The sequence below is a fragment of the Bacillus rossius genome, chromosome 8 (genome assembly GCF_032445375.1).
Source record: "Bacillus rossius redtenbacheri isolate Brsri chromosome 8, Brsri_v3, whole genome shotgun sequence".
NCBI classification, from domain to species: Eukaryota; Metazoa; Arthropoda; class Insecta; order Phasmatodea; family Bacillidae; genus Bacillus; species Bacillus rossius.
In genome coordinates, this window is record NC_086336.1 from 37149191 (window position 1) to 37293369 (window position 144179).

The 144179-nt window shown below is 38.8% G+C and overlaps 1 protein-coding gene across 1 annotated transcript; it reads right to left on the reverse strand.

Moving 5' to 3' along the window:
- Positions 1 to 10591: 10591 nt before the first annotated feature.
- On the reverse strand, positions 10592 to 103089 carry LOC134535358 (rho GTPase-activating protein 100F). The gene is made up of 19 exons (XM_063374429.1): positions 103057 to 103089; positions 65983 to 66117; positions 60439 to 60621; positions 56739 to 57018; positions 51579 to 51747; positions 49592 to 49853; positions 47385 to 47599; positions 43110 to 43256; positions 37215 to 37504; positions 34682 to 34860; positions 33958 to 34171; positions 31542 to 31725; positions 28716 to 28905; positions 24302 to 24647; positions 23494 to 23496; positions 22163 to 22282; positions 20965 to 21125; positions 14700 to 14895; positions 10592 to 12273 (listed from the first exon to the last, which is right to left on the reverse strand). Exons 1-19 carry the CDS (start codon positions 103087 to 103089, stop codon positions 11735 to 11737), a joined length of 3846 nt encoding a protein of 1281 aa, XP_063230499.1. The 3' UTR covers positions 10592 to 11734.
- Positions 103090 to 144179: the final 41090 nt, after the last annotated feature.

A 144179-nucleotide genomic window follows, 5' to 3' on the forward strand; every position in this document is an offset into this window, starting at 1 on the left:
AGAAGTGTAACATCTAACCTCTGTGAAAAGAAAATTCATGTGTTCTCATGTTGTAAATACTTATAAAACAGAACTCGGACACAAAATTTAACGTAGAATTCTTTAAAATAATTTTGAGCGTGATAAATAAACAAAAATTGTGTTTGAAATACATTTTTGGACGCCAAAAACATGCGGTTTCCGCACCGACCGCTAGAATTTGTTGCCGGAGCAGCAACGATGATTATTTAATCAATCAATTTGTAGCGTGCAATGTTAAACGATATAATGAAACAGCTACGATTAAAGCATAAAAGGCCTGGAAAAATACCTAACCTGTTTTTGGACCTGATTTTCAACAAGGAATTTTATAAAATACTGCCCTTCTTGTTAAAATGCACTAAACAGTTAATACTATAAAGTTTCCCTTTGGCTTTGTGAACTTTGGTTCGCACCATCCACCACAGATGGCAGCAGCGTGGGTACACATTCCCATTCCATGCGACTTTGTTACATTCACGAAATTACTCCTACTAAATGTCGTAAACCGAGAGCTACGATGTTACACATCAGAAAGTGATCAAGAAAAAATTATTTATGGAGGCATCCTGTCAATCTGAAAGAAGGAGCCTTCTTTCATAATTCTTCAATTTTTTACGGAATTTTTTAATCAATTTTTTTAACTACGTTATAATGTCACTAGAAATGTTCAATGAACTGAGCAAAATTTTGAAACTGGTGTTGAAGTAGTGTTGATGTTTACCTGTTGAGGAACGAGTTGCAGTTGCAATCAGGTATTAATTGTATGAATGACATGACACAATAAAATGACTAGATGAATGTGCAACACTTAATGAATAGAGACAAGATTTTATGGTTTTATTTAAGGCTGATTATTGTTTATTAAATGGGAGATATCAGTGTTATTTAAATTTTATATTATTTCTTTTTAATTAATAACGATATCACATTATTCAACAAATTAAACTAAAATGTTTCACAAAACAGTGTCATTTTGACTGAAACTTGATTATCTTTTACAGTATAATAATTTGTAATAAGCACCTGTAACTACTCGGTACAATAAAAATAAATCACACGTATTTATAAGTTTGAAAAATGCAACAATGTTGTAATGTAAAAATGAGTTACTAATTAAAGTTGCAAAATAAAAAAATTATTTCCAAACTTTTTTATTATATATATATATATATATATATATATATATATATATATATATATATATATATATATATATATATATATATATATATATATATATATATATATATATATATATATATATATATATATATATATATATATATATATATATATATATATATATATATATATATATATATATATATATATATATAGGACAAAGTTAATGCTAAATATGTAAACTCATTTATGGAATTTAATATATAAATCATTATGTTTTTGTTATTTTTGTTAAGCTATGACTAAAATGATTATTTATTTAATGAATTGAGGAGCATTTTGGTGTTATATGTTGATGTTGTATTGACATGCTTTCTGTGTTATTTCAGTTTTATCGCAAATCACCTTATAATCTTGTTCCTATTAATGAAATGTCCCTATTCTTTAGAAAAATATATTATCATGAGCTAAATATATCAAGAATAATTTCTGATTATTATAGCTTTATAATGACCAATTAATACTAAGATGTTTATATTGTACTAGGTTTGTTTAACTTCCGTACCACTTTTTTTTTCCTCCACAAGTTTATTTGCGTAATCAACATTAGAGATTCCCCACAGGGCTGGCCACTCATGACCAACTCAACGAATGTCTCGGTATAAAACGTGGAACACATGTTTTGCAGTAAAAAAGAAGGAAATTTGACGAAACACAGTTGCCCGTGTGAAAGCTCTCACTTAACATAAAGGAACAGTAGCTGATGGCAGTGGCGGGCGATTTCTGGGCAACTAATGGGGAGAGCAACCGCGAGCAACTATCGCTCGAGAGTTGCCCAACCTTGACGAGAAAGTTTCCAGTGTGAACACTTGCTGGAAATCCCTATCAAGACAATGATTCTGCAGTTGATAGCGATTCGCCCATCACTCAGTTGCTGATGATTGAGTTGCCCGTGTGAAATGGCTCTTAAGCTTACATAATATGGATAGTTACTGCAAATATTAAACATTTTCTTCGCAGACTAGGGTTGAATCCTTCAGCATTTATTTAAATTATTTATATATTTCTATGTACATATTTAAAAAAAGTTTTAGATGTTTTAATAGCATATCATGACCTCAGTATAACTGATTTAGCTTTTGGTTGAGATGTTTCCTTCCTTCACTTTTGTAATGCTCCAAAAATATTCATATGTAATTTTTTTTTAAATTGTATGGACATACTAGTACATATAAATTGAAAACAAAATCTAGTGATGTCTTGTTAAATGGACATAAGCACAAAATTATGAACAATAATGGTGATAACATAAACCCAAAGACTTTAAGTTGCATATTATTTAAAATATTTTATGTTGCCTGTCTATTTTCCAGGTTGGTAAAGCACATTCTATCTTTTAAATATACACCAAAACCTTGTGGTATATTTAATAATGTACTGTTTGCTCATTTCTCTTGATAGAGTGTACACTAGTGGCGAACACATTTATACATTTAATACGTACATCAAAACTCATTCGTTCTCAAGCATTACCAGTCAGGAGTGTACGCAGAATTTCATTTCAGAAGGATGGGGGATAGAACCACTTTTCTCGATGTTTGCTTTCAAATTCTCCACCACTTTTTTTTTTTTTCCTTTCTTCTGTATACACCCCTGTTACTAGTTTAAAACAGTCTTGGAGACAAACTGTTTTCGTGTTACAGACAATGAATCCTACGTTCAGCATAAAAAGCATGATCATCTGTTCATGTGACCACATTACTGACCTTGCATAAAACTTTACCTTTGTAAGTTAGTTCTAAAGGGTTGTACAGGGTTAGTACCAACATTGGTTCTTGGAAAGTGTCAAGAATCATTCCAAGGCATGCTGAACTTTTATTCGTACAAATACATTAAAAAAAATTAAACTAAACATTATTTTTTTACAAAAATTAAAAATCATTTATGTGTAGATGACCTCACCAGTAAAGGAACGAACAAAGTATAGAAAACATGCATAGTGGTAAATCATTTTTTGATTTTTAAGAAACCTTAATGTTTATAATACTATTATCTTTTTTAATAGTCTTGAATTATAATTGTACAAAGTGTAATTTTTGCAACCAAGAATAGAACTACTTACACAATGCCACAACTCAGAAATCTTGAAACAACCCATACCTATTAATGTCCCCATTTAATAAATAAATGTTAAACGTGACCAGTAAAATAGTTTTGAATTTTTTTCACGCCATTACGCCCATTACGTAAGTCATTCAGGAGAGCTGTAAAAACTGACTGTCTTTTGCAATCCCCATCTTTCGATTTAGCATTGGGAAAAACACGTGGAATGTCTGGAGTTGTTGTACAGCCCCACTGTCTAGCCTAGTGTGTGTGACTTTGTCTAGAGACACCTCTCTTTTTCTCTCCTGTCCACTTGCATGGCCACCACCCTCCCCCCCCTCTATGTTCTCCCCCAACTTTACCTTCAGTGGCCTGGATGGCTGGGGGAAGCGAAGCCAGCCCTCTGTGTCCACGCATGTAATCCCCGCTGCCTAGATCTACAAGCTGAGGGACAAGCTTATATTCCCACTACATTTCAACAAGTTTGTTTTGTGTATTGAGAACCTTAAAGACTTTTACTGTAATAAGTTGTCGTAAAATCACTTATCACAACACGTCGTTCCTTACAAACAGATTGATTTGTAATGAAATTACGTTTAAGTTGGCGTGAGGGAAGAATAGCTCTGGTTTGTTGGCGGGGTCGCGTACTGGCTTTGGCTAAAATTTGGAAACACGAAGATAGCCGAGCATTTAAAAGCAGGGTGAAGTATTTTATCTCAACAAATTTAGTGTGTTTGTTTGAAAATTAGTAACATTATTGAAACAACTGAATAACAAAACTAAAAATTAAATGGATAGGCATTTTATTCCTTCGTAATGTAGGGGGACAGACGGTTCCCTTGGTTTTGGGGAATAGTCACCCCTGAACCTCCCAGATTTGAGTCCTCGTGTTGAATTATGTTTATAGATAGAAGTTCCATATAATGTATGCAAGTTTATTCCTTGATCCTGATAGCATGATCCTGTATATATTGATCCTGTGGTACATGACACTTGTTTTAATCTAGTACATCGAAAGATTCTGGATATAAAAAAACTTGTTTGGCCAGGATATTTTTATGTACTAAATTAAAACAGCAAGCATCATGTACCACAGGATCAATTATAAAGGATCATGCCATCAGGATCAAGGTATAAACTTGGATGTGTGATACAAAATGAATACTGGCTAACAAATAGCTTAAGAAGTTATTAGTTTTGGGTGCAGAGTTGTTACTAGAATCAACAATTGCCTATGTTGGATGGTGAGAACTGTGCTGACCAGTCCTCTGTAGCTGTTTCCATATCTACACAAATGGAAGATCATGTTTTTTATCTGGCCTCGTAAGTTCCCAACCCCAAGTCACTCATCTCTGGGTACAATCATACTTCCGAAAAAACATCAACACAAATTCTTAACCACAACATAACAGTTTGGTCAGTGAACAAATCTTCCTATATTACTACTGCTTTTTTTTTTTTTAGTAAATATTAACAAAAAGTAAAAACTAGTATCACTCAAATTTGTTTCTTTCGCATTTATCGTTTTCGATAATATACTAACAATTCAATAACATATCTGATAGCTTGTCTTCGAAACTAGTTTACACACGTTACTTAAATTGCACTCTCACTTTTCCATTGTCCACCAGCTTCTTATTGCTTTGGAACGACTTGACTGTGCTATTTTCAGCTGAGGAACAGTCCTCCTTGCGTTCTACTCTTTCACTCAGTCTCCTTCAGTTTTTGTTACAAATTTTTTTTTATATATCAAAACAGACTTCACACATACTCTGAATTTTAACCTTATTTACTTGATTGTAAGGAAGCAGATGCTCAGATTTTAAATATTCTGAGCTTCTACACAAATGTTCGTTACAAACATTCAAACATACGCACGTACAAATTAAAGCAAACACCAGGTGAATTTCAGTGACTGGAGAACTGGTACATCACTAAAATAGTTGGTGATGCCAGAAAACCTGAAAAAATTTCTAGTTTATTATTTTCAGTAACATTGCAATAGTCTGAGAGTCACACGTAAGTACAGTCATTACCCATGTATGGAACTGTCAGCCAACACATAGTACACCAGATCAGGCACATAATTTTTTTGTGCAGTTATGAGTTATTTTGAAAATAAATTTTTAAGAAGCTGTATAACTTAACTGGACATATAAAATTGTTACTGTGTTAAAATATGTTGTTACTGAACCTGACATGCTTCTGTCATGAATTTCAAAAAACACTTTCAGTCAGATTTTTTTCCTTTGTAAGAAACGAAACTTAAAGACATATTCTTTAAGTAATAATAACCACACAAAAGTATTACTGAATGTAAGACACTTTAGCTGTGAATTGACTTTGACTGCATGTATGTTAGCATTATAGCAAAATGAAACAGACTCACAAATAATGAAATCATAAATAATGAAATCCAAAAACCTCCAAAAACCTAAAAAAATATTTTGGTGACTCGTTTATGGAAATTAATTAATCTTTGACAGCTGTAACTTTGTTTATGATGTTCTTCTTGTTACTCAGTTACTTAATCTAGCATAATCTCAAGTTATAGCTGTGTGTAGTGGTGAGTTGAAGTGATTCATAGGCATCACTTACTGTAATAATAATCATAAATAATAAAAATAATAATTTGATAATTTATGATTATGTACTTAAATATCAGTGATGTAAATTTTAAATGAACTCAAATGTAAAACGGTCCCGAGTATTAAATGATCTTGACCATAACATGACCTTGGTGTAAGACAACTTCAAATGTGGAACAAACCCTATATACAAGAACCTCTGGTACATGATAACCTTGAAGAAAAGATGACACTGAACGAAGTATGACCACTGAATACATCAATTTAAATATAAGATGGTAAGGTGTAGTGGAAGCCATACATTGGGTAAAACACGGAGCACACTGTTACCTACCAAAGAAACAAACACCGGCAGGAGATGGTGCGAATGTTCTCTCGCTGTATCGCGCCCACACCTGGTAAGGGAAGATGGGCATGGATAGCCATGTCTTTGTACGAGTGCAAGAATTAGAAGTGGATGACCATAATTCATTCCAGTTATGTTCCTGTTTTAGTGTTTGCAAGCAAGGAGACACAATTTGAATGCTGTATTTTCCTTGGTGGAACATTCATCTATGGGAACAACTGCAAGTGGTGTAAAAGGTTACACAGAGTAAAAACATGTGTTCATCACAGAGAAATAATACGTCTGGATGGTTGCCTTTATTAGCTCTACGTACTTTTATTGAAATTTCAATTCCTGCTGAGTGCTGCTAAGCAGATGTTATTGTTATGGTGTACCAAACAAGCAGATTAATTTTTATATGTTTTGTTATTACTTCATGAGGGCCTTTGAGGGAGAAAGTGGAGATTATGTAATTATTATGTTACCAGGATAGAGCAAGATTTTTTTTAATTCTAAAAATTACATGCAGCGAAAGGCTCCAAGTTCAGGCGTCTGGATGAAATTTTTCTTAGCAGAAAAATTCATATTCATATTGAAAAGGTTACCAAGTTTTCATCAACTCAGAAGATGATGTTGATCTTGCAGTGCACCACACTCACGGTGATTATCTCTGGATATGTAGTCATTATATTCCAAATTTTTCTTGCATCATGAGATGCCATTTCTGAGCCCATTAAGAAGCTTCCAGGTTATGTATGGAAGACGGTTACAAGCATGTTCCTCTATGCACACCCTGAATTCTCTAAGTGTCGTGCCACGGCTCTTTCTTGCGGGTTCCAGGGGTTGATGTGATTGGCTGTGTTGTCTGCTGGAAGCTTGTTCTCGACTTCCGCTGTATTGTGTCTTCTGTTTCAACTCCAGCTGTTGTTTGTTTTATTAAATTTGGAGGTGCTATGACCATGACATAGTTTATGATGTTGATAAGGGTTGATCATAGCCATTAAGTCATGATCCGGGAAGTCTCGTTTGAAGTTACGTTAACCTGCTTAGCATGGCTAATGTTCCTAAGCAGCTAACTACTGTTGTTTGTAGAATTTTGATTATTTTATTAAATATCATATTTAGAGCAGAATTTTAAAATTCATTCCTGATTATCCATACTTCGACACTAGCATACAGATATTACTTATCAGACCTTTTATGACTTTGTAACATATTACAATGTGATATCCAATTTGGTAGGGTTAAATATTTTTAATTTATCTGAACAATGATGAGGCTAATACAGTAGAACCCTGTTATAATGTTTTTCAAGGGAGCACAAGAAAAAAACATTATAAGCAGGAAAACATTATAAGCAGGAAATCTCAATTTAGCACTTAACAATGTTTGAGCTTTGTACCAATGGACTCACCAAGCTATGTAAACAACTTTAATGTTGTTAAAACCAAAGATAGTATACTTGATACATGAATTTTCTGAAACAAGCCAACAATTTTTCAACTTCGTCTTGTTCCTTGGTTAAATTTTGTTTGTCTTTAAAGATACACTGCCACATTTTTTGTAAAATTGTCTCACGATTCATGATGACAACATTAAGAGTGAGAACGTCTACTCCTTCGCCACCTGAAAATGTTTAATTTTGGGATTCCTACCTATGAATGGAAAAAAAATTATTTGTAAGCAATAGAAAAACTTTTAGTTATTCCCTCGCTCAATGGTTGGCAACTTAAATATCGTAGGACTATGTACGTGCATCTGAATACCCACTGGAATGGCAAGGAAGAGAAGAGTTGACTAAGGTTTCCAACTGACACGTAACTATGAACATTGTGTACCTTCAGTATATTGCATAAAATTGTATTTTAGCAAACTTCTTGTATTGTATGGCAGTGATTGTAAACATAAACATACATAAAGGAAACTTTTTATCGTAAGTGTTGGAATAATATGGTTTTAAAACATTTTTTCCCCATGTATTGAATGTTAGAAAGCAAACATTATAAGCAGGAAATTACACTATTTATGAACGTAATATGCAGGAAATAAATACATTGTCCTTATGGGAGAAATATTGGGACTTTAAAAATATGACATTATAAGCAGGAAAACATTATATGCAGGAACATTATAACAGGGTTCTACTGTAATAACTTTTTATTTATCTAAATCTGTTTGTGGAAGAAAAAAGTGATTTAATTATTACTGTCAACATCATAAATAAAATCAAAAGCATGTGGCCAGTTCCCTGGCCTTATTAGGAATTTTGGTTTTTTCTTAAAATATTAATTTTTTATATCATTTATGATTTTAGATTTTATTGTTTATTAAATGGTATACTTTTTTTTGGTTTATTTATTTTAAGTTTAAATTTAGCGATGTTTGTAAGCTAAGTTTTAGAGCCATTTTAAAAGGAAAAGGCTGAACTTTACATTTGGCAAGTTTAACGTAAGTGGGACCTGCACTTGAGTGGACGGTGCCTAGGAGGGAGTGCGCTTAAAAGTGTATTTGCAAACTGTCGTGGCTCCTAGGATGGCCTACGCTTAGCCAGACTTGGGAGCTGGTACGCACACGGGTTTCGGCAGCTGATTTGTTGCGTGCAAGAACGACTCAGCGGGCTGGCCTGTGATGTCAGTACATGTGCGGTGGGGTTGGGCCGCCTTGAGGAGAGCTATGCGGTCAGCTGAAGGAATCGCTTACTGGTTGCGTTGGGGAGGGGGGGGGGGGGGAACAGGGACATAGTGGTCTGCAAGTGTGTGTGTTGAGGCAGGCGAAGGCTTGGGAGCACAAATACTCAGCCTTGTGAGACGTGACAGATGGCTTTCCTTTTAAATAGTTCATTATTATTGACAATGACGAAGCTCAATTTTGCGAGTTTCAATACCGCAAATATGACGACTGTAAGAACTGTCTGATCCAAATTTTTTTTATGGTGTTGGTCGGCTGGAATAATTAACGTGGCTATACTACAAACCTACTCTTGCTTGATTATGGAAGAGAAACTACGATGCCTTAGCAAGCTCGTTTTGGACAATTTTTGCAACGTTCGTGATTACACTCGTTAAGGAAGAAAACTTCCATCGTTTGTAGAAACATACTGTTTATAAAGTCAGTGGTTAAACTTGCCTTTCGAGAGAATATAATTTAAGGAGCCCCATATAAACTTGTAACGTTTGAGATTTTTTAAAACTATTTTAAGAAATTTGTTCAAGAAATTTTTCTCTTTTCATTAACAAATTGATATCAATTTTTTTTAGGAGGGGCATTCCATATCAAACCAACCAATAAAATAATTATTTTAAACCTTGTGTTCTACTCATCAGTATAACCAAAAATACAAAGTTGAAATTTTTTTTGACCCTTCGTTTTTGATGGTCAATGGGTGCACGGTTGTTCACATGTGAGGGTGTTGCTGCTACCTTCACTCAACTTCCACTCTTGGATCTAGCCTCCCACAGTCCCCTGCAGTAGGGTGCTGCTGGTGCATTGAAACACTCGAGAGCACCCAGATCCACCAGATGTGTGCGTGTGGTCGGCTGGCTGTAGCCTTCACTTCTCACCGACTGCCGTTCCCGAGCAGGAAACTCTACATGTCATTGGGCCTACAGTACCACAAAGTGACACAAAATACTTCAATTGCTGGGATAGAGGCATGTGTCTGTAGGTCTCTAAGCTATCCTAGATGTGCTGCTTTGATTGCCAAACATGTTCAGAATGTAGTGTAGCACTTGGATAGGATGTTTCTTCCTTGTTACGGCTGCAAATAATGAGTGGGATGTGTTAGGTAACCCATTGTCCACCGGGAAATCTTGTGATCGACATTAACCATTTACTTGTTTACGTAGGAGCTACAAATTCTCTTCTGAATGATGATAATGATCAGACCAAAGATTTGTTGCATTTCCTAGCTGCATAATGATCTCGACTAATCGGTAGTGTTTTGGAAAAAAAAAATATTGTTTATTTTTTTAATATCATGGACTTGGTTGTGGTAACTACCCAATCTATACACGAGCAGTATGGTTTTCTGTTGTACATTCACCATTTAAAACCTAAGTTTCTTACACGGTTTGAAAGGCAGCTTTAAAAAACTCTGCACCACCACAGGGTTGCTCAGTGATGACTGCCATGCCACGATGCTTGCACCCAGCTTGGCACGAGCTCTAGTCGATTCTGTCGACATGAAAGGCTATGACTGCAATAGTTCACTGAACTATTACAGGTACACCTGTCTTGAATAAACTATTCCTATCTTCTTCCTTCTCTATGTTCTCCACGAAACCCCATTACGACAAGAAATTGCTGTGTCGCAGCTGCAGCACTGCTGTGGCCGTTGTGGTCTTGCTATTGGGATGTCATGGCAACCCTCCAGTATCCTTGATTCAACACTATCCAACTGCTCTAGTTCCAGAACTTAAAAAAAATTCTTTGGTGACTGTTAAGCTGTTAAGCATAGTTTATTTTGTTCTCAAGTCATACTCATGCAACAGAAATATTCAACCTGAAGTCAAGTGAAATTATAATGGTGTTGACATCAAAACTACTTTATTTTTTGATACCAAATCAATGAATGCTTATGGCATGTGTATACAAAATTGAAACAACACATAAGAATGTCTTAAAAGAGAAATAATAGTTGGTAATACCAAATAGTGTAAATAAGACCCATACTCTCCACTCTGAGATCTGATTAACTTTGTTTAAATGAATGACGTGAAAGACAAATTATATTCTCCAGTAGTTAATTAACTGCTAAGATCGAGCGAGGAGGTGTATCAGTAAAACACCGGACTTGTATTTTTTGAAAGGACGTGGGTACATCCTGGTTTTGGATTTCACGGTTTCCTAAACTCACTCCAGGCAAATACTGGGATGGGTCTTTGCTATAAGCCATGGCCGATGCCTTCCCCAATTCCTCTGAATTTTATTTTATGTCTCTATCTCTTAATGATTTTGTCGATGACATGCAGAATCAAAATTAATATGTATAATTAAAATCTTAACTGCTTGGCACAGACTAGAGATGAAACATTGACTTTAAAGGATGAACACTTAACACAGGTCACCAAAATAGGGTAAGTGATTGCAAAATGTTAAAAAAAATACCTAAACAGGTGCAAGAAAAACATTTATATTGTGATCTCTGTATATATTTTTTATCTTGAAATTGGTATTTCGTGGACTTTTTAACACTAAATTGTTATTACTTTTTAAATATATTCTTAGCCATACAGATTTGAAATATTCTGGTATACATAATTTTTAGTTCCATTACAGATATCTGACGTAAAATGTATTTTTGAAACAACAAGAAACTTAGTTATGCTAATTTTTGTGCACATGACGGTCCTGACATTAAATAAATCATAAATAAACATTCATGGTGTATTTAACGGCATATTCATTTCCTGTGTCGGTGAAACAAAATAATTTCAACATAAATTGCTCAAACATTTTTGATCCTAGACCTAGTCTAACAAACTGCTCGAGTGTTTCCACGTACTCGAACACTTGGCGGGCAAGCACATCGAGGGCTCAAGGGCCGTGCTACACGCACGTGTGTTAGATTACTTCTCTACTCCTCTTCGGTGGTCGTGTGCATCACGTCTTCCATGCCCTCCTTCTCGTCGTCACTGGCCTCCCCGTCCGCTTCGCGCCCGGCGGTTTCCTTTCTCGAGTCCTCGGTGGTGGTGGACGACGTGGGGGTCTGGATCTGCTGCGGGTCGTCCGCTTCCCCCTCCTGGAGGTCCCCGGGGCTCAGGAGCTTGCCCCCGGACGAGGGCAGCAGGGCCCCTCTGCCGGCGCCCTTCCTCAGCGTCGAGGCGAGGGTGAGTTGCTTGTTGATCTCCGACTCGGGAGACGGCGACGGCGACGACTCCTCACTCGTCGGAGACTCTGGAGATGAGACCACCACCCGCTGCGGCGGCGGCCCCGCAGGGCCATCGCGGGTCCGGGAAGCCACCGTGGAGCTGGCCCGTCCCCCACGATGCCCCAGAGTCCATCCTCCACCGCCGGTACTCGTAACCGGGGCTGGCACCTTCGTTGTGGTCACCGAGGCGATCGGGCCGGGAGGGATACGAGTAGGCTGGATGGAAGGTGCTATGAGCTCCCGAACTGTCTGTGAAAATAATGTCTGATGACCTTGTTGCAATGCTTTTCGTAAATAATTTTACTAACTCTCTTGCACATGCTAATTTGAGCCTAGTGGTACCATAGTTGTTCAACCAAAAACACTAGAGATTTAAACTGTACAGTTACCAGATATTTGTTTTCTCAAATCTGGTGTTGTTTTTACACAAGTCGAATAGATGGCAGGAGATACATCCTGTATGAACAATGATTTTGTTTCAAATTTACATATTTCTTTTATTTATAAAAACCTTTTTTTATCATTATTCAAGTTTAAAGTGCCTCAAATTTCCTAATGAAAGTGAAGAAAAGTTTCTTCCTCGATCATAAAATATGTTATTCAAATATTTATTCATAAAATATTATTGAAGTGTCATACCCTGCTGCTAGGTTACTGGTATAGTTACCAATGTACATATATTTAGTTTAACCCATTCTAAGAGTTTTTTTTTCCATATTCAGTTATATTTTCAGATTCTTAAAAATGAACTATTTCGTAATGAGTAAGTGAATAATGAAATTTTAGTGTGAATGGTTGAAAATGTGATATCTTCCTAGTGAACTTCGCAGAGAGAGAGAATGAAAGTGTGGAGCAATATTGGCAAATATTTTTTAGCCTTACACACCATGTTTGTCTTAGTATGCATTGTGACAGACATGTATTTTATTTGCATGAAATTCACTGGCACAACAATACAATAAAGTACCTGCCAGTAAGGCAAGGTTTTTATTTGGGAATAATATGACCATTAAAAGTAAAAAAGTAAAAAAAAAAAAATTGTGAACAAAATTATTTCTTAATGTTTTTTCTCAGGAACAAATTTTGCAAACAACCAAGGCTGTTTCTGAAATACTCCTCTGTACATCATAGTGACAAGACACCACACACTGCAAGGTTAACAGCCCAACCCAGCTCACAGCTACCACATTTATAAGTCACTGCTATGGAACCTTGTACTTAACACAGTTGCTACGACTACTTAAACTTTTGGTTCCTTTTTTCCACTGACTGGAATAATTTGCACTAGAATCTACGTACAAAATCATATTTTTTTTTTAACACATTCACTATGGTACAAAGCATGTAAGTAAGAATATATTTATGTGATTGCGTTAGCTCTTAAGACCCTACTACAATAGGATTGTACCGGCAGACGCTGCTGTGACGCTACTGATGTGGTGCTGGTCCCATAGTGTTTGCATTGCCACACTAGATGTAGGTGCTTGGATGGTGAGCCTAGTTCCATATCCCAATATATGTGGCTGGGTGATTGTATTGTAACATGTATAGGTAAGCTTCGTCACTCAGCAAATCAATATAAATTTCTGATGGTAACGTAATAAATGGCACTATGACAAAATTAAAGAAAAATCAATTTAACGTTCATTTTGCTACCATGCTATTCTTTATCACGTGTCTGTAAATAAAATAGACATAAGTTACATATTTTTTTGCGTGCTCATAACATACTTGCATACCTATTTTTTTTACTTGTAAATATAAGTTTTCTTAACACTGACCTTCCGTTTGCTATTTGGAGCACATTAATAAAATAAAAAAGTATTTTAAAAAGGGGTTGATTTGTCATGAAGTCTGCCATATAAAAAACTAATTATGACTTTTCTTAGTGCTTCCTCACCTTTGTTTCTCGTAGAAATGGACACAGCTATAATATCAAATAAAGGTACTACACATATTGACCTACCTATTAATATAATGACAAATCCAAGAAAATCCATCAGGGCTGCCATTCCCTGCCCTGAATTGAACTAAAATTGGGCAGTTGCTTTGGGTACGTAAATAAATGTAGTCTTTAATTGATATAAATTGCTATAAATATTGCTATCATTGATATAAATTGATATAAATATCTACAAGATCCATAACAGCTTTTCTATACTGCTATATTTAAATTGGGAACAGAGATGGCAATACCAGGAATACTTAGGGAATTTAAATTTCTGGAAAGTCAGGGAAATCAATTAAATAGTTAGACAAAGGGTTTTTCTGGATTGTCAAAACATTAAAGATAACATGCATGTATTATTTAGGTTCAATCTTTATGTTGCAATGCTGGTGTGCCAAGAATGCATGTGAGGCTAAATTTTTATATGTGATGGTGCCTTGAAGTAGGTATGGTGTACGAAACAACACTTTGTACATAGTTCATAGATTTTTTTGTTACAGCGTAAAACAGTTTTGTCACAACATTGAAAAATCCTTGACTACGTTGTGACTACGACAGTGTTTAGGAATAACTTAAATTTTTTTCCCACTGAAATAAAATATTACATGTTTATGGTCAGTGTAAAATTGTTAAAGACGTGTGAAAGTCGGGGGGAAGAAATCAGGGAATTGTGTTTCGTGGCTTCGGCCGGACTGATTTTGAGTTGTCCTGGTAGTACATTACCTGACTTTGTAGGCCATATCTGCAAGAGGTACTTGAGCACGCCAATGGGCTTGTTGAAGTCCAGCTCCTTCCCCTCCTCGCTCTGCAGCATGAGCACCGGGCCGAAGCAGATGGCCAGGTTCTGGGGCGACATCTTGTTGCGCTCAGACTGCGACACCACCAGCGCCAAGTGGTCCAGCAGGAAGATCAGCGTACACTGTCCAAACGCACGGCAGCTGAGTCGTACATTTCAGGCAGATTTTAAAAAAAAAATAATATTATTTTACTGTAAGCAGGGACGGAACTAGGCTTTCCTGCGCCCAAGGCGGAAAATATTTAAAGCCTCCCCGTTTCCCATATTTACCAACAGAAAAACAGCAAAAAAGTACTATGCACAAATGTTTTTGATCCCATTACAAGATATGTAAAATTTTAAGTTAAATTTCACTAAACACCTCATGATTATCAATAATGAGTATTATATAAATATTATAAGATAATTTACCTACATTATATGGTGAATTGCGATAAAACCACAATAACACCGCAAAGCTTGTCAGTACAACATATACCAGTAACACAGAAATGCAAGTTAATACACCATTTGGCACTTAAATGTAACTTAAAAAAAAAAATCAGGAATTTGACAAAACTTAACTTAGACTATCAAAACTAAATCTTTTAACATGGTAAATTTATTGAATAATTTTTTTTAGCATGAATTTTGTATCTAAATGTGTGACCTAAATGGATTGGAAACAAATTAATATTATATTGTTTAATCTTGCATGTCTTACATGTTGAAGATCTTAAGAGGTATTAAGTGATCATTGGTATTATTGGCATTACTCTGATGTACTTATCACATTACTTTGTTTACACAACTCTGTTCTTTATTCCACATTCTCAAATACAACAACACCGACTGGCTAGCCTCTCACGTCCGCCAACCGTCTCTACCAACATTCCCACTCAGTCATTACCAAACTCCTACAACATTACATTAGTAACACATTAGTACATTAATGACGGTACATGTTTAAAAAACACACAAAAAAATTTTTTGAATGTTTTTTTTTCCCCCATAATTATTCTGTTCTAGACATGCTTATTACTAATGAGACTATTTGGGTGAAATAATTATTAAGAAATTTTTTAGTTTTGTATTTGTTGAAAAACACCCTTTTTAACAAATAAAGAAAATATATAAAAAATAAAAACAATAACACTGAACTCTCCTGTTTTCAAAAATGAAATTGTCCTAGAATTAAAACCATAAAATCTTGTTCCTACTTATAGTTACTTTTCTACTTGCCTTTTATTTCACACTTTTTGTAGTCTTCAAGATATTCGTCCACCTATCCTTTGCCAGCCTCCCTTTCACCCCCCCCCCCCCTCCTCCTCCAAGTAAAGATACATCCCTGGGTGTGAGCCTCAGCTTTGGCTAACCTCGTGTAACAACTTTATTTCATGTGAGAGACAAAACTATGTTAACTTGTCATGATTACTGGCATATCCACAAGTCTGTGAAGCAGGGAGGTTTATTAACAAACATGAAAGTTTGTATTTGATGAAATCAAAGATATGGGTTTTGAGTTTTTTTTTATCTTCAGAAATATACATCTATTAACTTTACTAGCAAACAAAATTATAATATACTAGCTAATGTCTCAATCAATTTTTTTTTGTAATTTGTTTGAAGTAGGTACACATATACAAAGCATCTCTTTATCTCTCTCTGTACATCTATATCCATACCTCTATATCTCTGTCTATATATATCTCTCTATCTCTTTATCTTTATATGTATCCCTCTATCTCTCTGTATATATATGTGTATATTACTGTGTATACACACACACACACACACATGCCTGTGCCACTCCATAGCAATGAAAATATTAAAAATCTATGTTTATATATATACACACACACACACACACACATACCTGTGCCACTCCATAGCAATGAAAATATTAAAAATCTATGTTTTTATATATCTCTTTACCTATCACAGGTATATAAAATCATGCACGTATTCAAATGTAATATTGTATAAAAATTTCAAAGCAATCAGTGAAGATCTTTTGGAGATTTAAGATTTTGAACAAAAGAACATTTACATTTTTATTTATATAGATCGCAGGGCTCTGTGCAGTTGCCCAGCTTTCCTGACTTTGGAGCCACCCTGCCTTACAACCTCTCTGACTGTAGCTGAGCCATGTGGCGTGGTCCTGACCTCGGTCGGTTGCAAGCACTCTTGTTTTCTTGTGTGGACTCGACAGACACGTGATAACCAGTAACTACCCAGGGAATCCCTGGGGTGAGTATTCAATGGAACCAAGGGAATTGCCAGTTCCCCTACTTTCAGGAGCAAAAAATTTCCTTTTTTAATTAGAACCTGAAACTGTTATTTAAATATGTTGTTTCAGTAGAATTGCTAGTTTTCAGACAGAAACATTAAAATTTTGAGACAACATTCTTTCTTCGCTCAGTTCTTAAATGCCAGGATCCATTGCCTGTTGTCCCATTCTTACACTGAAACTGAGAGCTCGTCTATCTTCACGTATCTCGATTGTGCCCCAAGCCGCGCGGCCGGACTGGGAAACCACACCAGAACTCCGGTTACCTTGCACCAATAATAAAACTGCGTGTGTTAAGAATTATTCGGTTGTTTAAGACTGGCGTGTTGAAAAATTGACTTAATAAAGCCCTATTACATAAAATGTCTAAGATCCTCAATACGTGAAATGAATTATTAACAAGTAGTGAAAAAAGTAAACTTGTTCCTCAGCAGGTCCAGGCCATGCCAGGGAATCGATGGCTGGGTTTGCTTCCTCCAGCCATCCAAGCAGCGGAGGGAACATGGGGTGGGGGAACGAGGGGATCAGTGCGTGCCGGCAGGAGGGAGAGACATAGACTTGTGTAGACAAAGGCAGAGACATTTGGCCAGTGTGACTGTGTATGATAAGTTGTGTATCTGATAAGTTGTGTATCTGATATGTGTGTATGATAAGTTTCTGCCTAACGCTTATGGACGAGAGACACTTAAGATGGAAAAACTTTAGTTTCAAGTTTGAGACCATCTCCAGGCATTACGTTTACTAATGGTGAATTTAAAATCAGGGATTTCAAAAATTACCTTTTTGAAATTAGATTTTACATTTATCATGAATGCTTTATGTGTTAAGAACAAAAGTTATTTCTTTATGTGGAGTTTGTTTAATGAGCACTAATGAGAACAGTATGTAGATTACGATGGTTTTAATTGGTTATTACAAAATTTCTTATTGTTGCATTGTGTAATGCTGAGGTATTAGTATATACACATGTGTGTCTATATATGTATGTGTATGAGTACATACACACACATATTTGTTTGTTACAGTAACACTTTTGAAAATTCATATTTATTGTCATTTTAAATTATTAAGAAGGATACAATTTAACAAATAATAAAGTTATGAATATCTTAAAACTCAAACAGCATTTGCCAGTGTGAAAATTCCTGATATTTAAAATAATGTTCCCTTACTTTGAAACCTACCCTTTGCCCGTGGAATCAGGTTTGGACATATGTACCATAGTCCGTCCTATGAAAAATTGTACTTTTTTGACAGATTTATGTGAGGGATTAAGCTGTCATTCCATAATAACCATTTTTTAAAAATTAAATTAAGTACTGCTTGGCTTTCCTAATAACTTGACTAGTTAACCATTTACCAACATATTTTTCTCAGGATAAGCAGGGTCCCACAACATGGGAAATATAGAACATGGGAAAACTCAGGGATTTGAAAAGATGACTTACAATTTTGGAAAAATTGGGGATGAAGACAAAGTTGGATAGTGAACTAGAATAGTAATTTTGTTATGGGTCGGTTTTCACACTTCCGTCATGTTCCATTGTAGGGATGTGTTTATCCCCTTTATTGTGATTAACCCCTGTTGGAACTCCACTAGCAATGCTCCGACAGAATGCCGTCAATACCCCTGTAAGTTATAGGACCGGCGAAGCTTGTACGCAGCTACTAAAGATAGTCCAGTACGATCGACAGCCATGTCGCCCAGAAGTCTGCCCTGCATCATTGGTGAGCAGTGCATCAAACTTTCTAGGCCTAGAAGTCCATTGGCCCGAGGGGTGTACAAGCCCCCGGCTGGGAGCCGAGAGAGGAGAAGCAGCTTGACCCCCGCCCAGGAACCACCTGCTATCATCACTGTCGTCAAGTTGCTCAGGGCACCAGTAGTTACGACCAAGGACTTTGTCATCAATAAGGGTAAGTCCAACCATCCTCAAGTTTTGGTGACAGATTTTGAAAGAGACGGCTTGTGAGTCGGACATCGTGAGAAGTGCTCGGAAGGGAGCAAATGTGACTCAGCCAGTGAGTAGAAGAAACTGTGACTTGCCCAGCGAGTGCAAAGTCTTTAAGTTGGGGATCGGGCAGAGCATGACGGCAATGGCGAAGCATGTTTTGTAGTGTGTGTTGGCATATACTCTCGCTAACTCTAAAAACCCCTCATCATACACATGACAGATTACCGCTGCAACTGTTGCTTCGCTAATGAATTACACTTCATCCAGATATCAGATATCCTGTGAGGAAAGTGATTTAATTCTGCGTTCTGTAGTAGTTGAAGTTTAAGAGCACGAAGGTAGTGTTCTGGAAGCAGTCACTTTGGAACTGCCCAAGCAACAAGTTCCCACCATACCCAGGTTGCAGTGAGAAGCGGAGTGAGTCCAGCCATGAAAGGCGTGGGCGTTATGTATGTCCCAGGAATGAGTCCAAGGGAAAAGTGGACTACTCTCTCTTGAACTCATTGAACTTGCAACCCTGGCCTGTACGAGAACGTTCTGAGGCGAGTAACTGCATTGCTTTCAACTGCACTCATTGTGGTGGTCTTCATTAAACCCCTATAGTAAAATCTGGCTTTTAAACGGGCAAAGTTTACAAGTCTTGTTATTTGCATGTTTAATTGTTGTCACTAATTACGTAAATCTTTAAGTGTACTGGTTACGTCAGATTATAATGTCTTGCTGTTTCTTTGGCTGCTTTTTAAATGAAAATAATGTGGATAGTTTTAATAATATTGTTGGATTTTGCTTTAGTGGTAAATTTTAATGTCAGCTTTGCACTGTCTTCTTAACGAGCCAATGCTTGAAGTTTAATTGTATTAGAAACACGTAATGTTTGTCAAGGCTCATTTGGTTTTATTTATCAGCCAGTTGTGTTCCTTAGAAATGTCTGCTTTATTAAAATACGTAATTGATTGAGACTTAACGCCCATGGTTTCTGTGTTCAGAAATGAAGCCCGTGTTATTTATGAATTCTGTTATTTTTATGTTTTATGTTATGAATTACCCGCTGGTTTCAACTGATTATTTGCTTACTTATTATTAAGACGTTACATTCCTAACCCATGGTGTAACAATTTTTAATACCAGTGTGTTCCCTTTTGTCTTAAAAAACCGGTCTGTATTTTAATCACTAGTTGAAACCCATTTTGTTGAAAACCATCACTTGGTTGAAAACCCATTTGTTTTCATTGTACCAGTAGAACAGAATCAATCAACAAATGAAATGTGTACAGATTTAATGATTGAAAGTACAATTATATGTTAATAGTCATTCACTTTGTCATAATAATGAATCGTTTCTAAGTTTGAGCAAACATTTTATAATCATTTTTACATATTAAGTGTTTCGATAAGTACGTATTTGTAAGTAGTTATCTAGCACGATTGATTGTAATGTCAGATTTGCGCTGTTTTTTAATGAACCAATGCTTGAAAGGAAAAAAATTAATTTTCCGGGCAAAGAAATTGTTTGGAGTATGCGTGTGGGCAGGGGCGTAACCAGGGGGGGGGGGGGGTTAGGGTTTCAACCCCCCCCCCCCCCCCCCCCCCCCCCAGCACCAAATCTTTAATTTCTTATTCATCACTCAAACAAATTTCATATTAAAATTAATAAAATTTTTACCATTACAATATTTAAATTTAAGTACCGAAAACTGCTAAAATAGCACTATTTTACACCTTAAAATCCAAATTTTCCCGGGGGGGGGGGGGGGGGCATGCTTATTAACACCCCCCATACACAAATCCTGGCTACGCCACTGCGTGTGGGAACTCTGTAAAGTCACCTGCCACGAAAGTGCAGTAGCCTATGGGACGTGCTTACTTTACGAGCATTCAAAATGGAAATGCTGACCAGCTTGTTACGCAGGTCTGAACGAGCACCTTGACCCGTGCAGCTGGGCGGACGTGCGTCAGTCGGCGGTCACTCACCCTATTGACTTTAGGAAGGCAGTCCAGGATGGAGAACATGAGCTTGGCGTTGCCCTCGGGATCGTCGGGCAGACAGACGCTGAGCGCGTCCACCATCATCTGGTAGAGACACTTTGTGAACAGCGGCTCCGGCAGCTCTCGAAGGTAGTCTTTGAGCACACCTGCGATCGCAGCCAGAAATACAGTTTTCCCACATCCATTCATTTACACTTATTTCAAACTGTTTTACAATCTGATTTTCGAAAAGCTTTCCAAACCTGGTTATTTTGTGACTTGTCTGCAGTAAAGAATATTGCTCAAACCTCGGAAGAGTTTGCCAAAATAACAACACGTAACAGTTAAAACATCTATGTACTCAGTTTAAAAAACTGGTAGGTACTACAGATTCTACTGAGAATCAGTGTCAATTAGTAAAATAAGTAAATATAAAATCTGTTTGTCAAATTTCAACTAGGTTCAACATTTTCCCAAATTTAATACCAGTCTGGATTCAAAATGACTTAAAATTTAAGACTACTAATAATGTAATAATATATAATTACGTACTTTGAATATAATACTGCCTTCCATATAAGTAAACATTTTATTCCAAAAATTATCTTGTAAAAAAATCTACAAATTTGTGTGTTTCCTAAGGTTTCAGATAAATGAGAGTGAAACTTAAATATGTAATAACTAACTAAATGCCAGCAGCTGATTGAAAGCTCTCTAACACAATATCCTAAAGAGACAAACACAAACTTAACAAATACATGATTACAATTGCACTCTACCACCAAATCCAAATGGGCAGAGAACACATATTGTTAGAAGTATTTAATTATATATTCTTCTTCCCTGTACTGCCTGCTCACGCAGACCAAATTATAAGTTCAGGGTCATCTGAGCTGTGTAAATTATTGCCTTATAAAGCATTTAATATATAAACAATTACTGGAATGGGTTCTAGATAGACATGCATTTGGTGTGATTTTGCAGATTTGAGTTTGCCATACCAAGTAATAATTTGAACGTTTCAGAGGCGAAATATGTAGTTAACTCCAAGCTTCAAAATTTTTGACCGGCCCTGATTTATTTTCACAATTTTTTTTTTAGTAAGATTGTTCTAAACACACAAATTATGGCTTCATCTCAATTACTATTCAAGTTTTAGTGACAGAATATTTTTTGTGATCAGATATAACATATGCTTAGGTACCTGTAATGACGTTGATATCAGGAACATTGTCAGGAGAGAGATCCACAGTGCGAGCATTTCGTTCAAATGCTTCTCTGAGAATTCTCTTCTTAGTTGCAGAACCACATAACCTATATAAACCTGGGAAACATTATGCACAAATTCAGTTGGGTTGAAACATTTTAAGTGCAGGAGCTGCTATTTTATTTGGAGGGGAGAGGTTATCAACCAAATATAATTTCTACTTTTAGAATGAAATGAACAGAGTTTTAAAAATTAAATATTTTCAATAGGTAATCTATTTTATAAGCATTTTCCTATTAACTGGCTCCCATAAGTATTCAGAGATACATAGTGTAATTGTTTACACCAATCCCTCACTTAGCACAAATTGCATGAATTCATTTAACATGATGTTAACATTTTTGCCCCAGTCTTGAATAGCATGTCTGTGAATTTCAGTTAGCACAAAATTGCCATGGTAAAAAAAAAATCTGCTTCAACTTGGTAAACGACAGATGTACCGTGGCATATAGTTAGCCATAGGAGGGAGGAAGAGATGCATTTGCAGGTCTGACCACGCTATCCACTGTTGTACAAACATCAGCTATGGCAAGTAAAGTTGCGGCTATGGAGTGTAAAGGTACGAATGTTTTTACTTCCGCGCATATACAGCCGGGCCGTAACTTACCGTTGTCACTCGCCCACAGACCGGGCCATGATAAACTTCAGTCTAGCCAGTGGCAGGGAACTCGCACGCACAAACACAAAGCAACGTGTGCCCATTCGTCTGCCGGTAACTGTACCTGCGCAAGCACCTGCAGTTGGAATCACATTGGAGTCACGGCTTCCAAGTGAGAGCGTGATGCATCATGTTCGAGTGTTTGAGACAAAACTAGCAGTATTACGTATGGTATGCAGAATGTCATGAAGGCCACACTTATGTTGGTCGCACTTCAGTTCTAAGCAAGTCAACTGTGTGCACAATTGTACAAAATAAGGACTCTGTCAAACATTAATGTAAGTCTGATGCTGTTGGTTGTATTTGCGAGAATATATTTGACATTAGATACTGGAACAGAAATGAACAGGTAATTCACATGGAAAAGGTTGTTAAATGAATATTTCAGTGAAAAAAAAAAAATCACAGGCCTGACCGGATTGGTGTGAACCAAGTGGTGATATGCTAATAAGCACTTGAATTTTTGGAAAATTAAAATATCTGGACAGTAATTTCTGTTTTACTGCCAGTAAAGCATGGTTTGGAAAGTTCGTGGAAAGGTACGCGATGTGAGATGAAGGTCACGCCCAAGCAGGTAAGCCAATCAGACGACTGACTATAAGTACATAACCACCTATATCCTGTTATGCGGTATCGTATTTGTCATAAAAATAATTCAATGGTAGGCTTATAAAGATAAATTGTGTGACATATTTATCATTGAGTGTTATTCTATGCATTTATATTACTTAAAGAATATTTCCCCACACATTTTGGAATAGATTAAGTAAATTAGTCTTGCTATTTATGAAGACTAAAACTTCAGAATACGTGATTTCGAATAACACAAATATTTTTAGGAATGCATTAGCATGCTAAGAGAGGGATTGGTGTACTAGAAAAAATCCTGACAGCCCATTTCACAATGACTTTAAAACTTACAATTTATTAGAACTGGGTATTACGAAAATGTATGTCACCCAAATTATTACTGGTATGTATGCAACCGACAGGCAATCGGCTACATGTGTGAGATTTATCGTACGTAACACTGACAGAGATGATGTTTCTGATTCATCATTAAGTGTGTCTGTTTCCATTATAAATAAACAACACTCCGTAATCTCGTACCTGGTAGTCAAAATCGTAAATAATTACAGGCAATCAGTAACACAGTTGAGTCCCAATAATGTGGAAATCGAGATAATCTGAACAAAATTGATGAAGAAAATAAGTATTTAAAAGGATTATTTTTTGTAATTTAAAAATAATTTTTGAAGTCATGACACAATTATTAGCTTTTAATGTTTGTAAAAATGTTATAGGCTGTGTTACTTGATGACTAAACATTTATACAGAAGTATTTTACTACTGTAATTATTCAGCTGATGTTAAAGTATGTGATCGGAACGGGTCAGTTCGGGACCGGCAGCACTGACCTATGATATCGAGGCCCCGCCTCTCCACCTCATCCACGCACTTCCTCACGATGAGGGGGACGGGCGCGGCGGCCTGGGTGGCGAGCGTCACCGAGGTGGCCACGCCCCCGGGAACCCCGCCCGTCACGCTCTCCCGCGTCACCACGGCCTCCAGCTCCGCCCCGAACAGGGCCCCCGCGGGCGCCGGCCGGCCCAGCAGGCCCAGCGCGGCCGGCCCGCGGCGCCGGAACGTCTCCCGGGGGCCGGTGTGGCGCAGGCGCAGGTACAAGGTGCCGCGGGGCTCGATCTTCACGGCCAGCTGGTGGATGGGCGACTCCCGGAGCAACGATGCTAGGTGAACCGAGCCCTGACCGGGAAAAAATAATTATATATTCACTGACTGCTGACAACTTAACAACATGTATGTCATAAGAAACCAACTGCCTTTCTTTTCAAATATATTCAAACTACTGGATAAAAAACTGAATAATACTAGTAAGTTACTTTGAAAATTTAAGAAATGAATAAAAATTATAAAGCCTAGCTGTGAAATAAATTGAAAATATGTGTGAGATTTTATGAAAATAGCTTTAGATTATAAAATGTTTTTTTTTTTTTTGGTTCCCAATTGTATAGTCGTGTCCAATTATTAAAACCTTATAGCAGTTGGCTCAGGACAAGCTTGACACGTTGTTAAGTACCTAAACCTTCGTAGATGGGGAATGTTCAAAGAGGGGTAGGTGTGATTGAACAAGCATCAGTTTGCTCTTTTATTGTGAGAACACATATAACTATACAGTATAATATTAATGTAGGTAGTAGCATCTCACAATTTATTGTAAAGGCTAAAAAAAATTGAGAAATCATAGGTGTTGGGATTAGTAGTGTGGTTTTACACCTGATGTATGTTGAGTTTCATCCTTTTCCACCAATGTGAACAAAAAAAAAAATGTAACAAATATTGCGTCCTTGACCAGATGTTTACGACCCACACTCAAACAATCTGTAAGTTTGAATCTTGATCATAGCTTTTTGTGGCCATAGTGTTTTAACTACTTCTTGGACTTACTTTGGTTGATACCATGTCCGAAGAACTTATGATACGACCAACGTTTCAGCATGCCATTTTGCAACCATTCACAATAGTGATGAACAGCTGAAGGCCTGGTCTTCTGGCACGGTATTTATAAATGGCTATTCACAGCAGAGCTGTGATTGGATCCAGCAAGTGGCCAAGCATTGTGCATATCATTAGTTTTTTGAACGTGGTCTCAACCCAAAAAAAGCGAAGCAGTAGTTAATATGTAGGTTGTTAAGGAAAATGGCACTTTAGTGAATATATGGGGAGTAGTGCTGCTTGGAGTAGCAATCGTCACCTGTGAAAATGGGTAGATACAAATGCATGGTTAGTAATAGGTAAGCTTCAGTACAAGACAAGTCCATGAGGTCAAATATAGGGCTGTTTGCGTATCGGTAATTTACGGTGGACCACACAAGCAGAAATACGTTTTCGGCATTTGAGAACTGGGGTTAGAGGTAACCCCAACGCACCATTCGTATCTGTTCTCACTTCGACAAGCAGTATTAGCTCCTTGTTGATCTACCTTATGCAATTCAGTTCTGCAGTAACTTCAACAGCGACAAGCCATCGTTAGTTTGTTGAATATTCGCTATCACAGATGAAGCAAACTTTACAACAATCGCTCCAGATGTAACACCACTTCCTCTATTCATTAGCAGAAATCTAAAGTATCTACATATTTAAAATGTTCTTTTGACTTTTTTTTTTTTGCATTGGGATAAGAAATGTGGTGAGAAATTATAACTGCAATGCATTTTAACTGTCCCAGAAAACAAATGAATTAATTATGAGAATATATACAGAACAAGCCAAGATTAACTTTAGAAAAAAATTGTCAAAAAAAAATCAACATGGAAATGAAAGAGTTAATAAAACGATTGAAACAATGAGAAAAAATTATTGAGAGCTGGAAAACAGCACTAGATGAAACTATACAGACAGTACAGATGAACACAGTTATACTTAAAAATAAACTATAAAATTATGCACATAAATAAGAACAGTACAATGAAGACAACCCAGGAAATTAAATAGGGTTCCTACGACCGATGAGACAGTTGCGATGTTTTGGGAGCTCCAATCTGTTCTTGTTGTCAGGCACACGATAGACTGCTGGTTTTCTGCCACAGATGAACCATAGTGGCACGTGTCCATAATTTCTCATTACATGTATCTAAAGAACAGAATGACAAATGAACCATTTTCTCTTGGTACTATGATGTCCGCTTGGTTTACTAGGACTATGTCCCATCATTTGATTGTGACCTGATACTAGTACACACCTCCCTGATGCTGGCCAAAGGTTGCTAATGGTTGCAATAAAATGGTGTACGTGGCTGTACAGCCTTTTAAGGCATCTCACATGCTTTGGAACTGCACGCGGAACTGATCAATGTAGTACAGTGGTAAATCAGTGGTCTTTCATTTGGGAGAACACGGTTATCATCCTGATTTATGGTTCCTGTAGATATATAGAATATCTCCAGACAAATTATGAAATGGTTTCTTACAAAAGGCCATTATGATTCTTTGTTCAATAGCCCTGAGTTGTGTTGTGTGTGTTTCCATCTCTAACGACCTCTCTATCAACAAGACTTGGAGGGGAAAAAACCACTCAAAACTTTTAGCAAAAATCTGAGTCAACTCCAATACCATCCACTTCTATTCCTCACTTTAAGGAATACTAGCTATTACTTGAGGGCTTTTAAGAATTCTACAGGGTGGAAATCACTAAAAATAACATGAAATTAAAAAAAATCAATTTAAGTTGAAATCTGTAGCATAGTGCTTTCCTCTGAAAGCATACCCAAAAATAAGTGAGATCCTATTCAAACACTTCAGAATAGTCGGTTTTGAGTTAATTATCAAGTTCTTCTGGAGGAGAACTGTTTTCGACTTTGAATGCCTCGACAGCAAATTTCCAGCACAGTAGGTATGTCATATATGGAACAATGGTGTAGCAGAAGAAAGTTTGTAGTATGGAGATGTGAAGGTGTTCACTTGTTACAAGACAAAGTCAAAGGAATTCAACACAGTTTTGTAAAGGGTGTTCTGATATAATAATATTGGATTTAAAATTCTTGTGTGGAAAAAAAATCTGTAAATGTGAGAGTTTTTCTAGATTTGCTGCTTGTTTTGAGAGCAGGATAATTACCCTAACAAAAATGTTGAGCATCAAAAGGTTGGTAGAGGTACTTATGAAAACCATGGGAGTGATACTAAATGTGGACCTTCAAAAAGAAAATGTTGTTGAAGGGGGGGAAAAAAAAATTTACTGGCAAGTAGGCTGTTAATTTTTCTTATGGAAAATTTATTCCAGAAATATCCTATTGTACTTACTGCATAGTAACAAGTTTCTCTTGCCGTGATCATAGAAAGGCAAACTGCAGTGATTGATGTAAGTGCACAACAAACTGTTTTTGAATTAGTATTAAAAGTTTATTTATTTTAAATTGGCATTCAAACTCAGCCCAAGTTTTCTGGTTTTCATCGGTATGCTGAAAATCTGAGTGGCTGTTAACAGTATCAAGATATGTGGAACTTTGGAAGATTTAAAGTCCTGAGAAAGCCAAAACTAAATAATGCTCTATTATCACTAAAAAAATAACAGTTCAAGATTCAAAGCAAAAGTCATAAACTGTGCAGTGACTAGGATGTAGTTACTGATAAATGTGATCTGAAATAACTTTATAATTCACGAAAAAATATGACATAAAAAATTTGGAATGCTAAAACACGGCAGAAATTCATTTCTTATTTAGACGATCAAAATAAGCAATCAAAATCACAGTGAGAAAATAATAATAATAATAATAATGGAGAAGTGATAGAGAATGTGTGGGAGACAAGAGGTGTAAGCAGCTTGCGAAAGAACTTAACTCACTTACACGGTCTGTAGAAGAATCAGCTCAGAAGGCTGAGGACCCGAGGACATGGCATTGAGTGCCTCATCAAACCAGCTTCGTCGAACAGCAAAAGAAAAAAGTAGGTAGCTCAGTTGCATGAACCTAGAAAAAAATAATAGCCTCTTCTTTGGAATGTGCCTGGATCGGAACGCGTGGTAAAAAAGAGTGCCCCCCCTTAACATGTCCATCATAGATTCTCGTTTTGGGGAAGTATTTCGTGTTTTGATCTGATGTGAATCACAGCGAACTGTTCAACCAGGGAACTGTGGGGTAATGAAAGTGTACACTTATGGTATACGCCGCTCACGTTTGCATCCCAAAAAAAAAAAAAAATTAAAAAATGCATGCTAAATGTGCTTTTTAAATACACGGATACACGACCAAAATAGTTGTCTGTTTGTTTTTGACCACGGCGGAGTGCGAGCGTGACGTGGAGGGCGGGGCGTACCTTATAACAGAGCTTGTGCCTATACTGGGGGTCCCAGGAGTATATGAGCAGGTCCAGCTCTCGGTTGTCCACGAGGTCCAGCTCGAAGGTCTCGTCCCAGTCGAACACCAGGTCCCCGGTGCGCACCACGGTCCTCGCCTTGTGGACCCGGTCGCACTCCAGCACGCAGTACAAGTCCCGCAGGCCCGTGCTGCCGCCCGATCCTGCACACACGCGCGGGAAGTAAACACCTTCGCACCGGCAAGTAAACAATCAAGTAATTCCCAATGTATTGATGAATTAGACCTGGACGACTTTTCGACATCCGTGGAATGAATGGGGCAGAGGAAACGGAAGTACTCTGTGAGAAATCCCCCCACCGACTCATGACGAATGTTCTCCATGCTTCCCAACATTCGGGTTTGACCCTGCTGAGAAACGAACCCGGATAGCCTTCCTGGGAGTCGATGATCTGACCAATATCCACCGTGATGCCAAAAAAAAAAAAAAAAATTAAAAGGTCTGATATTAAATGTATTTGTTTCGGAGGAGAATTAAAAAAAAAAAAATGTTCCAATAGCACACAAATTATGAGCATTACATATAACTTAGAACAATCATGATTTAGGTGAATAAGATGAGACACCAAATCTATATAAATAAAAACGTAAATGTTTGTTTGTACTAAATGATAAATCTCCGAAATTTCTTCACTTATTGCTTTTAAATTTTGGCACAATGTTGCACTTGAATACATGCGTTTTTTAAAAAACCTATGTCACACCTGTGACAGATAAAAGTAAAGATAGGTGTGTGTGTATGTATATATATGTGTGTTGGTTTATCTTCTGTTTTGTAAAGATATAGATAAAATGATATATACATAAAGATATACAGATATAGAGAAAAAAAGGAAGATATACAGATATATAGAGATATACAGAAAGATAGAGTGAGAGATATATAATATAAATATATAGAGGAATTTAGAGAGATATGGTTAGGGAGATAGATTGAGATATTGTAAATAAAAACATTGATACATAGAGAGGTGTGTCTGAGTGTGTATTTATGTGTGTGTATACATGCATATACATATAGTGATATTTATACAGGGACATACACAGAGAGATACAGAGATAAAGCAAGATTTTTTGCATATGTGTACCTACTTCAAACAAATTACAAAAACAATTGTAGGCTTTCTCTTTTCTTTCTTTTCCATTTAACCAGATTGAGCCACAGCAATGCGTGGCCAGTACAGCTAGTTATTAATAAAAATATGACTGAAATCCCATAACAAATTTCTGAGCTCTTGTGTCATCCAAGTAAAAAATTGGGGTGAGCTTTTTTGTGTCTGAGCTGAAAGGGTGTAAATAAAAACATGACCATTTTCATTTTTACTTGCACAATTTTAGACAAAGAAATAAAAGTGTTCAGTTTTGAAATTATTTTTTTGATTTATAAAACATAGCAATTTGATCAAGTCAAATCTGGTACGCAAGGCTGCGATCTAATTACTTGTGACAGTTGGAACCTGGTATGAATTCCGATACTGACTCTCCTGTGAAATGTTACAATGTATTGACAGCATCAGCTGCCGGGGCAAATGTATTGAGATTAGCAGCAACATCATAAAATCAAATTTTTTTTATCTGAATGGGAATTAAAAATCATGTGTGCCTTGGGAGCATAAGTAGATTCAAAGTGAAAAAAAAATTCAAAATTACAGACTTTTCTTTTTACACTATCTGACCTGTTTGTCCAGTGTCTGGGGGGGTTTCTGGCTTGACTGATGAGCCCTGGTTTTAATTCCTGGCCACGTCGGGGACTTTTCACTCATGTTAAAAAATTTTCCTTCATGTTTCCAGGGCTGGGTATTGCATTGTCCTTTCTCCATTTTTGCGGAAGGAAATGGCAAGCCATCGCAGAATCACCTTGCCTAGCATGCCACGACCATCTCCCGGTGTTACGGCTGGGGGGTTCAAGTCAGCCTCAGAGCAGATCGACTCGTCGTCGCCATCATTCCCACTTTTGCAACAAGCAGGCAGGTACAGAGAAACAAAAAGGGTTGTCTGGGTGTTGTGATCACTGAGGCGTCATCCTCGTGGGGCAAGGCAGGGGTCGATGACGTAACTCCAGTACCCTGGCCGGACTTTGGTTCTTGGTCAGCACTTGCAGGGCTCATTGCCCACCTTTAGTCTGCAGATTGCACGTTCAAACCAGCGATGGGTCAAATCCCATTTCTCTCTGTTCTTAATTTTGAAATAAATCCTTAAAGAGTGCCTCATAACAACCATCCCATCCAAGTGATGATTTCAAGATCAGGAATAAAATAATACATGAGCATAAACGCATTAACTAAATATTTGAAAAGGATATTCAAATCTTTGGAATTTTGATTGAAAAATTATTCTTACATGTTCAGGATCTGAATGATTATTATTCTTCTAATAAGTTATCTTTAAAAGATTTGTGCAATGGGAGTGCATAACTTGATGTAAGTTTTTGGACATACGCCATTGCTAGCAATGGTGTATGTCCAAAAACTTACATCAATTATTCTAATAAATAAATGCTGCAGTACTAAATTTACCTTTTTACACCAGAGCATTGTAGCTGATTATGATTATTGACTCCAGAAATGTTAGTATTTAAAGTTTTGAAGTTTCTTCTTCTTAAAAAAAAAAAAAATTATGTGTGTGTGTGTGTATATATATATATATATATATACATGGATAATGCTGAATTTTTCTAAAATAAAATACGTGTTTGATAGTGCATGGCAGTGCCGCGTGAATCCTCTCTCCGTACCTCGCGGCGGAAGGGGGGGAGGAGCGGAGCCACTTACCGATGGGCGGGGGTCCCGAGGGGGTGGAAGGCGTCCCTGCGACGGAGGAGGACCCCGTGGGGCGCAGTCCCCGCCCGGCCAGCAGGTGCACCCACAGTAGCCCGCTGACGCCCGCCCCCACGACCGGGCCAACGTCGCCCAGGCTGCCTGGCGGCTTGTCCATCTTGTACTTGAGGAACTCTGTGCAAACATCGCAGATGAGAAACATCAGTGTCTGTTGGGGAGAGCACCTCTCACAGTTTTCCAAACGTCTGTATAAAATTAGGGCTTTTCCAATACCTACCTCCTTTTCCGATACCAATTCCCGATACCCTTAGACCACTAATGATCCCCTGATACCACCACTGATACATAATATTACAAAAAAACATTTACAGATTTTGGCTACACTATACGAAAAAATAATTGGAACATAATTTTGAAAATATATTCGAGAATATATTTTTTTTTAAATTCTAATTTCAAATCAAGTTTATCAAAAATTGTGCATCACTTACCGTATTTACCCGTGTATGGGTCACAGATTTTATGCCAATTTTTTGTTTAATAATATGTACTGCGATCCATATGGGAAAATTTCCATTTTGTGTAAAAAAAATTAACTTTGCATTGTAGTAGTTGACTATATGCTTAAATAACTTGAAGCAGTGCGGGAACTGCACAGCATTCCTTCCCCTCCTTTCCCTCCCCTCTCCTCCTTTCCCCTTCCTCTCCAACTTCCCCTTCCTACCCCCCCCCCCCCCCCCTCTTCCTCCCTTCCCCGCCGTGCCACCAGCACACTCTGTGTGTTGCACACGTGTGTTGTTCCCGGCCTATATAACCTCGGCACCCAGGCTTATTTGCCGCAGTCTATCGGTCGTCTGACTCGAAGGCTGTCACTTGGGCTGGCATCGCGTTGTGGTACGTACTCGGCTGTGAAACTTAGCTTCTGTAATTAGTATGTTCTCTTATTCTTGCTTGCACGTTGTGGCAGCGCTTTCACCTTTGCATTTTTGCCATGATTTGTAATGTCTGTAAGCCATCTTGGACCCTTCAGGTCATTGCTTGATTTAGTTCTTTGCTTTAGTTTCTTTTGCTCACGCCCAGTACTACCTGTAGCTTGTGTAATATTTCTTTTCTGCGGTTGTATATGGGCACGCCACGATGGCTTTGGACACTTCTTGTCAAGCCGCGTTGTAATGGTAATTGTAATTGTAATTTATTTCTTTCTTGCTGTTGCTTTCAGCCTAGCGGCCCATATTATTTGCGCTACGTCAAACGCGTCGTCAGTTGGCCCATTTAATCTCAACATTATTTTAACTTATATTTGTATGAATGATTCCTGCGGGAATGCACGAGGAATGTATTGTTATTGCTAAGAAACGACTTATATATATGCATTTTTTGCCTCTATATTTTTTATAAATAAATTATTATGTTGGATACGATTGACTTTATTTCTTGCAGCACCAGCATACCACTGTCGTCGGTCTTACTGCAAAGACCCCTTGTTGTTTTTCTTTATTTTCAGTTGTGACCCCCTGTCTCGGCTATTTTTAATAAATATGTCACAAGTAAATATAAATTGTTTAATTAAAATATCTCAGCAGTGAGTGTAAAGCATTATGAACTGTGCTGTGCTGTGTTTGTAAGCTACGTCTGACGTGTGTCGGACTGCAGTGTTCGGCAAGAGGGGGAATCTAGAAATAAACCAGCCCAAGGGAGTGAAGAGGAGGGGGAAGGGAGTGCATGCATGTGACCACGCAGTAGTGTTTATGGTTCTCCCTTCCTCTCTCATCATTGTGAACTGGCACCATACACAATAATCACTTCTATCTCGACAGATTTTTGTGACGCAACTGTGTCTAAACATTGTTTTTGCATGAGATTTCCTATGCTTTCTACTGCAACATTTCATTCATGACATAACTGCTATAAAGGTCATGCTTGTTTTTATTGAAGAAACTGACAAATAAATTGACAAGGAAATAGCCTGCAGTCTTTTCTCTCTTGGGGAAGACGGGAAGGGAGGCGACCCTTATGGTGAAAATGATAGATTTTTTGGTCCCAAATAAAGGGTGCGACCTATACAAAGGAGCGACCCTTCTGCGGTTAATTACAGTATTTATTACTTAAAAATCTTAATTATTATTTACTTGTAGTAAGTCACTGCCTAAGATGATAATTTTTAAGATTTTCCTTTTAAAAATGTAGTTAAAATAATTCAATAAAGATGAAAATATTATTAAAACTATAGCAAATAAAACATGGCAAGTATTTTTAAATAGATCAAAGTTGTGGACATATTTTTTCTGATACCTACAATACCGATACCTTAGCGTCGGCCTACGGCCGATATCAAATACCAGTATCAGATATTGGAACAACCCTGCACAATACACTGCAACAAATGATCCAGGTTGCTGTGCTTACCTGCTGGGTTTATCTCGAGCAACCTGGCTCTCGGGTCGTGTGTTTTTGTCGGCGACGGGTTGGGAATGTGCCTGGACTCGAAGTCCAGCAGGTGTCGCATCCGCCTCATGGAGCTGGTGCGACTGGCGGCTGTGCCGGTGCCGGAGCGGGACGAGAACTGGTGCCGGTCCAGAGTGCTGGTCAGGTGCGGCCGGTACGAGTAGTACGGAGATTCCTGCAAACACTCTGCTTTGGCAACCTTGTCCTTTTATTCCCAGGTACGCACTTATCCATCACTGTTCTATTTTTGTTTAGAGTTGTTTTCTGAAAAAAAGGTTTTTTTTTTTTAAAAAAAAAACTACTAAATATTTACCTTTCTAAAGAAGACTACGAATGAAGATGGTAGTAAATTTGTTTATGATAAGTTAGTTGGTGTAAATATGTGGGAAACTGCATTTGGAGAGTAAAGTTGGAATGAATTACAACTTACGTTTTTCAACACTGGGGTCATTAGAGATGATGAGAGACTGGGCTCTTGTAGAATGCATATGATGGGGAAGGGGAAGGGAGAAGTACCACAAGAAACGCACTGGCAACATTGGCCGTGTTTCACACTTGTGGAAAATCCGGGTCTGACCTCGCGGGTATCGAACCCGGAGGCACGTGATCTTGGCCACTCGAGCACCATGGCCCCTAGCAGAGTTCAGCACCACGGTGGAGCAATCGAGACGCTGGCTGGCCTCACCTCTCTCGTCCTGTCCAGCAAGTTCTCCGCACTGTAGGTGAACCGGGTCGCTCGCTGGGTCTGCAGTGCGTCCCTGCTCGCTCTGATGCGCTCGTAGATGGCGTTGGTGGACGGGGTTCTCTGGAGCCAGGCACGGTACTCGTCTGCAGTGAACACGCTCGGAGAAGACGGAATTCTTCCTGCGGGGCAGCCATCAGTATGTTCAGCGCTGCTCTCGTCGTTCAAACTGACAAGTGAGCAGAACACTGATACTCATCCCTCGCTAAACTAAACATTTTGAAATCCACTTCTGACAGTCGCTGTGGTCAAAAACTGCATGACATTCAAATTGAACATAGACTATCCTACACCTGGTCCAAATAAGCACAAATATGGACAAGAGTTATATTCTGGTGCTTTGTTGACTTTGTGCCGACCTTGCCATCACAATTAAATGTTTTTAATTTGTGTACATTTATTTATTTTGTTATTTTTGTAATATTGTTGTTGTACTTATAATATGGTTATTGAATGTACTACTGGCTCGCTGTAGGAAAGGTTTTGATAGAGATTAAAAACTGACGAAAACTACGTAGCTTCTACTGCGCAGCTTAGGTTCCCCCCTTCCTTCTTATTTTTACTGTCGCAAGTATAATATTTTGGTTTTTTTTTAGTTAGGACCAATGTTTTACCACTGATACTAAATTGGCAGAAATAAATTCCCCTTTTTTTTGTTTGTACCATTATATCATTTCCGCCAAACTATTACCATTGGTGATTCTTTAGTTACAATAATTTCCGTCACTACCCTATCTGTCGCAAAGAAGGAACCTAAGCTGCGCAGTAGAAGCTAGTTTTCGTCAGTTTTGAATCTCCATCAAAACCTTTCCTACAGCGAGCCAGTAGTAATATATGTGCTCTCCTTTTACTTGTATCAGATTTTAGACCTGTTTGCTTCTATTTTCCTTTCTTACTTTCGTTCTTTTTCTTGTTTGAAGGTAGGAGACTGCCAGTATTGCTTTTGTGGCAACGTGCCAGGTGGTGCTGGGTTTCTGTGTGAGGGGAGGAAGGGGGGGGGGGAGGGAATTAGAAATAAAAAATGGTGGTAGTGAGTGGAGTATGGAGCAAGCTAAGTGGATAGAAGTGTACTGTGACAGGAACTGTCTACTAGAGTGTAAGTGGTAAAAGGTTGTTATGTGGCTGTGGGAGCTGTGTTTTGAGCCATTCTGAGGAACAATTGTGTGTGGCCTGACAGTTTTTGTGCTTGGCTGCGGTAATGTGCACTTGTTTAGGATAAGTGAGGAACATAGCTTGTAACTGCCAGAATGGATTAAACATTTATAAAATGTGATTTTGGGTCTTGAATTTTATTTTTTTTTTTGCTGATCAGTCTGCGAAGGCAACGTGATAGCTAGACTGGTGGGCAGTGTTTAAGAATCATGTGGACATTACCTCGAACTGCAAGTTTCGTTGTTTTTTGCTTGCCTTGAGAATGTCTTAAATTGTGACGGCCATATTTGTTGAAGAATTTCTCCTTCCCGGACTATTCTGGGTTATGAATTCTACACACAGTTGCCTAAAAAAAAAACTGTAGCAGCCGCAGAGAAATGGCATTTAAACAAATCAGAGGTTCCTATTGCAACTAAACAATCACCAGTGGTAATAGTTTGGCGGAAATGATACAATGGTGCGAACAAAAAAAAGGGAATTTATTTCTGCCAAGTTAGTATCAGCAGGGGCGTAGCCAGGGGGGGGTTTTAGGGGTTCGAACCCCCCCCTTAGCACCAAATCTTTAATTAATTTCTTATTCATCACTCAAACAAAATTTCATATTAAAATTAATAAAATTTTTACCATTACAATATTTAAATTTAAGTACCGAAAACTGCTAAAATAGCACTATTTTACACCTTAAAATCCAAATTTTCCCGGGGGAGGACCCCCGGACCCCCCGCTTTAACACGGGGGGAAGGGGGGGGGGGGCATGCTTCTTAACACCCCCCATACGCTAATCCTGGCTACGCCACTGAGTATCAGTGGTAAAACATTGGTCCCAACTAAAAAAAACAACCGAAATATTATACCTGCCACAGTAAAAATAATTATTTTAACAGAATAGTCACTGTTTAGTATTTGTTGTTCAGAACTTTCACTTTCCTCTTACTGAGTATCACCAGGGGCTCAACAACAGGGGGGGGGAAGGGTATTTTGCCTTTTGCCCCCCCCCCTTCCCATCTGAAACTTTGAAGTGGGGGCAAACGGGGGGGGGGGGGGGGGGGGGGGGAAAGAAAGTGCTGTGTAATCAATTTTTAGATAATAATACTGCTTAAATAGCACCATTTTCCATCTTGAAATACAAATTTTCCCGGTGGGGGGGGGGGGAGGGGACCCTCGGAACCCCCCCGCTACAATAGGGGGGATCGATGATTCTTTATAAAAAGGTATATTTCCCCTCCTTTGGAAATTTAGTTGTTGCGCCCCTGAGTATCGCGATAGGTATCCCACCCCAGGAAGAACAATCACTCCAGGCGCAGGGAGGCGACTGGAGACGCACCTCGGTCCTTCCTGGTGACGGGCAGCTCGGGGGCGCTCACGGCCCCGTCGCTGTCCTCCTGGTCCAGGGGGCGGGTCCCCGCGCCGCGGGCCTCCCTCTCGAAGCGGACCCCGTGGTGGCGGGCCTGCGCGGGCGGGTGGCTGCGGCCGCGGTGGTCGCGGGGGAGGGAGTTGGACCGCAGGCCGGCCGACAGCGAGGAGCCCAGGGCGGCGGGAGGCGCCCCGGGGCCCGCGTGGGGGCGAGGCAGGGTCGGGGTGCGCGAGGGGGTGGACGCCGCCATCATGCCTTGCCTGCGCACAGAGGGGCACTTGCTGTGGTCGCGACACACACCCAGGAACGCTGGGGTGGGAATCGACCACGACCTACAGCCAGGGGCGTAGCCAAAGGGGGGGTTTTAGGGGTTCAAACCTTAGCACCAAATCTTTAATTAATTTCTTATTCTTCACTCAAACAAATTTCATGTTAAAATTAATAAAATTTTTACCATTAAAATATTTAAATTTAAGAACTGAAAACTGCTAAAATAGCACTATTTTACACCTTAAAATGAAAATTTTCCCAACAACCCAGCATTGCCTGGAGTGGTTTCAGGTAACCCATGGGAAACATAAATCAGGATGGCTGGACCAGGACACATTCCCCAAAAACTCTCAGGAATTTCAGTTCGGTGTCTTTATCACTGCGCGACCTCGCTCTATGACATGATGATAAAAGTTTTTGTAATCACTTATCTGTAAAGACAATATTTTATTGTGTCATTTTTAGGCCAAGTTTGTTTTTTTGAACAGGATTTTTTATTGCTATTGTTTATATTTTTATAACTACTGTTTATTAATAAAAAAGTACTGTACAGTTCAAGAAATATTCCACGAAAATATTTCTTAATACAAATTTACACAAATAGTGTATTTATGATACTGTAACGAACGTGATCAAGGCCGGTACACGTGCAGGTGCAGAGCTGGCTGGCGGCTGCCGCAACATGATATGCGCCGTGCGCGCCTGGAAGATTACAAGGATTGTCGCTTCCCCCTCCCCTCCTTCCCACCACTCCACGCGTGGCGCCCTGCCTTTACACGTAACTGAAACCTGACAGCTGCGGAGTTACGCGAGCCGCCGACACGTGTTTCGAGAGATTTCTGCCGTCGGGTCGGCGCGGTATGACGTGACTGGCCCCAGCCGCGCTTGTAATTTCTGGAAAGCTCCTGGACTGATATAAAAGCCGGGGGACGCCGGCCTCAGGGGAAGAGTTCAGTGGATAGTAGAGAGAGAGTTCAGGCGGGAGCTTTGCTGCGGCGGAGTTTCCGGGGCGATAGTGCCGCGGGTGCGGCAGAGTGGCGAAGTCCTTGGACGAAGGTTCCAGGGTAGGAGTTCAGTGGAGTCGGGAGTTTCCCCCCGGCGGTTTTTCCGGGCGATAAAGCGGTGAAGTCCCTGGACGAAGGTTCCAGGGCGAAGAGTTCAGTTCCGGGCGATAGTGTTGCGGGCGCGGCGGAGTCCCAAGCGAAGTTCTGAGCGAGGCGTCGAGCGGATCCTCGACGAAGGCAAGTGCGTCGGTGGCGGCGGAGTGTGGCGACGGAGTCCCGCGGCGGAGACCCACAAGGGGTGCTGCGGCGAGAGTTGCGCAAGAGGTGCTGCCCAGCAAGGTGTGCTGCCCAGCAAGGTGTGCGGTGTGTGAAAACGAGTGACTGGGGAAGCAACATTTTAAAGTACAATTGATTAATTGGCATTTTTAGATTATTTGTAAGTGACATAAGTAGTGGCCATTAATAAAACTGTGTGTGTAATAAAATCTTTAATTGGGCTATCCTTTACGAACCTGGTAAATCACAACATTTTGGTGTCAGAACCAGAAGTGGGATAGCCCTAATTTAAAGAATTTAGGATTAGTTTATAGTGGATTAAAATTTAATTAGATTTTCGAGTTTGCAACAAGTGTTAGGAACTGTAGTTAGTTTTGAGTGTAGTAGTTTTAAAATTAGTGCTAGTGTTTAGTAGGCGTTTAGGTTAGCACATAGGGGAAATTGCAGTGTCGTCATAAGACATTAGTGTTGAGTTTATAGTGTATGTGGACAAGAAAGATGGCTTCCGACAACCTAAAGAATGTCATGGAATTCTTGGTCGAAATGAAGAATGAAATGAAGAGTAACAAGGAATAACTGAAGAGTAGCCATGAAGAAATGAAGAATAGTAAAATTGTTAACTGCCAGGAGGAGATGAAGAATAATCAGGAGAAAATGGAGAATTGGATGTACGAGATGAAGAGTAACCAGGAAGAAATGAAGAATGAAATGAAAAGTGGCCAGGAAGAAATGAAGAATAAAATTGATAACTGCCAAGAGGAGAATAAGAATGCTATGAAGGAAGAGATAGAGGACATCAAGAAAAACCAAGAAGAAATGAAAAAGAAGATAGATGACACCAGCAACCAGTTGGAAGGCAGAGTACAGTGTTTGGAGCAGCATGTAGCACAACATGAAGAACTAGTAGCACAACAGCTGGCCCAACTCGAGCACACCACAGAACAGCGAATATCAGCGGTAACCGAAGAGTGGTGTCGGATGCTCAAGGATGCTACATCTGCTACGAAACGGAGTAGTTATTCTGGAGACATGAAGGTGGAAGATGCAACTGGCCTCCCGAAATTCAAGCCACCCACTTTTCATGGCCAGTCGTCGTGGGCTGTCTATCTACAGGCGACAGTTTGAGGCAGCTGCTGAAGTAAATGGGTGGGACGATGAAGAAAAGGCTACGGCACTCATCCTGGCCCTGCGAGGATCTCCACTAGAGTTGCTATAGACCATAACAGTACAGACCAGAGAGAATATGGAGTATTAGTAGAGGCCCTTGAGTTGAGGTATGGCTACCAACACATGGGGGAGGTGTACAGAACAGCCCTGAAGACACATCAACAGAGATCTTCGGAAACCTTCCAAAAGTTCGAAGCTGACATCGAGCAACTTGTGCACCTCGCCTACCCAGAAGCACCAACAGAGTTCCGCCAGCAGCTAGCCACTAGTGCTTTTATAGACAGACTCAGAGATGCAGAGGTTCACAAACTCTTTGTTTGGCCCGCCACAAAAACATTCGCGATGCTCTTGTTCACGCCTTGGAAAACAAAGCTGCCTGCATTGCCTCAAGAAACATGAGTATCAGAGCGAGACGGGCCATGATAGAACCTTACCACCAAGCGAATAGCCGCTCAGATACTAACGAAGAGTTTATACTTGGAACACTGAGAAAGCTGTTGAATGGAATCGCAGTTTTGGAAAAAAAGGGGAAGACAGCGGTGCTTCGTCTGCAAAGAACTAGAACACATCCGGCGCGAGTGTCCGAATCGTGGTAGGAAGCCCAAGGGAGAAGTACAATGCTGTGAAACAACGATCGAACAGGAGAAGAGTCTACCGGACCGACGGAGAAGAGGTCGTCCACGATGTTACGCGTGTCGAGAAAGCTGGCACGTCCAACGTGACTGTCCGAATCGTGTGAAGAAACCGAAGGAGGAAGGACATCGATGTGACATTGGGATTAAGGAGGTTGGTAACTCACTGGTTACAGGAACGGGAAGTCGCCTACGGTGTTCCGTTTCTTCGTGCCAACAAGGGTATTCTCAAGGGAGGTGTCCGGAATGAAGCAGTTTTTATCAAATAAGCCTTACTTATTTGCGTGATGAATTAAAAATGTTGAAACAAGTACTTCTCGATTAAGTAGTGGTCGAAGAATAAATACTTACACGTTCCATTTTATACATAATGAAGTAACGACATATGTAGCTCTACTGAACGCCATTGTTAGTCCTGCAGTACATGGTACAGCATCTCCAGCTTATTTTATTATAACATTATTTTTAACCATCCAATATATAGGCTAACAAAAACCTTTTAAAAAAGATTAAAAATGGTTAGGCACTTCAAAAGATAAACACAATATGGCATCTTTGTAATTTTTGGCTAAATGTTCATGCAATAGCCATTTTTGTCCAAATTCCATCATCAGCGCTACTGTAATATATGGATATTAATGCTTTAGTCAACTACAGCCCATACTTGATGGAAAACATCTTATATAGACGAATAAGCACTGCTTTATTGACTGTAAATTATTGACGAATAAGTAATACCTATTTTTTGATTGTGAATTCTTGGGAAACAAGCATTACTTATTTTGTGACTTTAAATTCATAATAAAAACTACTTAAGAAATTACTACTTGATGAAGCATTACTTCAAGGTTGGCAAACAAGTAATAACTGTTACAGCAACTGTGGATAGAAGATTCCTAAGAGCAATAGTTCTTGGCAGGAGTAACTATGACTCTCACCCAGAGATGGGTGTCTCCCTTGCATTATGCTGGAACGTTGGTTAATTCATTGCCCTCCCTTGGTCAGAGAAGGTAGGAAGTCGTTTGAGGTGTCGGAATATTAATGCTCTAGTATCCGAGACTAGCCACCAACATGGTTACTGAATGATCCTTTGATGCGACTCAAATAGACTCTCAAGGATAAGGCGACCTGTACCTCCTTGTGGTACCGCTGGGGTACTTCGGTACTGCTAACAGGGGCTACACCGTGAAAGGGTGGGGACTTCAGTCCCAGTGATCAGAAAAGGACTAGGTGTCAGGTTAGGACAAAGAGCAAAGGCTCTTGCGTCACTGTACCTGAGTCTAGCCTACTTCCTTGCCCTCTGCTTGCAAGATCTTTGCGGAGTGGTTGCCACCCGCCATGGATATCCAATGTCCATGGTAAGGAAGAGGCGATATGCATCTCCTCAAGGCTGTGCCTACGATGCCCGAAGAAGTAACTATCTGATAAGTAACGATCTGTTAAGAACAATAGTTCTTAAGAACGATAACACGCTATGCTTGTTTCAAGAAATGCTTATATAAGGAATATGAATTCCGCCCTTAGAGTTGTTTCTCGGTCACAAATTGTCTCACAAGATGTTAACTAAACGTTATTTTTGAGCTGCAAAACATTACGCAAGTGATCATATGTGATCAAATGTGTGAAATTTTACAGCTATTAAAGTATATTTAACTAGCAGAACCCGGCAGATATTGTCCTGCCAGTGTTTATTTATTTACCTCTATACGTTTATCTACAATGGATGGTTTGTATGTAATCTAGAATCTATAAAGAGTTTGAAATGGTGTTCTTTTACAAAGTCACTCACCAATTACTAATCACAGTCACAATCACTATTTGTTGTTATTGAGAATTAAGGACAGTAAAAATCACCATACACCAATTTTCATGGCAATTGGTTGAACGGAATAGAAGTTGATGTGCTGCAGTGCTACCAAGTGATGAGTTGATAGCAAAATGGATACCATAAAAACCTCAATGGAAAAAAAAAATAGAGGTGCCAACATTCATGGTGATTGGTCAAACAGTGTCCGAGATTATCAATGTCATATATACCAACATTCATTTTTGCACATACAGATAAAAATCAGTCAGAAAAAAATTTGACACGAAACACAAAATGCAAGGAGGTTTTAGTGACAGAATTACAGGAAATGGCGTGGAACAACAGTGATGGCAATGCAATGAAGAGTCGCCAACGTGGCGTGTGAGCCCAGGCCTCGAGGGAGACCAGGGGCGGAGCCAGGGGGGGAGGGGGGGTTAGGGGTTCAACCCCCCCCCCCCCTTAGCACACCAAATCTTTAATTAATTTCTTATTCATCACTCAAACAAATTTCATATTAAAATTAATAAAATTTTTACCATTACAATATGTATTTAAATTTAAGAACCGAAAACTGCTAAAATAGCACTATTTTACACCTTAAAATCCTAATTTTCCCGGGGGGGGGGGGGGGGATGCTTCTTAACACCCTACATACACAAATCTTAGCTACGCCACTGAGGGAGACGACTGCGACGGCACCAGCGCCCACCTGTAGTAGTAGTAGGAGGAGCGGGGGGAGGACGCGCAGGTGGCCTCTGTGTCGGATGCGTAGTCCAGCGAGGGGCGGTGCCTCCGGGAGAGCGTCCCGGCGGTGAACGGCTGGCGCTGGGGCGTCGTCGGGTCGCCGGCCCGGTACCTGCAGGTACGCGAGAACTCGTCAGAGTTAGGATATCATGGCACCTGGTCACTTCACTTTAACTCAGAGTGCTCAGGGGACAACATATTGACTCAGAACCAAGTAATTCTGATTTAGCCAAGCATATTCACACAGCATATTCTTGTCATTACTATTTTTTGAAGGTAATTTCCTGAATATTTTTTTCATGCTGGCACTTCTTGCATATCATGTTTAATTTTAAACTGTCTCATCAAATATTTACTAAAGATTATCTAGAGGCAGTAAAACATTGCACAAGTGTTCATTATTAAGTTCACTTGTACAAACTTTCAGAGCTCGAAAAAAAAAATGTTTAGTAAATAACTTTTGAGAGAATTTGTGACTCAACAGTGTATGGAAGAATAAATTAACAGGAAAATCCTTGACTGATGGTAATGACAAGAAAATGAAATAACCAATGTAGCATGTGGGACTGGGCCTTAACTTTCCTTGGTAGTATGTTCTTTAACTTCACTTAAAGACCTGTTAACGTTTATACTGCATTATCGCAAGAATATCAACAATTGTTTAATAGTTTAACAAATACTACAATCTAATGGTTTAAAATTACATTGTGCATATATCTCGCTTGTCATGTTTTCTCACTTGCTATGGATATAGCAGTAAAAAAAAAATTCTGTTCCCAAAATTGAATGGCTTGTTGATGGCACAGTGTTGATGGAGTAAAATCTCATAGCATTTTGTGTGTCTTGAGTTTCAAAGCAGTTAGTGTTTGACATTTTATGTCTGATATATAAAATTCTAGTGCGGTATCGCCTCTTAATTGCAAGACTGTTAGCTGATGCTCAGTCGTCTGGTTGAGCAACTAGTATGATATTTGAGTGGTAAACATAACATTATACGGCAGGGAAATGAAGATAAAAGTGTGATGCAAGTCGCGTGAGTGTGCTTTCAAGAATCTGTACCAGGTGTTTCATTCCCTAAAAATTACTTTCAAAACACATTTTAAGCCATTTTCACTCTTATAAAAATACAGTTTAAAAAATAAATACAGAAACAGAACTATTTGTCCGCTCTCAGCGTATCCTTAAGTGCTTTTCGTTAACAGACATCACTTGGCTATCTTTAGAAGTTTTCAAATCGCATGGTTAGTTCTGAAACTCTGCAGCACACCGTATGTGTGCCCAGGTAGACGGGGCTGAAATAAACCTTACATTTTAAACTTCTTTAATAATAGTGTATTTGTTATACCTGTCTACGTACACAATGTTGGATTGTTTTGTCATCCATTCAAGAAGCCACTTTTTACTACCCTTATTTGTGGTATGATAACTTTATTTTTGCCAAATACAAGGAAATGGGAATGATGAATAAAAAAAGGGAAGGTAAGTAAAAAAAAAGCCTGAAATTCCTTTTAGTACTAAATGGTGTATGTGATGACACCTGTAATTCAGTGTTACCAGACATAGCACACACAATTTGGGTACACTCACCTCTACATTAAGGTACTTTCGGGTACAAGAAATTTTCAGTTTGGGTATCATTCAGGTACATATACAAAAAAGTATGAAAAAAAATGTATCTCCGTTAGCTTGTTAACTTATAATTAATCTAATTACTAACATAGTATACCCTTTTAAAAATTAGTAATAATTAAACGACAATTTCTGAGACTTCCATCTGATTTTATAACAGTATAGTACTTAATTAATTATTGTCTAAAGATTATTCGTCGGTAGTTCCTGTAGCGGCCACGTGTGGCGATGCGCCGTCCTTCCTGTGACTTAAGACAAAACACTGGGCGAAATTATAAAAACACACAATACATAGCCCTTTATTTCTTTACTTATTAATTTCTGGGCCGTCGCACTGCCTCTAATGCCTCTTGCGGCTCACATACACACGCATGCACACGTCACCGTGGCGGGCGGTTCAACCAGAGGGTGATGGTGGGAGGGTGGTGGCGCTGGTGGAACAGGGGACACATCGGGCTCAAGGGAGGGCGAAGCCCTGGTTGACGTAAATATATACCGTATAAACTGTTCTGTTAAATCTCATAATAGCATTACATAATATTTTATATTTAAATGCAATATTGACTCTACTACTAAGGGCAGTGCATAGGATTTCAAATTGTGTCGGGTGGTTGAAGGGGGAGGGAGGAAATAATGTTAACATTTAATACTAATATTTTAGCCACATGTGATAGAAAGCATTTTCAGATTAAAGGTTGGTGTAAAATTAGTGTAAATATTACCTGTAATATAAATATGGTGACGTAAATTGTGTTGTGCTTCAATAGTATAGCCGAGCCTTTTTTCAATGAAAGATATCTCTGACCTCTAATCCTAATCTTTACTCAATACTAGCTGCAACTTTATCCTCTAGTTCTCCAGCGATCCCTAGGAATATAGCGTAGCAGAGGCTGTTTTCAAAAAGATAATGATATTTAATCTCAGTACGTTAGGGCCTGGGCAAGCACTGTTTACCAAGCCTAATTGGTTTTCCATTCCAAGCAAATATTAGTGATTATTTTTTGACTATTAATTTTTTTTCTTTTTCCTAAATTCGGGTACATTTTCATACCTGAGCGGATCTTCTTGAGTACCGAGTATACACATAGAAATTTTGGTATGTGTACCCGAATTTGGGTACGTCTGGCAACACTGCTGCAATTCATCATTACTTTCCATGACTAAAAATTCAGCAAGAGTGATGTCTACAGTGTGGAGCAGTAAAAACTAGTCATTTTGAGCTTGGAAAGAGCTGCTGGGGCATACGCCCATGGCCATGGAGAGATATCTGCTACAGGGTTCAGACAACCCCCAGAATATTATAACAACACTCTAAAATTTTACTTTAAAGACTACAATGTCTAAATAACCATTTTGATACATTTGTTTTTAAGACTGAAAAATTATTTTGTTAAATATTTATAATTTTTCACAAGTCACAACAGACTGAGGTGGACACTCACAAAATATAAAATCCATGCTACAGCACTGAGGAAAAAACTTAATATTTCTTCAAGAATCTATGCAGTGATTACTAGGGTGACTACAGGTTACTAAAGTAATAAAAAGTAATGAAACTGGAGGACAGGTCATCACAAGTATTATGAAAATGTTCTTCAATAAACAGTCACAGTGCTGGAAGTTAAAATTTTTTTATTTCAAGCAGCCATTTGCTAACTTGCTTTTTGTTTTTTGATGCCCACTTTAGTTTACAGTGCAATAAAATACTATAAATATTTAATGACTGTCCACTTAAATTATGTTGTTATTATCTTTGAAAAGATTTTAGCTTTCTAACATAAATATCTGCGTGTCCTTACAAACAGGGGCGTAGCTAGGGGGGGTTTTAGGGGTTCTAACCCCCCCCTTAGCCACCATTTTTTTTTCTTATCTGAAAGCAAGTTAGCTAAAATCCTGGGTGTCTTACTGTTATCACCGGCCACTGCACTGGAGGGGAAGAGTAAGCGAGCCCTACCGATTCTCCTTCCCTTCCCCTACCCCTGTCACAAGCAGAAGCTATAAGGTTGTGACGCCGTGATGGGTCCCAAATTTTCAAATATCTTACACCTACTGTATTTAACCAGCGCGGTAATTATAAGCAGGTGGTGACTGGGTAACTCTTCAAGCTAAAGCTAATTGCTTCCAGGAATATGGCAGTTCTGCCAAAACACAATCATTTTTATTCCTTTTTTTTTGTATTGTCGAGCTTCGAGCATGATTTATAATTTTGAGTGGACGTGGACAAGGCACTAGGATTGATTAAAATATCTTTAATTAATTAAGAGTAAGTATTGGTTATGTATGGTCAGTTACATTAAGAATGCTGTTGTCTAAGGTTCGATGAAATGGAAAAATTGGTGGGTTACATGGAAATTACCTACAATATTTTAAGTTAAGTACCGAAAACTGCTCAAATAGGGGGGGGGGGGGGGACCATTCTTCTTAACACCCCCCCCCCCTCCACCACATACACAAATCCTGGCTACGCTACTGCTTACAAATAGTATGTACCTACTATTTGTATTATGTTTAGTTGTGCTTATTATTATGAAAACACTTTGATATAAAAAGGTTGAAAAAGTTGTGTGATAGTCTGACCAGGTGTTACTGCGCGGATGGAGGCCGTGGGTACCTGGGGGAGTAGCCGGCGGGCTTGAGGCTGGACCGGAGCGTTGAGCGAGGCGGCTGCCGGCCCGGGTGGTCGTACTCGATGCGGGGCAGGTGCTGGTCGCTGCCCGAGCGGGGCATCGCCCGGCCGTAGTAGTGGCGCAGGGGGGCGGGGCCCGCGGACATGCGGCGGGACCCCGCGGCGGGCGGGGGCTGAGGGCCGGCGTAGAACGCATGCACCTGCAGCAAGTGGCGCAGGCGGGCACGTGCACACGCCATCCCGTCTTCCACCCTCCGCTCCCCCCCCCCCTCAAATACATTCCAGTAATGTACAATTCCCATATAATTGACTCTCGTCGTCTCTAATGAACCTAATTTTGACGTGACATCAAGCCATAATTAATTCTAACATCACGAAAATATTTCACTACGATTCCATTCGTGCTTACCTGAACACTTTTTAACTCGGCCTTTCAGGGGCGTACACGGGGCCGGAGATATGGGAGTGGGATAAATATATATCCCCTTCCAACAAAAATCCTAAAATATCTAACGTTTCCACCAACAAATGGAAAGAATTTTAAAGCAAACAGCAAGCCATGTGGTTCTATCTCCCCTTCTGTGTACGCTTCTGCTGCACTTTATGGAAATGAAAGAACATGTTAATAGTACATTGTTGAACACCCAGTTAGTTTGGCAACATATAAAGAAAATACTTTCTCATATATTGATGTAGTACAAAAAGTTCCATGCCTGTTAGCTGGTGGCTACTGAAGTGGCTTTTATTTTCGTTTGTGTGCATCAGAACAAGATTTACCATGGATGCAACATTTTTTACTCTGCCAACAATTTAACAGTTTCACCTCACTCATTGTTCAATCACAGGCCTGTAGGCTCGTGATGTTGCTAACTGAATGTAAATGCTAAGAAGGGCTCCCAAAAACGTTCATTTAAGCATGAACCAGTCATAAATTTTATCTCCCATTCATTTGCCTGGAATAAAGATATACAGGTACAACTTAAGCCAATGTAAAATGACAGACAATGTGTTTTCTTGCGTAGTCTTTAGAATGAATGGCTTTGTGGAGGCGATACCAGCCTGCTAGCCATTTTTCATGAATGTTTTGAAGCTGATATGCCATGATAGGAGGGATTTTTTCAAGTTACACGCCTAGCTTGCAAGCCACTGGTAGTGTAACGTACAAAATGAGGTGAAGTAAGAATTGAGGTCTTTCCTTTGCAAAAGAAACAAGTAGTTTGTGTGAAAACTGACAAGTGAGATAAAGGATCTCGCAGATACACAGCAATGTCATAATATGAGAAGTAACAACAAGAACTAAGTTTTACATGTTTTTTAAGAAAGCAATTACAATGTAGGGAGGGCGGGAGAAGCAAACATAATACAGATAAGAAACAGTTGCTGCTATGATAATTTTTCAGTTCACACACGAGTTGGAGGTTACCGGTATGTTTTTAAATACAGAACACTGTTTTGGTAAGTGAAAACCAATTGTGTATGTAACTTGACCGCTCAAATTTTACATTGATTGGTGTGCACTAATCGGCATATTTCACTTGAATTCAATCAAGCGAGAGAAATGTAACTCTTTCTTCGTGAAAAGCTCATATAGCTGGGAAAGAAAACTCCAGCGGGAATAAACATTTGGAAATGTATGAAAAGCAAGATACAAAAGGTCAGAAATGAGGAGCAAGAATTGAATTCATAATTTTTTTTCCCCCTCCATTTTTTTCTGCCCACCGCTAGCTCAAAATCCACAAAAATAATTAACTGCACTGTTAGCCTTCATTCATGGCTGCTTAGTTCTACTGAATTGAACAGAACACTCGACCTAACACCCCTTTTCCTTTCATGATGAGTCATTGTTTTTTAAAACATATTTTTTTTGGATTTATAGTAGTTTATAATAATTATAGTGTTTCACTGCAGAGGCACAGTGCAGGATTTTTTTTTTTCACAAATGTTTTCACCAGGTATATGCTACACATATCTGCTTTTTGTAAAATGTCAGGTAAGCATGCATCTAACACATAATGTTTGGCTAGTTGCAATGTGGTCACTTCCTAGTAGTTAATTTTTTTCTCTCCACAGCTGGGTAATTCATACTTATAAGATCGAAGTATAAATTAAACATCTGAAGTCAGCAGAGTACCAAAAAGGCCAGGAAGAAACGCCCACGGGCAGATGGCCTCGACGTTGGTATGCATGGTTACCTTCTCCGCCAGGGACTCGAGGGTCTTGGGGTAGCCCCGGTCGTAGGGCTGGAAGTGCTGCGGGCGGGGCTGCTCCGTGATGACGGGGGTGGGCGGCGGCTGGTAGGACCACATGGCGCTGGAGCTGCGGTCCATCCCGCGCTCGGGCCGCGAGTTGTAGTACAGGTCCGCCAGCCCCAGGCCGTTGGTGGTCTCCCCGTTGCTCTCCGTGCCCAGGTCCTGGGCCGAGCCGAGCCCCGTCAGGCCCAGCCCCATGCGAGACCTGCGGCAGCGTTGCTGCTCGTACGGAAGCAGTTGTGTCGTCCCGTACAACACTCTGACAAAACATTTCTAAACTGGTTTATATCTACAAAAAAAAATTGGAATACTTGGTTATTTTAGCGGTGGCTGAGATGGATACGCATGTTATATTGTGGTTGCTTCTTAACTTCAGGCTATCAATAAAATAAAAATTAATAAATATCTGTTTGTGTTATTATTAACACTGTTTTTACATCAACCCCCCTTTTTTTTTCCTATGAAATAACACAGGGACTGGAAGTAACGCGCTACTAGTAACGACGTTATTTGTAACAGTTACTTTTTATGATAACGATCGTGGTAACACAATATATTAAGTTTTCGGTAACTGTAACTGTAACTGTAACTGAGTTACATTTTTCTGCCTTAAAGTAACGATAATTGTCGTTACTTCTTGCGTTACATTTTTTAAATGTATTTCTTACTGAACGAACAACGATTTGTTGATTTTTTTCAAACCCAGAACTAAAATCCCGACAAGCATATTATTTGCGATGGTATTGCTTGTAATTGTAAAACTGCTATTGGCTAGCCCGCGCTCGTATTTTGATTGTCATTTATTTAATATTTACGACATGCGGGTTTACTGCTGTGCTGTTTAATTAATTAACCTACCTCTGCACATGCGCGAAAGCAATGACAGAATCTAATGAAGCGAGAAGCCGAGAAAGCAGTCCAGAATTTTCGTTGCCGTGGCCTTCATATTCTAATTTTTTCGAAGTTCGGTCGAGTGATAAAAATAACCTTATTGTGAAGTGCTTGTTGTGCGGTTCTGCGAACAATTTTGTAGTGTGAACTAATTACTCATTGTAATTTAAGACCTATTAAAAAATTTTCAGTTTAAATAAACAAATATCTTTACTAAATACAATATGTTTTATTAGCTTTTAATTATAACAATATTACGTATCACATTTTTAGTTTTTCACAAAGTACCTAACTGTTAAAGTAACTTACAGTTACTTTTCTCAGAACTGTAACTGTAACTATTTTATTTTCAGTAGTGTAACTTGTAGTTGTAACAGAGTTACATTTCCAATGGAGTATTTGTAACTGTAACTGAGTTACTTTTTAAAAGTAACTTTCTGGTCCCTGAAATAACATCCCGTCTACTTCAGTAGACCTGGCAGTAATTTTCAAGGCTAGAAACCTGCCCTTCTGCCATCCCTAAAAAAAAACAGTGCAAATATTAAGTAGTTAGTGAGTGAAAATTGACTCGCAACAGCTTATAGCCTTTAAAGTTTTATTTAATTTTTTTATTTGCTGTTGGATGGTTAATATTGAGTACCTAAGGAACCTGAATATTGGGAGAAACAATGTCATAAACTGTAGCATAGAGTGAGGTGGCACAGAGGTAATATATTGGACATGCATTTCAGAGGACTGAGTTGTTGAAATCCTAGTCAGGGCATCTCGAGTTAAATTTCCCATGTTTTCCCTAAATCACTTCAGGCAAATGCTGGGATGGTTCTTCACTGTAGACCATGGCCAACTGCCGACTCAACATCCATGATCTCTGTAATTGTGTATTACATCTCTTACGACCATGCTGTCAAGGAGATGCTGCAGCCAAAATAAATTAGATAAAAACTGCAGCTTCTACAGAAGTTTTTTGTACACAGTTGTGTTTGTACAGGTAACAACTAATGGGACATTAAGGCAGAGCCAGCAGCCAACAGACTCTGACCTCGACATGGAAACCATCTCCCGTCCGTCCCCTCCGTGCCGCCTGGAGGAGGAGTCCTCCACGTCCTCCATGTCGTCGTCTTCCCGCAGTTCCTTCTTGATGACGACGACCGGCGGCGGCTTGTGCTCCGAGCGGGGCTGCAGGTGGGGGGAAGCGACTCCCCCTTTCCCTGCAGCAAGGAGGCAGATGCTTGCTGTTCGCTTCGTCACCTTGCGCAAGGTTACCAGACGTCAGTTCCCGCACGAGTCCTCTTTTTGTGACCTCGTTTACAGTCCGGGCTAGTTTTCAAACAATCCTCGTTATATATATATATATATATATATATATATATATATATATATATATATATATATATATATATATATATATATATATATATATATACATATACACATACATACACACGTAGTATGTAAATTGTGTCAGAAACTGATATTGTAAGAGAGATTCACAGTGATAGACGTAAATCAGTTGCATACATGTATTTGTTGATTAAGAATATTATTAAACAATTTTTCCGTGTCACTTGGTTTGTATTACCTACTTAACAGTTATTTCTCACAATTATATTCAGTATTTATATTTAAACGTAATTTCCTGCATCTTACACTTAAACTGATTCTAGACTATGACTGTTTAAATTTTTGCTAATATGGAAAAAACATTAATGCAGAGCATACAATACTTAACGTAGTTATACTATAAAAAAAATTTGCATTTGTTTCTTCATTTATATTCAGTATTTATATTTAAACATAATTTCCTGCATCCTACACTTAATCTAATTCTAGGCTATAACTTTTTTAATTTTCGCTAATACGGAGGAAAAATTAATGCGGAGCACATTATAAAAAAAATATTTTCTATTTTTTTTCTGCTGTCAGTTGTTTTTAAGTGTCTTTCTGTGTTCTACTCACCCGGTAACCCTTACCTTATGTTCTATATCCTCAGAAGCTGTGATGGTGGGTTCCACTCAAGTGGTGTTTGGAATAACATGCAAAGGAATGGTCAACCGTTAAGTACAGTCCAGCTGAACCGACCTTATTAAATCTTTGCTGGGTGTTTTGTTTTGACATGTAGAGCTTTAGTACTTGTTCTTAACATGTTTTCAACTGGGAAATGGGTGGCCAAGCTTTGTTCGATTTAGATTTTGTGCTCTTGTGTGAACAGGAATGATTGTCATAACGTGATGCCTAGTGTCCAGAACAGCAGGAATGAGAGAGAAACCAAGAAACGCGTTTCTGGGTTGGCTGAAGAGAGGGTCCAATTGGATGCCACGACCTGGCCATCGCAGTTACGCACTGGATCGGGAAGAGCAGTAGATCCTTGCGGTAGTTAGCTGTTGCGAGACCTCTCCCCTCTGTCTGAGGCAGACAGCTACCTCTTGGGACACTTGCCCACTGCTCACTCTCGGTAAAAACCTAACTACAAAGAAAGGTCTTGAATTCAGCATGTTCGGGACTATGGATGTGCCAGGCTAGCAATTTTTATTAACCATTGATAGGCACAAGATTGTATCTTGATTTACAATAAAACCGAAATAACATCAAAAAGCATGTCAAATCACCATATAACACCGAAATTCAAATTAATACACCACAAAGCACCGAAATGCAATTAAAATTATGAAACTAACCGAAATGCAAATAAAATCATGGAACTAATCAGAATTTTCAATCAAGACCTGACTTTAATGACAAATACGTAAATTTTAAGTATTAAATTCAATGAAAGTAATTTTTTTAGCATGAATGTTTTACAACATTTTATGCAAAAAATTTTGGAAAAATTTACATTTTAAAAAAATTTTCAATTTTATTAGTCACTTGTTTGTTTTCACATTATGAAGGTAGTGTATTTTGTTCAAAAATACACAGAAATACTTAACAGAATAGTTAGACATAGGTACTTATTACAAATCATCATATTGTAAAAAAGCATCATGTATCAGTCAAAATTACGCTTTTTTGGAGAAATGAGAATCATGTACCATTTAAGTGTCATATTTGTTCAGTAATATACTATCTTTTTAATAAAATATTTAATAAAAATAAAAACAATAACACCAAAATCAGTTTTAAAAATGTATAATTGGCCTGAAAATAAAACCATAAAATAGGTACTGTCTCTAATTACTAAATGTAAATATAGTTTATAACTGGAATATCAAAGAACAATTAATATACAGTGCAACTGTATTTAATACAAGATGTATTAGGATAGGTACTCTATTAAAAAAAAAAAAACACAAATCTGCATTTTTCTTCTTCAAAAATTAATAATAAAATGTATCAGTGAAATGTGGACTAAGAAATGTGTGATACACTAAAAAACAGGAAACACTAAACTGAAATGAAAACAAAGAGTAGTTAACAATAAACTGAGTGAACTAAACACTCCAGAAACACAGTAAGGCACAAAATGTGCTGAACCATAGTCTACTGAATTAAAGACCTTTCATAGTACAGTGTGTCCATAAAAGAATGTCCCAGTTTCAATGGTATATTATAACAGTTTAATCTAAAATATTTACAACAAATTTTACATCAAATTGAAGGTAAACTAACTTAGTTTTTTTTACAAATGTCCAATGTGTGCACCTTTAATTATACAGCACACAACCAAACTAAAAGTCCAATTCTTCCCACACTTTGGTTAACATGTCCAGAGTAATGGAAGCAATAGCCTCTTAAATTCTGTGTCTCAACTCTGGAAAATCATTAGGTAGTGGTAGAACATAGAAACAATCTTTTATAAACCCCCACAAAGGAAAAAATTGCATGGTGTTATGTCAGGTGAACGTGGAGGCCAGCAGAAAAAGATCTCTGTCATCTCGACCATTACGACCAATCCAACAGTCAGCGACTTCAACGTTCAACCACTCTTGTACATAGGTTGACTATGCTTTTGTTTTGTTAACCCAGCGCTCTTGACCCCAAGACCTTGCCACCCCAGGGCTCCCACGAGCGTGGATACGGATTCACTGTATATGGGCAAAGCTTTTAGGGCTTCGGCTATGACCAGAGGTTGAGGCTACCCATCCCAGCATAGCCCACTGCCTCACTCAGCTAACCAGACAGTTGGCTGTGTCCTTATCCCTTAGACCTTATCAGCACTGCCGGCGCCTACCCCGATCTCCCACATCACACCGGGACCCCTCAGTCAACCAGTGAACCTGTGGTCCGGTGGAGGCCTATCCAACCTCTCCTAGCTGTCCAGGCTAGTAACCGGAGCTGTATCACCGCTCACAGCGTAGGCTCATCAAGGGGCTAGGAAACCCTAGAGTATGCTCCAAGCGATCGGAGCACCAGCACTAAAGTGCGAAACCTACCCTATGTGATCCTGTGCCAACAAAGGAAACCTCAGGAAGTATATACATTCACACAAGGATCATCCCGCACTCCTACCAACTGTGGTGAAGTCTAGGGCTAATCACTGGTGCCAGAGCTGGCTGGAGGTCCTCGAAGTTATCTCAGACTCTCCCCCGACCATCTGTACCTAAGCACAGGGGTTTACAGCCAACTCGGGTCCACCAGCGGCGCACAAAGACTCCATTACCATCTACCTGGGTTCTTCACGGTGAACCCGGCCGTTGGGATTCGTCACCAGTGTTCAGTAGTTGAACCCCTCCAGAAAGGCTTCAGTCGCATCTGCGGTTGCCCGCAGATTCAGCCCTGTCACCATCTCTGGTACCCTGCCATACAAGCTGAGGATGCCTGAAGCAAGGGTGTTCCCGGCAGGGTCCTCTGTAGGGTCACCCGCTGGTGCCACAAGGAGGCAGAGGATTGCCATGAGTGTGGAGAGGCTATGTGTTCACTGCCTTGCAATCACTCCGTGGACCTGTTGGTTCGTGTCTCAGATAACTAGAACTAGCAACGGCTCTGACACCTTAAACGACCCACTCCCACTCTTGTACAAAGGGATTCCAATGGGGAGAGCTAAAATTACAGATTCACTCTTAGCAAACTACTGAACACAAAAAACTGTATGCTTAGGAGTCACCATTTTGTATAGGTGGTGCTGCAAGCGAGAAAACAACAAAGCAGTACTTGCACATACACTTATCTAAAACTGTTTTAGTTACTCTTTAATTTTGATGTTGAAACAAAACTCTACAACACTTTTTAACTATTAAAATTTATGACAGACATTCTTTTCGGACATACTGTATCTTGCTTATGGCCTAGAATTGTATTCTCAAGGAGTTGTATCAAAACACAGCTGTTAGGGTCAAACCCATGACCCTCGTCATGCGAACTCTACATGTTAGCGATCATGACCACCATGGACCTTATGAACACAGTGCAGGCCGCAGAGTCAGTTCTCCCAAATGTGTGTGATAGTAAAAGTCAGTTTGAATTCACATAACAGTAAGACATCACAACGTTCTTTGAGTGATTCCTGCAATGAGAAAGATTGATTAAAATTATTTTTTCTCATTTATCCATTGTTGGTTACACCGTTTTTCATACAGAAACCTCAATTGGGGACAAAAATATAACCAAGCCAACACACAAAAACCAAGCAAAAATCAGCCAATGTCAAAATAACAGTAAATGAAACACGAACAGTAAATAAAGACAAAAACCAACCTTGAACAACACAGAGGCAACAAACAGACAAACCCAACCATGGTACTAAATAGATTATTCGGACAACACAAGGACAACACAAGCGACGCACAGGCGAACCCAGCGATGTAACAAAGCATACATTCTGGACACCGTGACGATGACAGCACAGATGTACACGGTTGACTACCTACGACAAAAACAACTGCGACATTTCGGGAACTGACATCTGTTTCCGTTAACAAGCCCTGCAACTGTCTCGCCTTGTCATTGTCAGAACACTATGTCCGTACACGCTGTGATATTTTTCCTTCCACAGAATTCTCGGAGCTGTGTAAGCATTAAAATTTTTACATTGGCTGATTTTGCTTGTTTTCCATGTGATATATTATTGATCTTTTTTGTTTATTATTGAGGTTTGTTTATGATGTACAGTGTAACCAGCAATGACTTAGGTTAAATAACATTTTAATTTAAAATGAATACTTCACTGTTGTTATCAAATTTAAAAAATAATTGTTGGTATTATCGTCCGGAAAGCAAGACGATGATCGCCGGCAGGTGGCGAGACGGGCGAGGGGCCCCTCACCTGCCTTCCTCTGGCGGGTGACGAGTACCAGCCGCCGGGGGATGGACATGATGATGACGACGTCGTCCAGGCTCATGTGCGTCACGTCCACCAGGTTGACCGCGAGGATCTCGTCCCCGACCTTGAGGCAGCCGCTGTTGTACACCGCCGACTCGAGCGCGATGCGGGAGATGAACACCCCGTCGGACCGGTCCAGGCCGTTGCCCTCGCGGATGTACAGCCCCAGGGTCTGCCCCGGCCGCTTCACTATCTCCACCAGGTGGACCGTGTGCTTCGCGTCCTGCGCACGGGTGCCCCGGTCAGTGGTCGTCCCCAGCCGGGCAAGGAGAGGGGGGGATTTGAAAAAATTACAAAAGTCCTTCAGTACTCGCCAGAGATGTGTAACATCTAACCTCGGCAACGAGCAAATTCATGTGTTCTAATGCTGCAAATACAGGTATGATACGAAAACTCGGACACTACATTTAATGTAAATAATGTGAGAGTGAAAAATTATGAAAACAGTGTTTTCAACTACATTTCTTGGCGTGAATCACGCTTAGTTTCCGCACCTGTCGGTAGAATTTGCTGCTGGACAGGCTACATGACCATTGAATCATTTTATTAGCATACCAAAATTTTAAACTGAATAATGGAACGGCTCTGATAAAAGCGAAAAAGATTGGAAAAAATACTAAACCCTCGCTTGGACCTGATTTTTGACAGGGAATTTTATTAAAATACTGCCCATCTTGTTAAAATTAATCAAACAGTTACTACTATAACGCTTTCCTTTGGATTTGTGAACTTAGGTTGGCTGGTCCTTTATCACAGTTGGCAGCACTGTATGTTTTACATTTCCATTCCATGCGACTTCTGTTCCACTCAGGAAATTACTTCTACCAAATGCAGTGTACTAAGACCTAAGATGTTATACATCAATTATTATAAATCAAGACATGTGTATGTAAAAAACATATTACTATTAACACTGGCACACTGACATGCGGGTCTACAGAGCTAGCCGTAAGGCAACACGGCTTCTCACACAGTTGAAACTGCAGGTTCTGTAACAGCTCTCCTTGCATCACCCCAAATAACATACAGTTTCTCTTATTGGCCCAATTCTTTTCCCTAACTTCGAAGGGATATGCACCCCCTGTCCCCACTCCCCAATTCTGTCGGAGCCATTGCCCCTGGTGCTGCTTCCCTGATTCACACATGCCTAAGGCTTGGCTCGACCCGCCAATGGGGGCTTACACAAGGGGGGAAGTAGGGGGGAGACATTCCCACTGACAATTTGAAAGAAATTGAGAGCAAACAGCAATAAAAGTGGTTCTATCCCTCCCCCCCCCAAAAAAAAAATGAAATTCTGCGCCCACTCATGCCTGCAATGTCGGATATTTTTCTTGTTCCAGATATTTTTAAAGGAATACTTTGAAAATTTGAAGTTAAGAATGTGATCGTCGCATAGGTGTGTAAGCACAGAAAATTAACTACCTACTAGTGAATGACTAATGCAGTTAGTCAGGAAAAATATTTTATTATGAATATTTGGCTGACTCTTTACAAACATACATGTAGATTATATCTAGCACAATTTACAGTTAAAAGTAATTTCAAAGCTTACATAAGAAAATTCCATAGTAATTGCAAACTCCAAAATGTAGGACGAAACGGAGCTATAAATGAACATCTTTGAGAGCCCTGCTTATAAAAGGTACTCTAAACATCCAGTTAATACTCTTTCTTTGTCTCTTAACTTCTGCTTTATAGGTTAACTGTAAATCCAAACCATTTTTCAGACATTCTAACTGAATTATAGTAATTGGGATTGGATGCATAGAATTAAAACAGCTCAAGAGCAAAAAAATTAATTTAGGCTTATTGTGTAGTTTTTTTAATTACTATAATTAATAAATTCCATTCTGGTGATATAAAATGATAATGCACTGACTAGTTGTTAGAGATCATTTTTTTTGTTGAAAATCATTCACTCTACGAGTAAACTGATTTTAAATTTAAATTATGTATATTTTAATTGGCTTTAAAACTTAATGTTTTATTCATATGCACAAAGTAGTTTCTTAGCCTTGTTAGTGCACCACTGTACACTCTTTTCTCACTCTGCCCCAACCATCTTATGTATGAGCTGCACATAGTCTGGCTCACAAGCAATTCACACACTGACATTACAAATTGTTGACATATAATCAAAGATAGGCTTTAATAAGTACATGTGCTCGTATAGTTGACATTGAAGTGCAGGTCAGAATTCCTACTAAGGATGCGAGTAATCATCATTAATGCTTAAGTTACGGGTTGGTCTTACTTGCTATAGTGGTCATTTCATGTTTTGTGTCTGTGCTTTATTTTAAGAGATTTTCCTGTTAATTTATCACTATAGATCCTTTGCATTTGTAGATTGTTCACAAATTTTGTCATCAGAACTTTAATAAACAATTTTTTTTAGATGTAAAATGTAACTCACATGATTATAATAATGAAAATTTTTGTGACTTTTTACTGCTAATAGGGAATAAAAATGGAAGTCGACACGTAGTTTCCCGCCTGAGGCAGGGTCTACATGGCTGGAACGGGGCTGACACTCACAGGAATTGGCTGCCCTTCAAGGAGGGACAAACCTGTCGTTCCGGCCAGCCTGGAGAGTGCGTGAGGTGAGATGAAATGGGGAATGTAGCAGCGACTTAATAAATTGGTGGGGGAAACAGGAACACCCAGAGAAAACCCACAGGCAACATCAAAGCTTGCCACTTTTCGCACCTTCGAAAATCTGGTTTTGACCCCTCCGGGAATCAAACCCTGGTCTCTTTGATGGGAGGCGAGTGTTCTGACCACACGACCACCAGTAATACTTAAAAAAAAATATTTTATGGGAAAAATTTGTAAGGAAACATAAAATGCAAGAAAGCTTTCGTGACAAATTTACAGAAAAATACCTTAAAAAATAGTAATAACAACAATATGAAGTAACCAACATGGCATATAATACAGAGCCTTAATGTATCATACAGTGTAATTTTTTTTGAGTACGTGCATTCTCTTAACACGCTAAAAACCAGTAGGGAGCTTTTTAGAAAGCTGTTCCATTACTATAAATGAAGTAATCACGTAAAGTAACACTCTTTTCACGATAAGGTGAGACTTTTTTTTAACAGATGCTGCGGCATTCACTCAGACTTTGGTCCAGGGTATCAGGAGCTCCTGTTTGAGTGTCAAGATTCCTTTTAATGCTCAAATTTACAAAAATTACAAAAACTGTTGTTAAAAGAATTCATTGGAAACATTACAAATAATGTGATACACAAAAATCACTTTAAGAGTTATGGCTAGAGTAACATTTACAGTCTTTAAGGTTTTTTTTTTTATTTTTTTTTTTTAAAAAGAATTGTGGGGCTTAAAAAGTTTTTACATTAAATAATAGGGAGAGGGCTGGACAAAATGATTTGCCCTGGGGCCCTGGATTTCTCTTGAAGGCCCTGCATTTGTCAGCTGAATAATCATCAGGAATTATGAATCAGGCTATATGAATGTTTTTTTGTTTATTACACTACAGTATTAAACCATCGATGTCTGAATGTCCGTGGAAGAACGTGCTGAAGGAAACTGTCACCTCACCTGGAGCAGAGCGTAACGGGACGACGGCGGGAGGCATGCCGGGGGGGGGAGGGGGGGGGGGGGAGAGAGCGAGCAGTCTCACCTGCATGGCCAGGAACCTCTTGGCAGCGTCCGCCGCGGCCCGGCCCAGGTGCCGGGGGTCCAGGAACCGCACCACCATCTCCCCTCGCCGCTCCACGGCCTCCAGGGCCGCCGCCGTCGTCGCGTCGTGGTCATTCTCTACCGTCTCAATTTGCCGGAAGATCTCCGTCGAGATCCCGCTCACCTTCGGGAGCAGGGGCAGGTACCACCACCAGTCAGTGCCACTACAATACTCACCACTAACCAACTACAATATCTCAATCCGAGGCATTGCACACACTTAATGTATTGGGCCAAGATTATACTGTGAATTCCGATAAAGCCGAAATAACACCAAAAAGCATCTCAATGCACCATATAACACCTAAATGCATCGTAAGGCAATAAAAAAAATCATAAAATTAATCAGCATATGTAATTAGAACTCAACTCAGATTTTTAAAAAAATATGTTATGTTTTAATATATTAAATTCAATGAATGTAAATTATTTAGCACGGAGTTAGTGCCAAAATTTATGTATTAAATAGAATCGAATTTTTTTTGCTTTTTTTTTATAATGGAACTGTTATTAGTAACTAATTTAATAAGACATTGGAACATTTTACTAACGGGCATAAACTTGCTGATTTATTTTTATTATTGTTCCCAGCAGTTAGATTTCCTTATTACAAATCATTATATTAAAAATGTGTATTATGTCTCAGTCAAATTGACACTGTTTTGATGAAGTAAGTATCAAGTATTATTGAAATGTAAGTGACATATTTTTTAAAAAAAATTTGTCCCATCTATATAAAAAACAGAATTTGTAAAAAAATAAAAACAACAGTTTTAAAAATAAACGTTCTTTAAAAAGAAAACCATAAAAACTTGTCTCTATTAATGAATTAACTAATAGTAACATGACACAGTTGTTCTTGAAAATTGGCTTTTGTATTCTCATCATTAGTGTTACTTTATAAACATAAATTCCTACTTGTGTAGTTGGACATAGCAAAGAGATAGCAAAGAGAATGAAGGTACCTAAGCTCAGTTATTGCTCCTTTCCTTCCAATATCAAGTCATGACTATATCTTCATCATGCTCAATGCAATTTAACGCATGAGTAAAATATGTTAGAATTGCCTGCAGTGAGTACGTATCCGGCTGATTACACTAAAAATCTTCCGCGATGTCAATGAGGAACAAGCCACAAAGTTTCTTGCAACTGGCAACACTGATTACTGATTAGGTAACAGTTATTGGTATCTGTGATGATGGATTCACCCGTCGCCTGAGAGAGAGATAGATTCACTAGGGTGTTCTAAGCAAGGTGATGCTGCGATGACTCTGGTAAAAGGACGGCACTACATCCACAAGAACTCTGGAATCAAACATTCCTCGACACAGCTGGGAATTAAGTCCAGGACCTTCGCCTCACCAGCCACTAGATTGCACTGATAGGTCTGTGGCAACCTCTTTAAAAATGAGGAGAAAATATTTTGTTAATGCAGCCTCAATTAACTTTTTCAAATAATATTTTTCAAATAATATTTTAAAAATTTTCGGTATTGAAAAACCAACATCAACACTCTTATCTTCTTTCAGAGTTCAAGATGCATGTGCAGTGGACTAGGTGTGATTGTTCAGTTGACTGCTATGCGATGCATGCCCTTAAATTTTTTTATTTACAGCCTGGCGGTGGTGGTGGCGGTGACGAGCGAACACAGGGGCAAGGAAGTCTCCTGGCCCGGAGCGCGCGAGATGGGTGTGTGCACGGCGCGGGAGGGTGGAAGGAGAGAAGAGAGCGTGGGAAGTAGCCGGGTCAAGAGCGTGCTCCGGAGAGTGATCAAGTGTACATTAGAGAGGCCTCGAGTGGCGAGGGAGGCGAGAGGAGGGATTATTTGACAAGATGGAGGGCCTTTGTGTTAATGTTGCCCTGCCTGCCGGGGCTGGGGGCACGACGTGATTGCTTCCGGAGCCGTCTTGCAGCCCGTCAGAGAACTAGCAGTCAAGCCATGCTATATTTTCCAAGCCAGAGTTATATACTACAGTCTTGATTCATATTTTAAAAAAATACATGTATTTTGTTTGTCCACTTTTTTATACACATTTTAAGTTTGAAAAATAAAATTCTAAATCTGAGATAGGACATTTGCACGCCCTTTGCTACTGGATAAAATAATTTTAACCTTGTAGGTAATTTCTGCCAGAAGTAATACATACCTACACGTTCTATACGTTGTTGGAAACTTAAAATTTAAACAGCAGCAATAATTAAAACTACCGCAAAGAATCCACCATTTTTGTTGACTACAGGTCACAGTAAAAAAGTATTTATAGTGCAATAAAATACTGCAAAACTATGTAGCAATTATGTTAAAAAGAATCGACTTTCCTTTACGATTTATCTGATACCACCAAAACCTTTACACTGACTAACATATTTGCTAATAAATAAAAAAATAAAAAAACACACAATACTTGATACTTGATTTGTTTCTAAATGTGATGTAGTTGGTCTCAAACCTTTTTTTCCTGCTTGTAGCAGATTTAATACTATTTTAAAATTACCTGGAAATAATTTGTAACAGACTACACATTCATTGTAGAAATCTGGGCAGTAAAACGTATTTCTGAAATTGAGGGGCAGTATGCAATCATAACTGATTCAGTGTTTGTTTATTTTCATGTAAAAAGTTAAATAAAGTTACAGGCATAAAATATAAGTAGGTATATTTTTTAATGTTTAATGTTTTGATAATTCAAAAATATTTTGCTTGGATATTATTCTAAATAATTTCATGATTGTAAGTTCAAGAATGGTTATCATACAATTATTTTTAGTAAAAAAATTTCTTTTGATGCATAAACATGTGTGCTTATTCATGTTCTCAAGTTTATAATAATTTACATATTTTTATTTTATTCTCATTTTATAGAAGTTATATACCTACTCAAGAACATGTTTTTTTTTCTTTTTTCTCTAACCACAGAAACTATCTTTTGTAATTTACAAGTAAATATCACTTTATTTAAATTGGTGTGTGCTGTCATGATCATCTAGTCAGCTTACAGCTATGTTCTACTTTGTTTTCGCCATTAGTGTAAACTATACGAAACCATAATGCACCATGCATAGTCAGTAGTCACATTGCCACATGATCAACCCTTGCACACTACAGGCAATGACGTTATAACTAGGGTAGGATGACCACTGTCACGTTGTCATTACCGTCTCGACTTGCTTGGCTAATCTCGTCGATTAGCACAATCCTAACGGCCCTGTCACACTTTCAGAGTTTTGTCTCCAACTATATTTGATGAGGTGGAGAGTGGAAAATGGCTTCCAATTTTCTCAGTAAAATAAAGTTGGACAGATAACCTCAAATATGTGTTAATAATGTCACACTATAAAAATTTATTTTTGGTATGAGCTACATCAAACTTTTCAATTTTTATCTCATTTTAAAATTTAAATAATGCATCACAGTGCTGGATGCAATTTTTGAACATGTTATGGTATTTGAGTTTCTTAAAATTTTAAAATATCTTTACATTTAAGTCACATTTATCTCATTTCATAGTAAAATAATTTTTTTTTTAAATTATAGATAGGTACATAATTTGGTTTTTGCAGACATTATTCTGTATTTGACATTTATACTAACATTATTTTAGTTATTTAACCTTTACATCTTATTTAACCACCCATGTGTTCTACAACATTTTAAAGATTTGTTGTGATGGAAACAGACATCATTTTCATTTTCAATAGCACAATTTTAATTGGCAGATTGCATCCAACCTATAACATTTTTTAGAACCCGTCCTACATGCAAAATATTTTATGGAAATGGAAGTTATCAAATTATCAAAAAATATGGCTGTACTAGTGACATTTTCAATGACGTCATAGCCCTTCAACTTTATTTGATAAAATCTATTGGAAGGTGTCGGAAGTGTCAGTTTGACAGTGTGACAGGGCTTTAATGCCATCTTAATGCAGCCAGTGTATTTGCTGCAATTGCCATGCACTCCGCTTCATTAAACACTGATTTTCCGTCGATCGGCAAATCTTCCTCATTTACGCACATTACAACCAATTGCGCACCATTTTGAGCTGAATAAGAAAGCTGTGCAAACCCCAGTTTAGTCTGTGTTATATTAATGCAACAATTTCCCCACTTAGTTTTGGATGAAAATGTGCGGTCAGATAAACGTCCGCCAAACATCTTCGACTGCAACTCCCTGTCGTCTGCGGCCACAGCGACTACGAAACACGATCGTTAAAATCAACCCAACTACGAGAAACCCTTGAACTTTTCCTTCATAACATTCAGGTTGGTATTTCATTACATTTTTACAGAACACACCAAGTATAACCCAACAGTTTTACAGAGAGAAAGAATCCAGAGTGTATTAACTTTGATCAAACTTTCCCGACAGTTAAAAACCACTTTCTACAACTTTAATGTCTACAATATAAGGTATGTTTGAAAACCAATTTCTTGCAGTTAGATAGTTTTATCTCGACTCTGGTAAAGGTTTAAAGCCATCTGGTTGCCTCTTGTTTCCATTATTATGTATTAGACTGCCAAAATCATTACATGACCAAGGGCAAATTGTGAGTGTGTCATCTCACAAAAGAAGTTTATAGTTACCAACCCTTGTGTTTGATGTGGCAGCAGTCCCTAAAAAAAATTGACTTTTAATAATTTAACTTACGTGTCCAATTTTCTATTTTGATACCATTTTAAGGCAGTTATTATGTGTCGACTGTATTGAGCAGCAGTAAAATACCATTAGTCAGTAGTAAGAAAACTATGCTTAAGATTAAAGTTTTAAATTATTTAAAAAATGAAATTGTTCTGTTGATTTTGGTTGCAATTTTAGTGCTAAGCCAAATTCAGTGAAGAATTATTTGCAGAAGTTTTTTTGACGTGACAACGTCTAATAAATCAATGAACGCCGGCTGCACGCACGAAAAATGATGACTCATTGTCCCGTTACGCACATTGTCCCATTACGCTCATTGTACGCTTGCGCCGCATCTATCTCTCTTCCACTCGATTGGAACAAGCATCGATTTGACATTTTTCGAGGCACATTAAACTTGAAACACTCCCATTCGTTTCCTACTTTTCCTATCATCGTCCTATCCTTAACAGAATAACACAGATTGGAAGAAGTTAAATAGCAAACATGTGTAAAAGTTATAGTTAAAATAATCTCTTCGTTAAAGTAATAAACATATTTGAATTAATGAGTGCAAATAAAAGTAAATTTATCAATTAAATTGTAGATTTCATTTCACTCCTTTGTATCCATACAAAATACTGATAATTCAATAAAAATGATTCAATTTTATTCATAAAAGTATGCAATCATTTCATCAATGCTTTGTTATGACGTTGTCACGTTAAACTATAGTCCTGTAACCGACTTTACAGACAACCAATTTTTTTTAACAAAGGAACTGGTGCAGATGCTGCAGAAGTTGAAAGCGAAAGAATGCTTGAGCCTGCCCGGAAGGCAGACGGAGGAGGCTCGCCGCGACCTACCTTCCTGAAGTCTCCTTGCACGACCATGGGCGGCGGCTCCTTGGGCCGCACCCCCGCCGACGTGCCGGCGCCCAGCCCCTGCGACACCTGCCGCCGGGGACTGGTGGCCAGGTCCGCCCCGCCTTCCCGTCCTTCCTGCGGAGCAAGCGACAGCCCTCCGTCGGCCGGCCGTGAACCCTCCCTCGCAGCCGAGCATTCCACTTCAGCTCCCAGCGAGGCCAAACACAGCAAGTAGGAATGAGCTGCTGGGTTTCCTCCGGGTACTTTAATCCCCTTTCCACCAAAGGAATCTGTCAATTTTCCATTGTCCATCTTATCAACCCTTATTGTTTCTAATGGCATTGATGTTGATGATGATGAGACATTAATGCCAGGAGCACAGGGGCGTAGCCAGGGGGGGGAGGGGTTTTAGGGGTTCAAACCCCCCCCCCCCTCCCTTAGCCCCAAATCTTGAAATAATTTCTAATTCATCACTCAAACAAATTTCATATTAAAATTAAAAAATTTTTTTACCATTACAATATTTAAATTTAAGTACCGAAAACTGCTAAAATAGCACTATTTTACACCTTAAAATCCAAATTTTCCCGGGGGAGGACCCCCGGACCCCCTGCTTTAATACGGTGGTGGGGGGCCATGCTTCTTAACACCTCCCATACACAAATCCTGGCTACGCCACTGCAGGAGCATACGCAGAATTTCATTTGGGGAGGGGGGAGGGAGCTGATAGAAACACAGATGAATATTTCCCATCCCCCCCCCCCCCCCCCCGGCCCAAATCCTCCTTTCAGCGTATACATTTTTTTTTACATGAAACACAGTATGTATGTCAATCAATTGGTTATAATCTGACTACAGGTAAGCCGGGTTAGAATCCCGATTTCGGTTTTCCTCAACTTTCAGATTTGTGTTGCATGTTTTTATCTCTGATGACCTCACTGAAGATCCTGGCATGCAGCTCAATAAAAGGATAACAATAAAAGGATAACTATAACATGCAATTACTATGGAATGATATACATAGGTACTTAATAATGAATAGGTACTTAATAATTACTCACTTCAAATTAGCTACATAATATTACAATTTAGTTCTTGATTAACTTGGTAACCAAAATTCTAAAAATCTCAAGGTCCTTTCCCCTCCCCTCCCCTCCCCTGTGTTTTAATATCATATGAGGTATTGCCAGCAGGATTTCATTTTTTGGAAGGGAAGAGGGGGGATAGAACTTCAAATCAAGTAAACTATTAATTACTAAGGAACACAAATCACACAAATATAGCCAGAGGATTTCCCTGGAGAAAATTAGGATTTTGAAGTGCTAAATAATTATACCCAAACATTTTTCATACCTAAATTTTTGATACACATAATGGTGAGAATTGTAATATTTTATTTTCAAAGAACTGTCAATAACTGTCAATGATAAAAATAAATTATGACGCAGAATCTGCAGTGCTACACACGGCCCGCTGTTTGCTTTCAATTTATTTCCTTTTGTTGGTGGCAAGGGCGGATTTAGAATGAGGCTCAGGGAGGGGCCAAATTAATTTTTATAATAAATTTTAGTATATTAATAATTGTTATACCGAACAGAAAGTTTAGAATGGTCTTAATTATCTTGCTGCTCTATTTAAGTGGGTTGGATGTTGAATAATAATTTTGTTGTTATTATTTAGTAGTGTGTAGGCCTATTTGATTTCCGGTTCAAAAACATCCTATTATTTATAGCTCTGCAGTAAAATAATACTTTAGTAATTTTGTAAAGCTATGATTAGGAAAATCAGAAATTATTCAGGGTTCAGAGGGGAGCTATGCTGCTAAGGCCCCCCCTCTGTATCCGCCAATGGTTGGTGGGAATGATGTTAGATTGTTTAGGATTTCAGTGTGGTTGGGGGGGTGGTTATCTCCACCCCTTCTCTCCCTTGCATATGACCGTGATTGCCAGTGCTCTAGCAACAAATTCTTCACGCAGTTATTCACTTGCAATCTCAAGCAATGCATTCAAAACTGGTCTCATGGCCAGCAGGTCCTGATTTCAGGGAGCTAGCGCTCTGGGCAGATAATCTTTAGCCGCCCCCTTTTCTTTTTCCAGATCCCTCCAAACAGTATGTAATTTTACAAATTCAAGATTAGTTACTGTTTTAAAACAGCACATTATTCAACTAAAAACTAACACTTTTCAAAGACAGAGGCTGTTTGTCTTTTTTATTATTAAAAATTTAATAAATGGTTTGTTGCATTTTAAATACTGTAATAAAACATGAGCTACAGAATACTGTATAACGATTTTTAAAATCTATTCCTAAAGTATTTGACTTAAGGCCTAATAATTTTAAGAGCATTGAAACTTTTAATATAAACTAATATTTCTTCTTGAAATTTATTTTTGAAAATCAAATCATAAATTTACGTTAGAAAACTTATTTTGCCTGTCCCACAAATTGTTTTGTCGCATCTAAAATCCTCCCGCTGCTCAAAAACTAGCACCTAGGCTGCTTGGTTGGTCTGATGGCGAGTGTTGTGGGCTCAGTTCCAACACCCTGGCTCGACTTAAATCCATGAACATCGAGTTGGGACCCAAGTGATTTGAAGCCCGCAGTAATAACATTGGTCTTATTGCCTTCAGTCATGTGCGATGAAGAACAGTACCGTACCTACTTTTTTTTAAATCTCAAATTCAAGCACATTAAACTGTCAATAAGAAATCTGACGACATTATTTTCCATAAATAACTGTAACAATCGTCCATAATCTTTATTGTGGCTAGGTTACGTAGACCTGTATTCATGCATTTCATAGTAATTTTCTGTAGCAGTTATGGTTTTGTTTGACACTATTCTAGTATCTTGATATTTTAGGGCATGGTTTTGTTTTCTGATGGGAATGAGCTCAACACTTAAAACCATTATAGAATTCATATCAATACCAATAAATACAAATGATTAGGTTTGCAGACTTAAATCAGCCAAACTTCCTTAACGAAAAACATAATTTACTTTCTGCTTTATTTTGTGTATCCTGGTGCCTGGATTTAGGTTACTAGTAGCGTTACCGAGAATTTTATTCAAGAGGGGTCCAACCATCCTTACAAATGTCATAACTTCAAAGATTTCATAATCTGTAAGCAATTAGGTGCAATAACATTGTGTGTTGGAAGGATTCAAATTGCACAAATTTTTGTGAAAATGTTTTTGGTGCTTAAAGGTAATTTATAATTTCCATTAATTTCCACAAGCTAATACTTGGGTCTCTAAGGATTAAACAACATATCTGTGCAGAATTTCACTTACTTCACATGTTACGTTTAAAAATACGTACCTATTTTTTGTTCCAGGTGTCATATGAATTTTCATTTCATCGACCAAGTGAAGTGAGGTCTCTATAAAAACTAGAGTGATCAGTGTTTGTATGTATGTATTTTGTATGTGCCAGTAACTTTTGAACCGTTGATTGGTTTTTCATAAAATTTGTTAGCTAGGCAGGTATGGTGAGTGGAATTTGTAGTTTTGTGTATTAGCAAAAATGGTTAAAGGGTTTATGATATATTTAATAAATACAAATGTAGCTTTCAAAATCAAACACATTTCTTTAATTTCTGGCTTGGAATCCAAAGAGGATGCTGCACGCTTCGAATTGAACTAAAGAAAAAAACAAGCAGTAAAATGTAACTGAATTTATCTACACTTCTGTATTCATAGCATTAACTTTTAAACAATTATCACAATTATATATGTTATGTATTATTTAGTTGTTATGTTGTCAATCATATTGCCAATATTAGTAGTTAGAAATGGGGTTTAAATTTACAATGTCACCAAAAATGGAACAACGCAAGATCTCAGTAAGGGGCGAACTACTAGTTATTTATTCATTGATCTTATCTTCGGGTTGGAGCTGAGTCCTTTGGATGCCCCTCTTGCTATGCCACTGTAAACAGCTATTCTATGAAGAATGCATTTTCAGTACCTACCTACGAAACAAGTAATTATTCTACCAAGTTTTAGGAATGATTTCCTGTGTCGAGTCAAAGCAATACGTAGGGTACATTCTCTGGAATTCACAACTTTTGATCCTATTCCATTTGCAAACCAAAAGACTGCATCGATTAAACAGGCAGACATTGTTGCCACTACACTACAATGGAGTTTCAGTACAGTTGGGTCCGGTTTGGCGGAGGGGGGGGGAGACCGAAGGAGGAAGGAAAGCATTGTGCTCCGGTTAAGGGGCCGTGGCGTAAATCCCCACCAGCGTAGTGAGCAAATCGGATCGCAGACCCACCAGAAGGGATGTGCTTGGTTTGAGCCTTCCAGCCCTTGAGCGAGGGGAAAATAAGGTGTGGTTGTGGCGGCGGTGGCTAAAGGGGTAGTTCTGGAGGGCGGCGACGCCATAAATCACTTAAGTTCTCCGGGAAGGGGAAGGGGGGCAGACCGCCCCAACCCTCCCTCGACCCTTTCCCACACCAATTCCCTCCTGGGTTAGCTCCCTTCCAGCCACGACACGCAAGCAGACATTAATACACACGTGCTGCCGAATGTTGCTAAGGGGGGGGGGGGTAGGGTTAGCCCCCTCCTTCCTGGGACATTACGAAAATATTTAATACTATCCCTCTCTGTGGAAAATTATCCCTCCAGATTTTTTTTAAGACTAATAAAGGGAAATTTTTTTGAAAAACTTTATGCAAAACTGGGAAATTTTCAAGGCCGAGGTCATCCAATATGGCGGTCATGACGTCATCCAATATGGTGACCGTGACATCCAATATAGCGGTCGGCTCAGGCCGGGCGCACGGGCTCCACAAGCGCGGGGGGCGCTAAGGGCGACACTGGCCGGCGCATCACACGCCTCTTCGCCTCTACGCGCCAGGCACCGAGCTGGCGTGCTGTCTTCTCTATAGGAACTTTGAGCAGTGACCTTTTAATTTTATGCTGGAATACTAAAGATACCTACAAAACTGTGTGTATAATTTTTCATACCTAAAACCGTTCGCGAGAACACTCGTTTTGGCCTATTTCACTGACAAAACCATGGAACGAAACTTGTATAGACAAGTGCAATGGCTCTTAAATTCTATTATCAATCGGATGTTTATAATAAATCTGGAACGGTTTGTAAATGGCACTGGCACCCGGACACACATACGGCATGCAGAGCTCCAGAAATTAACCACGAGATTTGAAAACCACTCAAGATATCCGAGTTGGGTCTGTTTACGATAAGCATTCAAGAATTATTTGAAGGCCGATAAGTAGTTTTGTTTCAAGATCAAGTTTTTAAACTGTATTTTTAGAAGAGTTAAAATTGCTAAAAGGCGTGTTTTCATTGTAATGAAACGGCCGGTAAATATTATTGAAAGCACTCTAAGGACATATTCATTTCTCCGCCATGTAATGTTACGGTCACCGCCAGTAGCGGATCCAGAGGGGTTGGGGGGGGGGGGCTGAGGGGCTCAAGCCCCCTCCAAAAGCATCTGGGTCCACTATTGTTTTAGTGTTTGCCTTGATAAAGCCTAGCCTCAGCTGGGTCAAGCCCCTCCCAAACCAAAATCCTGGATCCACCACTGGTCACCGCTCAAATCTCACAGCTGTCCCATGCAAGACTGCGCGCCAGCTCAGAGGCGACACCGCGCTAGAAGCACCAGCTAGCGTCGCGCTTGTCATCCCGCCTCGCCGACACAGACACGCCCCTGGCTAGTCGGGCCCGTAACCCTGCGCTCGAATCCCCAGAATTATGCTTCTTCTGTTCTCATCTCCCCTCCCCGTCCCTTTCGGACAGGCCGCTGCGCTTGAAACATCTGCGTGCCCCGGCGGTTATAGGTTCCGGGCTGCCCTCTCAGGGACAGTACTGTAGGGGCCGCGGACCTCCGGAAAACACCCCCGAACCCGGCCAGTAGCGCGAGCAAGTAGCGCGGGCAAGTAGCGCAGGTCTGTAGTGCGGGCAAGTAGCGCGGACAGGCGACCAACCGGCGATAAATACCTCCGGCACGACGCCACACTGAAAATAATTTTCTGTACTTTTGAAAAAGATTCCCGTGGAAATCAGTTTCCAAGAAATTGTTTTTAACTGTACAAGAAAGATATTGTAAGTTTGTAAAACACAAATAGATTTAAAACTCGTGTTTTATTACGGTAGTTATAACAACCATGCAAAACTGCATCAACCATGTATTAAAAGGTTTTAAAAACCTTAGTATTTAGCTGCATAATGTACTGTTTTAAAACTGATGGTAAATAAGATTGAATTTGTAGAATTTTATTATGTTTGAGAGTAACTGTCTAGAGCGCCAGCTGTCTGGAATCGGGCCCTGATCTTAACTAGAACCAAAATGACCAATTTAAAATTAACAGTCGTAATATTGTGATTCAAATTGTGGCTAGTTTTTAGACACATGACCCTAAGATTAAGTAATGAAGAAAAACATTAAAAAAAAAATTCTAGATTGTGCGAGCTGCCTCACATTACGCCCGTCAATATAAAACTGGATCCGTTTAGGATTAGGCTTGCCATCTTGCAATTTCAAATACGTTGATACTGTTTGCATTAAAGCTTCCATGATATTTTTTTTTTTAGTGGCCATGGCATAGGACTAAACCTTTTTGCTAATTGTTGAAGTCAACACTTGCGAACTGGTGCGATGATCATGATAGTTGTAGTCGCCCGCGTGAAATACTAATTTATTTCCTAGCGACGCTTACAGACTAGAGCCTGTTGGTAAATATGTGGTTGCGACCAGGTACAGCAGGTATGAGAGATTTAGGAGATTTAGGCTAAATAGTTTAAAATTATAATTATGGAAAAATGCAAGATGGCGGGTCTTCATTCCGCCTTAATAATAGCCAAGCAAAAAAAAAAAAAGTCGAAATGCGACAGTCGACAGTTTTGGTTCTAGGTCACTGTTCCTTCCCACGGCAGTCAGTGCGGGGTAAGGGGAGAGAGGTCCAGCACGGAAATAGAGTCGGGGGTTGGGAAGAGTAAAAGGGCATTGGGTCAAAATGCGGGAGGAGGGGGGGCGAGGAGGTCGTTGCAAACGCATCGCGGTGACGTCACTGCCACGCATCCTACTACTCACCTCCCTCCCCCCCCCCCCCACCCTCCTTGTCCTTCTCCGACCGACCACTCTTGCCCGCCCCAGGGCGTACGTTGAGGATGACGTCACAGCATCCTGCGTGTGTGACCGCGGCCACCCCCGGCAAGGGAGGGGGAGGGGGAGGGGGAGGGATTGGTCCCGCACGACTTCCGGTTCCGCCGGCCCGGCACTGTCGGCTACTGTACTCAGAACACGCTTGTGCAAGCTCTTGTTTTCAATTGTTAATTAGTATTTTATTAGGGAGATAGACAAGGAGGCTGGTTTGAATTGCCGGCTGTCGCCATGGGGAGGTGACTTGAGGCGTGCTAAGCGAGATGGTACTGCGATGATGGTTTGTCATCGTCTTCTGCGGTGTGAAGGCGAAGAGAACACCCAAGTTAAAAATACCCGTTACGCCCGGGAATCGACTCCGAGACTTTTGGATCTCCAACCAGAAGTACCTACTAGCCACAGAACGGACTTAGCAATTGTTTGTTAAGAACATACAGAGCTTTTGTTATCATTAGGCAACCGATTTAATGACATTATTATAGACCCACTTTTCTGGGCACACATACTGTGTGCAGAGCTGCAGAAAATAATACGCGATTTGAAAACTGCTCATGATATCCGAGTGGTGTCTGTTTACGAAAAAGCATTCAAGAATACGCTGAGGGCGACTGAGTACTTTTGTTTCCGTATTTAGTTTTTAAACTGTATTTTTTAGGAGAGTCAAAAGGGCTCAAACACGTGTTTTACATGATAATTTTTAGGCAAGAAACTCGCAGTACAGAATCTTGAAAGCGTTCAAGTAACTTGCATTGCACATGTAGCTTCATTTCTCCGCCATATAATGTTACAGTTACCGCTCCAATCTCGGATCAAACACAACCAGCGCCAGAGTCGGGTAACCACCCAGGTCTCCGCCACGGCTCTTTCATTACCGATGCACCAGTAATGCCAAATGTTTGACATTAAATTTCCTATGTCCACTTTTGGACATAATGCACTTTTAACCATAAATCTGGCCACCGTTTGACGTTCTTTCTATTGGCACACAACATTAAAAATTTACTATTGGTCAAAAATTAACATATTTTTGGTAGAAAATGGTTGAGTAGGTACATATGTAAGTGAGGCACTATTTAAAATTCTTTAAACTGCTCTCTTGAAAAATATTGTTTTTCAACATTGTGTCTGATGCTTCTGAGATACAGATATAATGTTAAATTAATTTATTAGAATTTTTATAAGAACATCAAAATTTAAGATAAGTTAGCAAAACCGTCGTTGAAAATTAAGTTCTAGGTTGGCTTAAAAATTTTGTTCTAAACAGTTTATTTAAAAAATACAATGTCCATAAAAGAGAGTCCCAGTTTCAATGGTATCACAGTTTAATTTAGACTATTTACAACAAATCATACATTAAATTTAAGGTAAACTATACTATTTTTCTTACAAATGTTTTATATGTGCACTTTTAGTAACACAGCAAATATCCAACTTAAAGTCCAGTTCTTCCCACACTTTGGTTAACAATTCCAGAGTAATGTAGACAATAGCCTCTTCAATTCTGTGACTCAGCTCTGGCAAATCATTAGGTAGCGGCGGAACGTAGACACGAACTTTTATAAAGTTCCAAAGGGAAAAAAAATCGCATGGAGTTATGTCTGGTGAGCGCGAAGGCCAGCGAAAAAGAGCTCTGGCGTCTCGACCATTACGACCAATCCAACGGCCAGGGACTTCGACGTTAAACCACTCTCGTACAAAGATATTACAATGGGGAGGGGTTCCATCCTGTTGCCAAATAAAGTTTAAGGGTTCACCCTCTAGTAATTGGGTAAAGAGCCATTCTTCGCACTGCAAACGAGAAAACAACAAAGCTGTATTTTCGCATGAGTTACTCTTTAATTGTGACCTTGAACGAAAACTCTATAACGCTTACAGTTGATACTACTACATTTTATAACTGGGGCATTCTTTTATGGACATAACTGCATTTAAGGCGGACAATTTCATACTTCCAGGTGCCCCTCTCGCCAAAATTTAACAGCACATGCCCCCCCCAAGACTAGGACCGGCTCTGCACAGGCAATCTGCGTTCGATACCCGGCGGGGTGAGACCCGCATTTATTTTTCCAGCCAGTGGGAAACGTACCGTCAGTGGCCCATTCTCGCCTCATCGCGCTCCGTCGTCTCTGGCATCCCCGACGTCAGCGAAACGTCAGGCTGTAGTTCATTCGTTCATTCACTTCGTCGGATCCCGGGTTATTATTCGACACTCTCCGAAGGACTAGAGGCCGTGGACAAACTTTGCAAGAGGACGTGTGAGCGACCAATACAACAAGGCTGCAAAGTGTCAGCGGCCAATTAACAAATAGTTTTAGGACCCTGTCTAGTCAGGGGTGTATCTGTACTTACTGCTAGTGTTGAGTTCTGTAGCAACGTTCTCCCACTTTTGCCGAGAAATATCTGTTATGATAATTTTTTGTCCCTCAGAATCCCACAAACACCTGTTCTCGTACGCAAGAATGATCAATTTTATCGCAATACATTGTGAAATAACCAAATCACTCGAAATTCAACGCACGAAAACACCCAAAAACCGACGCAGGTCGCACGGGAAAAATCAAACTTGATTGAACGCTCAAGTTGGTTCTGACGACGTCGTGCATGTTCTGACGTGTTCGTCGCTGCCAGTGTAAACACTGTCATTGGAAAACAGGTGTTTGTTTGTTCAGACAGATTCGTCAGAACTCGTCAGAACTGGCATCCATAGTAACCGCAGCATTAGTGAGGCGGGACGATAAATGCGACGCTCGCTTGTCCTTGTCGCCTGTAAGCGCAAGACCGTGGACTCACACGCAGTCTTCTCGTCGTGCACAGGGAAGCTATGACATTTGAGCGGTAACCATAACATTATTTGGCTAGGAAATGAAGATAAAGGTATAATGAAATCCCCTAAAGTGTTTTCAAGAATCTGTACCAGGTGTTTCATGCATAAAAATAAAAATTTCAAAGCAGTCATGAGGACTGCCGACAGAAGTGAAAACTTAAAACTATAAGCAAACAGTTGTTGTTTTTTGATATCCAAATTAATTTTTAATAAAAATAAGAGACTTTTTCGCAATTTTTCACGAAAAAATATTATCACACAACAAATTTGTTTTATCACGTTAGTAAAATAACTCCTAAATTACTATAAAATACGCATTGCATAGTAATTGTAGGTATTGAAAAAATAAATAATGATGTTCTTAATTTTTAGGTTATATTGCTACAAAGACTCCGTTTTCTTCGTTATTCAAACTATATATCTATATGTGAAGATTAATATATTTTATACTCACTTTTTACTGCAAACACACATTCGATTCACATATGCACAGCACTGGTGTATAAGGACTGAAGACGCGTATTAATAAGATATGTATTGGTATATGTCATGTGGATTACTTGTCGACCTGCGTTATGTGTACTGGTTGCGCGCGCACCACTGTGTGTGTGTATATATATACACACACATATATATATATATATATATATATATATATATATACACATACATACTTCAATGTTTACGAAAGAGGACTATATACGGTTTTATGTTACTACTCGTGGGTTCGTCTTTTTTGTATCACTTTCCGTCAATCGACTTCCGTTCCATTTTCAAGAAATTGCTCCTGCTAGATGTCGTATCGAGAGCTAAGATGTTTACATATCAAGAAAGTCAAAAATTCTTAAATATGATTTTCAGTTATTATCATAGCAATAGACAATCTGTTACATTTTGTAATTACTGTCTTATGTTTCCAAGCTAGAAGCCTCTTAATGACTGGCATAATAACAACAGAATATTCCGTTCAAACTTTAAGTGTGCAAATCTGATGAGAAAAAAATATATTTATAAGAATTTTTATCCCCCGGTATATTATTTTCATTAATCCCTATGCATGACTTTGATAATTTAGACTTTACTACCTCTATTATAAAATCTAGATTCCAAGGGATCTAACCACGAAGTCACGCGATGAGTAGTAAAAAAATGTCATGTCAAACACGCAACAGTCAGTAAACACAAAAACTTATCGGTTCAGCCTTACAATCCATTACCCTGCAAACCGCACAGCTGCACTGTAATGCGTACAGTATAGCTCACACCCGCAAGGCGCAGAATCCCAACCTCAAAATTCCCTACATACAAAGTTAGGCAAAAATAGCTATAGTCTCCATAACACACATTAGACCAAAGGTAGTTTTTTACCCGCCCCCAAGGAAAAGAGACCAATAAAAACATTGTAAAAATTCAAATGGCCCAATCACATGCAATCCGGCGGGAAGGTAAAATGTGACAGCAGCCATTGGACAATAGTCACACACATATTCTTATACAATAGTGTGGAGTTTAACCTGTTACCAGGCAATAACAGGAATTTGTCAGGTCTCTATATATCGGGGTAACATTTGATTGTTTGCTAGCTTCAATACGCTTTTTTCTTTCAAGTCTGTGGGATTTATTACTCCGCGGGTTTTACTGGGTGGAGGAATCTCCTCCAGTGTTTGACCGAGTCAATGAGAACGCAGCTCTTATGTTATAAAACATCCGTTTATCACATGAAAAAGACTTCGCAAAGTTAAAAATTAATTCTTACTGTTACGAGAGCGGGAATAATATTTACAGTGCTTCACAGTCTTATATTATCACGAAAAACTTTCACTACGAGTCACTAGGGGCACGTATTATTATTTTTTTTTTTCGCGAAAATATTTCGAGACTAGCTGAGGGTTAAAACACTGTGCCATCGTCCCATCGTCTGTGTTTCGTGATTGGTCGAGTCAGGCACATGTCTAGTGTCAGCACACCTATCACCGCAATTCAGTGCGAAAGCAAATGCGTCCAGAGTGGCCCGGCCAATAAGGCAATGGCTTCTCTTGCAGACGGCTGCCAATAACAAGGAAGAAACCGCTAGCGAGGGCATACCATTTTGCAGTCCAATGGGCGTTCAGATTTTTTTTTTTTTTTCGCGGAAAATGCCTGCCCCTGTGAATCACCACAAAGGTCTCATTTAACATAATCACTATGCCTTTTCAGAATTTACCTTAAGGAATTTCGGCATCTTGGCAACAGTGAGGTCATTAAAGATGCAGACACGTAACAACACTGAGATAGAAACTTTGGTAAATTGCTGTCCCAGCATGTACCTGCGGTGATCTCTGTAAACCGTGGGAACACTGTAAATTTATTTTTTTGTAAATTGAACAGAAATATTACAGATACTTGTAAATATGTACATTTACATGAAAACAACTCTATCACTACAAATTAGTGTTCGTTGTAATACTTGGGTTCGGATTCTTACCCGGGAATTCATGATTTGTGTTGTCCCAGTACCTCCAATAGTTAAAGTTATTTGTAAATCGTTCCCTGAAGAGCTTCCCAGTATTAACTGCGCACATTAATAAGAATAACACAAGAAAATAAAGTCAAATTATTGAACATTCTATCATCTTTTTCATGGTTTAAGAAATTATGCTTCATCAGAACATCAATTAAAAAATAAAATAATGCGTCAATTTTCGTTAGAAATACCGAGTATTATATCGAAAAACGTATTTTATGTAAGCATAATTAACCATAGCAATGTGTTGTTCAAACTTATAATATATTTCCTGTAGTATTACAAACTATTTATTGGTAACTGGTTTCAGGAGTAACCTTCTGTACAAGTACAGAATTTTTTTTTTCTGTGAAGAATGAATCGTTTCTTCTGTGCCGAGATTCGAACTCGGGTCCTCCCGAAGACAAGGCCTGTGTTCCAACGCGGCGCCACTTCGCTCGCTGAGCCCGTCAACTGCCGGAAGTCGCGTGACAAGTGTGGAGTAGGTGCACCGTTGTTTTACTGCCAATTTGTAATGATCAGTGACAGTTCGGCAATTCATCAACATATATGTCGTTTGCCACGATGGTTTCAAAAAGTCCCGAAAGATTTACCTGGGATTAAAGTTAATGCAATACGGAACTGACTAAATTCGTTACTCGTGTGCGGAGCTAATCAAATACGAAGTTCGTTTTGTTTACACTCGCCACACCTGTCAGAGCAGTCAGGACTGAGGAGAAAAACTACGGACCCCAGGGGACGAAACATCTGTCGTTCCCTCTTCCCATTACTTAACGTAAAACTTTTCAAACCCATCAAACTAAAAAAATATATATACATCTAAAGAATGTTAACTTACCGTGGCCACAACTGTAAATGTAACCTGTGCGCATCGCATAAATTGTAATGTTCCAATGAAATATATATTTAAAAAAGTGAGCGAATCTTTCAGTACTCGCCAGAGATGCGTATCTAACCTCGGAAGCGAGAAAATTCGGGTGTTCTCATGTTGATAATTCATTTATAATACGAAAATTTGACACAAAATTTAACGAAAAATTCTTTAAAATATTGCTGAGCGTGATAAATATATTCGCAAACTATGTTTTCAAATAAATTTCTGGACGCGAATAACACGTAGTTTCCGCACCCACCGCTAGTATTAGATGCCGGAGTAGCTACGTCGACTATTTAACTATTCAATTTTTTAAAACGAAACTTTCAACTATATAACTAAACGGCTCCGATAAAAGCGAACAAGACTTGGAAAAAAATACTAAACCTCGGCTTTTGACCAGATTTTCGAACAAGGAATTCTATTAAAATACTGCCCATCTGGTTAAAATTCATTAAACAGTTATAATACTTTAAAGTTTCCCTTTGGCTTTGTGAACTTCAGTTCACGGCATGCGACTTCCGTTCCGTTCACGAAATTACTCCCACGAAATGCCGTAAACAAAATGCTCGAAACTTAACCGAGGCCCCCCTGTTGCTTGAGGCTCAGGGAATTTTGCCTCCCCCCCCCCCCCCCTTTACGACCTTGACAGCACTCTGCAACTGCCGCCCAGAATCAGCCTCAACACACCCTACCTCTGAGACAGCGTCTTCGAGCGTGATACTATATAAGGGTGCAGGGTAACTGGATGGTTGTAAAATGCGTATTCTAAGTTTGAATACGCTCATTGTATATTAAACTAATAATTTGACTCAGTTCTTAAGGTTACGCCTTTCTTTAGAGAGCATATCATATTCATCAAATGGGACACCAAAACATTCCTCGCAGGAAAACAAATTAAAAAAGAACCGGAACTTGTTTTTAAGTTTTAACCATTAAATTTAACAACTATTTAGAACCATGAGTAGGAATCGATCATAATGAGAAATACATTTTTTATGAGTTATTTTACTAGTATTGATAATTTTTATAGTACAGGCTCCGTAAAGAATAATGTCAACACTGACGTTTGCCGTTTTGTGGATTTGATAAAGAGATGCAGTGGACAACTCCATTTTCAAGAGCTGTTCGCGGGAATCGATGTTGCCCCGACAGCGTTCCGAAATCACTCCACAGCAGCGCTTTACCCGATACTGTGGGAGGATGTGTATCTCGTCATGATTCGCCACAGTACAAGGGGCGGCATATTTTGTGCGTAAAAACCTACCCGAATTTCAAAGTAGGTACATGCTTTATTAATAGGCTTACTGTGTGGAGTACGTAATCGAATATCATTTTTAGCCGTTTGAAAATAGTTAAATGGATTTTAAATTGATGGTGCATTTACAGAAATTTATGCAATTGGGAAATAATTAAGTAGGTATACTTTGAGGAAAATTTAATAGTCGCAACACTTGTATGAGAAGTAAGTAGCAATTATCTCTTCATATAAGCAACTAAATTAACAGCAATTTGTGTTAGTCATTAAGCTACAACAATCTTAAACACTTGCATATCAAGAACAATTAATAAAATAATGCCGCATTAATGAAATGCCGTTTGTATAAAATTCCATTAAGGGTAGCTCAATTTATGTGGGAGGGTGTTTGGAAATCAAAAATATGCAAATAACCCTGCAAAATTTTTGATTTTAGTTTTGGGCTCGTTGTATGCATTACACTTTTAAACTAGACTTAAAATATACATAAGATACGTAAGATTACGCTAACTTAAAATTGTATCGTACTATAATTAAAAAAATTAAAATTAAATTATTCTGTAAATATTATTAAAATCATATAAATTTACTACATGTACACACAATATCCACAATAAGTCAAATGAATTATGAATTATTTTATGCACACGACTGCAAAACACAAAAAAAAAAAAATGCACAACGCAAGGCTCTCAAGTGAAGCTGCAAAGTTTAAAGGTTATATGACAATCATGCGGATCAATAATGATGCTGTGACTTGTCTATGTCTAAGAGGTATATCATGCAAACCCTACCAACCTTCCTGCAATCCCAACACAAGCACATACACGTATAGGATGCAACCTACACATAGATCACACTCCGCGTCTCTGCTGAGGCCGCACAGGTACTTCATCCTCGGCTGACGACCCGCTCAATGATCGCTCCCGCACGCACTACACTTCGCACACCCGCCTGCACCGAGCCCGCCGCCTCATCGCATAATCATACGCCACGTCCCTCCGCTACTACGACGAGCCCTCGCAGTTCAAAACGCTACATGGCGGCCGTGCATTGTACTAACGAAAAAATCCCCCCGTGCAGAGTTTGTTACGCGGGGGTGGTCGGAGAGGGGCAGGAGAAAAAAAAAAGCGAAGGGGAGGCGCGCGCTAAGACCAGGTTCCGCCGTCCGCCGCTAGGTGGCTCTGCAGACCGTCTGGGTCCCCGTGGGGTGGGGATGGCGCGGGGAGGGGTGGAAACGGCTGCTCGTACACTATATAGTAGAGGCGCGAGAGGTGAATGACCTCCCGACATGGGCAGGGCGCATTCACAAATCCTACCCGTTTCGGACACGCTCCGAAATGCGAGGGAAGAAAATTAATCAGGGGGAAGGAGGGAGGAAAAAATCGAGCAACGTGATATATTTTTATTTTTTATTTCCATCCGTAGCTTACCTTTTGAGAGAAGAAGCATCCGAATCCCCTGTGATCGCACATATCGTTTCGGGGCGGAGCGAACAGCGAGTAGGCACTCCCCCACCCCCCCCCCCCTCCACTACCAGATGTATCCCGGCTACTACGAGCTGGAGGAGCAATAGCGTGCACGCGCGCGCGTGTCGGCGAGTGCCACCCCCCCCCTCCCCCCTCCCCCTCACACTAGTCGCGGGCGGACGAGACCCCGTCACCTCCCTCCCCCCCGCCCGCCGCGAGCCGGAATATCGACCGCTCCCGGAACTACGTCACGCGGGCGCCGATTGATCCGGCCAACCCGGGGAGAAGGCGCGCGCCGGGCCGCGGAGCGAGACGCGGTAGTGGGACGCCGGCGGCCGCTGCGCGCGCTGACAACATGGCGCGTGGCGGCGGAGCGGCCCCGTACCCCCGGCTGTGCCTGGTCCCCGCTCATCAGGCGAGTCGTCTTCACACTAGAAACTTATTGTCTGCCTGGGATCACTTACTGAAACATAATTTTCTGAGTTTTCATACATGAGCGATGCGTACAAATTTACACACACACACACACACACACACACACACACACACACACACACACACATATATATATATATATATATATACGAATTCCACACGGCAGGTGACACCATTTTTAATTTTTTAATCATTAAATATTAAATGATTTAATGATATAATAATTAATAAATCGAACGGCTAAAACTGTAATATTAACACGATAACATCCTTGCATTTGTTGTTGTCTTACAAATATTTTCAACAGATACTGATAAAATGAAATATATATATTGGATGTAAAAAAAAAGTAGCGCAAGTGACGATAATTACGATCACTTGCACGCATTTTTTTTTAACACATAACAGCCAGAGAATATCTGTTAAAATACAAAATGCAAAATAGGTATCTCGTTAATTTTTTTGTTTGTTTTAGCCCGGAAATAATAGTAATGACGAGAAAATTAAAATTAAACATGGCGTGTGAGATGAGGAAGAAAAATTTTTTTTTACAGTCAATTGCAGACTAATTGGTGCAAAACATGTTTGCAATAAATAATAATCTCTACTCATCGGTTAAGCATAGGCAACTGCAGAAAACACGCTGAGATTTTTTCTTTTTCTTTTTCTGATTCACTTATGAGAAGAGACCGGAAAAATTCGTGGATTGATTTCGTGATTGGATGAAATTAAAAAATGTGTACCATTCTGGTGATTCTGCTGTTGGCTCGCAGTTTAACTGGAGCTCTCTGGGCTAATGAGATACTATCAACCAAAGAAGCATCGAATCACAAGCTACCAAGTGGAGACGCCTCACAAGTTAGCACCCAATGAACACGTGTGTTTGCTGGAGAAAAGCAGGGGATAATGGAGGTTATCCTAAAGGTTGTATAGAATACGTGAATTTTTCCGGTCTCTGCTTATGAGTGGGGACAGACCTTTTTCGCGAAAAAAAAAAATCTGATAGCTCCTTAGACTGCAAGATGGCATGCCCGTGCCAGCGGTTTCTTCCTTGCAATTGGCGGTCGTCTGCAAGATAAGTCATTGCCCTGTTTTACCGGGCCATTCAGGACGAGTTTGTTTCCTCACGGAATATTGTGATTGGTGTGCTGACAGTAGACATGTACCTGAAATAATCTCGAACAATCACGAAACACAGAAGATTCTATAGTGCTTTAACTCTCGAAATCTTTTAGAGAAAAATACATGTCCCTTCAGATATATGTGGCACCTTCACGCTTTCTTCTCAGAAACGAACTATTGATACTTTTCTCCTCAACTTCAATAACCATCCAACACACACATGATCCTGGAAAGAAAAGGTAAATTCCTATTCATAGGCCTATAGTGTTTACGCTGTGCAAATTGCTTGCCAATATTGCAAGATTAAATTTTAAATGCATCTGGGTGATCGTATCTAAAATTGCTTCAGACAAAAGTTTTAGATAATATTTGGAGGATAACAATAATTTAACTTATTTTTAACTGTGCCTAATAATGAGTTATGGACTTCGCTGACCTTAAAAACATTTTTTGCCCCTATGTAGAAATAATGGTTAGTTTTATCAAAACCTACCAATAGAAGGTATAATACCGTCAAACGGATTAAATATTTGTAATATTTATGGAGGTAAAAAGATTTTTGGAATTTTAGTCTTAAAGCCACAATTGTTCCTACCACCTTTGTCCGATTTTTCCCATTAATGAATGCGATCAAAATTTTCCATCTCTTTATGTCATGAATCAGTCTGGAAGTAATTTGTGAAATATATTGACAGTTATTTTGTCCATGAAAATGTGACATAAGACATTTAAGTAGACATTGGTTTTGCGGTCCATAAACAATGAAACAAAGATTGAAATATAAATTTTCCAGAAGTCGCGACATGTTAACGGCTGCAATAAGTATAGTCTTTCTTCAAAATATTACAAAAAAAAAAAAAGCCACTTTATGTGTTCTCACGAGGCAAGTATAATCTTAATACGAAACACAGACACGAAATTCAACGTAGAATTCTTTCAAAAAAATGGCAAGCGTTATAAATATATACGCAAATGGTGTTTTCAGCTAAATTCCTTAACGCGAAATCACACGTAGTTTCCGCAGTCACCGCTAGAATTCGCTGCTGGAGCAGCTACGTCGACTATCGAATCATTCCGTTTGCAGAAATTTTAAACTATACAATACAACGGTTCCGATAAAAGTGGAAGAGACTCGAAAAAAAAACAACTAAACCCCGGCTTTGGACCTTATTTTTGACTATTAATTTTATTTAAACACTGCCCATCTAATGAAAATTCACTAAACAACTAATGCTATAGTTACTTTTTTTTTACTTTGTGAATTTTGGTTCGCACAATCCGCCACATATGGTAGCACCGTGGTTACACATTTTTCCGTTCCATTCCAATTTTGAAATTACTTCTACCAAATACCGTATATCGAGAGCTAAGATGTCATACGCATAAAAATAAAATAAAACAGCGTGAGCTACCAGCCCGTGGAAGCGAGAACAGCCGACGAGGAAAGTGACCAAGCAGCGTTCGCTTGTCACGTCACGCGTCACGGTGTTGTATTCGCGGCCCGGGTCTCCTCCCCCCAACCCTCCCACTCCTCCCTCTGAAGGGACGGACCACGGAACGTTATTATGGAAGTCCAGGGGGGAGAAGAGCTAAAAAAAATTCTTGTTTCTGAGGAGAGAGATTCTTATCACTGTGGAAGAATGACCTCAAAACCCGAGGGTCTGACACCACAGCCAACCAAGTACTGGTTATTTAAATGTTGGAAAAATTTAGTTTCAGTTTCAGACACCTTTACACTGAAAAACAATATACATTATTTCTAAAGAATTCAAAAATAGTTAAAAATAATTAATATACAGTAAAATTACAATTCAGGTTTTACGTATACAACTAAAACACAGTTTGCCAACATTTAATAAATTTTACTAGGTTCGCTATGGCATCAGGCCCTCCACACGTAAACACGTTAACAGCACATCATGTCTTTCCCGCAGGACTTACATAGCATTTCTCGGAATATAGTAATCGGAATACCTAAATCTCTTCGAACTATGTGGTAAATAAATAACGTTATTACAATCTGTAGCTTTATAATTAGACCTAAAAACGTGCGCGTTGCTGACGAAGCTAATTCTGTTAGGTTCTTGTGATAATTTTTATTATGTTAGCAAACACAACGATCTTTAGGGACCGGAAAAATTTGCGGTTTCAACGACATCTAGGATAAACTCAATTGTCCTATACATACTCGACCAAATGTCACTTGTTCATTGGCTGCTGACTTGTGAGACGTCTCAACTGGGTTCCTTGTGATTCGACACTTCTTTGGCTGAGCGTCTCTCATTGGTCCAGAGTACTCCAGATAAACCGTGAGCCAGTAGCAGAACTATCGCACAGTTATATGTATTTAAATTTTAACCCATAGCGAAATGAACCCGCGAATTCTTCCGGTCTCTAACAATCTCTAAATATACTGCTCACAGCAAAGTATGCTGCATTAAACAATTATAAATAGTACAATTAGCAGTTTCCAATTTTTAATTTTTAGACAGTGGATTACTACAGACCTGAAAATATCACGTTATTTTCTGGTACCAGGATGAACTCCACACTACTGTACACGAATAAGTTGGTGTCTACATTAGCTGTTTTCACAGTTTACCTTCCCGCCGGATTGCATATGATTGGGTCATTTGAATTTTGTTGTATTGCTATTGGTCTCTTGTCCTTGGGGGCGGGTAAAAACTACCTACGGTACAATGAGTTCGCAGTTCAACTGTATAATGGTTTGCAGTCCAGTCTCACTCAAAATAACAAAGTTAAAAAATTTTCAGTTATTTTAATCAACAGCATTTTTTTTTAATTTGTTTTTAATTCCTATCTAAATCACTGACATATACAAACAAGTTCGTATTCGTAGATGAAGGTTTTTGAGAAACTCCTTCCCCAGTGCATGCTACGAGAATCTTTTTGCAATCAATGAAAAATGCCTGCACTTTCTTTGCGACATTCTCCCACTTCGTTCCGCGAAAGAGTTTCGAAGAAAGGCCGCACGCAGTTAACTTATCTTAAGCTTATAAATAAATACGGGAAGCCGAAAGGGAGGCGACGCGATATTGCCTTTTACGAGCCTCGAGGAGTAGTGTGGGAACCCGCCATCTGTGCGCGCAAGTCCTGGGGTTTTCCAAAGAAACGGTTTCTAGAGCGTCACTGGGTTGGCGTTCTTGGTAAGTAAACATTATTCACAGCGGAGACACAAGAATCAAACAAAAGCAATCTTTTTTTTTTCCAACAGCAACTTTTCGAAGAAGCAATCTGTCACAATTGATTTTAAGCTTGCATTGTTGTTACAATTAACCACCTTATCAAGTCCGTTCAGCGTTATAGTACCTAATCATTCTACATATTATATGCAACTTAAGTTGAAACAATTTTTGATGCGACCAAGTATTACTGCAAGGGGTGAAAAAAAAAAAAAAAAATTAACAAAAATTCATAACTCCCTCAGTTGGAACAGTTGGAACAGTATCAAATCCGTTAAGATTATGTAAACTTTCTAAATACCAATCATCAAAACTTTTGTCTAAAACAATTTTGATGTGACAAATCTTTACTGTAAAAAGGTGAAAAAAAAGTTGTGGAGAAAAAAATCTAACTCCTCTAGTAGGCACTGAATTAAATCTGTTCAGAACTAACGCAAAACTACTAAATAGTTTTTTTTATGCGAGCAACCATTACTGCAAGGAATGAAAAAAAAATTGCAAAAGAAAAACAACTCCCTTTTTAGACACAATATTGAGCACGTTCGGATTGTTGCAAATCTTTTAAAAACTAAATATATTGTAAAACCTTATTTCATAATTGCAACCCTTATCGTAAGGCACTACTAAATTTTTTAATGCTTAGCTCATAGGAGTAAATGGGTATGTTATTTTCATGGAGTTTTCACTAATGGCGCATCACAGAACAATTTACTCGCCAATCAAATATCAAGCTCACAACTACGTCATTTGCATCGAGAATATTCTCAAAATTATTTCAAAATGCTTTATGCATGTAATATAAAATTTTGAAACATTTTTGCTGCCTGGAATATGCGAAAATGTTAAATCGATTCTTTTCGAAAGTTTGAGAGCATATTTATATAGGAGGCTTTGAACATAAAGAAGGTCGCAGGAGTTTCTAGCATGTTCCTAAAATTTCTAGAATGTTTCAAAGAATTATGAACCTCAAAATATACCTGCGCATGTAGGCTAAACCGATAGGAATATTTTACTATAGGTACATACCACTAAAGAAAACTTAATTTTTTTTTTTTTTTTGCAACTACACCACTGGATGAAAATGAGGGAAAGTCTAAGCATGTCTCCAAACACTTTTATTTGGGAGATTCGAAACTTGATCTTAGAAACTAAAAATATTTTGTTTCACTATTTCGTAATGAGGTGAAGAAAATGGGACAGCATACAGCCAAATCAAATGACAAAGGAAATGTAGAAGTTGTCATAATATTGTTAAGAACGAGAGAGATCATACTTCGATGCCAGGTTCGGAGCTGGCTGGTGGTGCCCCGCATGGACACTGACGTCATGTGCTGTCCATTGGCGCAAGGCATGCCTTTGCGTGCCTGGCCAGATTACAAGTGCCGTCGCTATCAGTGGCGTAGACAGGATTTGTGTATGGGGGGTGTAAAAAAGCATGGCCCCCCCCCCCCCTATTAAAGCGGGGGGTCCGGGGGTCCTCCCCCGGGAAAATTTGGATTTTAAGGTGTAAAATAGTGCTATTTTAGCAGTTTTCGGTACTTAAATTTAAATATTGTAATGGTAACAATTTTATTAATTTTAATATGAAATTTGTTTGAGAGATGAATAAGAAATTTAATTAAAGATTTGGGCTAAGGGTGGGGGGGGGGGGGGTTTGGACCCCTAAAAACCCCCCTGGCTACGTCCCTGGTCGCTATATCCCCTCCGCTCCCCGCGCGTCGTCCTGCCTCGGCGCCGTTAACCATCGCTGAGCGGCCTTGGGAATTCCGCGGGCCGCCGCGTGAACGAGCGACGCTACTCCCGATGCTTCGGGCGACGGGTCGGCCCGGGATGACGCGACTCGCCACAGCTGCTCTCGTCGGTTCGAGAAGGGCGCCGCAGACTACTTAAGCAGCGACGCCGGCCTACGCGACAGTTTTGGGCGACAGAATCTCGCGACGGTGAGGACCGGTGAGTGCCGCGAGTGCGGCGAGAGTGTGCCGCGTGAGTGCAGCGAGAGTGCCGCGACAAGTTCCCTGACAGTGCGGCGGGAGTTCCGAGCGGATTCCGAGCGAAGGGAAGTGAGACATCGGCGAAGAGGGTGAGATACCACTCCCCCCCCCCCCCCCCCCCCCTTCTTCAGAGAGTGGCGCGACGCGGAGTTTGGCTGGATCGTGAAAGTGCGGCGACTGAGTGGCGCGAGACTGTGTGAGTATGGACAGGCGCGAGGTAAGGGGCGAACCATTGTTGAACCTAGCTCCAGTGAGGAGTGCGAACTGTGGAACTTGCGAATAAACATTTTTAAGTTCCAGTGATTTGAAATATAACAATTTTTAAGTACAAGTATTTGTTATTAATGTAAATATTAGTAATCAATAAATGTGTAATAAACCTTAATTGGGCTATACCTTACGAACCCAGTTCTCCCCACATTATAAAATCGTAACTATATTTATATATAAATCTTTTTTGATAAACGTCTGTTCATTGCATTGATTTATGAAGGGCAAACACAACAAGAAAAAGTTATTTACATTATTTTGGAACTCAAATATATATTAAAATTTTGGTCTGTTTGTTCCGGCATCGATCGTTCAAAAACTAGTGAACGGATTTCGTTGAAACCTCGTTTGCTAGTAGGTAAGGTCTTTACCTAACACATATACTTATATGTATCATAGGCGTACCCAGGAATTTTTTTCGGGGGGTGTTCTTCCAGATTTTTAAGAAAAACTGCATAAACAACAAAAAATAATTATTTCTTGAGTAAATTAATATAATAGTCTCAAATTTCATTTTTTTAACCTGGGCTATTGTTGATATGTAATATGTACGTATTTTTTTTTCAATTAACTTAAGTAAGTTTACATTAAAATATTAAAATACCTACAAAACCCCCCAAAAAGATATATATTTAACAAAAATATAAAAATAATTAGTTAACTTAACGAATTTACGTACTCACTTTAGAAACTTATTCCTAATAAGTTGACGGCAGGACAATAGAATAATTGCTGTATAATTTGATTGTAAGGGTGTTAGCAACTAAGGCCGGAATTACAATAGCCCGTCCATCCGTCATCCGTCTGTCAATTACGTGACCTGCACCCAATAAGATGGACTGAAAAATGTCATCCACTCATCCGTCTAAAGCTTGGTAACTTTATACTTTTGACGGGTGAACGGATGAATAATAAATATTAAATATTAAAATATAAATAAATATGAAATATTATATAAAAATGTATTAAAGTTTGTTTAATTGTTTAGCTGATTCCAAAATCATTTCTTAGCTTACGTTTAGACACATTTCGAAAGCTCTTTTTTGAAACAAAAATGGTCTAATACACGGAAGTATTATAATTACGTATGGTAACTCTGGAAATGTGAAATTACATACCGAAAAAAAAAAAAAAAACTCCGATAAATTTTTCCCCCTCAAATTGTTAAGTTTTCTCAACAGTTGTCAGCATTGACATGGAGAAATATTATGACGGACGAGCGGAGTGTTGTAAATCGCCAGCCGACCTCCGTAGCGTAGTCGGATGCACACCGGCTTATGGTGGGAGAGGTTCTGGGTTCGAGTACCGGGTAAGGCATGGGAGTAAAATTGAGACTTATTCAAAATATTCACTTGCGATAAAAGATGATGAAAAATAATAATGAAATTGATATTTCTGGCTAAACGGATACCGCTCAAGGCCAAAATCCAAGCAGTGAAGCGATATAAGTAGTATATCGCTTGGCGGCTGACGGACGAACGGATGACGGACGGATGCGACGGGCTGTTGTAATTCAGGATTTACAATTAAAGTGTAGCAAAACAGAATTAAATCTTTATATATAAAAATCTCGTGTCACGATGTTTGTCCGGGCTAATTTCCGAAACTACTGCATTGATTTGAATGAAATTTCGCACAAATATTTGTAACTTTGTCCAACTTTATGTATAGGCTATATTTCATTTCGATTAATGACAGCATTTTCCAAAAATCAGCTCCCAAGGGTGGTTAAGCACTGGCAACAGTGGGTACTCCATCTCCATGACAACGGGATTTTGCATTGTTTATGCCTTCTGCGTCTTCATGGCAACGGGCATTGCTTAGATCGATTTTTTTTCAATTCGAGGCATATTTCTGTATATATTTAATTATTATTTTATGTAAAATTATTTAAATTTAAAAATATATTTGTGCGAAATACCACTGACTGACTCATTACGATTGACTTGAAATCTTTCAACCGATTGAATATTAGCATAGTTAGGCTACTCATTTTGTGATGTATGTAGACGCTCACTAAGATATGATTTTCCGAAAGGAGTTTTGGGAGTTTTGGGGGTGTAAAATATCAAAATTCCAGTTTTTGGTAGAAAATCACCATGGCAATGGCTGTTGCTTTTTTGATGCTTCATTCGTCTCTATGGCAACAACTAATTCACTGTTAGTGCAGTCCTCATCACCGTTGAAATTTTACGGGGACTTTAACTATCAAAAATTGCCTTTTTTTTTAATTTTATATCCTACAGACTTGAACTTGACAGTAATGTTCCTCATGTTATGCAGGATGGCGTTTTCCGAAAATCAACTCCCAAGGGTGGTTAAGCCCGGGCAACAGTGGGACAGCGGGATTTGGCATTGTTTATGCCTTCTGCGTCTCCATGGCAACGAGCATTGCTTTGATTTTTTTTCCATTCGAGGTGCGGCAGTGGCGTACCCACAAGGAGGGGCATGTATAATGAGCGGCGCAAGTGTTCTGCCTGTAGACTGCCGTAGCGAAGTACGGGTACATCAGTTGTACGTTGCGTGCTCGAGAATCGGGAAACCATCGGTGCTACTCGTTTTCTCTCCGGTACATTACAAAGCATTGTAATACATTTTTGTCGAAATTAATTCCATTTTATTTCATTTATTATACTCTAAATGGGATATTTTGTCTCATTTTTTCCCCATATATACGCCGTGCGAAGCTGGGTCGGGCAGCTAGTATAATATACTTATATATTAAATTATATTGTTCTATTACAATATTCGCTAAAAACACCTACACATTGAGTTGAGGCCATTAAGTTACTGACTCAAACACAACTTCACACCACGTTGCACTCAACGAGGTCCCTTTCATCTGAGGCGAGAAATTTACATTTCAGCTTTTCAATGTTTATAACAGTCGTTTAAAATTACGCACCTTGCGATAATCAAATTTTTTTCTTCGTGTTATACGTACAGATGTACAGTATTTAAATGAAAGTACCTGACTTGACAAAATGACCAAAAAAACGTCTCACCCCCCTCCTCCCCACCATGTTTTAATAGTTTTATAGAGTTTTGTATGAAAATAGGTCGCAATCACTACTGTTACTCAATGCCCAATTCTACTAAGCAAATCTAAAACATAATCAAAGTAGAGTTGAACTGATTATTCCATAGACCAATCACCGCGATTTAAGAAATTTAGACTGACCAACCACTGTAATTCAAATTTGTTTACGTTTACTTAAGAATTGGGCTGCTTGGTGACGTTATTTCTCTCGTTGCTCTGTGTTTAGAAATTGAGCTCGAATGACATGAGTGTTCATAATTTTCTTGCCTTATTTCGGGGGGGGGGGGGGGGGGGTTGAACCCCCAAAACACCCCCCCCCCCCTGGGTACGCCTACTATGATATGTATGTATATATGTGTAAGCGTGTGTGTTTTTTACGGTAATAACTCATATATCTGAACTGAATTAAGCAGAAGTTAAGATACTGAGAAACATCCAAATTTTTAAAAATGTTTTCCGAAATATCATCCCTAATGGTTTTATTGAAGAATAGTTTATATCTTAGAATCTACTAGAGCGGACGATAAGAAACGGAGCAAGAACAATCCATCTACATGAAGAGTAACATAGTGCAATTTTTTCATTGTTTTAAATTTGACCGCTATGGGAGTGAAAGATATGGTAGGTTTGTACTCATATCAGTAATCTATGTATTCGAAGGAAATTTAGAAAGAGATTAGAAATTGAGCAAAAATTACATACTTTAAGCGTAACCTTATTTATAGTTTTTATTTGTAGAGATTTTACTGTTGAGGGGAGTGAGAATAGGGTGAGTTTGTTTCCATTAAAAACAGTAATACCTCCAAAGCAAATTAAACGAGATAAAAGAAACTAGTGAAAAATTAATAATAATAATAATAATAATAATAATAATAAAACATCTCCGAATATAACCACGCTGGTGTTAACGTATTGAGTTTGTAAAATTAACTCAAACTACTAACTTATCTACTCGAACTCGTTGGTGTACTGCTGAGTGTGGCCGAACATATTGCAGTGGTTGTTCATGAAAACAGTCGTAACAAAGTTAATTTCCCAGCTTGAACCCGGAGTATTAACCATCGTTATATGAAAATAAACACCCTTCGTTATTTTGAATACGGTATGAAAAGTGTGTTTGCTTAAAACCCAAATAAATTTAATTGAGGTCACATATTTTTTTATTACATTGCAATTTTTAAAAAATTCAATGTTTTTTTTTGTTGGAATTTTCGTTATTTTTACTTCAGCAACAAATCGACAAAACTCCATTATCCATTCTCTGTAATCTTGAAAATCTTTATTCGACTGTTTAAATGTTAAGTCATCAAGCAACAACTAACAACAACGCTGTTTATGGAGAATTTCTACGAAGGATTATGATGGGAAGGGGGAAGAAGAGTTTATTATGCTGACTGATGTATTATTGATGTACATTCTGAAGTCTGGCTGAAGGATGTACTTACGGGCCCCGCCTACCCAGGCACACACACGGTGCGCAGAGCTTCAGGCAAAACAACGCGATTTCAAAACTACTCGAAGCTATCCGAGTGGGGTCTGTTTACGAAAAGCATTTAAGAATTAATTGAGGGCCAAAAAGTACTTTTGATTTCGGATTAAGTTAATAACCTATATTTTTAAAAGGGTTAAAATGGCAAAAGGCGTGTTTTCAGAACATTTTATAGGCGTAAAACAACCGGTGCAGATTCTTGAAAGCATTTAAGGGACTTGTATTAACCTTTACCTTTATTCCTATGCTATATAATGTTACGGTCACCGCTCAATATTACAGTTGCCCTATGCACGACGAGAAGACTGCGCGCCAGTTCAGAGCCTTGCGCTTAGAGGCGATACCACGCTATAAGCTCCAGCGAGCATCGTAAAAAAACTGAAACGGATCATTGAACCACAAGATATTTACAATTTAAAACGTTAACTAACATGGCTACCACTGCGACCAAATTCTTGGCTTCTATTGGTCGCACGGAGCGACGTACGTAAACGTAAAAGCTTTGCATTGCCGAGCTAACCCGTACAGGTCCGGTATCCGCATGCGTGCCATACACTCTTTTGTCACGAGAGATCCGTTTATGTGATACATTTCCGCTTCCTAGAATGTTCCGCGTACAAACGCAATCACTCAGTATGCACACCTCAACGTTCTGACATTGTCAGCATAAAAAAAAATTGTGAAACGTGTGTGCGGGGCAGTTCACGCACCAACAATAGCTTTTATGTAACAGTTTGCTTGCTGCCACTTCACCGTAGGTGCGAAAACACTCTGAACAATTATTTCGTTAACTGTGACCAAAGCCTCGGCAGTGCGGCGAGCGAGCGAGCGCTCGTTAACCGTAATTGTTCGCCATTCGGGGTCAAGAGGTTCGCTGCTTCCACGTTAGATGGCACTAGTAGTCTCGACGAGAGGCTCCGGCACTTCAACTAAATGACGATGGGGTGCGGCACCGGTGCGAACGTCCATTTAAATGAGTTCGTTACAGAACAAAAGCTGCGCCAGCGGTCAGCTTACTCAGTGTTACGATTACCTCTTACCTGTTACCAGCGAAGCTCTTTTTAAATCAATGAAATGGCATATTGTGAGGCTGCAAAAGTTTTATACAATGGTTTTGACAGCAATAATAATTATTTTATGTTTTTTAAATACTATCCTGGAAATGTTTGATATAACCATTTTCTCTCTCAAAAAAAAACTATACATGAGGGACTGAACAAGAATAAGGTATATTTGCGTGTAGGTAACGTATTTTAATGCTTTTCGTATCTGAGGTCCACAGGAGATTTTCTAGCATCTACACAAAGACGGCGTTCATAAAGCTAGGCTTTGTGTTTAGGTTGACAGTGCTCTTAAAAGGATCCGCCTATCATTTTTTTTATCAATGTCAATGGGGCGGGACGATAAGTGCGACGCTCGCTAGTGTTTCTAGCGCGGTATAGCCTCCAAGCGCAAGGCTCTGATCTAGCGCGCAGTCTTCTCGTCGAAACGGGAAAACGATGATATCTGAGCGGTAACCATAACACATAACATTATATGGAGGAAAACTGAAGATAAGGGTGTAATGCAAGTACCTTGAATGGTTTCAAGAATCTGTGCCAGGCGTTTCATGTCTAAAGTTTATCCTCAAAACAAAACACATATTATATCTCTCTTCACTTTGGAAACATAACTTCTCATCCGTTCTCAGTGCATTCGTAAATGCGTTACGTAAACATACACCACTCGGAAATCATGAGCAGTTTTTCAGTGGCGTACGCTTGCGGGTGTAACCTCATCCCCGAAGTTATGAAAAAATGAGCAAAATATCAGTGATGTTATTGTGTGAGAGCCCATGTCACCTACGGCTAATACTGTATACTGTAAGCCCAAATTTCAGTGTGATAGAGTCAGTGGCGTAGCCAGGATTTGTGTATGGGAGGTGTTAAGAAGCATGGCCCCCCGTTTTAAAGCGGGGGGTCCGGGGGTCCTCCCCCGGGAAAATTTGGATTTTAAGGTGTAAAATAGTGCTATTTTAGCAGTTTTCGGTACTTAAATTTAAATATTGTAATGGTAAAATTTTTATTAATTTTAATATGAAATTTCTTTGAGTGATGAATAAGAAATTAATTAAAGATTTGGTGCTGGGGGGGGGGGGGGTTGAACCCCTAACCCCCACCCCCCTGGCTACGCCCCTGGATAGAGTCAATAGTTACGTAAAATTCTTCTGGATACACGTTGTTATGACTCGCTCTGAGCACTCTGGCAAGCGGCTTCGAGGCTCGCCCTGAGTCAAACACGAGGTGTCAGCAGTTTCAACACCGCCAGCGAAACAGCGACGCGAGTCGCCGAAGGCCGACCGCCGCTGCGAGAGAAAAGAGGACAACACGGAACATCAACACGGACGCGGACGGAAGAATAAAAACGACAGCCACCGTCGAGGAGGGGCTTCTTCTGGTCACCGGCGACTGGACGGCTGAAGTCGTGACGCCGGAACCACGGAGCGCCGTGTCCTCGGCCGCCGCAGTCCGTCGTCGAATTCCTGCCGCGAGCGCGACCCAGCACAGCGTGGGTAAGGAACCTGCCGAGGTGTGGTAGCGAGGCTCCCCGATAATTGTCTAATTTGGTGACCGCTAACTCTATAATAGTACGTGACATTAAATCAAGTCTCTATATTGAACTGTCTTTCATTGTTAGTCTTGAGCCCCCTATCACCCTGTCTTAGAATAGTAAATAATTGAGATCATCTTAAGGTTGAATCATAACAACGTGCTCAGTTTTAAACTCATATAATTTCTTTTCTATGTCCCCTCCGGAAAAAAATTCCTGCGTCTGCCACTACCGATTTTAAATCGCGTGGTTTATCCTGTAGCTCTGCACTCCGTATGTTTGCCCAGGCAGACAAGCGCCGCTACTGCGCAGGGACGGTGTGTATGTTTTTTTGGCGGCTGGTGGAGGGGTGGAGGGGGGGGGGGTGTGCGGTGGTTCATTTCGTAAGTCCATCACTTCCCCCAACCAAATAATTAACCCAGAAAATGTATTTTATTGTACAACATCCACACACTGACTAAACTTAAATGAACGAAGTGTGTTGTGCAAACAAGTTAACTCTTTGTGATAACACGGCTGTGTTAGGTCTTCAGGCCGACAGTCCAAGAGGCGACGTCTAGTGCCACCAAGGGCGCAACAACAAGGGGGGGGGGCAAGGGTTTTATTGCCCCCCCCCCCTTCTGAAGTGGGGGCAAACGGGAGCAAAGAAAGTGCTGTGTAATCAATTTTTAGATAATAAAACTGCTTAAATAGCACCATTTTCCACCTTGAAATACAAATTTTTCCCGGGGGAGGACTCCCCCACCCCCCGCTACAATAGGGGGATCGATGATTCTTTATAAAAAGGTATATTGCCCCCCCCCTTTTAGAAATGTAGTTGTTGCGCCCCTGAGTGCCACTGTAAGTGAGATGTGTATGTGTAGGCGGGCGACGTGACCACAAAGACTCCCGCCCGCCACAGACAGACTGAACTGCGCACTAGGGTAATCAAGCCGTTGTAATGGAATGAGGTTTGACGTCGCGCAGTCAGCTACACGCACGGACGGCTTGTCCGTGATGATGATGATGGGTTGCGAACCACGCTTGATAGCAATTCGGTGCTCGTGAGTTGTGTCATGCCGGTAGGTGGTCCGGAACCCACGACTCACTTCGCACGAGCGTGATGTCTCAACAGCCACGGCCAGTAAGGACCTATCGCGTACTTAACCTTCTTCAGTTTCGTGTAGGTTAAGTACTAAACTCTATTAAGGGTGTATGTCTCTTTCCAGGTCATTATTTATATATTTTCATTACAAACTTTTAAACAACTTTTCGGCTTTTTGAGTGGCTGAACATTCACTAAATGATCAAATATATATACATAGCATACGTTTTCATAATTAGCTGGCAATGTTGTACTTTTAATGTTTTTGTGCAGTTTGGATAAGGAGAATGAAATGGAATATAAAACTGGGGATTTTTTTTTTTTTTTTTTTTTAGGTTTAAAGTCAATTTTACTGGCTTCTATGTGTTATAGTTTAATTTCTTTTAGAAAAAAAAATTTAATTTTACCCGGTCTTTTAAAAAAATCATAATTTGCAAGATTTTAAAAGGCTAACTTATACTAGATATTTTTTTGAAAGAATTTTAAACCATATCACGCAGTAGCCACGCGCATTGCCTTTAACCCAAAAAATTTCAGTTAGGCCTATTTAGTCTATTTGGTTTTCCTTATCCATACTGCACGAAAAATATATTTTGTTGTAGTTCGGCCACTCAAAACGTCTACAAGCTTAGCCGTGTTAAACTTAAAAATAAAATTACTTGTAACAGGAATACACTTTTAAGGTGAGGAACTTTACTAAAATTGTTGTACTGCCGATTGTTGCAAACCATCGTAACCACTGTGATTTTTTATGTTTTAAAGTAATTATTTTTCTTTTCAAGTATAACATTTGCGTAGTCATACGTATGTTAAACACATACTGAGACTAAAATATAGTTAACACTTTCTTCAATTAAAATAATCAATAATACTAAAAAATTAGAAAATGCACAACATGTAAGAAAATGACAGCAGCTGAAGTGATTGATTACACGCATGGGAACATCCTAACATATCGATCGACCAGTTTAGACTTCTACTTGCTTTAAAAATGCCAAAAATGTGTCTATCACGAAATAAATATGTACTATACTTTATGAACTTTGAAGTGCGGGTTACATACAATAATGACTTGTATCACCTGCATGTGTATAAAATTATAAATAAATTATATTTTGGTTTTTAAAATGTTTTATTTATCATAAGATAACGTCTATCTTAAGACTGTTTTCTCGTAATCTAATTTATATCTAAAGGAAGTATAAAAAAAACTTAGCCAATGACTAACTATGTAGGCTACAGAGTAATGAGAAAGATATTCGAACCATTGAAACCAGTTGGAGCCAAATTTGAATGGAATCAGCTGGAACAATTGAGGCTATTGTAGCTAATTGGAACTAAATGCAGTTGGAGCAACTGGAGCAGTTAGAGCAAAATTCAGTTGGAGCAATAATTAAAGCCAGTTGGAACAATTGGAGCTATTGTAGCCATATGGAGCCGGATCCTATCGTATTCGATCGTATCCTACCGATCGTATCTTACCGAGTTGAATGTTCGCTCAAAACTGTGTCCTAGATGAATGTGCGTAGTCACGTCTGTAGTCAGGACTGAAGATATAATGGTTCAGAACCTCTTGGTCGTTAAGTAAGAGTAAAACGTTTTGGGGGGCGGTCCTTTAGTAGATGTAAAGCATGCTTAATTATTTGGTCTATGTGCTTGAAATAGGTTATAACCAAACTGTAGGTCTGTCAGTTCGGAGACTCATGTCTTGTCTGCTTGAAATAGGTCATTGCTTGTTCCAAAGGTATGGCAACTATCGAAATAGAAGGCTCCGTGATTCGGAGACGCTTTGCCTGTATCCTGACATTGTACATGACATGACAAGTATCGAAAAAGTAGGCCTTGTGGATCGGAGACACTTGTTCTATATGCTTTTCATTGGTATTTACTTGGACGTATTGCATACGTAGCATTGAGAAAGAAGACCTCATGGTTCGGAGACACTTGGCCTATATGCTTGGCACTATAGTAATCATAAGATGCATCGAATACTGCCTACGCGGTAGGCATAGTGATATTGCGTATAATATCTTTTTAGTCAGACAGTTCTCTTGTAGTCATTTATCGTAATGATACTAATTTATAAACTCTACGAAAGGTAATGGGAAAAAGAATTTAAATCATAATTTTAAGCTTTAATTTCTATAAGCACGAACAAAGGTTCAAACCAAGGAAGGAAATCGATCGCATTTTGAGGAATATAGAATTTAGAATTTTTGACGAGAAAGATTCCCTCCAAAATGTAAATTTTTGAATTTTCGAATTTTTTGAGATTTTTTTGGTAATTTTGTTTCCTAAAAAACGAAAATTCTGAGTTAATTCCAGCTAGTTTTGGGTAAATTTTGGTGAATTTCGAGTCAATTTTAGCGAATGTTTGGCATGTTTTGAAGCTCGCGATAAAAAAATACTGGAAATTTTAAGTCACTTTAGAGAATTTTTGGTCAATTAGGGTGAATTGTGAGACCGTTTTGGTAAATGATTGTCAAATTTGAAGGTCAGGGTCAAATATCAAGGTTATCCAAGATGGCGGTCGTGAAGGCACAATTCAAGATGGCGACCCTCAACAATTCCAATCCTTACTCCGACTCCAGGCGCAGGAAATACTTCCTTTACTTATACAAAATTAAAGTAGGTTATTGACTTTCGCGGCCGTTGTCTAATAAACTTATCTTGTCTTCAGAGGCTGAGTTGCACCGGTGGCAAATTTACCAACGTTTCGCTCTGCATTGAAGCAGGAATTTTAACGGTTGAGAAAACCAGTTATTGCTTTCTGAAACCTGAGGATGCCTGCTGCAATGCCGTGTAACACGTCAGTACAATATGTCGATCTGATTCACATACAAAATTTCCTGAAGCAATTTTTTTTTTTTTGTAAATGAAACAGACATATTCATGTAAAGTTACACATATTTGTAAATTTGTACATTTACATGAAAAAAAACTGCATAACTACAAAATAGTGTTCGCAGTAATAATGGGTTCGGATTTTTACCAGGGCATTTATGTTTTGTGTTGGCCCAGCACCTCCAATTTAAATTTATTTGTAAACCGTTCCCTGAATAGAGTTCCAGTATTAACTGCACATATTAATAAGCATAAATAATCAAAATAAAGTCCAATCGTTGAATATTCGATTATATTTTTCATAATTTAGAAAATGTATGCTTGAATGAAACATCAATTAAAATATAAATTTATGCACCAACTTTCGTAAGAAATGCTTAGGATTATCTCGAAAAACGTATTTCATATAGGCAAAAATTACCATAGCGATGTGTTTTACAAAGTTACAATATATTTCCACAGTATTACAAACTATTTCTTGGCAACTGGTTTCCAAAGGAATCTTGAAAAAGTACAGAAACGTTTTTCTGTGTGTGATCTTATTTTCGAGATATTTGTTTGGGGAAAAAGTGCAGTTACCGAGAAAGAAAATACAGTAGTGTCTCGATTACCCAAGGTTCCGTATTATCTGAGCCAACCTAAAGAGGTATTACCAGCAAGGACTGTTGAAACATTTGCTTGAGGACCTAGAAAATGATCTAACTGTAGTAAATACCTAAATTTAATTAACCTAAAATATGCTATTTACAGGTTGGGCAAACCACGAAGTGACATGAAAGAATCTGCACTGAAGAAAAGCTGTAGAAATATCACCCTGAAAAATGATACCACTGGGCCAACTGAAAACCAAGACGGTCTTCTTATTATATTCGTATTGTATATTTTGTATATTTTTCTTATCCGAGGTTGGAGCGGTCCCAGTTTAAACACAAAAGATTAATTGAAAACTCTATAGTCCACGAATATAAAATAAATACTTATTAAATTTTTTAAACATGTTATAAACCGATAACGATTGTTAGGTATATAATGAAACTATTAAAAAATAAGTTTATCCAGTGACAAGGTTTGAACAACGTCAAAAATTACCCGTTGATCTTATCAACCGTTCGTTCGACCACTGCGCTATACGGACAATTGAGGGTTGCGATGAAGCCTATATATAATCAAACAGTGCAATGCCAGTTTTATTACGCATTTTAAATCTCAGGATTATTTTTACTATGACTATTTTAGTTTACCAAATATATTCGAGAGTAGTTTCCCTTCCATAAAGTTTAATTTGGCACACCAATACGTTTGGTATTTACCCTAATGTTTACGAAGGTGACTATATACGGATTTATGTTGGTACTTGTGGGTCCGCCATCTTTGTATCATATTTACGTTCATCGACTTCCGTTACATATTCATGAAATTACTCCTACAAAATGCGGGATTCTAAGGGCTAAGATGTTTGCACTTTGCAGCTTTGCACTGTTTGTCATGGAAAAAAATTCATAAATGCAAAATAAGAAATGAAATAATAAAATAATAAATCCATAGAAAACAAGTCTTAAGCCCACCGCACACGGTACAGTATTTTCTACTAGTTTGCTTACTAGAATGCTTACTGGTTTCTGTACTGTGTAGGCTACAAGCTGAAACACTAGGTGCGCTACAAGTTTCTGCTGCACACGATTCTAGCTGCCTTACTAGTTTTGTTAAGAGAATATTCTCCACAAAAATTTTTTATTATGATAATTCACATTTTTTTACTGCATACAAACAAGGCTCTTCTTTGTATGCATTTATTAAAACGGGGAGTTGGTCACTATTCCACTTCTTTCCGTCCATGTTTTTCACGACATGCGCGCTTGAAAGTGTAAACAACCCCTCATGCTGTTTTCATGAGTTCTGATTGTCCACTCCTTAAATATTGGAACACACCAAGCAACGAAAATAGGACGCAGTCTATAACGCAAAACCAGTAAGTAACCCAGCTCGTTCAGCTACTAGTATCCAGTTTGAATTCGATTAGTAGTAGAGCCAGTACGACTCCTAGCTTACAATATTGTAAGGAATATTGTACCGTGTAAGCGGGCTTAAATCAGCTGATGTCAGACAGATTGACCCAACGATGAACCTAAACAGGTATTATGGACAACACAACAACAGCACAGGCGAACACATTCAAACACAAATATCAGACAACACAAGAATTCCGTGGAAGTGATTTAGTCACGAGAAAAATAATAACAGCACAGACGAACACATTCAAACACAAATATCAGACAACACAAGAATTCCGTGGAAGTGATTTAGTCACGAGAAAAATAATAACAGCACAGACGAACACATTCGGCTAGCAATGACGAGACAGTTTCAACAATAACAGTAAATACAGACAGACCACAAAATCTGGACATCGCAGCAAACACAACGATGAAGTGAAACAGATATCATGGACAACATAACGGCGACAACACCGACGAACACAGTTGCGACGTTTTGGGGACTGGCACAGGGTGTCCACAGTTGGTACTTTCCTACCATATCTTGTACTTTCATAAGTTTTTTAGTGGTCTAGTACATTTACGCTCAGATCTAGTACTTTTTTCTTTAATATAATTATATTACAGTAACTCCAATATGTTTTATAATTATTTTTAAAAACTATGGAATGTATGTGTGTGCGGTGTGATGTTTAAGTTCGAGCATTGCAATATCATAATAACTTCCTAAATTGTTGAAACCATAACAAATTATAATTTAGTACATTTTTTTTCAATCTAGTACTTTTTTCTCGCCTAAGTTGGTACGAAATATTTTTTTTCCTTGCGGACACCCTGGACTGGCATCTGTCCCCGTCATCAGGCGCGAACAGAACTGGTGAATCAGTGGGTTCGTGAATATTTTCCCCCCCGCGACAAGCAGTGTCAGAGACTGCGGGTGGCTCACCTGGCCGAAGCAGCTGCCTCTGAAGAGCGACATGATGCCGCGGGCGGCATGCCTCCTCGCCCCCCGCGCGCGAGGCTACTGGCCCTGACGCGGGGCACGGACTGCCTGGGGGGGTTTCCCCATCGCGCACCGCGAGTTCCAGGAAACCTGCCCCCCCGCGGCGGCGCGCGCCGCCTCCTGAGGCTCATTGGCCGGGAGTGGGGCGCCGGAACAACCCGCGTGCGTGCTTCCTCCCGATACTATCTCTCAAATCTGCAATTTCAAATGTAAACGCTTTTTTTTTTTTTTTTTTTTTTTAGGTTACGTCATTCATACGTAAACAATGCGTGAAATTGTTTTGCTAAAATATTCCAACTCTCCAAAAAATTCGTTTATTTTCTTCCGAAAGAGTAGATTGTCACGCGTCTAGGTGATCGTCGCTTAAAATGTTTGCTCAACTTAGGTCAGCTACGTCGTTTGTTAATTATTTATTTTTTAAAAGTATAGATTTTCGCACATCTAAATAATTATAACTAACATAAACGTTTGGTTAGGTTAGGTGAGAGATATTTAAAATTATGTATATTCGTGTAGGGAGTTTTTTTTTGTGTTATTCCGACTACGAAGTTGCACATGCGAGTGACGAACTTCGGATGTGTTCGGAACTGTTCGGGAATATAACTAAATACATATAAATGAATTTTAGGCTCCCCTTCTGTGGGGATCGAGGCTAGCGTCGGGGCTGCTGGGGGAGGTAAGGTTTGTCGCGGTGCAGACACGACCCGCCACAGAGCACGTGGGTAGTTGTACTGGAAGGATCCATGAAAGTGAAAGGATCCCCGTTGAAGTTTCCTCTAAGGCCATGGATCTGATTGGGTATGATTCATACTTGGAGGGTGGGGCTCCTATCGCTTGGAGTAGGCTCCAAGGGTTCTCTAGCCCGATGCGGAGTCGACGTGGTGAGCGACGACACAGCTTCGGTACTAGCCTGGACAGCTAACAGAGGTTGGATAGGTCCCCACCGGACCACGGGTTATCTGGGTGATTCAGGGGTCCCAGTGTGATGTAGTGGATCAGGGTAGGCGCCAGCAGTGCTGATAAGGTCTAATGGCTAAAGGACACAGCCAACTGTCTGGTTAGCTGAGTGAGGTAGGGGACCTAGGTGGTGACTATGCTGGGATGAGTAGCCTCAGCCTCTGGTCATAGCCGAAGCTCTAACAACTTTCCCGATTCGGGTATACGACATATTCCGTATCCTCGCCCTTGGGGGCCCCGGGCCGGTAGGGCTAATGCTAAAAGGGCTGGGTTAAAACAAAAGAGGGAGCAATCCCTTGAAGGAACATCATTTGTCTCATGCACATAACGTCGATGTTGCATTACCTACCAGTGTTGGTATGACCCTTATAGACATATTTAACTTAATTTTTGTAAAACAACATACATCGGAAGCGAGGTGATTCATACATCTTTGACTACACGGCTATCGTGACATATGTTTCATCTAACCAAGAATTAAATATGGTATATACAAAACAAATATATATTTGGACTTGTATTTTTTTAATATGGAGGATTTAAAGCAGCAACTATTGGAGGTCAAGCCTCCATCTTTGTTTTCAGTACTTGATACTAGGAGTCCTAGTGTCGCATATTGTACACATCATCATCTGCTAGAGTTAGCTGCTGCCACATCGGTTTAATTTATGCCTGCTGGAATGAAGTAGTGTAAATAACCAGACCGTCAGCTATTGTAGCATTCGTGAATTTTTGATTTCGCCATTCTGGATGATGTCATGTCCACCATATTGAAAATCTATAAATATTAACAAACAAATTTGAATATAGTTCTGAAAAAAATTACAAAATAACCGACTAATATAGTGATTTATTCAACTTATCCATGTCTTCGGTTAGATTTTTAGTTAATTCAAAAAAAAATTTGGTTAAAAATAATTATAAAATTAAACATGGCAAAATGACCCTAAAGTGGCTTAAAACCCACATCTACCAGCCTCCACTAAGCAGCTGATGTCATATTACCACCATCTTGAAAATATATAATTATTAAACTAAATATGTGGGAAAGATTCTAAAACTCATAAAAAACTTATTTATTAATATATTGATTCTTATAAATATCCGCATATTTAAGAGTTTTCGTAACATTTAACTTCCAAAATGGCCGTCAAAAACGTAAGCAAACCCGCAGGAAAGTTGGCAGTTGAACAATACTTGCGTTACGTTTTTTTTTTGCGCCTTGCGCAGTTTATAAACCTGCACTCGAAAATGTGGTTGCTGAACCTTTTTGCGTCTTGCGTGGTTTATAAACCCCGGGACTGGTTGATCGGCGGAACTCACGCCGCGCCGTCTCCGCTGGGCAGCGAGGCAGTGACTCACGAATGTTCCAGGTCGCATAGGCGCGCGGGAATACACGCTGACAGACGCCCTTGGAGGCTCTCCGCCAGGCCAGCTGTCTGCACGCACGGCCTCGTGACTCGCCCGCCGACCAGACACGCAACAAGCTGGCAGTCAGCTGTTCAACACTACTCTCGTTCCGTCTCTTCGCACCGCGCGGTCAAACAAGTGTAGCCGCCATTCGACTTACAAGTGATACTTCTCAGATAGATGTACAAGAATGTACAATAACTAGAGACCGGAAAAATTCGCGGGTTCAATGACCTGTAGGATGAACTCCATAGTTCTACGTACACTCGGTCAAATGTCACCCACTCATTGGCTGCTGTGTTTTGAGACGTTACAACGTAGCAGCCTGTGTTTCTCAATGGCCCAGAGTCATCCAGGTGAGTTGTGAGCCAATAGCAGAGGCAGCACTGAGGTATAACTATTTGTATTTTAGCCTATCGCGAAATGAATTCGCGAATTTTTTCCTGTCTCTAACAATAACGTGTACAAGTATGCAAGTGTCCCATAATGCAAACATATCATCGAGCACTCTACTCAAACCTGCCATCCAGCTACCACTGAATGATCGTTGCACGTTTCGTTGCCCTCAGAGCATTACTCTTTCGTTTGGCTATAAAGACGTCATCGCCTTGACATCCTACCAGCCAGTGGTGTTCCAGGTATTTGAGGGGCCCTGGGCCGTTTACTTTCGCGGGGCGGATCCCCCGTGAAGGGAAGATCAGGAGCGCTCCACCGGAAAATTTGAATTATATATATATATATATATATATATAAACAATTTTAATTCCAAGCCAACGTGTAACTTAATTTTCTACTATGTTTTTGCCCATTTATCTTAAGGGTTAGTTTTTATAAATGATAATGGTTAAAGTCCGGTGAAATCGCATCATATTAGACATTAAAATAAATATACAAAATCATGAAAACTCAGTTGAAATCAAAAGCAAAAGGTATTGACCAGCACTTTAAATTACACGATAGTAACAATTTGATTCTTCCGTTTTCCATTAAAGTATACTTTTATTTTTTCTTACAGAAAACCAAACAAACAAGCGAAATAAACAAATTAAGTTAAAGAGCCGACGCGAAGCCCTTTAGGTGCTTATCCCTTTAGGCGCGGGGCACTTTAGGCGCGGGTGCATTTAGGCGCGGGTGCATTTAGGCGCGGGGCCCTGGAGCCGCCCAGCTACCAGCTGTAAATAAGTTTAATTTCAAAATAAAAATAATAAAAATAAATGAAAAAACTCAAGCAAGAACAGTAGTTGCAAGTGGAAGTGGTAAAGAGCTGGTAACATAGTGGTGTTTCTTAAGGGCGTATCCAGTTCAAAAGAGAAGGAGGAGCATTCTTGGGAATTCGTCAGGAGTGGGTAGGGAGGAGAGGCTTTTTTCATATTTCAACCTCTTTCATGGAGAGGAGGGTCCTTGGTGCCTTTCAATAATAAACAATAACAAAAATAACTTCTGTTACTAAAACAAAACTGTTGAACAATAGGTGGTGAGGATTAGTTACAATTTTACTTAAACTACAATATCTTGCTCTTTGTATTAATTTTTTCCCAATCTGGAATTATAAAAAAAAAGGGGGGGGGGGGAGGAAAGCAATTGCGCCACCTTTACGTTCTGGATATGCCTTTGAGTTGCTTCAGCAATCCTAAAAATCTATCATTCCCACAAAGAAAAGGAAAGAGAATTTGAAAGCAAACTGCAAACAAAAAGGTTCTATTTTCTCCCTTCCTCGCCGAAATGAAATTTTGCGTAACCTCCTGTTTTTTGTGTGTGTGGACAGTTTGTGCTTTTTAACATCCTGCATCTAATCAGAGCACAAGCCTTTTGATATTTAGGAGAATATCACTTATCAATACTTAAGGTTAATTCAGTTACCTAATTTACGAAATGGTTACAATTATTCATAAATTATTAATATCTGGCGCATGAAGATTTTGCAAGGTGTGTTAAGCACGATGAGTATGCATACTCACGGGAATCTCAAGGCTATGAGAGGCTGAATTGACCTTTTTCATTTCATTCCAAGCTCCAAGATTATTCTTCATTTTACTGACCTTGTCAATTTTTTTTTATCTTCGGTTTACTTTAAATGATCGTGACAACTAATTTCCATAATCCTATGCGTTCGTATTTTGTTCATCACACTATCTCGTTGGCTTCAAACCTAGACGTTGGATTAAATTCGCGTAGAGAAAAAAATTGCTTCTTCTTTTTTGAGATTCGACCCAGTTTACGTGTTGGATCTATGACGTCGTTATTTTTCTTCAGAGAAAAAAGAAATTGCTATCTTACTAATGAAATTACTTGGTATCTTTATCCTTTAATGTCGCAGAAGAAATGTTCAGAGGCAAGTTGTTGCTACACGAGATGCACCACACGCCTGGAAGAGTGATGAAGCCTGCAGCCATAGTCCGGAGGTGAAACTGCACGAGCCAGAGTGGATAGGGGAGGGGTGAACTAACAGCTTCTGCAGTGTCTGCGACCTCGAACAAGATGCGTACAAAGGGGAGTCGATTTGTTCACGGAGGTCAGATGTTAGGGAGTGTCTTTGCCCTGTTGATAACTGACCCGAGCCTCATTTCCAGCGGCGGACTCCGACTTTCCGGGGCCCAAGCCTTTTACTTTTACGGAGGCCTACCCTTGGAAAAAAAAAAGAAAGAAAAAAAATCAACTCTTTCAAACAAAGTTTTAAGCCAACCTGGAACTTGAATTTCGACGATGGTTTCGCTAATTTATCTTACGAAATGTTGATATTCTTTCGTGATAAATTATCTTCGGGTCAGTTTTATAAATGCTCACGATCACGTAATTTTACGAGAAAATAAATTATTTGAAAGTTTTTTCTAATACGTTATCATGAATTGAAATCTGTTTTCTTCGCCACTTTAATTTACGTGCTAATAAATTTTTAATTTTGCTTTTCCCATGCATGTCCATATTCAAAAAAGAACGCTAGACAAACAAGTAAAACTAAAATGAAAAACATCGCCGCGGGGCCCGGGGCCTGCCCATTTCCCATGTTGACCGCAAAACATGTATTTTTGATGTAATAAAGTTTTAACGCTATTTACTTGCTGAGTTGTTGTTAAAGTAATTTGCTAGAGTAGGCGCTCTTCTGGGAAAAAAAAAAATATGACAATTCTGAAAATTTGTATTTTTGAGTTCCTGTCCTATGTGACGATTCTGTAAAAAGGCATTGCGCTATTTAAATTGGTTTACAGAAGTTTAGAGTTTTGAACAGTTGTTTAAGTTTGGTTGCGACATTGGAAATTCTTTATGGCGTTTTTATTTGTTGAAGTAATGTCCTAAAATACCAATTCTGGAATTTGTATTTTTTTCTTCAAAAGAGCGCCTGGACACTTTTGTTTGACAATACTCACTTCACGACAGCAATTTTGACGAAACTTCCTAGCGATATTCTTACAAGCTATTAAACTAACTTCTATCATTAAGCCTTTATGCAGCTACGGTTTGTTTTGCTAACCGAAGTACAACCAGAGTAACTTCAATCTTAGAAAATACACCCACTACAGTATATAATTCTCAATAGATTTGTTCGTACACCGCCCCGGGTTTTGAAAAGACAATTTTTGTTTTGTGTTTGCGATCCCCCTTACGCATAGACAAATATAGAAATACACTAATCTTAGTCTTGTTTGCACTAAATTTAGGTATTCCAATAGGACTGACAAAATCATAGTTGATAAGGGCCGCGCTCGCTAGCTGTTTCTAGCGCGGCATCGCCTCTAAGTGCAAGGCTGATAACGCACGCATTCTCGTCGTGCACAATGGGACTATTATATTTGAGAGCTCCGTAGCATTATATGGCGAAGAAATGAAGATAAAGGTGTAATTCAAGGCTTTTGAGTGCTTTCAAGAATCTGCACCGGCCGTTTGTCTCGAAATAATCATAAAAATACGCGTTTATGCCATTTTCATTCTCCTAAAAATACATTTTAAAAAATAAATAGGCCTACGGCAATAGAAATACTTATACGCTCTCGGTGCCTTCTTAAATGTTTTTTTTTTTTTTTAACAGACACAACTCTGATATCTCAAACAGTTTTTATATCGCGTGGATTGTTCTGAATCTCTGCACATCGTGTAAGTGCGTGGCTCTTACGGCTATGAAATCTCGTTTCACGTTGTACGTCTGAGTTTTAATATAAAAATTGTTTGAAGTAGTATATAATAGCCGGTACTGGGACTGGCTTCTAGCTGTGGTGCTTGGTGCTTACCGCCATCTTGAACGTCATTTTTGGATTAGAAATTACTCAAAAATGACTCAAAATTCCTAAAACATTTTCCGTTTTCGCGGGAAAAATTCCCGTTTTAGTCCTCAAAAATGCCATCGTCTTCAAAAAAAACGGCTTAAATTCCTTAGCCGCTCTAAGCCGCGCTTTGACAAATAGGATGTTATGGCCACCATCTTGGATTATGACGTCACCGTTGCAATTTCCGATACGCCCGCCATCTTTAAAATTCGTATTTTTTTGCTATAAAATCGGGAGAAATTCTAAAATTCATAAAAAAATTTAATTATACAAAATTTAATATAACATATTTTAAAATACTGTTGCTAATTTCATTACGGTCGCCATTTTGGATTCTAAAAACGTTGCATATTTCGTTACGTCCGCCATCTTGGACTGTATGACATAATCGTGGCACGTTTCGTTACAGCAACCATCTTGGATTCTAGATCGTTGCACAATCGTTACGCCTACCATCTTGAAAAGATTTATTTATTATCCGATTTTAATGAAAAAATTATAAATATTATAAAAAATTTACTTAGTCAAATTTAATAAAAAATGTATTTAAAAAAAAAAACACGTACGTCATGGAGTTCTCGGTTCGAACTCGGTGAGGACAAAAAAAAAAATGTCAGATCCTTCCTCCACGGAAGCCGCCGGCAAACTGACCTCCCACCACTAATGCCAAGTTATATATCGACAGTTGTTAAAAAAGATTTCCGTATATTTAGTGCGAGATAGTTTCTTAGTTTAGTCAATTTTAAAGTGATCACTTCATTGTTTTTCTATTTAATGCATATTTTATTAATTCTGTGATTAAGTGTAAGACAAGGTGTTGTCCACGCCTTAACTTCGCCACATGTAAAATACGACTAATAAATAAAAATAAATAAATACGCAACTCCACTTCGTACGGAATATCGTCGTTTAGGATAGAAGCACAAGTCCTTGGTGTAAGATCTCCAAGGGTCCCTTAGAATTTTTTTTTTTTTACCTGTTTGCGAAGTGTTTCCTCTTCTCTTCAGTTAAATCGATGCACACCATGAACACAATTTTCGTGGTTATTTTACCGAGAGAGGCGGCGCAATGGTGGAAAAAACGTACTCGAACTCAGGTGGACCTGGGATCCCATTATGGCCTTTCCATCCAAACTTTGCTTTTATCCGTGGCTCCCCGAAAAAAAAATATATCCCTCAAAGAATTCCTGGAATGATTCCATACTATAAGCCAGGGTCGATACCTTGTCCAGTTTCCTTGAATGGTGACTTCCAGTGACTCTGATGACTTGGTTGCCGAGCTAGAGTACACAAACGTGTGAGTAATCATGTCGATGTCATGTGTTGCTTGGCTGCGGCCATGGTGTAAGGAAGGGGAGGTGAAACCGTGCGCAGGTTTTCCCCCTCCACGCTCTCCCTCGCCACGTCACCTTGGTTGTAGCCAGCGCTCTTTTTCCAGGCGCTATCCATCCATCTCATCTGCGTCTCGTGCGAATTTTTGTTATTGTTGGTGCTTACATAATTCTGAGTGATTTTATGTAGCTGTGCAGTGTTCGGATTTCACAATCATTTCAAAAAGACTCGAGATTCTGGCATAAAATATTTTTCTTTTCCAAAAAAAATTAAAATCTTTGCAATAAGTGGGTCAACGTATGCAAAAGGAAGGACAATTTCTGTGTTAGCAGATTTAAGTTTAAACAAACGTTATTTTAAGTAGAAATTTCACTTGTTTTATAAAACAAGTGTTTATTTTTAATTTTTTTGTATGATTAACTGTAGGTTAATATTAGGTCAAGGAATATATTTCGTGCTAAATACAGAGTAATTATCTATAATAATAAAGTATTTCACGGTAAAAAGGTTATTTATTGAATGAATTTATTAAATGATATTTAAACGTATATATATTCATTAATAAAACTGAAATCAAAGGTTTTTAAAATGTTTGTGTGTTCGGGCATCAGCTAGTACAGAATTTATTTCAATTTTTTTTTTATTGTTTGTTATAGAAATAACCTAAACACTAGGTTGTGTAGCATTAATAAAGGGGAAAAAATATTTCATTAATGCATGTAAACAAATCGAATAAAAGTAGTAATGTAAACCCCATATACATCAAAAAGAAACATGCGCATTTTTTCTATTGTTTAAAATGTTCTCTTTAATGGAGTGGGGAGGACGTATTATATCATTACGTTTACAAATATTCAAATTTACACGCAAAACTGTGAGATATTAATTATAAAATATACAGAAACAAAACAGGCTTACATACAACCACTTTTGAAATTCGAGGGTAATATGTTTTTAAATGAATTCGTATAGGCTAGTAGATAGGAAATACCGATTCAAGGACAGGCGCAGGATCCAGGATCCGGCGGCCATCTTGGATGACGTCATCTAATCCGTATGCTAATCCATGCTAATCCATGCCAATCTATGCTTATCCATGCCAATCTATGCCAATCCGTATGCCAATCTATGCTAATCCGTATGCCAATCTATGCTAATCTGTATGCCAATCTATGCTAATCCATATGTTAATCCATGCTAATCCATGCTAATCCATCCGCCATTTTGTATTTATAGAAATTTCCACCAACTTCGAATCGTGACGTCACATTTGCACTTTTCGTCACGGCCGCCATCTTGGATTCGAATTTTTTTTTCGAACTTCAACTTTTCGAAATTCGATGTAATCATCAGCCGCCATCTTGTTTCGTTTGCTGGTGGCCGCCATCTTGTGACGTCATATAGTTCTGTTGGTCCCCACCAGGTAGCAGCAGGGATTATTTTATTTTTTTTCTTTAACTAATGTAAACCAAGGACCTCAAGATACGCATCTATAAGTTATCAACTGTCTGGGCTATGGGATACAGTTCTCCCTGCAACGCCTGAAGAGGTTTTCGCACATGCATTCAACCAACTAGCTATTCAGTCACCGCCAGCATCTGCATGTGGTCAGACTTCGTCAGTACAGACATCATCTAGCTGTACCCAGATGAGTCCCACATCGCCAGCACCTACTACATCAGTAGCAGTCCAGCCTAAACGACGGCGTCAGCTTCGCCTTCCTACATCTAGCAAGAGTCGAACCCGAGATCTCAGTCATCTAGGTCCGATCAGTGAAGACACCACTCAAGTATGTTCCACAGAAACCACTAGTGATGAAATAACTGTTGAGATTGCTCGTGTAGCTGTACGTTCATTACTTCTGGAACTATTGAGCAAAGTATAATATTATTTATATCAATTTTCTCTTTAATATGTATTTCAGAGTATATTATACCCTATGTAACTTGTAGTTATGCTTAATATTTAGGTATTGGGTCTCTGGTTTATGTAAATAGGTTATGTTGACTTTGTCACTATGATGTGCAGTGTGTGAATATTAAGTACTTTTATTACTCATTATTTAATTCTTTTAAATCAGTGATTTTTCTTATCCCTTGCTGTTTGTAATAAGATTTAAATAAATATGTGTTTAACATTTAAGTTGTTTGCTTTAATTTCAAACCATTTAATGGTCCCTCTTATTAAAAATTGTTTTAAATTCAGAGTATTTTTAAAAAGTTGTAACTATAAGTTATTAACCTCCTCAGCTAGAGTGATTGCTTTAATACATAAATTCTAACACTACCTTCGAGATGTCTTCCGCCACTACGAGAAGAAGAGAGAGACTCTACACAACACCAATATTTTATAAATACTCTATCATCAAACCTAAACATATAAAGGCATACATATATAATAAACGTAGTTTAGAATATGGCTACAGGTTCCAAACTTATCTCGACTTGCCTCGACTGGTTACACATTGCATAACACTTGTAGGTTTTTAATTCAAACTTGGCGCCATCCGGCGACAATGCCTTGAATTAAATATGGCCGACAGTGGCGCCATCTGGTAGCGACTTTATGAATTAAAGATGGCGGCAACGGAGAACTTGGTGAATACAGGCTACCGACTTGTCTCGTCTTGTCCCCCCGACTTTTCTCGACTGTCTAGACTTGTCTCGACTGACTACATAACACTTGGCGCCATCCGGCAGTAACTTTAAGAATTAAAGATGGCGACGGTGGCACGCTCCGGCGGTAACTTTAAGAATTAAAGATGGCGACGGTGGCACACTCTGGTAGCAACACTAGGAACTAAAGATGGCGATGGTGGCGTCATCTGGTATCGATTATATGAACTAAAATATGTCGACGGTGGCGCCATCTACCAGCCAACTTGAGAACCAAGATGGCGGCGTCTCTGACAACTAATTTTTGAATTTGGCACCATCTGGTAGTCTGTGCTGGAATTAAAGATGGTGGCTGTATAATAATTTTAATTTCAAATGTGGCGCTTTAGGTATGCATTAAGGAAGGCAAAACCCCCCTCCCCCCCATTTATCATAAACTTGCCGTCAGTACGTAGCATATATAGATTATTTATTCCACCATATTCCAACTGGTCTCGTGGTCTGGTTGGTAAGGTGCCGGCTTTCTAACCTCGACATCCTGGACGTTTTCACGTCCCATGGATCGAATCCCAGCCTCGGCACTGAAAATATTTTAGTTAAAGAAAAAAATAAAATAATCCCTGCTGCTACCTGGTGGCGACCAACAGAACTATATGACGTCACAAGTTGGCTGCCTCCAGCAGACGAAAACAAGATGGCGGCCACCAGCAGACGAATACAAGATGGCGGCCACCAGCAGACGAAACAAGATGGCGGCTGATGATTACATCGAATTTCGAAAAGTTGAAGTTCGAAAAAAAAATCGAATCCAAGATGGCGGCCGTGACGAAAAGTGCAACGGTGACGTCACGATTCGAAGTTGGTGGAAATTTCTAGAAATACAAAATGGCGGATGGATTAGCATGGATTAGCATGAATTAACATATGGATTAGCATAGATTGGCATATGGATTAGCATAGATTGGCATACAGATTAGCATAGATTGGCATACGAATTAGCATAGATTGGCATACGAATTAGCATAGATTGGCATATGGATTAGCACGGATTGGCATAGATTGGCATGGATTAGCATAGATTGGCATGGATTAGCATAGATTAGCATACGGATTAGCATGGATTAGCATACGGATTAGATGACGTCATCCAAGATGGCCGCCGGATCCTGGATCCTACGCCTGTCCTTGAATCGGTATTTCCTATCTACTCACGCAAATATGAGGCGTGATCACTAATACGTAGAGACCTGTAAAATCGTGGATTCATTTCGCGATAGGATAGAGTCAAAATACCTTTGACATTATTTTGCTTCAGTGATTGGGCCACAGTTTATCTGAAGGACTCTGGGCCAATGAAAAATCTTTAACAGAAGAATTAGCGAATCACGATCATTCCAGTCAACAGGTGTTACGAGTCGGTAACCAATCAGCAGATGTAATTTTCACGAGTGCAAAGAGGATCATGGAGTCTATCATTTATGAATTTGATATCGCGAATTTTACAGGTCTCTACTAATACGGTGAATAATTTTATTACGAACAAAGTAATAAGCTACATTCACATTTGAACTGATATCCTTCAAAATACTCTCCTTGGCTAGCGATGTGCACTTGTCCCAGTGTTGATTCCACGACTGGAAACATTCCTGGAAGGTCTTCAGCTGCTTTGCCATGGACCTTTCGAAGTTGGGAATGGTGTCCAAACGTTTTACTTTTAGCAGGACCCATTTTTCTGGTCTCAGGTTCGCAAACAAGACAATGTTAACGCATTGTTCTAATTCCCTTAGAGATACGTTAATTTCGAGTATTTATTTAGCCGCAAGTTAGAATGCAAACCTTCACATTCTCGCACAGTGTTCATGATTGGACAACAGTTATTTGGACACGATCCCCCCCCCCCCTCCCTTACGACCGTGATCCAACGATGCCCAACTAGGAGAGAAGTAAGCGAATCAGGTAGTGCCAATTAACAAGGAAAAAATTATTCTCGCTAAGAAATCAACCAACGGGAAAGCAAAACATGGGTTGAGCATAACAATGACTGAATTCTACCCTGAGGCCAGAAGAATCCGCGAAGCGCGACAGGACACGATAGACACGTCCTCACTCTCCCGGCTCTGGAAGCCGACTGACAAGTCACAACTTGTTCAGACTCGACACTGACTGACTCAGCGCATCAGGCTGTCGGGCTTATTACTTCAAATCGATGTAGCGTCAGAAGTTGTTTCTGTACAAATTCATTGACAGTATTTTTTTTTTTGATCACGCCTACTATGTTTGTGTTGCTGTGACATACGTGTTCACTGGGCGGGAACCTCTTTTTTTTTTTTTTTTTTCGGTGGTTTCCATGCCCCGTGACCTCATCTGGAATTCATTCGTGCCCTTGTGAGTGTGCCCCAGGGGACAGCAGACTGGGATTGGGGGTGGGGGGGGGGAGACTACTCCCCTACTTCCCCACCTCATTCCTAAACGACCATGCCATTCCCTTCCGACCGTTTGGCAAGAACACCGGGAAATCTTACTCAAGCTGCACTTATTCTCGCCTTTCGTACATTCCTCTCTTCTTCATCAGAAAAAAGAATTCTCTCGTATAACTTAGTTTGCCTATGGCTGTCTCACTCGAAATTTTGGTTATTTCATTACTGTTGCCGTTACTATTAACTAAGGATTTTCCTCTTAATTTATTCTCAACAGATACTTCCTAACAGACACCTGAAAAATTGGCGTTATTTTCTGGTACCAGGATGAACTCCACACTATTGCACACAAATAAGCGGGTGTCTACTGTCCATTGACTGCTGTCACATTTTACCTTCTAGTCGGGTTGCATGTGATTGGGCCGTTTGAGTTTCGTAATGTTTTATTGGTCTCTTTTTCTTGTGGGCGGGAAAAAAACTACCTATGGTCCAATGAGAGGAAGCAGTTCATGTGTATAATGGTATGCAGACCAGCCTCTCTCCAAATAATAACGCGAATTTTTCAGGGTTCAACTTATTAAGCGTCATTTTCGAGCTGCAAAAGTTCACGCACGTGATAACAATTGAGTGTGTTTCCATATCTAATTAAATCGCTAACAAAAGGACGTTAAGCACGTTATAAAAAAATATGTGCGTGGAGTTCACGCGCGACAGAAGTGAATCTTCTTTCTTATTATATTATTATGTATACGAAACCTTGGCTGAAATTGCAGGTCAAAAATTATATATATGCAAGTATACGAGAGCTAAATTAATTATGCTATTGCGCAAGTATGCGAGTATGAAAGTATGCCAATATACAAGTGTACAAGCATGCAAGTATGCTCAGTGGCGTAGCCAGGATTTGTGTATGGGGGGGGGGGTGTTAAGCATGCACCCCCTCCCGTATTTAAGCGGGGAGTCCGGGGGTCCTCCCCCGGGAAAATTTGGATTTTAAGGTGTAAAATAGTGCTATTTTAGCAGTTTTCGGTACTTAAATTTAAATATTGTAACGGTAAAAATTTTATTAATTTTAATATGAAATTTTTTTTGAGTGATGAATAAGAAATTAATTAAATATTTGGAGCTAAGGGGGAGGGGGGGTTTGAACCCCTAAACCCCCCCCCCCTGGCTACGCCCCTGAGTATGCTGCGTCATATCTAGAGACCGGAAAAATTCGCGGGTTCAATGACCTCCAGGATAGACTCCAATATCCTCTACACACTCGGGCAAATGCCAACTCTTCATTGGCTGCTGACTTGTGAGCGACTCGACTGGGTGGTCTGTGATTCGACAATTCTATGAGTAAGGGTCTCTAATTGACCCTTAGTCCTCCAAATTAACAGTGAACCAATAACAGAAGAAACACTAAGGTCTAATTATTTGATTTTTAGCATAACACGAAATGAACCCGCGAATTTGTCAGGTTTCTAGTCATATCTACCTCTCCCCTGCCGTCTCCTCGTCCACCATTTCCCCCACCACATACCTAAATATCCCCTCCTCTCCCGGTTCCCCCACCACGTAACTAACTATTCCCCTCATGCGATCGGAATTTTCGTAACTCTCTTAAATTTTAGCCCACTCAGCAAAGAAGTTTTACTTATAAAAAAAAAAGTGCTTACTGCCACGCGCATTTTCACTAACTCTCGTAAATAGTGTTAGGATGACATCCCATGATGGTAAGAAGCCTTTCGTTATACTCCTGTGGCCTTTTCCCCCGCCAAAATAAAAATTTATTCCAGATTTCTCACATCTCGGTCAACATTGCAGAGGAAACAAAACCGCGGGTCTGTCTAAGAACGCTAATATTAATTCTCAAATCTCGACACCTCCTTTGCAGCGAAAATAAAATAATAAAATTACTTCACATACACGTATAAGGCCATTTTTGTAACTTTGAACTTCATGTGTCAGAAAATACTTATAAAGAATAATATTCAAAAATGCGCATGTATTTAAACTAACGGAGATTTGGATTCAGTTATCATTGACACAAACAGGAACTTAGTAAGTTCCATATCATTATATTTTAATAATAATAAGTCCTTCAGTTGTTTGACTTCTCAAAATAAAATTTATACTTGTAAATGTCATTATTTACAATAACGTGCTATAAATAATACGAGGTTATTGTAAAACTTCATACTGTAACGTTCAATGGTTTTGTCTCGACCAATACAGTCATTATACATCATTCAGAACACATACGAATACTTCTTTAACGAAAAAAAAAAATAGATTATAGAAATGCCCGCACTAAAACTACGTAGTTACCACAACACAGAAAAAAAAACCACAATAATTACCTACCAAATAATGACTATGTGAGGAAATAAAACGCTGTCACATTATGCAGTCAGGTGATAAGCACTGAAAGCCAAGAGTGAGGGGAAAAATTTAGAGGGGTAGTTCCAAAATTATTCTGTAATTTAGTGTTTTTCTCCATGGCTAGAGACATGCAAAATTCGCGGATTCATTGACCTCTAGGATAGACTCCACAGTCCTTTAAATACTCGCGGAAATGACACCTGTTCATTGGCTACTGACGCGTGAGACGTCTCAACTAGGCTGTCTGTAATTCGGCACTTTCTTGGTTTAGTGTTTCCCATTGGCTCACAGTTCCCCGGATAAAATGTGGGCAAATCGCAGAAGCGGTACGAAGGTATAGTTGTTTTGATGCTAGCCTATCGCGAAATGAATCCGCGAATTTTGCATGTCTCTATCCATGGCTCATAATAGAATACCTTACATAACTAAATTTGATTATTATTAAAATGTTCTATCCATACAGTAATCGATAATTTTGAGGCTTTCAAGAACATTAAAGGCCAATTGGAATGGTCAGGCATTTTTCTGGAATAAATTTGAACACTCATTAGACTGCAATACGGTATGCCTGCGTCAGAGGTTTCTTCCTTGTGATTGGCAGCCGTCTGCGAGAGAAGCCATTGCCTTTTTAAACTGAACCACTCAGAACGCGTTTGCTTTCGCACTGAAGTACTGTAGTTGGTGTGCCAATAGTAGACATACACGTGACAGAAACTCGCCCTATCACAAAACGCAGACCACGCTGTGCAATGTTTTAACTATTAGCTATATTATAGAAATATTTTCGCAAAAAATGCATGCCCCTACCAGTTGGTATCCCAACCCTAGCTTGAACTGAAAGCATGTAATCATGTGGCAAACAGTTATGAATTAGGCTGTTGGTTATATCACTTGTCTAAAATTTCTTTTAGAATTATATTAATATGTATCTAAAAGTTTTGGTGTATCTAAATACTGGTAACTAGAGTTTTTTTTAAGGTTCCTGAAAAAGTAATTTAAATAGGTATGTATTTGTAAATAATAAAATTAAAGTGTTTTACGAAAAAAAAAAAACTGTTAATTGGAAATTTTAGCCTATTCCAGATGATTACTGGCTCTCAATTTATGCTCAAGTTGAAATATAATTAAAATACGAGTTGGCCTAAACAAGTCTTCAAATTATTCATTAGCCCACTTATTGAACTGATGAAACCATTTGTAACCAATTAACTGTGGTCATATTAAGCATTCAATATGAATAGAAGCGATGATTTTTCGAGGAACAATTCCTGCCTTGTGATTGACAGCCGTCTGAAAGAGAAGACATTACCTTATTTGGCAAAGCTATTTAGAAAGTGTTTGCTTTGGCACAGAATTCTTGAGATTTATGTGCTGATTATGGGCGTGTAAATTAGAGAAACTCGGCCAATCTAGAAACACAGAGGAGACTACAGTGTTTTAGCGCACAACTGGTATGGAAATCTTATTGCGAAAAATCACTGCCTCTAGTCATGAATCATGATAAAAATAATCACGACGTGGTACTATAGTACACAGAAAAGATTAAAAAAGATTCCTTTCGAAACCAGTTGCCAAGAAATAGTTTGTAACATTACAATAAAGATATTGTAACTTTGTACAGCACTTGGCTATTTATGCATATATGAAATACGTTTTTCAAGATAGTACTGAGTAATTATTACGAAAATGCAAATTTTTTTTATATTTCAATTTGTATTTAATTCAAGCATTATTGTTTTTAAACCACAAAAAATATAATCGAATATTCATCAATTTGACTTTATTTTGTTTTAATGCCCTTATTAATATCCGCAGTTAATACTGGAAAGCTATTCAGAGAACGGTTTACAAACAACTATAACTATTGGAGGTACTGGGACAACACAAAGCATGAATTCCCGGGTAAGAATCCGAACCCAAGTATTACTTCAAACATTATTTTGTACTGATACCGTTGTTTTCATGAAAATGTACAAAATTATAAGTATCCGTAATTTTATATGAATATTTCTGTTCCATTTACAAAAAAAAAAAAATTAATTCTGTTAACGTAATTTTTTTTCCCCCGATGCGCCACCGAGGTTTACTTGACTCCCGACAGGGCGCTGACCTTTGCGCGGGGCGGTCCGTGGCCTCGGCGGACTCATGCGGCCACGAGCGCCAGCGACAGGTCACGGGATTTTTCATCGCGGAGCGCGCGGATTTATGTACATTCAACCTCAGGAGAGAGAGAGAGTGAGGGGGGGGGGGGAGAACTCAACGGGGTTGAACTGCAAGTATACTGTCTTGTGTTGACACGTAAGTAGAACGGAGCCATAAAAATTTGAATACAAAAAAAAACGAAGGGGAGTTTTTTTTCACATCGCAGGTTGCGGTGAAGAAAATAACGGAAGCAGTGATAATAGGACGAAACTGAGACCTAGTGTCCCTCGGCGTTTACTGAGAGTGGTTCAGTTCAGTCACGTTGACTTCAGTGTTTTTGCACAGGATTTTAAATAAATTCATAACATAAATACAATAAATTATTTATAAAATTGCCTTTCTACTAGACAAGTTCTTATTTAATGGTTTTTATGAACTTAAAGGCAAATTTTTTTGTCAGTCCTAGAATGTAGGGAAAGCATGAAATCATGTGATATATGTATTGTTCGTATGAGGCATTCGTCTTGAAAATTATTTATTTCTAGTACATCATTCATACATAAATAATAATTACGTTTAAAAAACCGAAAAACTCAGGTTTCTATAGTTTTGGGAAAACCTTTTATTTAATGAATGATATACTAAAAATAAAGAGTTTTAAAACAAAGGCTACATACGAAAGTTTATTCAAAATAAGGTAAAAAATACTAATTTAATTAATTTTACCAAAAAAAGGACAGGCTTGAGAAATAAATAGTCTTTAATCTGAAGGTCGTGGGTTCGAATCCACCCACCTCCGAAATAATAACTAACAAAACTTTGTTACAGTATCGATATATATATATATATATATATATATATATATATATATATATATGACTTTCCACGATGGTAGTGGTGGCACTTTCAGGATTGCGGATGAAAAAAATACGAAAGTGCCCGAAGATTGACGACGAGGTCTTAGGCATCCAGTGACGGGAACGTCCGAACATGGCCGAACCCTGACGATTGGTATGCCACCACAAGAATCCATCACAAAATCGTAGTCCCTTAAGAATAACATTAAGCCACTTACCCCTTTTCCTTCTACTTCGAGCAGTACATACATTTTAATTGTGTTATATTTATTGAGATAACCATGACATATCTTAAAATTCACAGCTGGTACCATGAATGTCATCGTGGTTCTACTCCTCGTCCAATTATTGCAATGTTAGCGGATAAAATAAGTTTAACGTACTTAAAAGATCACCTGATGGAGGACATATACACTCTTAGAAATTACAGAGATTTTACGAACTATTCATCGAACAATTCACCTCAGATAAACTAAGAATTCTTCGTAATTTCAGATAACTGTATCCTCGTAGAAACTACGACGTATTTCGACTCCCGAGTTGTATGTTTCGTTCTAAAGAAAGGTAAACACGTGGACAAAAGAATATTGTTCTTACTGTAAATTTAAACAGTGTTTGAATTTTTTATAATATACTAAGAATATTATTTGTTATTCATGTTTAATGTAGGTGAACTCAGTGTCAGTAAATTTACGAAGATAACTGGATAAATTGTAACAAGTGATTTTCGTAAATTGAAGGTGAAATTTTTTTAGCAGTGTATGAGCGACAGTAAACAATAGGAACTATAGTTGCTGAAGAAATAATTTACTCTGACTCCAAAAGAAACAACCTCCAAACACAAATAATCTGTACTTTATTTTTATTTCTTTATTGAGTGGTATATTTGAATAAATTAAATTTAGGGTCATGCATATTTCGCGAAAGATTTCGAGACTATAGCTGAAAGTTAAAACACTGTAGCATACAGGCATATAATTATTTCATCGGACGTTGTCTGGAAAAAAAATAAATGCCAATAAGTAGTTAAAAACTTTGGCCACAAAACGCTATGATCAAGATATTAATACAAAGTCACTGTTAAACACAGGTGAGTTATTTTTACAGTCTGTAAGTGATCATAATGATAGACTTGAGTAATATTAAGCACTTTTCCAACATCCCGTTGACATTAAAATGTAAAATGACTGGGAATTTAGCACAGAAGACGTCAGTGAACGTAATTAAAAAGCCACATATTAGTCAGCATGATGAGTTTGTGTTAATAATATCCTAATCATAGCAATGATTTTAAAAATGCTTATACACAACAGAAAAAAAATGTTTTCGTTACTTGTAATACTTTCCAATATAATATTCGTTTTCTGGAATTTCATTTCCGCAAATCACAACTTATATTTAGAGCATTTAGCTACTTTTGGCATAAAACAGCGAAATTACTTAACAAATTGTAAAGGTTTAAATAAACAGAGTTTTAAAAATGATGAAACGAATATCAGTTCCATTTAAAACATCACAAGAGATATCGAAAGAAACCATTTCTTAACAAATCAGACTCTCTATGGCCTTGTGAAAAATATTAGGAAGATTAAAGTACCTAGCATACTGCACAAACGAGAGAGAGAGAGAGAGAGAGAGAGAGAGAGAGAGAGAGAGAGAAACCCTTACCCTCTTGGCGTGCTGGTAAATTAAAAGACCTACAATGCACGATGAATTTTTTTATTTACTTTTAGATGTTAATGCTCAATACCGGAATATCTATAGTCATGGGGAATAGCTTTATCCAGTGCCTTATACTCAGGTATATGAATGAATAAGAATGAGCTATAAAGGTCACAGTAGCAGCACTTATTGAAAATACTGCATTTAATTGGCACTTAAGGGGAAGAGATGGAAACTGGAACACGCATTCCTGGTTTCACACGTTATTTAGGTCAAAACAATTATTTGTTTGGATTTTCGAAATCTGACTTGATGTGAGGCCTAGACTCCTGAAAACATCGCGCTTATTTTCTGGCAACAGGATGAATTTCACACTACTGTACACAAATAAGTGGGTGTCTGTTGTCCATTGGCTGCTGACACATGTTACCTTTTCGCCGGGTTGAATGTGATTGGGTCATTTGAATTTTGTAATGTTGTTATTGGTCACTTACCCTTGGGGGCGGGTAAAAACTACCTAAGGTTTAAAGAAGAAGCAGTCCAATTGTGTAATGGTATGCCGACCAGGCCGTCTCCAAAAATTAACGCGAATTTCCGGGTGTCTAGTGAAGCCCACTAGAGACCTGGAAATTTTGCATAATTACATCATTCACTGAGACTCACAGCGTACAGAACAGATTTGCTCTCAAAGCAAGATGAACTTAATGTCATCAAGAAGCTGGTAGCATTGACTACTTAATTTAAAAGTTTCAGTTCTTTAATCGTATTACTATTCCTTGTGGTAGATCTCCAGAATGTTTAAAAGTGTGAATCTGACCACTAGAGACCGAAAAATTTCGCGGATTCATTTCATGTTAGGTTAGAATCCAAACTCGTCCAACTTTATGCTGCTTCATTTATTAGACCACAGTGTGTCTCAAGGACTCTGAACCAATTAAAAACTCTGGAAAAAAAAACTTAAGCATGCCCACTTGGCAGGTGTCATGGGTCGGTAGCCAATGAGCAGATACAATTTTCTGAAGTACGTAGAGGAACGTGGAGTCTATCCTAGAGGACACTGAAACCGCAAATTTTTCCAGTTCCTCCTTATCACTATTAATTGAGACCTGAAAAGTACGCGTTGTTTTTAATGAAATCCGCACAATTGTACACAAATAAGCGGGTGTCTATTGTCCATTGGCTGCTGTCACATTTTACCTTCCCACCGGTTTGCTAATGATTGGGTCATTAGGATTTTGAAATGTTGTTATTGGTCTATTTTTCTTGAGGACGAGTAAAAACTACCTAAGGTCCAATAAGGAAACAGTTCCAGTGTATAATGGTATGCCGACCAGTCACTCTCCAAACAATAAGGCAAATATTTTCAGTACTAATTAAGTACTAGAGCTGACGGTCTAGAAGCAAATGTCTGCACTCGAACATTGTACCTTTCACGGATTTTTATAAATCACCTGAAGCATTAAAATCCAATGAGAAACACCTGTATAATATCTTATATAATCATGTGTGACCTAAATAGAACTTGATGTGTGGCAACGGCCAATTAACACGACTAAATTGCGCACACGTTCGTGGCATGAGTTTTGCAGGTCCCTACCTATTGCATAAGAAACAATTACGTAAAAGATATTTTAGGTTAGTAAAATTAACATTTATAAAGTCTAAGAGCAGAATAAAGCTTCAAAAAATATTATATTATGAACTGAAAGGTACTAAATATCCTTTAAGAGAAGTGTTGGGAACCGAAAGAAACGAATTTTAATGCCGTAACAATTTATAAAATATTATTATTTAATTCATTAAGAGCTAACTTTACAGCATTATTGGAGCTATAGAAAATAACTTAATAGGATAATATGTGAAACCCTGACCAATTAGCATTGGCGAAGCATGGGGCAATTCACTGCATTGCTTTCCAGCTATTTTGCACTTTACGCCGCTAGATGCCACTACTGTAACTAGTTTCACGCACTTAAAATCGTAGAGTAGGTACACAACACCCCGCCATGATACCACTTTTCTCGCGTATTTCTTATTAGTTTCCCATATCGCCTCTTTATAATGTTTGGCTATAGACATTCCCAAAAACGATTCAATACTAAACGCCAATTATATACTTCACAGGGAAAACTACTTGTAGCAGCTGTTATCTTCAGGCATTCTATCGAATATGATTTCACAAAGCAAAGTATAAAAATAAATGATAAAAACCAAGATGGCGTATTCCTGTTGCCGGCCCTCCCCCTTAGGAGCACTGGTCACCGCACACTCGGCCAGCACGCGCGGCAGAGTTTATCCATCACTTCGCGCTGACGGGGCGAGAGGATAAATGTCGAAGAGTCGTCGCGGCCACTAGCGACGGGTGTGGGGGATAAGACTTCCCCTCCAACATCCCCTCCCATCCCCTCCTCTACTTTTTCTCCCCGCCTTTTTTTTTTCCAGCGACGGTAAATATAACGCATCGTACATCACTCGCTGGACCCGCAATCCCCAGGGGCGCGCTGTCGAAAACAAAACAAACAAAAAAAAATGCGAACGAGTCTTTCAGTACTCGCCAGAGGTGCGTAACATCTAACCTCGGTAATGAGCAAAGTCATGTGTTCTCATGTGGTAAATACACCTATAATACGAAACTCTGACACGAAATTTAACGTAGATATTGGAAGTGAAACTTCTTTGCTGAGGGGGTTACAATTTTCGAGCTTTAAGAAAATTCGGATTGCATGAAGGGAAATAGCTAGGTATTTGGTGAGGGAACCGATAGAGGAGACGGCGCTTGGGCTCTTGGGCTCTTGTTCCTTTGCGCTCTGCTCTCTTGCGTTCTTGCGCTCTTGCTCTCTTGTTTTTTTGCTTTCTTGTTCTCTTGCGCTCTTGCGCTCTTGCTCTCCTGCTTTCTTGCGTTCTTGCGCTCTTACTCTCTTGTTCTTTTGCTTTCTTGCGCTCTTGCTCTCTTGAGCTCTTGTTCTCTTGCTCTTTTGCGCTCTTGCGCTCTTGCTCTCCTGCTTTCTTGCGTTCTTGCGCTCTTACTCTCTTGTTCTTTTGCTTTCTTGCGCTCTTGCTCTCTTGAGCTCTTGTTCTCTTGCTCTTTTGCGTTCTTGAGCTCTTACTCTCTCCCGCTCTTACGCTCTCGCGCACTCGTGCACTCGCGCACTCGCGCACACACACACTTGCACACTTGCATATGCGCGGTTGTTTTTTGGAGGTGGACGTTGAGCTATCCCCACTCCGGGGCCATGCTGCAGGGATAGGCGGGTCGCGGCGGTAGGGACCCGCCTGCGCCTGACGCCACCTGACTTTAGGGAGTATTTGGGCACAGGACAACACAACGGGGTTTCACCTTATTGCTGTGCATCGTGCCACAGGCCATATTCTAAAGAGAAAAAAAAAAGTTCGTTTAGGTATGTATTTTAATTTAATTACTTGTATGAATCAGTATTGTTAAACAGTTTTATGTGAATTGTTTTAGCTGTGTAAATAAATTTTTCTGCTGGTATAGTGCCTTTCACGCTTTAGAATGACATGGATAATCATTTTTAACTAATTATTATTTGATTAACTAAAACACACACCCTATTATAGTTATGAGCCTACGAGTGTGTAAATATGTTAAGTTCAACTAAGAGGCGTGAATATTTTTCGATCGTAGTGTTGCTGTGGTAGACTGTAGCTCAACAAAGTAGCATTGAGCTATACCATGTTGTCACTTTCACATGCCAGACATGGGTCGTTACCACAACGCCGAAATACCATAACGCCGAATGTCAAAATTGACCACAACGCCGACAGCTAGAAAACTGCTGTGTACCACAACGCCGAAATAACAACTGAATGAATTTGTGTGTGTTTCTTAAATGTACCTAAACGCCGAAATACCACAATCAAACCTAACCTTACCTAACCTAACCTAGCGTAATATAACCTAACTTAACCTAGCCTATCCTAGCCTAGCCTAACCTAACCTAGTCTAACCTAACCTAGTCTAACCTAATCTAGTCCAACCTAACCTAGTCTAACATAACCTAGTCTAACCTAACCTAGTCTAACCTAACCTAGTCTAATCTAACCTAGTCTAACCTAACCTAACCTTTGTGGAGTCCTGCAATGACATTTTTCGGCGTTGTGGTACACAGCAGTTTTCTAGCTGTCGGCGTTGTGGTCAATTTGGCAATTCGGCGTTGTGGTATTTTGGCGTTGTGGTGCGTCCCCGCCAGACACCTACGTCAGGCTGCACACGTCCATTTGGACAATTAGTTAAGCTGCATAAACTGCCTAATTATCGGCAAGCTTGAAGTTTAGGAACTATTTAAAATCAAAGTTTGTTTAAAATGTAAGAGAAAAATTTTTAGTACTTCTTTTATTCAAAGAATCTACAATTTATTTATTCGTGTGGAAAAGAGTCATTTCATTTGAGATCATAACCGCGTCCTTACTATTCTCAATTATTATCTTTTGTTCTATTAAAAATAGTTATTTATCTCTAACTAATTAACAATAAGTTTCACTTCTGTAACGCGTAAACTCCACGCACAATTTTTTTTTTAAGTTAATGCCGAGCGTGATAAATGTACGCAAATGGTGTATTCAACTAAATTTCTGGACGTAAATCACACGTAGTTTCCGCACGCACTGCTAGAACTCGTTGCCGGATCAGCTACGTTGACTATAGAATCATTCCATTTGCAGACATGAATTTTAAATTAAATAGAGAAATGGTTTCGATAAAAGCGAAAAAGATTTGAAAAATATTAAATCCCGACTTTGGACCTCATTTTCGACAAAGAATTATATTTAAATACTGCCAATCTTCTTAAAAAGCATTAAACAGTTAATACTCTAAAGATTCCCTTTGGCTTTGTGAACTTTGGTTCGCGCCATCCGCTACAGTGGGCGGTAGGTACCTTGGTTACACATTTCCGTTCCATGCGACTTCCATTCTCTAAATTACTCCTCCCAAATGTCGTATACCGAGGGCTAAGATGTTACACATCAAAAGCTTTTCCAGCCACGGGATTAAACAATCTGTGGACACCTGAAAAATTCGCGTTATTAATTGAAGAGAGGCTGGTTCGCATACCATGATTCACTTGAACTGCTTCCTCTTCGGGCCATGGGTAGTTTTTACCCACCCCCAATGACAAGAGACCAATAGCAAAATTAGTAAAATTAAAATGACCCAATCACATGAGATCCGGCGGGAAGGTAAGATGGGACAGCAGCCAGTGGACGATATATAGGAGCATGCAGATTTCGAGACTAGCTGAAATTTAAAACACTGTAGCATCGTCTGTGTTTCGTGATTGGGTGAGTTTCTCTCAGATACATATCGATTGTAACAACACCAATCACAGTAATTCAGTGCGAAAGCAAACGCGTCCTGAATGGCTCGGTCAAATAAGGCAACGACTTCTCTCGCGCACGGACGCCAATCGCAAGGAATAAACCAGAGGTTTCGGGTATACCTTGTTGCAGTCTATAAAGCATTCAGATCTTTTCGCGAAAAATGCCTGCCCCTATTCTCCGTTCACTCTTACCTGAGTATTGGAATAAACAAAGCCTCTTGTAAACAAACATTTTCATTGGCTGCCGGCGGCCGCGCACATTATTCGTGCGCAAGAAATAGTCCCTTGGTTACGTACCATTTGTATTTTCACACTGCCTTTTTTATAACAATTAATGTTATATAGCATTATAGGGTTTCACCATTAATATCCAATACAGTTTAATGTGTCAGCAAGTATTTACTTAAAATTATGTTAGCAGACGCCGTGTGTACAGTGTACTGTACAGTTGATGCCTGGCGCAACAGTTGTATTTCGGATTCGCGCGCGCACGGTTTGCAATGGCTGACGCCGGACCGAGTTTTGTAAAGCACAGAACGGGAAAGCCTTTGAAAAGTGCACAGAAAACTATTGTTTTGAATGTTTTTAAAACATTTTCAGACAAATATCCGGATTGTCGTGTGAATGATATCGCCAGTTTAACTGCGGAATTTACGGGTGTTTCGAAGAGCAGTGTGCTTCGTGCAAGGAAAGAGTTACAGGACACTGGGACATTAACAACTCCCGGGAAGAAAAGGAAACGTGAGTATCCTGTTATCAAAACTTGTGATGATTTTGTGAAGACGGCTATTAGGCGTAAAGTGCATAGTTTTTTCTTCGCAAATGAACCTCCTACGCTGAACAAAGTGCTAAGGTGTGTTAACGACAACCCTGAACTTCCTAATTTCAGACGAACAACATTTTATAAACTGTTAAAACATATCGGTTTTCAGTACGTAAAGAGAAGCAAAACAAATGTCATAATTGATAGGGACGACATTTCACTATGGCGAAGGAATTATTTAAGCAAAATCCGTGGTTACCGACAACAAGGACGCAAGATATACTATTTAGATGAAACGTGGGTGAATGAAGGGCATGCTACAAACAAGCCTTGGAGAGATTCTACAGTTAAGAAGAAGAGAGAAGCTTTTTTCTCAGGACTGTCTACAGGACTAAAAAATCCAACAGGTAAGGGGCAGCGCCTTATATTGCTTCATATTGGTAGCGACAGTGGTTTTGTGGAAAACGGTGAGTTAATTTTTCAGTCAAAGAAATCCGGCGATTATCATGAAGAGATGAATGGTGACGTTTTCCGGGATTGGTTTGAAAAAACATTGCCAAAATTAGAACAGAACAGTGTTGTTGTTATGGACAATGCTTCATATCACAGTGTAAAGTGTGATCGTGTGCCAAATCATTCGTGGAGAAAACAAAATATTATCGAGTGGTTACAGTCAGAAAATATATCCTTCAGTGCAACGTCTGTGAAAGTGGAGTTGCTGAATTTAGTTCATACAGTACGTTCATCTTTTACTGCATATGTGATTGACAACATCGCCGAGAAAGCGGGGCACACTGTACTTAGGCTACCGCCGTATCATTGCAACTTGAATCCAATCGAACTCGTGTGGAGTCAGATTAAAGTTTACGTGGCACGTAATAAAAGAACATTCAAGCTAAGCGAGGTACGTGATTTGGTAGCCACAGCTTTGTCTCAGATTACTTCAGAGAAGTGGAACGACTGTATTCGGCACGTAATGAAAGAAGAGGAAAGAATGTGGGAATTGGATGGTATCAGTGATATTGTCCTTGACAGTGTTAAAATAGTTCCTCTCGGAGACAGTGACGACAGTAGTGACGAAGATAGTGGTGGTAGGTCTGATTCAAGTCTGGAAGGGATAGCACCACTGCCAGATAGTGATTAGGTGAGTACCAAATCGTAACACTATCATATTGTTGTCTTACATTACGGTGCTATTTTATCGATTATTCAAAAAATAAATATTGTTTGCTTTTGTGTCCGGAATGGTAACGGCACTATTTTCCTGTTATATTACTTCTCCGTTATTTTATTAGCACCGACTGTACTGTAGTGTGTGTGTGTTGCAACTAGTGCTTGGCGCGCAAGATGAATTCAGCCTATCTCTTGCTGACGCGGCGCAGTGATACGACGGTGTTTGTTTATTTCAAAACTCAGCTAAGAGTGAACGGAGAAACCCACTTTATTTGTGTACAATAATGTGAAGTTCATCCTGGTGTCAGAAAATAACTGTGAATTTTCCAGGTCCGTAACAATATGTGACCGGGAGCTACGGCGGAGCTTGAATGTGCCCTGGTGGCTTTGCCGCGATCTGAGAACAACCTGGAGTAAACTACACGGCACTTTCCTCATCCACGACGTGCGGTCCGTGAAGGCCGTGGTCGCTGTGACGTCACGGTCCCGATCCCTTGAAGCGGCAACGGTCAGTGGTTCGCAGCGACCATATCACCAGGGGCAGGCCATTTGTTTTGTGTAATTAATGCATGGAATTTTTGGATCCCGCATGTAAGTGCCCAGGGTTTTCCCTGTGTCCATGCAGGTTTTTACCTGGGCCCAACTTATCTAGTTTTTAGTCTAGAGTAAAGAAGTGAGGGGAGTTAGTCATGTCGCCAATTGTTCTCATGGCTGGCCAATCCCCTCCTAGCATATGATGCATGCTACCTCTCCTGCATGTAGAGCGTATAGACTTCGGCCTGAGACGCACTTAGTATCTCCCTAACCCGGACCCCTCCCAGATAAACTTAGTTATTATTTATGTTCGAAAAAATATTTTTGCGGCAAAAAAATCTGAAAGCTCGTTAGACTGCAAGATGGAATGCCTGCGCCAGCGGTTTCTTCCTTGCAATTGGCGGCCTACTGCAAGAGAAGCCATTGCCCTGTTTGACCGGGCCATTCAGGACGAGTTTGCTGCCACGCTAAATCATTGTACTTAGTTTTTCTGACAGCATTGACATATACCTGTATGAAACACGATCAATCACGAAATAAAGTGTTATATCTCAGCTAATCTCGAAATCTTTCCGCGAAAAATATATGCCCCCTAAGAGAGATCGGAAAAATTCTCGGATTAATTTCGTGATATGCTAAAATTAAAAAAAAAGTATACCTTTGTGCTGCTTTTGCTATTGGTTAGCTGTTAATCTAGAGGAATCTTGACCTATTAATGACCCTCGTTCAAAGAAGTATCGAATCAGAAGTTACTCAGGGTGCTTATTCTAAGTTTATTTTTTTTTAAATAAAATTTGTCGTTGCCTATCGATTATCGTTCGTTCTCGACAGTTTCTTATAGTATATTCAGAAAAAAAAGCGTTTTATTTTAATACTTAAGAAATATGTAAGTTGTTTTTCATTCGTTACGTTGCCGCAATGACGTCAGCCCAATCTTAAGGCGATTGGTGCACGGTAAAAAACGGTCACAGGCCCGAAAACAATGAATTTTGTATCATATGACCACTAAAGAGTCTAGATGCCTATGTGGGTGACCGTTACTATTTAGGGAGGTCAGGAGCTTAGTTCCAGCTCGTCAGTGGCGAGATGGCCTTCAGACAGGAAGGGTGTCGCTGGTGGTCGCTCTGCGGCCTGCCATCTAATGGTAACTAACAGAACCTCGAAATTGTATCTCGCTCTCCCTCTAACACACAGCCGATACGGTTCTATCGTGCCCGGAGGAGGGGAAGGTTTAGCAGGTTTCTCTTTCACTCATCCTTCGCCATGGGGAGGCGGAATGGATTATTTTTTTGTCCGTAACTGCGCACATGTGGCTGAGAGCTAACCTCTGCCACTCCCGCACATCTTCTCACTCAACTCGCTCGTTCTCTCACACTATTTCAATAAATCTTTTCAAATCTTCAAGATCAATACTTTAAACCATTGCGCTTCCTACGGATTAATTATATTTCATGCACGTGCCCGAATTCAGCTGCAAAAAAATAAAACGGGTTGTCAATTTTTTCTTCAAAAACCTTCCGAAACACTGTGTGTTAAAAAACATTCTGAAAGCGCACTTTTCTAGATAAATGGAAATTCTAAATCACCTATGCCACAAAGAAACATTGTGCTTTAATATTATGTAAAGAAAACACCTCTTAGTTTAATAGTTATGTAAAGGTGGTGTGATATGTTTTAGATGTCGCACCATCTTATCATCTATGTAGAAGAGTTACCCGAAAAGCTAACAAAACTATTGCCATGGAAATGGAAATATGGTTAAGGAAATATTTTTCAAATGTTTGTAAACAGTAAACAACATATAAAAAATCTTATAACTGTAAAATTAAAACACAAACAACCCTATAGCAAATTTAATTTCAATATGAAAAAGTCTACAATAATGTTTACAAGAAACGAAATTGCAATAGCAATACAAACATATCGCAATTTTGTTACATTGTTAACGTATATATTATTTTTAATAAAGGCAATAAAAATGACATACTCAATATTTGGAATACAATAAATACCTTAAGCCCTACATAATTGCTGCGATATTCACAATAAATGCTTTTCTTAAATATAGTAATTAAAAAACATCGTAAATAAATTATGAACATACATATTATGGTGAAGGAAAGTGGACACTATCGCACTGAAAAATCTTAGAGGGTAGTTTTCCTCATCTTATTTCTTTCTTTGCGTTTTTGGTCTTGTTCGTTAAAATATTTCATGTTCAAATACTTGATACGCATATACGTTCTTGTCCTGACAAAACAGTATATAACTTATTCTGGATATTTATTTTCAGTAGTTCCGCAAATAATTTTAGTCAGTGATTCAAAAATCCGCTCTTTTTTGCACAAATTGTTGCCATGAACATTATCAAAACACATTTCAGCGATCTTTATTAATTCAAAATATTCATTAGTGGGACATTTTAAGTTACCATTTGATTGTACATGTATCCAGCTATCGTCCTCCGAAGTGCCAAGGTCAGGATATTTATTTCTGAAACGGTGAGCTATATAGCCTGAAACATATTTCAGCCCTTCAAGAGAAATTTCGTCACTTGAAAGGGGCCTGGCCTCTAAATCTTAGTCTATTTCTTCCATGTCAGCAAGATATATTTCATTTAAAGGTGATTTCTCTTGAAATTTCTTTGTAAAATACATTTCCTTGCACAAAAGTAGTTCTGTACTTTCATTCTGATAAGCACTGTTCTGTTCCATTTCATTTGACGAAAAATCACTTACCAAACACATTTCGTCTGTCTTCTCATCCGTGTTTTTCCGTTCAGCAAAAACTGCTGCAGAATGTTTTCACAATATGTAGTTTATAATTCTGTATTTAAAGTAAATGGGCGACAGATGCGTATTTTGATGTCCTATACCTCTAATATACGGGGAAAAAAACCACTCTAACACATCTTAGTTCAGTTTAACTGTTAACAAATATTTAGGTTAACAGGTCCTATACATATTTCAGAGTGTTTTACTGACTGAGTTATACTGGACATTAATTAAATTGATCGCTGATATTTATACTTTTAAACGAAATTATGGATTTATCATTTTATGTGAACTCTAATGCGTTAAAAAGTGTAACGCAACACTACACACAGGTAGTGATGTCTAGTGCACTGCCCTATGCACATTAGATAACAAAAAAATAAAATAAAATATTAATTAGGAAATAATACCTTGATGTCGTGATACAAGTAATACATGCTTATCTGATATTTATCTCAATTAGAATACAAAATAGGAAGACAAAATAATTAACTGATTTTAAAACTGATTTATTACTTACACACGAATAAACAAATACCACGTATCCCTCAATACAGTAATTCCATTTGACCAAAATATCACTCCGATTTTTTTTAACTATCGTTGCCAGGTCTACATGGGCACGACTTCGCAAATGTCAATGTTTCACGTAGAGTTCAAAAATGGATTTACGGTTAGAAAAATTCACTAACTCATAAATTAAATCAATTGTCCGATAAAACATAAGATCTATAGACTCAAGACCACTAAGATAGTTGTGCATTGTATGTTCATATGATCGTGCCATTAATAATACTGAGAGGCTAATTAATTTAGTAAATATAATATTTAATAGCGCCTGGTTTTAGTTTATCCCAGCAACATCAACAAAGTCATAATATCAATCGGCAATGTTAAAAAGTTGCAGGGCGTCAGTACAGCGTTAGTGATAGAGTAATAACAAAATGGCCATACCTGGACTAATGATATCTTCTGACGTAAATAACTTTAAAATCGCGTATTCCCGTTCGCAACTTAACATACAATCAGCAGTCTGATGATAACCTTTTTATACATACTATTATTACCGCACACGTAACATAACTTATGGTAGGCCCGCGTCAGGAACGTCCTGACGCGGAGCTGCATCGACCAAAACGGCCAAAACCAAGCTTCTTTTTAGTAGCGTAACTTTTACAACAATAGGTTTGAGGCACTTTTTGAAAGTTCCGCCGAAACCTCGGGCAATTTCTGGCCGTGAAAAACGTAATTCCAAAAGCCGCAATTACTTAATAATTACATAGAGAAAAGCCCAAACGTCTGTAACAATGTCAGAAATATAGTTCAAAACCCAAAATAAATTAAACATATAAATTTAAATAACGTAGCACAGAATAATAAAACTGTAAACAACCACTTGAAGTATTAGGGTTTCAGTGTTCTGTGCAATGAAATATTACAAAAGGACATATGTAATTAGTGTGCCCGACATTCTGGCATCGCTAGCTAACATTTCCAATTTTTTTTTAAATTTCATATAACTGGAATAGCCTAGTGTTGATTTGATGTTTTAAATAAATTTTAATAAATATAAAATCTATTTTTTTGGTTAAATTTATATCTATCATTCTAGTGTGCATATAGCATACCCTAACTAACCGGAATACACAACTGATGTTCTATGCTGTCAAACATATTAATCTGGAGGGTAAAAATTTATTCATATGTGTAAACAACCACCACAAAGAATAATCACAGTGTCAATATTCAACTTCACGTAAAAACATAACCGCTAAAAAGAATTTCGCTGTACGAATTTTTCTCTACAGAGACAATTTCCTTGCTTGTGCGAAGATAGACTCCACTATGAAGCGCGACCTTGACAGACCCTTCGTTTCTTCGGCCTCCTCTCTCGTCCTCCCTCTACACCCCATTCTTCCCCCTCCCCTCCCGCACCTCCGGAGCACCCGGACTACCTGGTTCCGACAAGCGCCGCCCCTCAGCGCCACATCGCGGGGACATTCTTCCCGGCGGCGAGAGTTTTACACGCAGCACTAGAACTGTCACTCCAGAGGGCGTGTTTTGAGTCGGATCATATCAAAAACAAAAGGATATGAAAATATATACATAACTCAATAGTGTTCTGCCAATTATGTTTTCATTTTCATTTAAATTTATTCTTTAAATCGCTCCTGAAGTAGTCCAGCAGTGATCAATGGAAATTGTCAATATTAAACTGTAATTTTGACGAGGAAATTTTTTTTTCTTACTTTTATAGGTGCAGAAACCTATTCGTACACTCGTTTCTTGAACTATACTTAAGTTTAACATAATTATGTGTTTTCTAAATAATTCTGACTTGGAATAAAAATAAATGCATTTAAAATGACATAACTCAGTAAAAAAAAGTTTATTAAAAATATCCTAGGTATATTATGTCTTAAAAAGAAGCATCAAAAATAAATATGTACAGTTAAATTAGTTTTGTCGTAATATTTTCCATGCACCAATCGCCTTAAGTCTCAGAGAGGAGAGGAATTAAGAAACCCAAACTTACCCGAGCAACTGTAGCATCTTAATTATTACCTACTTAGAATACACTTGACATGCTTTTCTGTCGTTTAAAACCCTATCGACGTCGATAGATGTAACGATATACTTAGAATCAGCTCCCAGTTGAGTCAACTTACAATTCAGTAGCCAATGAGCAGTTGACGTTTGCCCAAAGTATGGAGAGGGTAGTGGAGTTTTTGGCTGCTGTCACATTTTACCTTTCAGCCTGACTGCATGTGATTGGGTCATTGGAATTTTTCAATGTTGTTATTGGTCTCTTTTTTTCTTGTTGGCGGGTAAAAACTACCTACGGTCCATTGAGGACGCAGTTATTGTGCCATACTTAGGGGCAGGCATTTTTCGCGAAAAGATCTGAACGCTTAATAGACTGCAACAAGGTATACCCAAACCTGTGGTTTATTCCTTGTGATTGGCATCCGTATGCGAGAGAAGTCGTTGCCTTATTTGACCGAGCCATTCAGGACGTGTTTGCTTTCGCACTGAATTACTGTGATTGGTGTTGTTACAATGGATATGTATCTGGGAGAAACTCACCCAATCACGAAACACAGACGATGCTACGGTGTTTTAACTTTCAGCTAGTCTCGAAATCTTTTCGCGAAATCTGCATACCCCTAGCCATCCTTCTGCCATTTATTAGTCAGGTAGTAATTTAATCTCATTTTTGCAACGTTTTGACTTGGTCACTTTTGGCAGTATACCGACGCGGAGTTTGTTTTCTCAAGTTCTTATTCTATTATGCTATCCAGTGCGACGCGTGAAGCCCTTGTGTGTGTGTGGGGGGGGGGGGGGGGGAGGTACGCCCCGCAGTGATGCAGAGGCCCACGCCCTATTACGGAAGCCAGGGAAAAAGGTTTACAGCGTGGGAGAATTGCGAAGAGCTCAGCGGAAGCGGAAGCAATTTAGTTGAGGTTGATGTACCCACTGGTGGGAGGTATAACGCCACACAAGCCCCGTCAGCTATAATGGAAACTTAGAAGAGGCCAGCGAAACTCACTTTATTATTAGGGGCAGGCATTTTTTTCGAAAAAAAAATCTGAACGCCTATTAGACTGCAACAAGGTATACCCGCACCAGCGATTTCTTCCTTGTTATTGGCGTCCATCTGCGAGAAAAGTCGTCTTATTTGAACGAGCCACTCAGAACGAGTTTGCTTCCGCCCTGATTTACTGTGATTGGTGTCGTGATAATCAACATGTAGCCTACTTGAATGAAATTCACCCAATCTTGAAATACAGACGATACTACAGTGTTTTAACTTTCAACTAGTCTCGGTATCTTTTCACGAAATATTAATGCTCTTATTTATTATTTAGTGACAGCCAATACTGTAAATATTTACACACTGGAATGACTCTTGTCATTGTACCACAGCTTACTAGTAGAGTCAGGATTTTTCGCGAAATGATTTCCGTGAATAGCTGAGAGTTTAAACACTGTAGCATCTTCTGTGTTTCGTGATTGGTAGAGTTTCTCTCAGATACATATCGATTGTAACAACACCAATCACAGTAATTCAGTGCGAAAGCAAACACGTCCTGAATGGCTCGGTCAAATAAGGCAACGACTTCTCTCGCATACGGACGCCAATCACAAGGAATAAACCACAGGTTCGGGTATACCTAGTTGCAGTCTATTAAGCGTTCAGATCTTTTCGCGAAAAATGCCTACCCCTATCCATAGGTAACTTATCACAACCTAGATTTTTTATTTATTATTATTATTATTATTATTATTATTATTATTATTTAGTTGTGGCAGTTACGGAGATAAAATAAATATCTGTTCTTTTAAAAACGATTCCTTTGGAAACGAGTTTCCAAGAAATAGTTTGTAATACCTACTACAAGAAATATATTGCAAATTTGTACCACACGTGGTCTTAAGTTATTTTTGCATATAATACGAAAATTGACGCGTCATTTTTATATTAATTAATTTTTGAGTGTAAACATATATTTTTTTTAAACCTCAGAAAGATAGCCTAATTGAATATTCAACAAGTTGATTTTATTTTGTTTTAATACAATTATTAATGAGTGCCGTTAATACTGGAAAGCTATTCAGGGAATTGTTGACATATAACTTTAACTATTGGAGATGCTGCACAACACAAAAATCATAAATGCCCGGGGAAGAATGTAAAAGCTTTTTTTTTTTAGTGATACAGATGTTTTCATGTGAATGTACAAATGTACAAATATCTGCAAGTTTGCATGAAGATTTCTGCCCCATTTGCAGAAACTAAAAAAGACAGCGTATTGTTTGTGTGTCGGGAGGCGAGCGACCCGCCATGGGGGAGAAACTCCAATTGCTGAGATTGAGACCTATATTTTTGAAGTAGTTTTGGGCCCGCCCGCTAGATAGTAGCTTTCATAATATGTTGCTAACATAGCTGCATTGATTGTGAGAAATAATGCTTAAACTATTATCAGGCAAAAAAAAAAAACAGTAGAAATTAATTCACTCCATTTTGATAGCTACATATTTAGTGGTGTGGCATACTAGACATTTTTGCATCTCCTACTTATTTATATATAATATTACTTTTTTTTATTACAAAACAACATTAGGCCTAAGTGTTTTTCGCACAGTTGAAATCACTTTTATTAAACATTTACAATTAGTCATCAAGTAGATAAATTAACATTATTAACCTGTACCAATAAACAACTTATATTAATGTAAAACTTTGTATTAGATCCTCTACATATTTAGTGGTGTGGCATACTAGACATTTTTGCATCTCCTACTTATTTATATATAATATGACTTTTTTTTATTACAAAACAACATTAGGCCTAAGTGTTTTTCGCACAGTTGAAATCACTATTATTAAACATTTACAATTAGTCATCAAGTAGATAAATTAACATTATTAACCTGTACCAATAAACAACTTATATTAATGTAAAACTTTGTATTAGATCCTCTATCACGAGTTTTTTTTTTTTTTGCAAGTAGTTATGGACCCACCGGGTACACATCGTTTGCCCTACAGGCGTTTGCCCTAAACGTAGGGTAAATGTCTGTAGGGCAAACGACTTTAGGGAAAATGCCGTTTAGTGCAAACGACTGTAGGGCAAACGCCGGCAAGCACTTATGTTTTGGATTACCGAAACCACACAAACTTTTAGGGCAGACGCCTGTAGGGCAAATGCCTGTAGGGCAAACGACTGTCGAAAAACTTCTTTTAGGGCAAACGCCTTTAGGGCAAATGCCGGAGCTTGGTCCGAATGGGATTATCAAACATTTTGTGCAAACGCCTTTAGGGCAAATGCCTGTAGGGCAAACGCCTGTAGGGCAAACGCCTGTAGGGCAAATGCCTTTAGGTCAAACGCCTGTAGGGCAAATGACTTTAGGGTAAACGAAGTTTAGGTTATTTTGGGTAATGTAGGTTTTTCAATTATGTATCGATTCAAACAGTGTTCTTGTAGTTTATATTTCCTCCGCAGGTGGCAGTATCTCATTAAATGTTTTCCCTCTAAATGCAAAGTTTACAAAACCGTCGCTAGATGGAACTTATGTTAGCCTATATCGAGGTTTGGTGGGAATTCATGTGGTATGAACTTCCTAGATTCACCAACAGATGGTTTCCTGTGTTAAGTTCAATGTTATTGAATATTTTTTCTGTAAAATATTTCGGAACATTAGGTGATGTAAAGCCTTCGACCCAAAAAAAATCGTATAATAAAAAAACAGTATTGGCGATTTAACAAAAATATCGCTGGAAAAAGGTTCAACATTTTTTCCGGGGCTTTACTTATTTCAATTTCAGCTGTCAAGACGCGCATTACGCTATGATTACTTAAAATATTACGAGCATATAGGTAAATAATGCGAATACTAGCTGTTAAACATTTTCATAATTAGCATAATAGTACTAATGCGGTTAAACTCCTATATATTGTTCATACTATTTTATTCTGAAATGTATACACGGCATACAGCTGAAGTACACAATGAAGAAGTAGGCCTATTCCAGTTCGTTTATTTCTGGGTTTTCCATAATTTGCATTTAGTTTGTAATGTTTGTGTTGGATCACTTTGACGTTCAGTTATAAGAGTTGGCCGATAATAGTCATTGGTTGACATGATTCTTAAAATAGGCTATATCCGTAATATAATATATATTAAAATATATCCATAATATTTCCCATATTTCCATACTGGATTCCACTTATATTCCCAAAATAAAATAATGAAGATACGCAATGGTATTTCTCAATAATAATAATGTGACTTTAGCCCACCGCACACAGAACGACTTTCCTTGCGGGATTGTATGCATATTTGTTTGTTCCACAATATTCCTTCCTTCTTCCAAAGTGACTTGTAGTGACGCGATGTAATGTTCACACTTACTTAATAGTTCATTTTCAGGAAGATCACACCCTTTTACATCAGTATCTTGCCCTGATGAGGATCCATAGTCAACACTTGGTTTAGTCGATTGGAGTTCACACCGTTTTAGTTTCAACCGACTATCTTCTTGGTAAGCCAGTTTACGCCGAGTTGTGCCGTGTCGAATCTTTTTACGAATGACTTTCTTGTGTATTGAACCAGGGCTCCTACCTGACATTTTTTTGAAAGGACTCTACTCCCAAGCTAAACCTTTCTTGATTCTTGTCCTGCCATGTAACATTTACGCTGAAAAGAACCTCGCTGTGTCTGTGTGTAGGTAATTTATTATTTTGCGTCCATTAAATTTGGCAATGAGGCTCGTATAGAATTCTGACCAATTACTGGTTTTGTTTTCTTTGAGATATCTGTCACAAAAAAATGTCTTATTAAAAAATTAAAAACCTTTTGTTTGAACAAGATTGTTTTAGATATGAAGAGTCTGTGTGCATAATAGTGTGAAATCATATCTCCCATAATTATAAATGAAAAATCCCCGATGGCAGCCAGTCGGAAAGGTAGATTTCGCCGTATGGCCTACCAATATAAAAAAAAAACTTTCTGAAAAATTCCAGACGTTCCAATAACTATGTAACATTTATGAATATTTCTAGAATATCCAATGTAACAATATATTGCAAATTAACTCTTGGCTCAACAATATGTATGGGATATAAATCCAAGCCAACAAACATTAGACATTCATATTTACCTCAATTAGAAATTCTGAAATTCATAGGACTTAGATTTTCTGTAAGTCGCTCTGCGAAATCTACCTAAAAACGATCTCAGGAGAAAAAAAAATTATAGTCACGTACAAACTTAATTTGTGGAGATGAAGTGCGCGTGCACAAATAATACTATTTTTGATACATGATTGTTATGCTAACAGTTTTTGTTATGGTTTGCTGTCCTGTAAGCCCGCCCCACACGACGCCCAATTTCTGCTTTATATTCTACTAGCAGTGCCCGCGACTTTGTCCGCGTGAACTTTGTTGGGTATTGTGACTTTCTGAGATAATATGGTAGATGCACAGTTTTAGGTTATTCTCAAAACACTCATAACCAATGGTACATTAAATACTTCTGCGTAAAATATATTTTTTGTTTTGTCTTCTGGCAGAAGTAGAAATTGATTTTCTCCCGAACCAGATCTCGACAGAGCAAAATATAGTTTCCCGTGCGAAAAACACTCTTGGCGTAAATCTATTCCTACGTACTTAAATGTTTTCCCTGGGCGTTATTAATTGTTACCGCAAACGATACCTTCACCGGTAATTGAATTCGCTTAAAGCGAAAAAGCAAATCCGTTGGTATCATAGGTATGCGAGGTATCAGCACTGTTTGCCCTACTGCTGGACCAGTCAATACTGTGGCACCAATCACGTTATCGCGAAGGAATTTTACTTGGAGTCTGGTTCCGTTGCATAAATTTGGTGGTTTAATATTCCTTAGCAGCACAATTGGACAGCCAGTTTTTAATTTGAGTGATTAGGAGGGAAGGCCACTCGGATTTAAAGAATTTAAAAATTCTTGTGGATAATGTACCGCATCTTCTTGATCCATTACTTTATCAATGGACCTGTAGTTCACTCTATCTCCTGGAAGTTTACCCAGTATCATGTTATTGATGTCGTCAACGCTAATGTTTCTAGCTGCCAATATTGCCCTTTGACACATCCACTGGTAGCCTTTGTTTTCTATATGGACTACATCTGGGTACACTTTAGAGATTAGGTCTTCAATGCTAGTCATACATGCGCGTGCAATACTTAATAGGTACTTATTTGGCTACAACACTAATACTTACATTTTAAATATCGCGATATCTTTTGAATGAAACGTCCGAATTGAATAATTCAAAAAGTTCTAGAAAGGTATTGAATTCGTCTTGAATATGCAGTAATTTATTTTGATAATTTTGATAAGGATTAATACCAAGGTACAAAATAAAGAGTTTTGAAGCGACGGCATTTTAATTATTTAAAAAATTAAAGAAAACACTAATTGTGAGATAACTACAATAGTTAGACATATGGTTACGCGATATTTTTTGAAGACAATTATATGTTCTGCAAAGTGGTAGTACATTTATTTGTTCTATAATCAATAGGTTTCGCAGCGCACGCCGTGTAAGGATTTTTTCGGGTAATTTTTTTACACCTTGGGTTACCTTATTGGACTTTTAGTAAGGATCCCTAATGTTATTGATAATATAATATAGCCTATAGCCTTCCTCGATAAATGTACTATCCAACACTGAAAGAATTGTTCAAATCGGACCAGTGGTTCCTGAGGTTAGCGCGTTCAAACAAACAAACAAACAAACTCTTCAGCTTTATAATATTAGTATAGATTTTACCCATGGGTATATAAGTGGGTATATAAATTTCATTAGCAGAAGTGAAGAAAGAATTCGTTACTCCATACACACGATACCCAGAGATCTAACAGAGAAAACAGCCAACATAGTTGCCGACCAAGGCAAGAAAGTCGGGTTGGATAAACCTATTGCGTACATTTAACCAAATACTGAATATATATATATATATATATATATATATATATATATATATATATATATATATATATATATATATATATATATATATATATATATATCGTGCCCACTGTTAAAAGTCGTAAGACTGTTTGTGGGCATGTGACAAATATGTAATTAACCAAATAAAATTGCAACTGTTTATTTTGAAAATTATATAATTCGATGAATTATTTTTTTAAATATTTATTTTCTAAGCTTCACTTGCAAAAAATATAGAGAAGTTTATTCAGTGTTTAAAAACAAGATCAAGTTTTCATCGGAGGGTTATTTTAAGTATTTGATATGTTAATTGATTACTTACTTATTATACTAACTACTCTGAGAAACTGTAACTAACAATTTATGTTACCAAGTAAGACAAAGAAACACGCATAGCTTAAGATAGTCGTATTTACCATAATAAGTTTCAATCTAAAGTGGAGGTAAACAATTTCGCATTTTCATTTAATGATCTTACTTTGTGTATTATACTGTTACGTAATTCATTATTGTACATTCCACGACATATCAAAATCGTTCCTAGTTTACACTCATACCTATGACATTCATTCAAATATTGTGGCAGTATGATATGATTAAATGCATTTTGAAAAGTTGTACATTTCATTGGCTGTCACACATTAAATCAGTCTTTTATTATACCTACTTCACTTTTTCCCATAAAACTTATTAGGGGTTAAGCTACAGATGGTCTGGGCGAATTAGCAAAATATGCACACTCTCGATGGAAGTATTTTCACCGCATTCTACAAACATATTAATAAAACGACAGATTCAGTTGGGCACATGTTATATAAAAATTGAAAATAGGCATGAAGGTCTTGGAGGCTATTTTAACAGTAACTTTTAAACAATGAAAATGATTTTATAAATGCATATGTATAATCCTCTGCCTTAAATTATTTTAGGGTCATCGTTTTTTAGGACAACTTTAAGTGAAAATTCC

Coding starts and splice junctions, on each gene's coding strand:
- LOC134535358 (XM_063374429.1), bottom strand. CDS start 103,089: ATGTCGCTCTTCAGAGGCAGCTGCTTCGGCCAG. Junction 57,019..60,438: donor AGAGGTTCCTGGCCATGCAG/GTGAGACTGCTC, acceptor ACCCGTGCGCAG/GACGCGAAGCACACGGTCCA. Junction 24,648..28,715: donor GGCACAAGCTCTGTTATAAG/GTACGCCCCGCC, acceptor TTTCCCGGTCAG/GGCTCGGTTCACCTAGCATC.